The sequence below is a fragment of the Beta vulgaris genome, chromosome 2, assembly GCF_026745355.1.
Source record: "Beta vulgaris subsp. vulgaris cultivar EL10 chromosome 2, EL10.2, whole genome shotgun sequence".
Taxonomy (NCBI): Eukaryota; Viridiplantae; Streptophyta; class Magnoliopsida; order Caryophyllales; family Amaranthaceae; genus Beta; species Beta vulgaris.
Window position 1 is genome coordinate 5,167,412 of NC_079203.1, and position 144,179 is coordinate 5,311,590.

Genomic DNA, 144,179 nt, shown 5'->3' on the forward strand with positions numbered 1-144,179 from the left:
TCTATTTGCATCAGTTTTACAAAATACTATTTCGCATTATGATTTGGCCACCAAAGGAAAGTGGTCAAGATACGTCATTGTATACAAGATGAGGTTTGGGTGCGACTCTTGCCAATGTGGTGTTTGGTAATAGGAATCTTCTTATCCTCCTTCTTACTCTAAAGCACCTAGCCTGCAAATGTGAGAGTTAAGATTTTAGGATACTTCTCCTTATCATTAAAAAAAAAAAGATGTTATTGAAGCTAAATGTATTGTTATGTACATGCGAAAATGAAGGATACTAAAACAAAGCAAACTTTCATCGAAAACATCTTATTAACACAAACCCTTTTTTTATTCATTTTCTTCTTGTTTTATAGTACTTCTGGTGTATTATGGTCAGTGCTGGATCCAAAATTGTTCAAAAAAAACCAAGACAAATTGATGAAAATACTCAATACATTAGTAATTGTACGTGTAGTACTTGTCTAAACATTGAAAAATATTGATGCACAAAAAGACAATTACAATCCTAAATTATTTTTTGGAATAACTTTACATTCAAGTAAGCAGAAAATTGGAAGGCAAAAAATTAAAAAGTAATGAATCACATGTAACAATTTGCGTTTCAACTAAGCTTAGAAAAGAAATTTTTTTGATATTAATAATTCCAACTTTGGGTTATGCAAGTATATATTTTCATGTTTTGGATGCTTCTCAAAACAACCCAAAGCTCTTTTTATTCTTTTGCCTTCACTAATGTATTTTGGGCATAATGTATATAGGATAATGAAGAGTTCAAATTTCGTTAATACCACTTAAACTTGAGAGTTTATCAAAATAATCCAAAATTAAGATTATTTTCAGAAATGAGTGGAAAGAGAATTATTCAAGTAAATGTTTCCAAAAATATAAAAAAAAGGTGCAAATTGCTCTACGTACAAAACTTAAAATTGATCGAAGACAGAACAAACTTTGAAAGTAGAGTTATTTGTGAATGAAAAATAAGGAGAGAGAAAAAAAGTACAATTGTGTAGCAAGAGAACACAATAAAAATCGAAAACTAAATCATCCCGGTCTTCGTTGCGGAGGCCACTGCTCTTCAAAAAGGGATCCTTCTTGCTCTCCAATAGGGGATCTCTACGCTTCATATTGAAGGCGATAATCTTCTGGTTATCAACTCCGTTCTAGGCAATTGCTCCATCCCATGGCAGATTGCTCACCTCATTCACGACATTCGAGCTCCTCTCTGCTCATTCCCCTCTTGGACTATCCAACATATTTATCGTGAGGCAAATCAAGCCGCAGACTGGGTGGCCAATGTTAGCCATCTGCTTGACTCTCCGTTTGTCATAGATTCTTGTACTAATTCAGCTTTGCAAACTATCCTTGTAAATGACATATTAGGACCACCCCTCTTGCGGAGGGTCTCCTAATATTATTTTTTCTTATCTATAAAAAAAAAAAAAGATGATAGGGAAAAAAAAGAAAAAAAGAAAAAAAAAAGAAGGAAAATGTACCAAAATACTTCACCGAGTAATTGAGCCCGTATTTCTGAAGGCCCCAAAGATCTTTACAAAACCCATCAAGCCACTGTGCCAAAGACTTCCAACTGATTCAATGTGGTGCGAAATTGGTTTTAACTATATGTTTTGCTTTTTCGTCAGTTTTTCCCCTCTTTTTTTTTCTCCAGGTCGGTTCAGTTGAACCCACGATGGATCCGCCCCCCAATTATGGTAGAAACTTTACCAAGTACTCACAAAAAGATCACCATAAGTTATATGCGAACTCATCTTCTTTGTTTGTAATTTAAGAAAATGAACTTGATGCGCAAGTAGTCGACATGAAGTAAACTGCAATTCCTTCTTTGATGTTTTTCTTCTTTCTCTCTAACTAGTCATGTGCGCGAAGAGAGATGTAAGACTTGGCTCGTGTATATATCATTTTTGAAAAGAGCATCTGAGAAGGTTAAAGAGGAAAAATTGTGATTAGCTTGTAGAATGTACACAAATTAACTTTTAAATATACAAAAAAAAAAAATATTTGGTAAGGAAAATGACTCCTTTAGACATCTCACTATTTGTTAGTGTTCTATTTGCTAGCCAAGTACATGAGAGTAGAGGGGAAACTCACCGATTGAACTGACCCAAATTCCCATATACAATTTGGATGTATGTGAAAGCAATTTTATATGTACCATTCAACTACACTAAACTTATATTAGTAAAGGAAACAAAGTATATAACTATTTTCTATAATTATTTTCTCTTTGGTTATACGTTGGATGGTGTATATTGATATAATGTAATCTTGGTCCATGATTCTATATGCAGATGTTCAAAAACTCGCATACGTTATCTCTGTGTATAAGTTGTTAGTCATTTCGAATTATATGATCTAAACGAGATTAACATACATATTTATACTTGTTCAATATCTTTTCCATTCACTCTTAAGAGCATCTTTAACAATGAACAATTAAATCGTGTCATAAGAATGAACCCATTTATTTACTTAATCACAAACAAATAAAAAATATAATCCACGAACATATGCTCACATGTTTGAAAATCCCAGCAGTTCAGAGTACCATTATTCATTTTTTTTTTTTTGACAGAAAACACAGCTTTATTAGGACTCAGAGGCCTTGTCCAACAGTACAGCACTAGCAACCTCAACAGGTGCTTCTTCAATCCACACTCTTAGCTCCATGTCTGATTTACACTGTTGGGCTAAGAGGTGGGCAACTTTGTTCCCTTGTCTCTTCACATGAGAGAAGGATATGCATGAACATTGAGAAGCAAACTCTATAATGTCTGATACAATTTTGCCAAAGGGAGATATTTCATGAATTTTTTCACTAAGATATAGGAAGAGCTTCTTGCAGTCCACTTCCAACACCAAGTGCCTCAAGCCTGCTTCGCTCGCAATTTGCAATCCATGCATCGCACTCAACGCCTCTTCAATATCCACATCTGTAATGCCCCTTAGACCACAGCATGTAGTTAACATCACGTCACCGTCCTCATCCCGAACTACCCCTCCCATGCCTATCCCTACATCTTTAATTATAGCCGCATCCGTGTTCAGCTTATAAACACCCTCCCTAGGAGCATTCCATCTCACCTCCATTTCACCCCTACCACATTCCTTTGTATAGAATCAGGTTCCTTTTGGAACTCCCACACCCCCCTAACAGCTCTCTCCACCACCTCCATAAATACATATTTTTTTTGTTCAAACACCCATGCATTGTGCCCCTTCCAGATGCCCCAGCAGAGCATCCAGAACAACTCCCACCACATCGCTTCTTGTTTGTGCGCTAGTAGAGCTTCAACCCAATCCCGAACTGAACCCCCCTTCACCTTGTCTGGTTCCAGCCGCAAAGGCGATGCATACCACACCCTTGTACTCTCTACGCACCGCATGATCATATGATCCAACGTTTCATCTGCTTCACCACACCTCTCGCACACTTTATTCACCTTCATACCTCTGCTTGCTAGATTTGCTCGTACAGGTAACGCATTTCGAAGCATCCGCCACCCAAACATTTTCACTTTCTGGGGAACTTTTGTACTCCATAAATACTTCCATATTTTCGACCGGTGAGGGCTTGACGAAGAAGGCTTAGAGCTTTGGCCACTATGCAGCTCGATAAAATAGGCACTACGGACCGAAAACTTACCATTCGCATTGTGGTACCACATCCACTCATCCTTGGAATCATGCCTTGGTAATGGAATTCGCTGAATCGCCCTACTTTCTTCACCATTAAACACCTCATCTAAAAGTTCCACATTCCAATGGCCATCTAACATTAGCTCATGAACACCTTGGTATTCACTTATCACCCCTTCTCCTACTCCTCGCTGCACCCTACATTCGGGCAGCCCAGGCACCCACGGATCGTGCCACATGTTTGTTGTCCTCCCATCTCCTATCACACGACAAAGCCCTTTTGAGATAAGATTTTTCACCGACAATATCGATCTCCAGGTGAAGCTAATGTTCGAGTGTTCGTTTGCTTCCATAAAAGAAGTCATTGGGAAATACTTAGCTTTTAGGACGCGAGTCATGAATGAGTTTGGCATGCATGGTTATAAGCCTCCACGCTTGTTTAGCCAACAATGCTCTATTAAAGACTTCAAAATTTTGAATCCCCAGACCACCATCTTTCTTTGGTAGGAACATCTTCTCCCATGCTACCCACGCTAGTTTTCGCTCCTCTTCTTTTTGACCCCAAAAGAAATTTCGGCACATTTGAGCAATACCATCCGTTATACTCTTCGGAATCTTAAAACACTGCATTGCGTAAGAGGGTATGGCTTGAGCTACCGCTTTAATTAACACCTCCCTACCCGCTTGTGAAAGACATTGTCCTTTCCACCCTTTTAACTTCTTCCAGACTCGATCCTGAATTGTTTGAAAAATTCTTTTTTTTGAGCTACCTACGAAAGTAGGCAGGCCCAAATATTTTTCATGTCCCTCAGCCTTAAAATCCAACTTCATCTGAAGAATATTAATCTTCTCTGGCTCCAAGTTTCGGCTATAAGACATTTCGGATTTTTCCATATTCAGTTTCTGCCCCGAAGCAGCTTCATAAGTAGAAAGAACATCTAACACATTCTCCACTTCTTCTTCTGTAGCTCTCACAAATAATAAACTGTCATCTGCAAAAAATAAGTGAGAAATAGGTTGGACTCGTCTTCCAATTTTAACACCATGAATGAGCTTTTTCGATTCCGCATCTCGCAATAAAGTGGACAATCCTTCAGCACATAACACAAACAGAAAGGGCGATATCGGATCACCTTGCCGCAGCCCCCGTGATGGACGAAATTTCCTAGAGGGTTGTCCATTAACAAGCACTGAAAATTCAGCAGTTTCAACACACTTCATCACCATCTTTGTGTAACTCTCAGGGAACCCTAGCTTTAACATCATTTTTTCAAGAAAACACCACTCTACACGATCGTAGGCCTTGCTCATGTCTAGCTTGAGCCCCAAATATCCCTTTTTCCCCTTTTTTTTCTTGCGCAGGAAGTGAAAGCATTCATAGGCTACTAAGACATTATCCGTAATTAGCCTCCCCGGAACGAAACCACTCTGGCTCTCATGAATGACCATCGGAAGCACTTGTTTCATTCTGTTTGCCAACACCTTAGACGCCAGTTTATAAATTACATTACACAAACTAATCGGACGGTAATCTACAGGAGACTCACAATGCTTTTTCTTGGGAATTAACACAATATGAGTCTGATTTACCGCGCCAATATCATCCACACCATTCAGAAAGTTTAAGATTTTATCAGTGACATCCTCCCCTATGGTCTCCCAGAAAGTTTGATAAAACAATGCATTCATTCCATCCGGCCCGGGAGCTTTGTTTGGGTGCACTTGGGACAATGCTAAAGACACCTCCTCCCTCCTATACGGTGCTGCCAGCATCTCTTTCATTCGATCATCAACTAGTGGATCAACTAAATCAAGCACAGGATCCATGTCACAATTGTTAGTTGATATAAACAAATGGTTAAAGTAATCGACAAAGCATTCCATAATATCTTCTTCCTCCTCAAATACATCACCAGCTGCATTTTTGATACAACGAACATTGTTGCGCATTTCACGTTGGTTGGCTTTGTGATGAAAAAACTTTGTATTTTTATCCCCACTTTCAATCCAACTTTGACGACTACGTTGGTGCCAATAAATTTCTTCACGTTTTTCCAATTCATCCATTCGTGCATCAACATTCTGCATTTCATTCATATTATCCTCTGAAGGCTCACGCTCCATCAATTCTTTCATTTGGTGTTGGCAAGCTCGTAATTCTTTGGCCACATTTCCGAACTTTTTCCTACTCCAGGTGGTGAGGTTATGAGCTGTTCTCCTTAAATTCACTTCCACATCCATCCCCCGCTGCCACGCACTCGTGACTACCTCCGTACTCTCCTCCTCCCTCAACCACATTGCTTCGAACCTAAATCTTTTGGTTTTATTTCGCATGGCTACCGCAACCTGACCTCCACAAACACTAGCAAGAAGAGGTAAGTGATCAGATTTTCTCTTTGTTAAATGTGATACAAACGAGCCAGCAAACCTCGTCTTCCATAAGTCATTCGCGAAAAATCGATCAATACGTTCTTGTATATTTGCCTCTCCACCCCTATTGTTAGACCAAGTAAACTCATAACCAACAAAACCAAGATCCATGAACTGGCAAACGTCCATTGCTTCTCGAAGTATAGTAGCCTCATGAACTTTAAAATCAGCCCCACCCTTCTTCTCCAACTCCATTAACATGATATTGAAATCACCCCCACAAAGCCACAGCATAACCGGAGCTTGCGCAAGTGCTTGTAGTAAAGCACCTGTGTTTACTTTATTTTCCTCCTCTGGATGTCCATAAACGCCCGTAAATCTCCAATCACCATTCATGCTATCAGAGTACCATTATTCATGAACCAATAATAAATCACCCTTAAAAATTCATGAGCTACTAGGCCACTCTCCCAATTTTAATTTTTTTTTTTTTTTTTGAGAAAGCTTTTGCCTTATTGTTCAAGAAACTAAATTTCCCTTTTCTTTTTGCTACTTCCCTTTATCATTTTTAACTAGTAAATAAACGGAAAACATTACTCCACAGCTCCAATTCCTTTCTTCTTCTACTCGATTTCGCTCAAAACCCCTCTCTCTCTCTCTCTCTCTCTCTCTCTCTCTGCAAATTTCGTCTCAGAGTTTCAGATGTCTGTAAGTTTTCTCTCTCCTCGACGAACGAACGAACCCTAATTTTACGTTTTAATTTGTTTTATATGCCTTTGCAATCTGCTGTTTAGTGTGGTTTTTTTGTCGATTTGAATTTGATTTTGGAACATTTATGTGATGAAATAAACAGATCTTCGAGTACAATGGAAGTGCCTTAGTGGCAATGGTTGGGAAAAATTGCTTCGCAATTGCTAGTGATCGAAGATTAGGGGTTCAACTTCAAACAATTGCCACTGATTTTCAGCGTATTTACCAAATTCACGATCGTCTTTTCATCGGTCTCTCTGGTCTCGGCACCGATGCTCAGACTCTGTAAGTGGTTTTTTTTTGAGATTTGTGAATTTGTGCGATTTTGTTTTGGAATTAATGTAAAAACTGTGGAGCTGATAATGTCATTTTTTTAAAAATATTTGAAGATATCAGAGGCTTGTGTTTCGGCACAAATTGTATCATCTGAGGGAGGAGAGAGATATGAAACCTGAAACATTTGCTAATCTCGTCTCCGCCATTTTATATGAGAAAAGGTTTGCTCTCATTATTTATGTATATAATAACTTTTAGTATATATGGAATATGGATTGTTTATTAGAATGTTGTTTATGATGAAATTAATGCTTCATAGGTTATAATATAAGATATTACTCATGTTCTTTATGCTGGAATTGGACCTTTTGAATTGTTTGGAAGTCGAGATAGTTGTTGTTGGCTTAATTTTAGAAGAGAAGAACTTACTGTTACTAAAAAGTAATTGGAAACTCAAGAGCCTTTGTAGGCTTGCTGCTCCTGTCTAGGGAGGGTTTTATGTTTCGATGTAGCGTTATGTTGCAAAATTATGGGTTTTTCTGGGGTACACCTGGAGTTTGGTGTATTGAGGCTATATTATTACTCATTGCTTGTTTCGATTGCTACAAATGAGCGGATAATTGCGCTGAATGAGCAAATGAGTGGCCAAGATAATCTTGGGCACACCTAGCTCTAGGAATACTCATGAACATTGTAGACATATTGGATCTGTATCGAGACTGAATACTGAAGTAACTGAAAGAGAATACTGGCATTGCTGTTTGTTGTCCAAGTATCCAACATTGCTTTTCATCTAAAATAACTTGTGTCGCGTAGACATTGCTTTGGGTGAAGATTTGTGATCTCCTTAGAATACGATTATCGGGTGCGAACGTTACGGAAACCTTGAGAGTGGGCACTTTTCTTTTCATCGTTTCATTTTTTGAATAGTTCTTAGAAACTTATCAATGCTAGCCTAAGTTACACGGACTCTTCAATTCACCTCAAGTAACCGTATCAAATCCTTGACACTCGGACATGGACATGGGCACTTGGATACTTCATTTTTGGGCCAAAATCAGTGAAGATTTTCATAGAATAGCACAATCAGACACTTGGAGGTATACGAGTCCAGGTAACATAGATGGTAGCAGTAAAATTATAATTGATTTTTTTTAATCAATGAACTTATGTACTTGCTCCGGAAACCTCTTAAATATCAGCAGAGAATTAAGTTGGACAAATAGGTCTTGGCATGTAACTGGGTCTTATGCTTGTAGAGAAACATTATCTATTTGTAATCTGTTAATATTTTCACCTATCTCTGCGGCGTATGTAGCTCTAGCCACACCGTGCCTGGGCTGCTTGATTGGCCAAGTCAGCTCTCTTTATGGTACATATGTGGTATGCTTTATGGGAAAGTTGTCCGCGTCAACTCAGTCACCCGAGATGATCAACCTTTTGGCCACCCATATTTTAAAAATTTCCTATCCATTTCTGCAGTGTAGATGGTCCTATATTCCCACAGAATTCTACCCTATAACATGTGAAGCATGTTTTAGCACCATCTATCCCATAGCTTGTTCTATTAACTTAGCGTACGAGACTCAGTAAACTTCGGTATGATTTCATGTTTCTCTTCTTTGTTCTGCTGATCTATCAATGAGTAGTGGTAACTGAAGCTTCATTTTTCGGGATATTGTGTTCATGTGGTTGTCTCTTTTATCGCTAATATTGACATATTGGATTGTTGTTATTGTTTCACTGCCGCTGTTGCTTTCTAGAATATTGATTGTGGGATCTCGTTCATTTTAGGTTTGGCCCATACTTTTGCCAGCCCGTGATTGCTGGATTAGGTGATGATGACAAGCCATTCATTTGCACAATGGATTCAATTGGGGCCAAGTATGTTTGCTTCTCTTATTTTTTACTTTGTAGTCAATGGAATTGATACCCATGTGAGATATCACTGTTTCCAACTTTTTCCTGGTTATATAAACATCAATTTGGAGGCCTTGTAGTTCTGCTGCTGTTGCTACTCCATACAAACATCTTTAGAAAATGGACAAAAAGATCTAATTTGTTTCTAATTCCCACATGTCGGACAAGTCTCTTTTCTCAGTTTATCTGATTCTTTGCCGCAACCTGCTGCATGCCTGCGTAACACAACTCAAGACAGAATCTTATCTTAGCTCGCTCTCTTATTTGTCTGGGAATTCACGATTGTATATTTTACTCTCATCATCAGAAAATATGTTATCCGTTTATCGGGTCATTTCAGTGTGCGTGTCTTATTGTACTGATTGTGTTATCTGTCACATCTCTGTCTTCGAAGTTCTGAAATTAGGTTTCACACGCTGTTACAGTAGCTTATTTAATAATACTTGCACTTTGTTTGTCATAATCTTGTCAAAAATGCTTTCTCAGTGTTAAGTTCAATGTATAAAATAGTTCAATGCACAATGAGCCAATAAGGATCGTGCCAAGGTGTGCCTCTTTGAAGTGAGCCGCAATTAAGGAAAACTAAAACAAATTGACGTAAAAAACTGAGCGCCTCGAGTGGGCCTATTGTAAATCGCCCTGTCTAGCACAGAAAAGTGCTTGACCTCAATTGCCTTGTGCCTTACTGCCTTAGTGGAGGCACGTTTTTCTGTACATTGGATGAGTTGTTTTAATTAACCAAATAACCAGACAATTGTTATGTATGTGTTGTAACTTGTAGCCACACCACCAGACATTGTTGAGCCTAGATACTTGCTGCTGGATCTAACGCCAATGCCATAATGTTCAGTGCTGTGTGCTGTATGGGACTCTTCTTAGTCCTGTCTCCTTTTTGGACTGGATACTACTAAATTGTATTAGGTTTTGAAGCTTCAAGTTTTGCAAGAGTTGACAGCAGAGTTAGCAGTTAGGTATTACCTTGTGATACAAGTTATGGGGAATGTACACTTCTTTGGAAGCAAGACTTTCGTAGTCGTTTGATTGTGTATTGACCTTAAAATGGGCAAATTGAGAAGAAGTGTTTCTCGATGAAGTATAATTCTTGATAATTTGGGATATGACATGTCTAAGCTGTTTCAAGGAATTTTGAACTCGGATAATGCAACTTTATGGGAATCAGATGAGTCTTTAGGTGATCTCCTGGCAAAAGAGGGTGGAGTTAATGGGAACATATTTGCCTGTCCTTTAAGAGTGATTGAGATACTGTTGTCTATCTTAGGAAATGGTCTTGGTATATATATTAGCAAGCGAGGGTTTGAATGGTGTGTCTACTATTTAGTCGTTGCTGTTCGTCAACAAGTTAAACTTGTGCATTTCCTTATGGCCATGCCCAATGGTGTCTAGAAGTTCGATCTAGTGAGATGCAGAGAGACTATTCAACATATTATGATTCATGTTGAAGATTGAAAAATCAGAAAGCATACCTAAATATAGACTTGTGTCCATTCCATGCTTGGGTTTTTAGACAGTAAATAGCATGTTTGTCCGCTTTTGAACTTGAAATCAGTATCAAATCTCATTTTTTTCCCCTGTGTCTAGAAGGCTAGCACTAAAATTAGGTCCTGATCTTCAGTTTTTCCTTCTTCTGCTTCTATAGTTTTAGCTTTTACTAATTTGCGTATCTTTTGGTGGATGTTTTGCCACAATGTATGCCATCAGTTTGCCGAGTTCTTGCATGGCAGCACTTTAACTAGTCCTGCAATGGAAATCCATATCAATCTAAAATTTGCAATCAATTGTAAAGGAAGTTAAATAATTTTTCTGTCACTAGCAGCTAAATTGCTACACCTTTAACTTGCTGGGGTGGTCAATTTCTTTTGATAGTTCAAGGCCTACGGTATGACTTATGTTTTTCTAGAATATCAAGCCCATTACATAAAACTTAATCTTCAAGAAAAGCTAAAAGATAGGTCACTATAGATTTGTATTCAAGGCAATATCTTCTCTTCCATTTCATAATTGCTGTCTTATCTCACATAATTTGCAGGGAGCTTGCTAAAGATTTTGTTGTTGCTGGGACTGCATCCGAATCTCTTTATGGTGCTTGTGAGTCCATGTACAAGCCTGACATGGTATTTTTTTTTTCCATTATTCTGCATTTGTTTGTTGTTTGAGAATTTAATACTTCCTTTTTTTTTTCTAAACATTGCATCATTGTTCTTTCACGGTCTCCGATGCACAACTTTGACTATTAATATCTTTACCTAGTATTAATAGAAAATTATCTTAACTTAATATTTTTCAAAACATCATGTGGTAAATGCTGCAAGATCCCACATGATCCCCCCCCCCCCCCCCCCAAAAAAATCCACATGATAATATTAATATCTTGTGGTATTTACCCTAAAAAACAGAGAAATTATATGATAATCTGAAATTATATTTGACATCTGAAATTATATTTAGTTGATACTGTTGTTCAATATTATAGCTCATTTCTTTTTACATTTGAAAAACAAGTTTCAGGAATTTTTTTTCAGAGTAGGTTACCCAAGTATAATAAGCTCTGATAATTTGCAAGTAGTTCAGATTGAAAAGAACAGAGCTTAAGTTGAGCTATTGCATGTGGTTCTTAGTCTGAATTTTCACATGACAGTGTATCATCATTATGTGAACTGGAGTTTACAGATTAACCTTCATAGTTCTGTGAGAAGAGAGATCGTGAACCTGGACCGACTTTTTTTAGAATGTAGATATCTAAACCTGCTTGCAGTTTTCCACGTTACTGCTGATATGGCTGTATAGAGGACATGATGGTCATATATATATTTGTTCCCTTATTGAGTTGCTTTCTTTTGTATTCTTGTTGATATGTCCCTCTGCAGGTAAAATAAGGTCCAAATATGTGCCTTTATCTGAATTTGTGTGTAGCTGAACTCTGCTCCTTTTCTAGATCTTGATATTACAACTTTTCTTTTATCCTTCTCATAAGAGTTGTTGTTTCTTTCTGTTAGTGGTACTGTTATCTCTTGTCTTCTGTATGTACTGCCCATAATAGTATCAAGACCAATAAAAGAAGGGTGTTTAAGACTCCCTCTTTTGGCCTTCGGTGGAAACAAGTATGCAGTCTATGTTGGGTAAATAAACATATACTACCTCTTTTTTTTTAGTTGCAACGATTAGACATAAAGTTTGAGTAGAAAATGTCTAATCGTTGCAACTAAAAAAAACAGAGGTAGTATGTAATATTGAATGAAACACCTTCGCCAGTTTCATAGCAGTAATTTTACTCTTGTGCTTGTGATTCAGGAACCTGAAGATTTGTTCGAGACAGTCTCCCAGGCATTGCAGGCATCAATTGATCGGGACTGTTTGAGTGGTTGGGGAGGGCATGTGTATCTTGTGTAAGTAAAATCTCACATATTATGCTTTCGCTTTCGGACAATTTCTCGAAACTAATTTCAGCCCCTTTAGTGGGAAGGTGGGGGGTGGGGATTCATATTGCGTTACATCGATTTTATGTGCTCCTTGGATCGGCTGCCTCTCACTTCAAACTCTTTGTAGGCTTCATGTTGTATTTGTTGGGTTGCGGGATTTGGGCCAAGGAATCTTGGCATAGGTCGGCGACTCCATCCCACCTTGGTCTTGCCTTTTAGTTGTCTAGAATCTTGAAGAGGTTGGTGGGAATTTAATAGCATCACTGGCTTTAGGACTTAGGTGTGACTTCTTCCCAGAAGCTTTTTGATTGTAATCTTTTACCCTCAGCCCATGTTGGCATTTCTAGCCTTGCTCTATCCATTCTGTCTCTGAAACAAAGTAAGCAACAATGATTCTCTATTTGCTGATCTGGAGATTTTCAAACATTACCTGTAATCAGTTGCTGTAAAACCAAGGAATTAGTAAATTGAGAAAAGTGATTAGAACAGTACATACTTTCTAAAGCAGTAAACGAAAAAGATTTGGGTGGGGGGCGGGAGCGAGTAAAGCCTGATAGAAAATGTACGAGGGCTACGATTGAGGTGCACATAGTAGACGATTGGGCTTCGGAATGGGGAACACATTCTTTCTCAGCGAACTCCTAAAACTTGTATTCACCTCTTATATTTAATTTCCCCAGTACAAGCCTAAGTGGCTCCAATCTCCCCCCCCCCCCCCCCCGGAGCTTTAAAAGTGCAAGCTTTATTAGTTGCTCTTAGACCTGAAAGATTAATCAAGGTGACCACACCCTTCCACGTGGTTCCGTGACTAGGCTCTAGAGTCAACACTAGCTTAACCTGATGGTCGTATGTAGTAGCAATATTTATCATGTTCGGTGATTCAAATTACAAGTAAACTATGCTATATCAGTCATCAACACTTGTGAAAGGGTGGGGATCCATGTTATGCCTCGTGATTATGCAATTGTAATTCATGAAATACCCATTATCCATCCTTTGGCTATTAACAATACCTTTTACCTCTTTTTTGGCTTTGCTGTTCCAGCACACCAACGGAGATTAAGGAGAGGATCTTGAAGGGCAGGATGGACTGATGACTCTCTTGAGGGCTTATCTTTCCCGAAATTCGCTTGTATCTTGTTTCTGGAACGCTTTAGTTAGACTTGTATCCGTGGATGTTGAATCTGATAGGATATCTTTGGACATTAGCTTGTGCCAATGCTGGCTTCTAGTGCATTTACTGAACAATATGTTACAATTAGACATTTCCAGACTTTTGTTCTAGTTGTCGGCAGAGTTCTGTTAATTAAGATGAATTTGGTCAATCCTGATGAATGTTTTAACTCTTGAGAGCCTCCGACTCTTTATCATATCCGGAATTGAAGAATGTCTGTTCATGTTTGTTGCAAGCGTGAATACTGTGCTGTGAATTTGATAACAATGCTAGTAGATCCGGATGTCAAACCTGTTCGATACACCAGCAAAACTAGCTTTCGTCTGCAGGATGACTGTCGCCAGATATATATATGAACTCATGATATGATTAACTTAGACCCGACTTCACTATATTGATTACTCTGTTCACGACTCTTATTATCCATTTACCAAGTTGTAAGCTTTTTTTTACGGTAAGAAAATGCGTAAGCCTCTACGAAGAAACCAAGCATTCTTCTTCTTCTGTAGATTTTCCAAGTTTCAAGTTCTTGTGGAAGGGGCGGGATTGCGGGTTGGTTAGGTGCGAATTTGGGAAGTTGACAAGAAGAAACCATATTCTTCAACTTAGCAAGAGTCTAGTTGAGTCACTTTCTGACCCAAAAGTACAAGCACTCGAAGAAATAAAGAAGAGAGGAGCCAATACATCAATCATGTATAAGGAGCTTTATTTTTATTTTATTCTTTTTTTTTCTCTTTTTTGAACAAGGAAAGAAAAAAAAAAGGCCAACCTCTACTTATAAAGAAATAAAGAAGAGAGTAGCTAATACATCAATTATGTATAAGGAGCTTTATTTTTATTTTTATTTTATTCTTTTTTTTTTTCTCTTTTTTGAATAAGGAAAGAAAAAAAAGGCCAGTCTCTACTTATAAGCCTAACTCATCGTTTCAATCCATGACAGAAATGCACCGTTAAAAAACAATGCCTTGCATGGAAGTGTCTGGCTGTGCAGCCATGATTCCTTAGACAAAGATTAGTAACTCCATATTCATTTCTTATAAACTAGCCGTTGTAGATCAAAGTAATGGTGCAATTACTTTTGTCTCTCCTTCAGACAATTTTTTCTTTTGAGAGATCCTTCCTACACAATTAACCAACCGTCATTAGTGTGTATTTCACCCTCTTTCAATGAAAGAGGATAAATGATAATAGAGAGGAGTATTCTAGGTAACTTGTCTTCCCCAACAAAAATATTTTACAACAATACAGTATATATAAAATAGATTAATTAAGAGTACTATACCTATCTTATAGAAATATATCTTATATAAGAGTTCTTCTCAAATATTTTCTTATGTAGGAGTTGCCAAGACAGTCTGCATATTTTTCTTGGTTACTCGTTATTTTATATCATCCTACATAGAATTGTGATCTTATATCTTCTATCCTCAAAGAAGTAACAAATAACAACATGAAAAGCTTATTATTCAATAAACAGTTTCTACAATCTCAGTTTGCAACTTTTCGTAAAACTGATAATTGTTGTTCATACAACAACCCAAGACATTACGAAACCCAAAAATCAGTTAACCCTATGATTATAGACCAACACAAATTAAAATATAATCTTGTTTTTTTTTTTCACATTAGAATCTTTGTAAAAATTTGAATTTAATTAAATGAAATATAATTTATATGCTATTATTAAGTACGAGAAATATAATTTAGTAAATCATCTAATATATCAAATTATCTCTTTTATTCATTATGAACATTACCTTTTTCTTTATTTGTTGAAAAGTGAGGCTAAATAAAAAAGCATTGCCTAAATGTTCTCCATCCCAAAAAAATAAAGCATTGCCTTGAGAGTAAATGATACCTTGAGTTCTTTATAAAAGAACAAAGAAATAATGAGGCTACAAAATTTGAAAAAATTCAAAAAAAAGTAGAAACGTCTCACATTTATTACAATTTCGCGCCAATACAGATACTTTCCTTTTACATCTTCAATCTTTACACTTCCAAAAATATTCACTCTCAGATCCCAAAATTCAAACAAGAATAATCCATTTTTATTACACAAAAAATCATATTCAAACTTCTCAGAAAATAAACACTCTTTGTAACGTTTCATTTTCTCTCTCTTCTTTGTCTGTAAAACAAAAATTCAAATTCTAGGGTTTCGTGCTTAATTTTTTTTTTGGTTTTACCAGTGAATTTCTGGTTCACTCAAAATAAATCGATATGAGAGAGGCTTCAACTCCGTCTCTCTCTCCTACTACTTGTGGTTCGCTACTTCAAGAATTACAGGTGTTCTTGATTTACTCATTTTTGTTTATTTTCTTTGTTTTTTTATAGTAATTTTGTTCATTTATTATTACTTCAAATTAATTTTGGTTCTTGAGTTGTTTGATCTTTGATTTTGTTTATATTATGTCTGTGTTTGTTTTCTGGAACTGTTGGATTTTGTCTAAATTTTGTAAATTTTGTGGAATTCATGTTTGCAAATGCAGGTTTATATTCTTCATGCTATGTTATAATCCTCAAATTTTGAGCTGTCTGAAATTAGTGAAAATGCCATTTTTAATTTTTCTTTTTCTGTTGATTAATGCAAATTGTTGGTGTTTTGGCCACGGCTGTTGTTCTTGTGACAAGTTATTGTTGGGTTGAGGCACTGAGCCTATGTCGCGGTTGGCGCCAGCGCCACTGCAAGAATGGCTTTATAATAGGGGTCCTTTTTATTGCAAAACATCTTAAGATCAACCAAATATCAAGTAAGACTTAAGCCTGAGTAAAATGGTGCAATTATTATTTTCAGGTGTCAAACCTTAGCTTAAAATTAGTTAACTAAACTGGTACAATTATGATAAAATTACTTCTTTTAGGACTGAAGCTGTTTAACTTTTTTGTGTCACACTGTCATTGCCTTGTGTTGTGTCAAATCGTCGACTTTTTCTCCCTGTGCCTAAGATGGAGCCGGAGATTTTATTTTTTCCAAGTATGTTCTTTGAGCTTGGAACAACCGAAATAGTTGTCTTAGAGGTTTTCTTATTCTTTTTATTACTAATTTTAGTCAAGTAATCAACTTCTATTTTTTCTTATCATCTTAATGGGTTCATTACTTTGTGATAGGGTTGTCACATGCTTAAAGGTGAAAACTAGGTTTAAGTCCTTGATTGAGAATTTGAGATCTTTGTGCCCATATCTATGATCCCACCTCCTTGAAGGTTTTTGTGTCATAGCAGAAAAGAAAATGATTTGAGTAATCTTAATTGGTTCTGATTGCTATGGAATAGTGCAGTCTGGTGTCTGTTTCAGCATTTGTTCCGTTCCTATACTTGAGTGATTACACGTTTTTATAATCGAAGTTGATTACAATTTTTCTTATATGTTTGGTCATTTAGAAAATATGGGATGAAATTGGGGAGAGTGACAGTGAAAGAGATACGATGCTTTTAGACCTAGAGCAAGAATGCCTTGACATTTATCGAAGGAAGGTGGAGAATACAAGGAAGTACAAAGCTGATCTTTATCAAGCACTTGCTGAGGGTGAAGCTGAAATTGCTCAGCTTAATTCAACACTTGGAGAGAGAACCTCTTTTGCACGGGTTTGCTTCTTGTTCAATGACATTACAGTCTAAATTAGCAGTAGTAATTGTACAAGTAATTTAAGTGAATTATATATTAACTTTATTTTCTCTCCATCTTCTTCTGAAGGCAAAGGGTACTCTAAGGGAGCAACTATCTTCTATAAAACCTGTCTTGGACAATCTGAGATCAAAGAAACAGCAAAGAGTTAAGGAGTTCTCTGAAATTGAGTCCAAGATAATTCGAATCTGTGCTGAGGTAGCAGGCAATGATCAGTTTATAAATAATGCTGAGCCTCAAGTTGATGAAAAAGACTTAACCGTGCAAAGGCTGGCCGAACGTAAATCACATCTTGAAGAGCTTCAAAATGAAAAGGTTTGTCATTTAGTATCTTCAAAAAGTATCTGCTTTGAATGCCTTGGCATTAACTCTTTGATTCTTTCCATTCCAGGCTCTCCGTTTGCAGAAAGTTAATGCTCATATTAGTAATATTCATGAGCTTTCAGTGGTCATGTCTGTTGACTTTACAACAACAGTAGCTGAGGTCCACCCTTCTTTGCTTGATCATGAAAATGGCCAATTGAAGAGCATTAGTAATGATACTCTCGCTAAACTAACGAGTGTGGTGAAATCGTTAAAACAAGAAAAGCAGCAGCGGTTGCAAAAGGTGATGAATTTATAGGCATCTGTCCTATATTCGTACTTTTTCACATCTCCATAACATGTTTGTACAAATATATTGTTATTTTCTGAAATAGAAACAGAGATATAAAGACCTAGAAATGCTTTTGACATTTTTAATTTTTTTTGTAATAATAAGTTAGAGTCATTTGTGACCTAAACATCCATCCTATCAGATCTGTCTTTTGTATTGACAGTAAAAAAATCTGATGTGCTAAAGTCCAGTAGTTTTTAGTTTCAAGGATATTTTTTATCAGCTATCACTGATAGATTCACTGAATTTTTCCTGTGAAATCATATGTGCCTTTTCTGTCAAGTGTCCTGTCACTAAGTCAAACCGTTTAGCTTAAGAATCTTCTAAATGCAAATTGATCCTGTAGAAAATTCAAGAATTACTGTTGTGATCATTCAAAAGTGTTTTGGGTTCAATTGATGATGCATTATATGGAGAATGAGTGTACATGATTGTCAGAGTTTCAGCTTTTGAGTCTGTTAAGTAGTATTGTTTTGCTATACTGGTTGAACTTCTTGCTCTTGCTAGTTTGTACTTTATATGCTGACCACAACAGCAGTACTGACATATTTTCATTTGATTATTTATATTCTGCGTCCATTTGATTTTTTATGAACATAATCCGATTGACACGACTCCCTGTTATGCTAGACACATATGTAATCCAGTTCAAACTTGTCTGGACAGATTCAAGATTTGGGCAGTGCTCTTATGGAGCTGTGGAGTCTCTTGGACATCCCAACTTCTGAGCAGAAAAAGTTCGAGCATATTACATGCTTAATCTCTTCTTGTATTGATGAGGTCTCAAGATTGGGTTCCCTTTCTATGGATGCCATTGAGCAGGTATTTGTCTTCCTCAATATGTGTCCCATTTGTGTTTGTCAGTGTGAAAGTCATGAATACTTCCCTCTTAGTTGCATCCAATATATGTTTCCAGGGAGCTTGACATAATTTTTTTTTTCCCGTTAGGCTGAACTTGAAGTTGAGCAGTTAAATATTCATAAAGCCAGCAGGATGAGGGAGCTAGTATTGAAGAGGCAAACTGAACTAGAGGAAATTTATAGAGAGGTTCACATGGAAGTAGACACTGATGCTGCAAGGAAAATGCTGATTAACCTCATAGATTCTGGTTCGTTAATGCTTTCGGTTGTTGTCAATAAATCACTTATTTTCATGCTGAACTACTCATCACTGCTCTACTTTTTTTTTTTTAATACCTAAAAGCTGAAGTTCTTTCACGTTTTTTTTTTTTTTTTTTTTTTTTTTTTTTTTTTTTTGTTGCGTCTGCAAACACACTATTGCATCGAAAGAAAAATGATATTAAATCAGAGAAGTGCTGCTGAATGTGCAGAGTTTTTGCTTTGTAAATTTATTTCTTCATTGTAAGGTCAATTTGCATGAAAAGTTGGTTGGTTATTAGTTGCTTCTAGTTGCAGTCCTATACTATGTTAAACAATCATGGAAGGAAGAGGAGGGAAGACTGAGCTTACATCTTACCTCCAAATCTTTCCAACATTCAAAGGATTTGCATGAAAATGAATTCTTCTAATTCTTCTAATTCTCTTCCATTCCCTTTTCTCATGTTGTATCCAAAGAAAGAAAATTGAATTCCTCCTTTTCCCTGTCATCCACACAACTCTTATGGTTTTTCCCATGTGTGCCTCTTGGAAAATATTCTGGAGTCTTAGGCCTGCATTCTGTGTTTCTTCATCGAAGAGCTTTGTGGGAATTATTGTGCAAGAAGTTGCGCTATGATTCTTGTAAGTGTTAATTTTTTTATCCTCAAACTTTTGACAGGCAAAGTAGATTTGTCTGAGATGCTCTTTCGTATGGATGATCAAATAAGACAAGCTAAAGAAGAAGCACAGAGCAGGAAGGATATACTTGATAGAGTTGAGAAGTGGAAACATGCAGCAGAGGAAGAAAATTGGCTAGATGAATATGAAAAGGTAGTGAAGTATGCAACTCGTCTTGTGTTTTAGATACATTGCTCATATTTATTTCTAGGTGCTGATTGATACTTCCTCCGGTCTTTTACTATTGCAACAATTGAGTTTTCATGCTTGCCAATGCACCACTTTAACTATTAATATCTTTTATTACTTTCTAGTAAAAGTTATAATAAATTGATAGTTTGAAAATATATATCGAGATGAATATAACAAGACCTGACATGACTATATTTTTCCTTACGCAAAAATCACAATAGATAGTGAAAGGGTGGTGGGGGAGTAGCAATAGAAAAAGAACGGAGGTAGTATTTAATTTTCACAATTTGTTGTACAAATTAATCAAACAAATAATCAAGTCATCAAGTTCTCTATTTGATTTCGAACTCTTTTTTTTTCTTCTTCTTTTATGAATATAACAACTATAACTATATCTGTGTTGTGACATTTGAATGATAGTGTTGTCAAGATCTTAATATAGTAATTATTTTTATACAGTGAGCCTCTGATTGAGTTGTGCTTCTCTTTAGTTGTATACATACATCGTCAACAGATTTTGCTTGTCTGATGTTCCTATCTGGATTGCCTGGTCTTTTTCTTATTTTTTTTTATTTGTTTGCTTCCTCAGGATGACAATAGATACTGTGCTGGAAGGGGAGTACATAAAAGTTTGAAGAGGGCAGAGAAGGCAAGGACTCTAGTCAGCAAATTACCTTGTGAGCTTCTTCATGTTTTTTTCTTTTGTTAAACATCTCCTTTACTAATGGCTGCGAAGGCTCTGTTATAAGATTTACTCCTTTACACTCTTGATTGTATGTGAGCTTAAGGAGTTGTGGTCTTTAAACCCTTTGGGGTCCAGATTTCATAAAATAGATGGATTTTGCTGCGGTTTAAATATTCTTTAGTCACGTTTGAAAATTTTCGCTGTAGTGTTAAACTTGATATGCTGAACCATATTTCTTGAGGCTCCAAGACTAGTGTGAAAAGTTTATGAGAGTTTCAAACATGGCCTGGAATTCGCACTTAGCAAACATTGCCTGAAATTTGCACTTAGCAAACATTGCCTGAAATTTGCACTTATCAAACATGGCTAGATCTATCTTATCTGGCAGACATAGGTCAGCTGATAGACTGGCTTATATCAGATGTTATTCTGGACTTCGGTTTAATATTGGAAACTTTTTCTCGAGTGCGTGTTCCAAACCTTTGTTGTCCCATTCTTTTCTAGGCTTCTTGCTTATTACCTCCTCTGCTTATTTACTTGCAACATTATCCATTCTAAGGTCGCCTACTATTTGCAGCATTTACATTATGGTAATATATTCTCACTTTGTCTCTCCTAACACATGGGTTCCTTCTTTTTTTAATTTAATCTATCTCTTCTCCTAAATATTCGCGTTATGCTCTATTGTTGCAAGTACATAAATAAAAGGAAGTATCTGATCAATGATTTTTTTGTTTGGGCAATGGTAATTTGATTCAATAACCTATGCTCCCCGAATAGTGGGAATCGTTTCTCATACGTCTAATTTTTTTTATGTAGCTCTTGTTGAGAGTTTGATAGCAAAAGTTAAAGCTTGGGAGATAGAGAAAGGAATGACGTTCCTTTATGGCAAGGTGATTGACCAAAAGCCTAAACTTTTGCCTATCAATTTCTTAGTTTCAATTCCTCAAGGATTCATATTATCTATATGTGTGTATATATAACATCTTTTGCTGTATTCAATTTTCAGGAACCTCTGTTGCATGAATTACAAGAATACACTTCACAGCGTCAGCATAGGGAAGAAGAGAAACGTAGAACTCGGGTATGTCTGTGATCTCTTGTAGTATCTTATACTATTATAGTGACCTCCACACTTCCTGTAGGCTGTAGCTGCTTAGTGTTTTCTATATTAATTTTAAAGTGGAAATAAATCAAATAGCCTCAGTAGAAGATTAGACATTGCATTGGAGTTGGGATACTATGTTACTCGGACTTTTTTTAACCCTTTTTCCCATGTTGGATCTTGGACTCGCAAACATGGTTATCACTTCGACTCTTCATCTTGCGACAAAAGTATGTAAATCTTACATAATATAGCAAAGCCGGATACTTGAGTCTGAGTAATATATTACATATCTCAGTTTTGTTTCTATATTGTAGTGTAATAAGCAGAGGATTAATAATGATTCTTGGTTCGAATTTCGCAGGAGCAGAAGAAGTTGCAGGAACAGCTTGCGACAGAAAAAGAAGCGATCTATGGTTCAAAGCCTAAAAAGCCTTTGGGTCAAAGCACCAATAACAACACAATGGTTGGAACTCCCGCTCGTAGAATAGGAACTCCCTCAGGGCGTATGGGGATATCTGGTAGTAAAGATCGCAGAGATAGCACGAGAGTTATACCAGTGAACTTTGTAGCTCTTGCCAAAGATGATCCCGTATATCGTGGTAGCTAACTCTCATTCATTTTGTTTTGATGGTCTTCATATGGTGGAAAGCAAGGATGTTCAAGGTGAAAGGATATTGAGAGATGGTAATTTTGGGTAGTCAGCACCAAAAGATTAGGAAATTTTTCTTTTGTTCATGTCTGAATCTCATGTCATAAAAGATGTGTTATCGAGGTGCATATTTTCTATAGTTAGTTATTGGTATGATGGTATGTGTTAATATGGGGTTTAATGGTGGATTGCATATTTTCTGGAATTGTTTACTGAGCTCTCTTAGATTGTCGAACTTCTTAGGAAGGGAATTACTGATAGCTGAATTTCTAAGCATATTTCATTGACTATACTTTCGTTAACGTCTCTCTGGGAAAATTTATGTACTAGTATCTTTAGTGTTTTTTTTTTTCAAGTAATACCTTAAAATACTTAAATTTAACAGGATATGAATTGCCTTGGAATCTAATTTATATATTTGAATTACCTTTGAAAAGAGAGAATTTGAGTGGTATTGTTACTTTGTTAGTACTCTCATTTGGATGTGCAAATCATGCGCGAGATTTGGAAGAAAATAAAGGAACAATGCTGGATAATTGACCATTTTGGTTGTAAATAATGTTACAAGGTACTGAAATTAATACTTCCTCCGTTTCATAATAGATGCCACATTGTTGTTAAAATGGACTCCTAGGCAGAATTTTCTAAGTATGTTTAATTAGTATAAAGTGAAGTAGATTAATTGTAGTGGTCCCATGTGAAAAGGAGGGGGAAAAAACTGTTGGGGACCACATATAAAGTGAAGTAGATTAGTGTACTTAAAACAAGTTAGTAAGGGTAAAATGGTAAAAGTATAAGGCAAAAGTCACTAAATAAGGAAAAAAAATATTGTTGAATCTATTTTGAAACACCAAAAAATGTACAATGTGGCATCTATTATGAAACGGAAAAAGTAGTATATTTACCTACTTTTAAAAACTAGTAGTTGAAGAATAAAAACATAAAAGTATCAGCCTAAAATGAAGTTAAAATTAGCATGTGAACTTGTGAATAATGGTAAATATCGTCAAAGATAATAATCCAAAATTTTGGTAGCAATTATTAGCAAAACAGATGTGATAGACTGATAGTACAAGCCGTGTAGTAATAGTAGCAGAAAAAAGACAAGACATTTATAAGTATGGACGTACAGTGGTACCCATCAAGCCATCCTTGGGCAATTTTTTCCAAAGCACAGTGGAAAAAAGCTTTTAGTACTGCCACATTCAAATTCTTCATCTACTTTACTGAAGAAGAAGTGAATAGAGTGGTGTTACTTGCTTCTATCACAAAAAAAAAATAATCTGAGTTTCATTTTCCATTTTGCATTTGATAGTAACTCAAAGATGAAGATATATGAGACTATCTTCTCTGCGTTTCTTCAAGCACTGTTTCAGCAGTTGATGTCTCCTGGAGTAATAAGTGGGTTCTTGAAACTTTTTGGTGGTGAAAATTTACCAAAAACTATGAAAAAGTGCAAAGATCAGCTGATTGTGATGGAAACGCTGCTAAGATCTGCCGAGCAGAAGCAGATTGATGACGAGGTTGTCCGGCCATTGAAGGAGGATCTTCAAGACATAGCTCTTGACTTGGAAGATATCTTGGATGAATTAGCTACTCAAGCTCATGTTTATGAATTGGAGAAAATGGAAGAGAGATAATAATGGTCATCAACTCAATACTACTACTAATCATGTCTCTCAACTCCTCGGCTCATCAACAAATTATATGGTTTGTTGCTGTCTGCTTTATTCTAATTCGTTTTTTAGTAATACTCCATATTCTCATGGTATCTACTAGAGAAAATGTCAATTCATAAACTATGTACATCGAGTGATATTATTTCATAAATAAAATGATACTAATGTTAAGTTGTGATCTTTTTTATTTTAAAAAAAACACCATGGGACTAAATATCAGTGACATTTATATAAGAAAATGCTACTTAAGGTACAAAGTAAATATACGAAGGAGATGAACCTCTAGTTCTTTATTGATTGTAACACAAACTATTTTACATATTAGCTTTGTATTATTTGCTAGTCAAAATAGATTGTATTGCCCTTCTCAAATCTAACTAAAACTCTCCTTGGTCATTAGACATTAATTAGTTACTCACCCATATGGGCATTTTTGTTGTACCACAACTTTTTTTTCATTTCCTGGAAAAAGTGAGCCAAACCCATTAATAAATAATGGAAGGAGTAAAATTCAAAAAGTCAAGCTCTAAATGAATAAATAAATAAATAACGCTTCTATTATACTAATCTTTAGATAATTGGAAAATTAATATAAATAGCAGAAATGTTGAATCTGATGGGTTCTGCTGGCCAGTATAAGACAATAGATACTGACACTTTTTAGCCTGATAATTCATTAATAGCCTGCAGTTCCTAATGACATTGCAAAACTAAAATCTGAATTCAGGTGAAAAACATTATTGGCAAAGCTGCAGAAAGTGTCTCCACGCTGTTCAACCCCATTGCCAGCATTCCATCAAGGCTGGATGGCATTACAGAACGGTTGCACGATCTTCAGGTGCTGCTACAACTTTCTGGTATCTCAGCAATACATGCCATGCCACAGCAGATGCACCAAGCTGAATCTTCTCAACGCAGTCGAGAAACAAGTTCTTTATTATGTGAGCGAGTGGTTTATGGCAGAGATAACACGAAGGATGAGATAATTCAACAGTTACTAAAAGAAGATCAACAGATTTCGGAGAATTATGCTGTGATTCCTATTGTTGGAATGGGAGGCATTGGGAAGACGACTCTTGCACAGTACGTATACAACGATGAGAAGCAAGTCAAGGGTCACTTTAATCTAAAGGCTTGGGTGTGTGTGTCAGATGTGTTTGATGTAACACGCATAACCATAGCAATCATCAACTCTGTCTCTTATGAAACTGTTGATGCCTCTATTAGCCTAAATCAAGCTCAAGAAAAGTTGAAGCAAGTGCTAATAGACAAAAAGTTCTTGATCGTTCTTGATGACGTTTGGAGTGAGAATTATGCTGACTGGCACCAGCTACAGGCACCTTTCCGAGACGGGGCAAAAGGGAGTAGAGTTATAATGACTACACGAAATGAGACGATAGCAAGGATGATGATTAAAGATCCGATTCATGGCAATGTCGTTAATTTAGAAGCATTGTCCACTGAGGATTGTTGGCATCTATTTCAGCAGCATGCAGATCACGATCCTGCCCTTGTTGAGATGCAGGATGATATTATAGAGAAGTGCAAAGGATTGCCTTTGGCTGTGAAAACTCTAGCAGGTCTCTTGAAAAGTACAGTGGATAAGAGGCAGCGTCAAGAGATACTAGATAGCAGTCTTTGGAGTCAGAAGAGTGATCTTTTACCAGCACTGATGCTGAGTTACCGTCATCTGCCACCGCATCTAAAGCATATCTTTGCTTATATGTCCATATTTCCCAAAGATATGAAATTTTCTGAGGAGTTTAGCGTCTTAGAGTGGATGGCTCAGGGATTTCTAACAGAAAATAAAACGTGTAGAATGGAAGATATAGGTCACAACTACTTCCTTGATCTAGTCTCTAGGTCATTAATTGAGAAAGATTGTGAAGAAGAAGATCTGTTCATTATGCATGATCTAATACATGATTTGGCTCAATGGGCTGCAGGGGACCTATGTTGTATAATTGGCCCTGGGAATATGCCAAGAGATCTTAAAAGAACTCGCCATTTGTGTATCACAAAGTATTCTTCAGATGGAACATTGGGAAATCAACTCTCTGCTTCTCAATTGCGAACTTTTACGATGTTTGATGACAATCCAAATATCGAAATGCTGGATTTCTTCCAAAAATTTCAATATGTACGCACTCTATACCTTGATTCGAGAATAATTGAAGAGTTGTGGGAGTGTATAGGTGGTCTAAAACAGTTGCGATTTCTCTTGATCAGATTAAGAAAAATAAAAGTGTTGCCAAAATCAATTGGCAAACTCTTTAACCTCCAGACACTGAACTTGGACGAGTGTTATAATCTTGAGGAGGTCCCACATGTTGGGTTTCTGGTAAAACTTCGCCATTTGTTTATTGAAAATACCTCTTTGAAAGAGATGCCACTGGGAATGGGGAGACTGACAAGCTTGCAGACTTTAGATAAGTTTGTGTTGGGAGCTAAGGGTGTGTCCAGGTTAAGTGAGCTGAGGAACTTGAATCATCTCCATGGCAAACTAGCAATCTTGGGACTAAAAAATGTGACAAGGGTTAAGGACGCAGAGGAAGCCCAATTGCATAAGAAATATGGTCTAGACGAGTTGAATCTGCAGTGGGATGAGGTTGACGATGGCATGCAGGATGAGATTGATGAGAACACTATAAGCAGTGTGTTAGAGCAGTTGAAGCCTCACACTTCCATCAAAATTTGTAATTTAAAGGGGTACACGGGATTGACATTGCCAGCTTGGTTGGGAGATGTCTCTTTCAAGAACATGGTTGACATAAAGGTTGTGAATTGTACGAGATGTGAAAGGTTGCCTCCACTAGGGAACCTACCCTTATTGACATATCTTGAGATTGAAGGCATGGAAGGTATTAAGCAGGTAGGTGAGGAATTTTATGGCGCTCCCGATTGTTCGTCAGTTCCTTTTAAGGCTTTGAGAGGTCTAATCTTTATGAAAATGAAAAATTGGGAGAAGTGGGCGCACTCACCAGTTGACAACAACAAGGCATTCCCCTGCCTTGAAGATCTTTTAGTTGAGGATTGTGAATCACTGCAAGGTGATCTACCTCTGCATATGCCTTCTCTCAAAATACTGAAAATTGAAAGTTGTAAGGATCTGAGTATCTCACTTCCAAGCCTTCCTTTGCTGGAAGAGTTGAAGGTAGACAGATGCAGAGTATTGTCTACCAGTGCAGATGTCATTTTCTGTTCAAAAATGATGGATCTCTGTGATATTTCAGAAATCGTACGCTTTCCTGGGTATTGCCCTCACCTTCGTGGAGAACTCCACGTATTTAGTTGCCATTTTCTTAGTACTATTGCCCAGATACCTACAACATTTCGACAGGTGAAAATTGGAAGGTGCGATGAACTAAAGTCGGTGGAATTCGAGAAATCCACTTCCTCCAGTTGTCTTGAAGAATTGGAGGTTGTGGTTTGTAAGTCTCTCATTGCCATTGCTAAGATCCCCTTGACGCTTCGAGAATTGAAAATTGTGAGGTGCGAGAGGCTAGAGCTTGTTGAATTTCAAAAATTACAAGATTCACTGTCACCACTTACACCATCCCCACAGGCTCCATCTCAACTTGCCTATCTCATCAAATTAAGTATCTCAACTTGCCATAGTCTCGTATCATTACCACCAAGTCTGCTCCTCCCAGCTTTAAAAGAACTTGAGTTCTGGGATTGCGAAAATATGGAAGGTCTCCCCGGTGACGGTGATATGCACAATTTTACCTCCCTCGAAGAATTAAAAATTCAAGAGTGTCCCAAAATCCAATGCTTTCCAGGAGGAGGTTTACCCAAAAACCTGAAGATGATTAGAATTTACCATGTAAAGATAAAGCAGCAGCCGGTACAAGAGTGGGGATTGCACCTCCTCCCTTCACTTCAATATCTTCAACTGCTTTATGTAGGCAGCTGTGCAGACTCAGCTGAATTTCTATCTCTCCCGTCTTCCTTATCTGAATTGCACATCAGCGGTTTCCAAAATTTGAAATCTTTTGTTGGCGACTTTACCTTTCTTAAAACTCTCTTCTTTGAAAATTGCCCGAAATTCTGCTACTTTTCAGAAACAGGGTGTTTACCCAGGAACCTACATAAGCTTACCATTTATAACAGAGCCAATATAGAGAAGCCGATACGAGATTTGGGATTGCACCTTCTAACTTCTCTTCAACTCCTTCAACTTGGAAATTTTTACGAGTGTGGGGATCGCAACTCCATTGTAGATGACACAGTAGAGTGCATCCCAGGTCCAGATCTCTATCTTCCCTCTTCCTTGACTACATTACAAATCAGGGGTTTCTCAAATTTGAAAACCATATTTTGTTCCACCCTTCCCAACCTGACTAGAATTCACATCAATTTTTGCCCCAAGTTTGAATCCTTTGGTGACAATGGCCTTCCTCCACAGCTTAAATTTGTGTACATTGATGAAGTGTCTGATTTAGTAGAGCAGCATTTGGAAATAGACCCCGATGGCCGTATATTTTTTAAAGATGGCAAGTACTCGCTATGTTAAAACGGTGCCTCTGTCAAGTATGTACCATTCTTCATTGTTTCACTTGTGTGTCTTTTTATGCAAACTTGTAAATGCTATTCAAGTAATAAAATGAAGTCAGCTGTAATTAGAGGCACAATATATTATACTCCCTGCCTTAACTCTTACTACTATCTATGCATGGTTACAATAGATTTACATAACTATTACTTGTCAGAATATTTCTTCTTATAACTTTGAATTTTGAAATGAAAGCAAGTTGAGCTAAAGAAATTCAACTATGAACACATGGAACTCTCATCTTTAATCCAGAACTACATAGAGAAAAACTTCTTTCATTGAAATTAGAAAAATGTGGAACTAAACTGAAGATTTTCAGTCGTCATGTTTGAACAGTTTGCTTTATTACAAAAATTGAACTTCCTTCTTATGTTATTATTATTTATTATGTGAAATTAGTAATTAGTAGATGGTATGTAATTGTTACATGTCTATAATCTCAAAACATTTTTTGCTTTTCCAACAAGGTTTTCATGTTTTTTTTTTTATCAATGATGATAAAAATGTAATTAAGCAGTTTATTTTGTTGATGACTTGACAGAATGAAACTGTACTCTATAAATCAATTCTGTTTAGTACATGGCTATATGCAACAGACAGGTTTTTTTGCTATCAGTTATGTGCCTATGGTGCCTTTCTGTGCTTTTCTAATGTGCTCCATAATCTTGTATGTGATTTCTGGCTAGTTGGGTGCTTCTGAAGCTGAATTGTTGATGCTTTCTCGTGTTGCCTGCAGACTACTTCAATGTCTCAATGGAGTTAGACAGTCTCAGAGTATTGTGCTCGCTATGATGATCACTTCTGGTATAGTAGTTCTTATCCATATTGGCATATTCCATTTTGTTGGGTTCATATTTTGAGACTCAGACTTGGGATCTAAGATATTCTAAAGCAAATATTATATCATTTGATCCATTTATTTTTTGCTACCAGTATATGCAAAGTTTTCCCCTGCTTGATCAAAGAGTAAAAATGGGTTCTCAAAGGAAGAACTTACCTGTACTTCTCATAAGCTTGTTTTTTCTTCAGCGGTCATTTTTAGGCTTAGGCCTTTATATTTTGAAATCTCTCAACCTTTCCTATTTGCTTTCTTAATATACTATTATGAATTTCTTATCATTATTGGTTCTTATATATGTTTATGTTTCTTAAACATTTTTGCTTTTTCCAATGTTTTTGATATATCTATTAAAGATGAGATAGGAGCTCATGCTAGTTAAGTTATAGTGGAAGTGCTTATATGTGATAACACACAATTTGCTTACTTCGCCTGGTATTTTCAGTCTACATTCACTGATTCAGAGCCGATATCTCATCTGAGTATTGCCAAAGTTTGTGTAGAGTTTTTTATGTACACTAAGCTTGCTCTATAGCTTCTAAACAAATTTATGCTCTTCACTGAAACAGGTCGGGTAGTTTCTCCTAAATTTCGCTCTTCAATTTATTTTCTCAGCCTTTAGATATGTTGTTTTTTAACATTCTAAAACTTATAAGTAATTCTTTCCTCCATCACATATTACTTGTCAAAATTTTCGTTATAAATGTTTGGTTATATGGTAATGATTAATGAGTTTTTCATAGTATTGTAGAAGAGCTTTCAAAATATTACAGCTTAGACCACTAACTAGCATTACTTATTTGTCATGAATAATAGATTGCAGCAAAACTGAACCACATACATGCAGCATTGTTAAAAACAAAGCTACTAAGGGCTGTTTCTGAGTAGGTGTTTATGGGGCATCTGGAAATTGCAGTGGTTTCACATTTTCTTTTAGCAGTATAACACTTTAGATAATTAATGTAACTAATGTCATCTGTTGCAGTTGCATATGCTCTTCAAAGTAAGCAGTATACTTGATGTATAGATAATTAATGTAACTCATGTCATCTCTTGCAGTTGCAGATGCTCTTCGAGTGCAACTTTTCTCAAGTTATGGGGTGTCAAGGTGCTGATAGGCATAGAATATTAGTGGTAACATCTGCTGATTTCAGGTATTGAAAAAAATGATGTTGGTTATCCAAATAAATTATGTTAACCCATTTGAACTTCAGCTCATAAGCTATGTTAGTTACTTAGAGTTTTTTGTTCTTGTCTCCTTGGCATGTCTTGCAAGATGTTCAATATTTTCTCTCTATCTTCTTTTGAAGGCAAAGGATACTTAAGAGAGCAAACTATCTTCTATAAAACCTGTCTTGGACAATTTGAGATCAAAGAAACAACAAAGAGTTAAGGAATTCCCTGAAACTGAGTCCAAGATAATTTGAATCTGCGCTGAGGTAGCAGGGAATGATATATCAGTTTATTTGTAATGCTGAGCCTCAAGTCGAGGAAAGGTGTTAAATTTCAGATTATATGAAAATGGGTCTAGGTAACCCAATAAGGAGGGGGAGAGTTTAGCCCACTTATAAGCTAGGAGGTTCCATCCTAAAACCAATTACTCAATTAGTGATGGGAGGAGTAACTCCTAATTTTATAAAGTGGTTTATTCTCTCCTCTTTCTCCAATGTGGGAGTGGATATTCTTTGGGTTTCAACACACCCCCTCACTTGTGAGTGTCCTTAGAAATTCAGAGTTGACTGGAAAGGTCGGAGCAATCATCCTCTTAGGGGCTGGACATCCTATCGAGGTAAATCCTTATCCAGTTGCGCGATCAAATACCTAGTTTAGACGAGACCCGCAACTCGGGCTCTGATACCATGTTAAATTTCAGATTATATGAAAATTGGTCTGGGTAACCCAATAAGGAGGAGGAGAGTTTAGCCCACTTACAAGCTAGGAGGTTCCATCCTAAAACCAATTGGTGATAGGAGGAGTAACTCCTAGTCTTATAAAGTGGTTTATTCTCTCCTCTTTCTCCAATGTGGGAGTGGGCATTCTTTGGGTTTCAACAAAAGGACTTAACCGTGCAAAGGCTGGCTGAACGTAAATCACATCTTGAAGAGCTTCAGAATGAAACGGTCTGTCATTTGATATCTTCGAAAAGTATGTGCAGTGAATGCTTTGGCATCAACTCTTTGATTCTCTCCGTTCTAGTCTTGCCGTTTGTCCTAGGTTTGCATTCTTTGTGTTTCTTCATCAATGAGTTTCGTGGGGATTGTTACGCAAGAATTTGTGCTATGATTATAGTAATTGTTAATTTGTTGTCCTTTCGAGGGATTGTTAATTGGTAATTGTTACGCAAGAATGAAACGGTATTGTTGTTCTTAATCTTTGATTCGAATTTTTTTATGTAGCTCTTGTTGAGAGTTTGATAGCAAAAGTTAAAGCTTGGGAGATAGAGAAAGGAATGACGTTCCTTTGTGGCAAGGTGATTGACCAAGAGCTGAAAACTTTTGCCTATCAATTTCTTAGTTTTCAATTCCTTAAAAGATTCATATTATCTATGTGTGTGTGTACATATGACATCTTTCGCTGTATTCAATTTTCAGGAACTTCTGTTGCATGAATTACAAGAATACACTTCACAGCGTCAGCATAGGGAAGAAGAGAAACGTAGAACTCGGGTATGTCTGATCTCTTGTAGTATCTTATACTATTATAGCGACCTCCACACTTCCTGTAGGCTGTAGGTTGTAGCTGCTTACTGTTTCCTATATCAATTTAAAAGTGGAAATAAATCAAATGGCCTCAGTAGAAGAATACACATTGCATTAGAGTTGAGATACTATGTTACTTGGACTCTTCTTAGACTCTTCATCTTGCGACAAAAGTATGTAAATCTTACATAATATCGCAGAGCCGGATACTTGAGTCTGAGTAACATTACATATCTCAGTTTTGTTTCTACAGTGTAGTGTAATAAGCAGAGGATTAACAATGATTCTTAATTCGAATTTCACAGGAGCACAAAAAGTTGCAGGAACAGCTTGCGACAGAAAAAGAAGCGATCTATGGTTCAAAGCCTAAAAAGCCATTGGGTCAGAGCACCAATAACAACACAATGGTTGGAACTCCCGCTCGTAGGATAGGAACTCCCTCAAGGCGTATGGGGATATCTGGTAGTAAAGATCGCAGAGATAGCACGAGAGTTATACCAGTGAACTTTGTAGCTCTTGCCAAAGATGATCCCGTATATCGTGGTAGCTAACTCTCGTTCATTTTGTTTTGATGGCCTTCATATGGTGGAAAGCAAGGATCTTCAAGGTGAAAGGATATTGAGAGATGGTAATTTTGGGTAGTCAACACCAAAAGATTGGGAAAATTTTCTTTTGTTCATGTCTGAATCTCATGTCATAAAAGATGTGTTATCGAGGTGCATATTTTCTATAGTTAGTTACTGGTAATGATGGTATGTGTTAATATGGGGTTTAATTGTGGATTGCATATTTTTTGGAATTGTTTATTGAGCTCTATTAGAGTGTCGAACTTCTTTGGAAGGGAATTACTGATAGCCAAACTTCTAAGCAAATTTCATTGACTATACTTTCGTTAACATCTCTCTGAGAAAAATTATGAACTAGTATCTTTAGTGTTTTTTTTTCTAACTAATACCTTAAAATACGTAAGTGTTTTAATTTTCACATATCATTACAGACAAAAATAGGTTATTATTTGGCATTACCCTCTTTCCCTCCAAATCTTGCTTGTTTGTCTTTAAGTAGTGCTTGTGTTCACTAGTCTTTTAATTCCTTTGATTCCCGCTTTCATTTCTCCATCTTCGTTACTTTTTTCACCAACCTTTGTTTACGACAGTAAGTTCTTTCGCTCCCTCTCTCTCATCTTGTGCATTGAAAATCTATGTTTTGCCGATTTATCATGACAATTTTGAACCACAAATAGCCAATTTAATAGGATATGAATTACCTTCGAAAAGAGAGAATTTGAGTGGTGTTGTTACTTTGTTAGTACTCTCATTTGGATTTGCAACTCATGCGCAAGATTTGGAAGAAAATAAAAGGACAATGCTGGATAATTAACCATTTTGATCGTAAATAATGTTGTAAGATACTGAAATTAACATATTTACCTACTTTAAAAAACTAGTAGTTGAAGAATAAAAACATAAAAGTACCAGCCTAAAATGAAGTTAAAAATTAGCATGTGAAATTGTGAATAATGGTAAATAGCGTCAATGATAATAATCCAAAATTTTGGTAGCAATTATACAACCCTTGTGTTAGTTGTGTATCTTTATTAGCAATACAGATGTGATAGTACAAGCCGCGTAGTAATAGTGGCAGACAAAAGACATCCTTGGGCAATTTTTTCCAAAGCACGGTGGAAAAGAGCTTTTAGTACTGCCATTTTTCATTCAATCATTCTTTATCTACTTTTCTGAACAAGTTGTAGAGTGTTCTTCTATCACAACAAAAATCTGAGTTTGATTTTCCATTTTGCATTTGAGAGTAATTCAAAGATGTTTTTAGGTGAGACGATTTTCTCAGCGTTTCTTCAAGCGCTGTTTCAGCAGCTTATGACTCCTGGAGTAGTAAGCGCGTACTTGAAACTTTTTGATGGTGAAAATTTACCAAACACTATCAAAAAGTGCAAAGGTCAGCTGACTTTCATGGAAACGATGCTAAGGTCTGCCGAGCAGAAGCAGATCGATGACGAGGTTGTCCGGCCATTGAAGGAGGATCTTCAAGACATAGCTCTTGACTTGGAAGATATCTTGGACGAGTTAGCTACTCAAGCTCATGTTTATGAATTGGAGAAAATGGATCAGGAAGATGATAATAATGATCATCAACTCAATACTACTGATCATGTCTCTCATATCCTCGGCGCATCAACAGATTATATGGTTTGTCTCTGTCTGCTTCATGCTAATGAGTAATGAATTCTATTTTTAGTACCAGTCTATTCTAACGGTATTTAGTTTTTAGTACTTTCTCCGTTTTAATTTAGTTGTGTCACTTTCAAAATCCGGACTCCTAGAAAATTTTTGGAGAGAAGAAAGATAAAGAACGAAAATAAGAGGGTTTCATGTGATATAAGGGAATATAGAGAAAAGTTATTACCTAAAATGGAAGTGTCACAACTAAAATGAAACTTCTTAAAATAGAAAGTGTCACAACTAAATTGAAACTTCTTAAAATAGGAAGTGTCACAATTAAATTGAAACTTCTTAAAATAGAAAGTGTCAGAACTAAATTGAAACTAAGGCTATGTTCAGTTCACCTTATTTTTGCTCATTTCAGATTTAATCAGATCAGATCAGAAAAAATAAGTTCAGATCAGATTAGATAAGTTCAGATCAGATCAGATCAGGCTTATATTTAAAAACTCATTATTACTATTAATTACTCTCCCTTCGTCCCAAAATATAATTCCCATTTCTATTTTGGGAGTCAGATTTTAAAAACTTTGACCAAATATTCTTACTAATGTATACAAAAAACATATTTATGAGGGGGTCTTGTTAGATTAGTCTCGATGTGTAAATTTGTAATATCAACTTTTTATATTTTTTACTAATAAGAAATAGAAGATATTATAGGTCAAAGGTACGTCTTGGAGACTGTGCAAAATGAAATGAGAACTATAGTTTGGGACGGAGGGAGTAGTACATTTGTTCAAAAGAATTATTATTGTTGCTGTTGTACGTATTAATTATTAATATTGGTAATTATTATTAATTTCGTTGTTATCATTACAAATGTCATTGTTATCATTATTTTAAGTTATTTTGTTGTTATTAAATAATAGAAAATTAAAAGCCACGTGTTAAGAACATAAGATTGGCGCAAACATAAGAAATATATAAAATATGATAGCTCAAATTCATGACAATGAAACTACTAAGTTCAGATTACATTTCAAAATAAGCTAAGTGCGATATATACAATTTATAAATTTAGATTCGGTATACATCTTCCCACCGAATTCCAAATCTCTCTAGCTATTTGAAGTTACACGCTATCTACTTCTTTCTTGCGCAAGTCATAGTTGTTTGTATACTCCCTCCGTTTCCTAAAGATCTTCCTTGTTACTATTACTATAGATACCTATGAGAATCAAGTTGTGTGGGGGTGTGGGGTGTGGGGTGGGTAAAGCAGAAATGGATTAAGATAAATAAACAAATAAAAAGGGGTTAAAGTAGGAGAGAGAAAGGGAGTAAATTGAATTAATAATGTAACGGTTATTTCACCAAATACCCCCGACAAATCGCGAAATTCACAATATACCCTCAATGTTTCAACAATTCACCATATACCCCCTGACTTTTCATTTTTGTGCACCATATACCCTTTTTCTAACGGACGTTAGGCTGCCGTTTCTTTATTTACGATTTTGCCATCATTATTCACTAACCCTCATTTAAATCCTAATCCCTAACATCTAAACCTAACCCTAAAATCTAAACCCTAACCCACCCCCTCCCCTACCCCATCCCCCCACCCCACCCAGCCCCCACCCAGCCCCTTCCCCCACCACCGCCTCTACCCATCCCCCCACTCCCTCCCCATCAATTTCTCTCTCCCCTTTCCCGTCAATACAACAGCAACACAGACCCCAACCTTTCCCCTCCCCTCCACCGTCGCAGGCCTCGCAACCCTTCCCCTATTCCCTCGCTGTCAATTTCCTCCTCCCCTTCCCCATCGACACAACGACACAATAGGAAGAGAGAGACATAGCCGCGACAAAGCAGCAACACATGAGAGAGAGTGAGAGTTTCGATGGAGGAGAGAGACACAAAAATGCGAGGAAGTAAAGCTCCGGCGAGCTAAGCGCAGGCAAAATAATGAGTAACCGAGGGGGTGGGGGTGGGAAAATCGATGGGGTGGGGGTTTGGCGTTCGAGGGGGAGGGGTGGGGGTTTTTCGAAGGGTTGTAAAATCGGGGTTGGGAAATCGACGGGGCTGGGAAGTCGGCGGCTGGAAATCGGCGGTGAGGGGTAGGGGCTGGGAAATCGCCGGGGAAATTAGCGGGGAATGGGTGAGGGGAGGCCGAAGGTGACGGACGCGCAGGGAGTGGGGAAGGCCGGTGGTGGGGGAGGCCGGTGGTGGGGGAGGGGGAAGGGTATGGGCTGGGGTGGGGCTGCCAAAGAGTTAGGGTTAGGGTTAGGGTAAGGGTTTAGGGGAAGGATTAGGGTTGGATTAGGATTAGGGTTAGGTTAGATTAGGGTTTAATGATGGCAAAATTGTAAATAAAGCTAACGGTGGGTTAACGGAAGTTAGGAAAAGGGCATCTGGTGCACGTTTTCGAAAACTCAAGGGCATACGGTGAATTTCTGAAACATTGAGGGTATATGGTGAATTTCTTAATTTGTCGGGGTATTTGGTGAAAAAACCGATAATGTAATGGTGGACCATATGATAGAGACATGAGAGAGTAAAAAGGGAAAAAAATTCTAAATAAGGAATAAAGTAAAAGAAGGAAAATCTTTTGAAAACATACATGGAAAGAGCGAAGATCTTTAGGAAACAGATGGAGTATTTTATTTTATTTTATATGAAAAAAAGAGTTAAGTCTGCCCACTTTTAAAGTGAAACCTTTTTTTAAGGAAAAGTGTGAAACATTTTATAAGTGCTCTTATAAATTAATGATTTGGGTTATATAATTATTTTTAGTAATAATAATTATTATTATGATTATAATTATTGTTGTTGTTATTATTATAATAATGATAATAATAATAATTATTATTATTAATAAAAGTTGTGTAAAAGTTGTGATAGAAATAAAATGATAATAATAGTAATACTATAAATAAGATATTATAATGTATCGCATAATAATGAATTACAAAGTATTAATATATTTTATAAAAGATAAGATCTTGTAAATCACATCAGATCAGAAAAAATAAGTTCAGATCAAAAAATTTCAGGTACACTAAACATAGCCTAAAGAAGTATTTGTAATCATACTATCTATCTTTCACAAATAAGGAACGATAAAAAAGTTAGAAAAGTATTTGAGCTTGTGATTTCAAGATGATATTGTCATTCCAAAGTAAAATATTAGTAATTTAAAAATATAATTACTGTGATCTAATAATTAGTTTTAGTGAAAGTATTGGGTCAGACCGTCTGACCCAATATTCTCGTCAGACGACATGGCCCTCAACTCAAATTAAGGCTTTGGTGCCACCTCTTCAGCTTCACCTTCTTTTTCTCTCTCCTCCGCTGCTACTTCTTCTTCTTCAACTCCGAATTTATTCGGATCTTCTTCTACTGCTCCTTCCTTATTTTTGATCAACCAAACAACTTTGTTTATTTACCAGAAAATGACATTACAAATACATATAAAAGATATATTCATGGTTGTGTGGGCTCTCACAAATCAGAACAAAGAGAATTCAAACCATCGTATATAGAATACTATAATCCAACTAAAAGTTTGCTCTTTGATTACACATTTGCCTTCTACATTGATTGTAAAATTCAACAAGATGTACTATATCAGCAGCCAAGATAAAGATCAGTTGGCTTTATCTGGTACAAATTTACAGGGAGGGAAGCAGAAAATTGCCACTAGTGTAGGATTACTGCCCTATCCGAGGCTAGGACAAACGTAGATCTATCGGAGATAGCAAGTCTTGCTTAAAGCTTGATGCAGATTGAAAGTTTCACCTTGACCTCCACTAAAAGACCGCATTTCTAAGACGCAAGCAGTTAACTCAAATTAAGGCTTCTTTCAGTTGAGAAATCTCCTTCAACTACTTGAGAAATGCTTGGGTATGAATGACATGGCCCTGAACTCGAGGTTAGTGTTTTGTTTTCTTTTCAGTTGGACTTTGTTTTATTTCAGTTGGACTTTGTTTTCTTTCAGTTGGACTTTGTTATCTTTCAGTTGGACTTTGTGTTTCTTTCAGTTGGACTTTGTGTTTCTTTCAGTTGGACTTTGTTTTGTTTCAGTTGGACTTTGTTTTTTTTCAGTTGGACTACCTGAAAAAAAATGAAGACTACCTGAAAAAAATAAAGACCAACTGAAATCCAAAGTAAGTCTAACTGAAGTACAAAAACCAACTGAAAAAAAAAGAAGACTAACTGAAAACAAAATGAAGACTACCTAAAAAAATGAAGACTACCTGAAAAAAAATGAAGACTACCTGAAAAAGAATAAAGACCAACTGAAACCCAAAGTAAGTCTAACTGAAGTACAAAAACTAACTGAAAAAAAAAGAAGACTAACTGAAAACAAAATGAAGACTACCTGAAAAAAAATGAAGACTACCCGAAAAAAAATTAAGACTACCTGAAAAAAAATTAAGACTAACTGAAAAAAATTGGAACCACCTGAAAGTCGTCCGACCAAATATTATGGTCGGACGAGTCCGACACAATACGTTCTCTTAGTTTTATATTATATTTCGTTCTTTATTAATTACTACCTACTTTTCAAATTAATTTACATACTTCACTTGGGGAGAAAAAAGGACAAATGCAAAGGTATAAGAGAGAAACTGGAAAAGGAGACAGAAACTCGAAAATGGGTTGAAATATTAAAAAAATGGATGACATGGGTGGAGGAAGATGAGAAAGTAGATGTGATATGTTACCAAAAATAGAAAAATCAATAATGTATAAATTAAAAATAAACCGACAAAAAAAAGTGTGTAGATTAATTTGAAACAGAATTAATATAACATACCCTTCGTATTAAGGCTCCGTTTGGTAGAGCGTAAAACATTTTCAGTGTAAAATGATTTTCATGGAAAACAATTTACAATGGAAAACACAATTCCAAAAGTAGTTTTCCGTTGTTTGGTTCGATGTAACAAAAATGATGAAATGAAAGGAAAATGAAAGGGAAAGTAAGGAGGTAGTGAGAGGAGTGTACAAGAGAGATAAGGAAAATAGTTTTCCCTTCATTTTGAAAGGAAAATGGTTTTCCATTATTGGGAGAGCAATTTTACCGCAAGGGAAAATGGTTTTACACTCTTTTGCCAACCAAACAATGTAAAACTGAAAATAGAGAAAAACCGTTTTCCTGAAAAACGTTTTACGCCCTACCAAACGGAGCCTAAATACAACGATTCTCCCTTCAAAAAAAAAATAAAAAAATACAACGATTCTCCTTTTCAGTGTAGATAAATAAAAGCTAGACAAAATATATTGAATTATTCCCGTTTCAAATCTTACTAAAACTCTCATTAGTTATTAAATATTAACTATTCACACACACGGGTCCTTTTGTCCTACCACATAATTTTTTTTCATTTTCATAAAAAGTGGACGAAACCCGATTAATAAATAATAGAGGGAGTAAAAATGAAAAAGTCAAGCTCTTAATGAATAAATAAATAACACTTCCATTATACTTTCTTTATTTTTTTTTTATCTTTCTCACTTTCCTGTGCACATCTCCCAATGCATATTTTTGAACTTAAATATCTTTCATTATATAATAGTAAAAATTATAATGATTGAATATTAATAATGTACTAATTGAGACGAATCAAACAAGACCTCATATGACTATATTTTTTCTTATAAATTGAAAAAAATGAGAAAATTCTATCGAAGTATGAATAGTGTCAAGATTCCAAGTGAGAACGATAAAAAAAAACAAGAGGGAGTATTATTCTTTAAATGATTGAGAAATTAATATAAATAGTAGAAAAGTTGAATCTAATGGGTTTTATTTTTTAGCCCAAGATATCCATTAGTACATAAGAGTATTTGAGATCTTTCTCATCTACGTCTTATATTTGAAGTTGAATGAGCACAAGATAAAATACCTTGCAGTTTCTAATTACATTGCAATATTAATATCTGAATTCAGGTGAAAAACATTATTGGTAGAGCTGCAGAAAGTGTCTCCACGTTGTTCAACCCCATTGCCAGCATTTCATCAAGGCTGGATGGCATTACAGAACGTTTGTACGATCTTCAGAAGCAAATAAAATTTTCTGGTTTATCAGCAATACATGCCATGCCACAGCAGACGCACCAAGCTGAATCTTCTCAACCCAGTCGAGAAACAAGTTCTGTATTAGGTAAGGAAGAGGTTTATGGCAGAGAAAACAGGAAGAATGAGATAATTCAACAGTTACTAGAAGAAGATCAACAGAGTTCGGAGAATTATGTTGTGATTCCTATTGTTGGAATGGGAGGCATTGGGAAGACGACTCTTGCACAGTATGTATACAACAATAAGGAGCAAGTCAAGGGTCACTTTGATCTCAAGGCTTGGGTGTGTGTCTCAGATGTATTTGATGTAAAACGCATAACTATAGAAATCATCACCTCGGCCACTAGTCAAACTTTTGACTCTATTAGCCTAAATCAAGCACAAGAAAAGTTGAAGCAAGTGCTAACAGGCAAAAAGTTCTTGATCGTTCTTGATGACGTTTGGTGTGAGATATATGCTGAGTGGCACCAGCTACAGGCACCTTTCCAAGACGGGGCAAAAGGGAGTAGAGTTATAATGACTACACGAAATGAGATGATAGCAATGATGATGATTAAAGATCCGATTCATGGCAATGTCGTCAATTTAGAAACATTGTCCAATGAGGATTCTTGGCATCTATTTCAGCAGCATGCAGGTCACAATCCTGACCTTGTTAATATGCAGGATGATATCATAGAGAAGTGCAAAGGTTTGCCTTTGGCTGTGAAAACTCTAGCAGGTCTCTTGAAATGTACACGGGATAAGATGCAACGCCAAGAAATACTAGATAGCAGTCTTTGGAGCCAGAAGAGTGATCTTTTACCAGCACTGATGTTGAGTTACCGTCATCTGCCACCTCATCTAAAGCATATCTTTGCTTATATGTCCATAACTCCCAAAGATTATAAATTTTCTGAGGAGTTTAGCGTCTCAGAGTGGATGGCTCAGGGCTTTCTAACAGAAAATAAAACGTCTAGAATGGAAGATATAGGTCACAATTACTTCCTTGATCTAGTCTCTAGGTCATTAATTGAGAAAGATCGTGGAAATCTGTTCACTATGCATGATCTAATCCATGATTTGGCTCAATGGGCTGCAGGGGACCTATGTTGTATTATTGGCCCTGGGAATATGCCAAGAGATCTTAAAAGAACTCGCCATTTGTCTATCACAAAGTATTCTTCATATGGAACATTGACAAATCAACTCTCTGCTTCTCAATTGCGAACTTTTAGGATGTTTGGTCACAATCCAAATATCGAAATTCTGGATTTCCTCCAAAAATTTCAATATGTACGCTGTCTACGGCTCGATTTGGATTTAATTGAAGAGTTGCCGGAGTGTATAGGTGGTCTGAAACAGTTGCGATTGATCTCGATCAGAGCAGGAAAACTAAAAGTGTTGCCAAAATCAATTAGCAGACTCTTCAACCTCCAAACACTGAACTTGGGTTTGTGTTGTAATCTTGAGGAGGTCCCACATGTTGGGTTTCTGGTAAAGCTTCGCCAGTTCTATATTAGAATAACCTCTTTGAAAGAGATGCCACTGGGAATAGGGAGTTTGATTAGCCTGCAGGATTTAGATAGGTTTGTGTTAGGAGCTCAGGGTGGTGCCAGGATACGTGAGCTGAGGAAGTTGAATCATCTCCATGGCAAACTGGCAATCATCGGACTAGAAAATGTCATAAGAGTTGGGGATGCAGAGGAAGCCCAATTGCATAAGAAACACGATCTCGATGAATTGGATTTGATATGGAATAATGTAAATGATTGTAGTGGTAGAGATGTGTCACAGCAGGATGAGGTCGATGAGAACACTATAAGCGGTGTGTTAGAGCAGTTGCAACCTCCCAGTTCTATCAAAAAGTGTATGTTAGATGGGTATAGGGGATTGAAATTGACATCTTGGTTGGGAGATGTCTCTTTGAAGAACATGGTTGACATAAAGCTGGTGAATTGTACGAGATGTGAAAGGTTGCCTCCACTAGGGAACCTACCCTTGTTGACATATCTTAAGGTTGAAGGCATGGAAGGTATCAAGCAGGTAGGTGAGGAATTTTATGGCGCTCCCAGTTCATCAGTTCCTTTTAAGGCTTTGAGAGGTCTATCCTTTATGAAAATCAAAAATTGGGAGAAGTGGACGCACTCACCAGTTGACAACAATAGGGCATTCCCCTGCCTTGAACATCTTTTAGTTAAAGATTGTGAATCACTGCAAGGTGATCTACCTCCGCATATGCCTTCTCTCAAAATGCTGAAAATCGAAACGTGCAAGGATCTGAGTATCTCACTTCCAAGCCTTCCTTTGCTGGAGGAGTTGAAGGTAGACAGATGCAGAGTATTGTCTACCAGTGCAGATGTCATTTTCTGTTCAAAAATGATGAATCTTAGTTATATTTCGGAAATCGTAGGCTTTCCTGGGTATTGCCCTCACCTTCGTGGAGAACTCGACGTATTACGTTGCCATTTTCTCAGTACTATTGCCCAGATACCCACAATGTTTCGACAAGTGAAAATTAGAAGGTGCGATGAACTAAAGTCGGTGGAATTCGAGATATCCACTTCCTCCAGTTGTCCTAAAAAATTGGAGGTTGTGGATTGTAAGTCTCTCGTTGCCATTACTAAGATTCCCTTGACGCTTCGAATTTTGAAAATTGTTATTTGCAAGAAGCTAGAGGTTGTTGAATTTCACAAATTAGACTACTCATCATCATCATCTTCCAGTGTGGGATCCAGAGGAGAAGCAGCATCAGATGAAGTTGCTTCCATTTCCATGCAAGATTCAGCGATACCACTTACACAACCTCCATCTCAACTTGCCTATCTCATCAAATTAAGTATTTATAAATGCACTAGTCTCGTATCATTACCACCAAGTCTGCTCCTCCCAGCTTTAAAAGAACTTGAGTTATGGGATTGCGAAAATATGGAAGATCTCCCAGGTGACGGTGATATGCACAATTTTAGCTCCCTCGAAGAATTAATAATTCGAAAGTGTCCCAAAATCCAATGCTTTCCAGGAGGAGGTTTACCCAAAAACCTGAAGATAATTAGTATTCAGGAAGTAAACATAAAGCAGCAGCCGGTACAAGAGTGGGAATTGCACCTCCTCCATTCACTTCAATATCTTCAACTGGTTGATGTAGGCAGCTGTGCAGACTCAGCTGAATTTCTATCTCTCCCGTCTTCCTTATCTGAATTGCACATCAGCGGTTTCCAAAATTTGAAATCTTTTCTTGGCGACTTTACGTCGCTTGAAAATCTTAGCCTTGTAAATTGCCCGAAATTCTGTTACTTTTCAGAAACAGGATTTTTTCCCAGGAACCTAAGTGAGCTTTCAATCAGTAACTATATAGAGAAACCGATACGAGAGTCGGGATTGCACCTTCTAACTTCTCTTCAAGATCTTGAACTTATAAATGTAGAAGGCAGCTCCATTATAGATGACACAGTAGAGTGCATCCCAGGTCCAGATCTCTATCTTCCCTCTTCCTTGTCTGAATTATGGATCAAGGGTTTCTCAAATTTGAAAACAATATGTTGTTCCACCCTCCCCAACATGACTGAAATCACTATATGGAGTTGCCCCAAGTTTGAATCCTTTGGTAACAATGGCCTTCCTCCACACCTTAAATCTGTGTACATTAATCAAGCGTCTGATTTAATAGAGCAGCATTTGGAAAGAGATTCCAATGGGCCTATACGTTTTAAAGGTCACAATTACTCGCTACGTTAAAACGGTGCCTTTGTCAAGTATGTAACATTCTTCATTCTTTCACTTCTGTTTCTTTTTATGCAAACTGTAACTGCTATTCAAGTAATAAAATGAAGTCAGCTGCAATTAGAGGCACAATATATTATATTCCCTGCCTTAACTCTTACTATCTATCTATGCATGGATACAATAGATTTACATAACCATTACTTGCCAGAATATTTCTTCTTACAACTTTGAATATTGAAATGAAAGCAAGTTGAGCTAAAAAAATTCAACTATCAACACATGGAACTCTCATCTTAAATCCAGAATTACATGGAGTAAAACTTCTTTCATTGAAATTAGAAAGATGTGGAACTAAACTGAAGATTTTTAGTCGTCATGTTTGAACAATTTGCTTTATTACAAAAATTGAACTTCCTTCTTATGTTATTATTATTTATTATGTGAAATTAGTAATTAGTAATCAGTAGATGGTTTGTAATTGTTACATGTCTACAATCTCAAAACATTATTTTGCTTTTCCAACAAGGTTTTCATGTTTTTTTTTATCAATGATGATAAAAATGTAATTAAGCAGTTTATTTTGTTGATGACTTGACAGAATGAAACTGTACTCTATAAATCAATTCTGTTTAGTACATGGCTACATGCAACAGACAGGTTTTTTTTGCTATCAGTTATGTGCCTATGGCGCCTTTCTGTGCTTTTATACTGTGCTCCATAATCTTGTATGTGATTTCTGGCTAGTTGGGTCTTCTGAAGCTGAATTGTTGATGTTTTCTCGTTTTGCCTGCAGACTACTTCAATGTCTCAATGGAGTTAGACAGTCTCAGAGTATTGTGCTCGCTATGATGATCACTTCTGGTATAGTAGTTCTTATCCATATTGGCATATTCCATTTTGTTGGGTTCATATTTGAGACTCAGACTTGGGATCTAAGATATTCTAAAGCAAATATTATATCATTTGATCCATTTATTTTTTGCTACCAGTATATGCAAAGTTTTCCCCTGCTTGATCAAAGAGTAAAAATGGGTTCTCAAAGGAAGAACTTACCTGTACTTCTCATAAGCTTGTTTTTTCTTCAGCGGTCATTTTTAGGCTTAGGCCTTTATATTTTGAAATCTCTCAACCTTTCCTATTTGCTTTCTTAATATACTATTATGAATTTCTTATCATTATTGGTTCTTATATATGTTTATGTTTCTTAAACATTTTTGCTTTTTCCAATGTTTTTGATATATCTATTAAAGATGAGATAGGAGCTCATGCTAGTTAAGTTATAGTGGAAGTGCTTATATGGGATAACACACAATTTGCTTACTTCGCCTGGTATTTTCAGTCTACATTCACTGATTCAGAGCCGATATCTCATCTGAGTATTGCCAAAGTTTGTGTAGAGTTATTTATGTACACTAAGCTTGCTCTATAGCTTCTAAACAAATTTATGCTCTTCACTGAAACAGGTCTGGTAGTTTCTCCTAAATTTCGCTCTTCAATTTATTTTCTCAGCCTTTAGATATGTTGTTTTTTAACATTCTAAAACTTATAAGTAATTCTTTCCTCCATCAAATATTACTTTTCGTTATAAATGTTTGATTATATGGTAATGATTAATGAGTTTTTCATAGTATTGTAGAAGAGCTTTCAAAATATTACAGCTTAGACCACTAACTAGCATTACTTATTTGTCATGAATAATAGGTGTTTATGGGGCATCTGGAAATTGCAGTGGTTTCACATTTTCTTTTAGCAGTATAACACTTTAGATAATTAATGTAACTAATGTCATCTGTTGCAGTTGCATATGCTCTTCAAGTAAGCAGTATACTTGATGTATAGATAATTAATGTAACTCATGTCATCTCTTGCAGTTGCAGATGCTCTTCGAGTGCAACTTTTCTCAAGTTATGGGGTGTCAAGGTGCTGATAGGCATAGAATAGTAGTGGTAACATCTGCTGATTTCAGGTATTGAAAAAATGATGTTGGTTATCCAAATAAATTATGTTAACCCATTTGAACTTCAGCTCATAAGCTATGTTAGTTAATTAGAGTTTTTTGTTCTTGTCTCCTTGGCATGTCTTGCAAGATGTTTTATATTTTCTCTCTATCTTCTTTTGAAGGCAAAGGATACTTAAGAGAGCAAACTATCTTCCATAAAACCTGTCTTGGACAATCTGAGATCAAAGTCGAAGAAAGGTGTTAAATTTCAGATTATATTAAAATGGGTCTGGGTAACCCAATAAGGAGGAGGAGAGTTTAGCCCACTTACAAGCTAGGAGGTTCTATCCTAAAACCAATTGGTGATAGGAGGAGTAACTCCTAATCTTATAAAGTGGTTTATTCTCTCCTCTTTCTCCAATGTGGGAGTAGGCATTCTTTGGGTTTCAACAAAAGGATTTAACCGTGCAAAGGCTGGCTGAACGTAAATCACATCTTGAAGAGCTTCAGAATGAAACGGTCTGTCATTTGATATCTTCGAAAAGTATCTGCAGTGAATGCTTTGGCATCAACTCTTTGATTCTCTCCGTTCTAGTCTTGCCGTTTGTCGTAGGTTTGCATTCTTTGTGTTTCTTCATCAATGAGTTTCGTGGGGATTGTTACGCAAGAATTTGTGCTATGATTATAGTAATTGTTAATTTGTTGTCCTTTCGAGGGATTGTTAATTGGTAATTGTTACGCAAGAATGAAACGGTATTGTTGTTCTTAATCTTTGATTCGAATTTTTTTATGTAGCTCTTGTTGAGAGTTTGATAGCAAAAGTTAAAGCTTGGGAGATAGATAAAGGAATGACGTTCCTTTGTGGCAAGGTGATTGACCAAGAGCTGAAAACTTTTGCCTATCAATTTCTTAGTTTTCAATTCCTTAAAAGATTCATATTATCTATATGTGTGTGTACATATGACATCTTTCGCTGTATTCAATTTTCAGGAACTTCTGTTGCATGAATTACAAGAATACACTTCACAGCGTCAGCATAGGGAAGAAGAGAAACGTAGAACTCGGGTATGTCTAATCTCTTGTAGTATCTTATACTATTATAGCGACCTCCACACTTCCTGTAGGCTGTAGGTTGTAGCTGCTTACTGTTTCCTATATCAATTTAAAAGTGGAAATAAATCAAATGGCCTCAGTAGAAGAATACACATTGCATTAGAGTTGAAATACTATGTTACTTGGACTCTTCTTAGACTCTTCATCTTGCGACAAAAGTATGTAAATCTTACATAATATAGCAGAGCCGGATACTTGAGTCTAAGTAACATTACATATCTCAGTTTTGTTTCTATAGTGTAGTGTAATAAGCAGAGGATTAACAATGATTCTTAATTCGAATTTCACAGGAGCACAAAAAGTTGCAGGAACAGCTTGCGACAGAAAAAGAAGCGATCTATGGTTCAAAGCCTAAAAAGCCATTGGGTCAGAGCACCAATAACAACACAATGGTTGGAACTCCCGCTCGTAGGATAGGAACTCCCTCAGGGCGTATGGGGATATCTGGTAGTAAAGATCGCAGAGATAGCACGAGAGTTATACCAGTGAACTTTGTAGCTCTTGCCAAAGATGATCCCGTATATCGTGGTAGCTAACTCTCGTTCATTTTGTTTTGATGGCCTTCATATGGTGGAAAGCAAGGATCTTCAAGGTGAAAGGATATTGAGAGATGGTAATTTTGGGTAGTCAACACCAAAAGATTAGGAAAATTTTCTTTTGTTCATGTCTGAATCTCATGTCATAAAAGATGTGTTATCGAGGTGCATATTTTCTATAGTTAGTTACTGGTATGATGCCATGATGGTATGTGTTAATATGGGTTTTAATGGTGGATTGCATATTTTCTGGAATTGTTTACCGAGCTCTCTTAGATTGTTGAACTTCTTGGAAGGGAATTATTGATAGCCGAACTTCTAAGCATATTTCATTACTATACTTTCGTTAACATCTCTCTGGGAAAAATTATGTACTAGTATCTTTAGTGTTTTTTTTTTCCAAGTAATACCTTAAAATACGTAAATGTTTTAATTTCAGGATCTTGCATATCATTACAAACAAAAATAGGTAATTATTTGGCATTAACCCTCTATTTCCCTCCAAATCTTGCTTGTTTGTCTTTAAGTAGTGCTTGTGTTCACTAGTCTTTTAATTCCTTTGATTTTCGCTTTCATTTCTCCATCTTCGTTACTCTTATCACCAACCTTTGTTGACAACAGTAAATTCTTTCGCTCCCTCTCTCTCATCTTGTGCATTGAAAATCTATGTTATGCCGAGTCATCATGACACTTTTGGATCACAAATAGCGAATTTAACAGGATATGAATTGCCTTGAAATCTAATTTATATATTTGAATTACCTTTGAAAAGAGAGAATTTGAGTGGTATTGTTACTTTGTTAGTACTCTCATTTGGATTTGCAACTCATGCGCGAGATTTGGAAGAAAATAAAGGAACAATGCTGGATAATTGACCATTTTGGTTGTAAATAATGTTACAAGGTACTGAAATTAATAATATATTTACCTACTTTTAAAAACTAGTACTCCCTCCGTCCCAATTTATTTGCTACATTTTGCCATTTAGGGGTGTCTTAATTTATTTGCTACATTTGCAAATATATCCATATAATAAAAACAAAAAAGTACCAGCCTAAAATGAAGTTAAAATTAGCATGTGAAATTGGGAATAATGGTAAATAGCGTCAAAGATAATAATCCAAAATTTTGGTAGCAATTATTCAACCCTTGTGTAGTTGTGTATCTTTATTAGCAAAACAGAGGTGATAGTACAAGCCGCGTAGAAATAGTGGCAGAAAAAAGACAAGACATTTATTAGTATGGACGTATAGTGGTACCCATCAAGCCATCCTTGGGCAATTTTTTCCAAAGCACAGTGGAAAAAAGCTGTTAGTACTGCCATTTTTTCATTCAATCATTCTTCATCTACTTTTCTGAACAAGTGAGTAGAGTGGTGTTACTTGCTTCTATCACAACAAAAAAAAAAATCTGAGTTTGATTTTCCATTTTGCATTTGAGAGTAATTCAAAGATGACTATAGGTGAGACCATCTTCTCTGCGTTTCTTCAAGCACTGTTTCAGCAGCTGATGTCTCCTGGAGTAATAAGTGGGTTCTTGAAACTTTTTGGTGGTGAAAATTTACCAAAAACTATCAAAAAGTGCAAAGATCAGCTGACTGTCATGGAAACGCTGCTAAGGTCTGCCGAGCAGAAGGAGATCGATGACGAGGTTGTTCGGCCATTGAAGGAGGATCTTCAAGACATAGCTCTTGACTTGGAAGATATCTTGGACGAGTTAGCTACTCAAGCTCATGTTTATGAATTGGAGAAAATGGATCAGGAAGATGATAATAATGATCATCAACTCAATCCTACTAATCATGTCTCTGAATTCCTTGGCTCATCAGCAAATCATATGGTTTGTTGCTGTCTGCTTTATGCTTATGAGTAATGAATTCTATTTTTAGTATTAGTCCATTCTAACATATAATTATGTTTTTAGTATCTATAATGATTACTTATCTATCTATCTTGGCAAACAAGGAATGGTAAAAAAATCAAAAAAGTATTTGAGCTTGTGTTTGAAGTGTAATGAGCGCAAGATAAAATACCTTGCAGTTTCTAATTGCATTGCAATATTAATATCTGAATTCAGGTGAAAAACATTATTGGTAGAGCTGCAGAAAGTGTCTCCACGCTGTTCAACCCCATTGCCAGCATTCCATCAAGGCTGGATGGCATTACAGAACGGTTGCACGATCTTCAGCTGCTGCTACAGTTTTCTGGTCTCTCAGCAATACATGCCATGCCACAGCAGACACACCAAGCTGAATCTTCTCATCGCAGTCGAGAAACAAGTTCTTTATTAGGTGAGCGAGTGGTTTATGGCAGAGATAACAAGAAGAATGAGATAATTCAACAGTTACTAGAAGAAAATCAACAAAGTTCTGAGAACTATGTTGTGATTCCTATTGTTGGAATGGGAGGCATTGGGAAGACGACTCTTGCACAGTACGTATACAACGATGAGAAGCAACTCAAGGGTCACTTTGATCTCAAGGCTTGGGTGTGTGTGTCAGATGTGTTTGATGTAACACGCATAACCATAGCAATCATCAACTCTGTCTCTTATGAAACTCTTGCTGCCTCTATTAGCCTAAATCAAGCACAAGAAAAGTTGAAGCAAGTGCTAGCAGGCAAAAAGTTCTTGATCGTTCTTGATGACGTTTGGAGTGACAAATATGCTGACTGGCACCAGCTACAGGCACCTTTCCAAGACGGGGCAAAAGGGAGTAGAGTTATAATGACTACACGAAATGAGATGATAGCAAGGATGATGATTAAAGATCGGATTCATGGCAATGTCGTCAATTTAGAAGCATTGTCCAATGAGGATTGTTGGCATCTATTTCAGCAACATGCAGATCACGATCCTGACCTTGTTGAGATGCAGGATGATATTATAGAGAAGTGCAAAGGATTGCCTTTGGCTGTGAAAACTCTAGCAGGTCTTTTGAAAAGTACAGGGGATAAGAGGCAGCGCCAAGAAATACTAGATAGCAATCTTTGGAGTCAGAAGGGTGATCTTTTACCAGCACTGATGCTGAGTTACCGTCATCTGCCACCGCATCTAAAGCATATCTTTGCTTATATGTCCATAACTCCCAAAGATATGAAATTTTCTGAGGAGTTTAGCGTCTTAGAGTGGATGGCTCAGGGATTTCTAACCGAAAATAAAACGTCTAGAATGGAAGATATAGGTCACAACTACTTCCTTGATCTAGTCTCTAGGTCATTAATTGAGAAAGATTGTGGAGAAAAAGATTGGTTCATTATGCATGATCTAATCCATGATTTGGCTCAATGGGCTGCAGGGGACCTATGTTGTATAATTGGCCCTGGGAATATGCCAAGAGATCTTAAAAGAACTCGCCATTTGTGTATCACAAAGTATCCTTCAGATGGAACATTGGGAAGTCAACTCTCTGCTTCTCAATTGCGAACTTTTATGATGTTTGATGACAATCCAAATATCGAAATTCTGGATTTACTCCAAAAATTTCAATATGTACGCACTCTATACCTCAAGTCAAGAATACTTGAAGAGTTGCCGGAGTGTATAGGTGGTCTGAAACAGTTGCGATGTGTCTGTATCAGATTAAGAAAAATAAAAGTATTGCCAAAATCAATTAGCAGACTCATCAACCTCCAAGCACTGAACTTGGATGAGTGTGATAATCTTGAGGAGATCCCACATGTTGGGTTTCTGGTAAAACTTCGTCTTTTGCGCTTTACAATGACCTCTTTGAAAGAGATGCCACTGGGAATAGGGAGACTGACAAGCCTGCAGACTTTAGATAGGTTTGTGTTGGGAGCTGAGGGTGGGTCCAGGATAAGTGAGCTGAGGAACTTGAATAATCTCCACGACGAACTAGCCATATTTGGACTAGAAAATGTGACGAGGGTTGAGGATGCAGAGGAAGCACAATTGCATAAGAAACACGGTCTGGATGAATTGCATTTAATATGGAATAATGTTAATCCTTGTAGTGGTAAAGATGTGTCACAGCAGGATGAGGTCAATGAGAACACTATAAGAGGCGTGGTAGAGCAGTTGAAGCCTCACACTTCCATTAAAAAGTGTAAGTTAAAGGGGTACAGGGGATTGACATTGCCAGCTTGGTTGGGAGATGTCTCTTTGAAGAACATGGTTGACATAAAGCTGGTGGGATTGTACGAGATGTGAAAGGTTGCCTCCACTAGGGCAGCTACCCTTATTGACATATCTTAAGGTTGAAGGCATGGAAGGTATTAAGCAGGTAGGTGAGGAATTTTATGGTGCTCCCGATTGTTCATCAGTTCCTTTTAAGGCTTTGAGAGGTCTATTCTTTATGAAACTGAAAAATTGGGAGAAGTGGGTGCACTCACCAGTTGACAAAAATAGGGCATTCCCCTGCCTTGAAGATCTTTTAGTTGAGGATTGTGAATCACTGCAAGGTGATCTACCTCCGCATATGCCTTCTCTCAAAATACTGAAAATCCAAAGGTGCGAGGATCTGAGTATCTCACTTCCAAGCCTTCCTTTGCTGGAGGAGTTGAAGGTAGACACATGCAGAGTATTGTCTACCACTGCAGATATCATTTTCTGTTCAAAAACGATGGATCTTTGTTATATTTCGGAAATTGTAGGCTTTCCTGGGTATTGCCCTATCTCTCGTGGAGAACTCCGCGTAATTGGTTGCCCTTTTCTCAGTACTATGAACCAGATGCCCACAACATTTCGACAGGTGAACATTGAAAGGTCCGATGAACTAAAGTCGGTGGAATTCGAGAAATCGACTTCCTCCAGTTGTCTTGAAAAATTCGAGGTTGAGGATTGTGAGTCTCTCGTTGCCATTACGAAGATCCCCTTGACGCTTCGAGATTTGAAAATTGAGAGTTGTGAGAGGCTAGAGGTTGTTGAATTTCAAAAATTAGGCTACTCATCATCATCATCATCGTCATCATCATCATCATCAGATGAAGTTGCTTCCATTTTCATACAAGATTCACTGTCACCACTTACACCATCCCCACAAGCTCCATCTCAACTCACCTATCTCATCAAATTAACTATTTGTAATTGCCAAAGTCTCGTATCATTACCACCAAGTCTGCTCCTCCCAGCTTTAAAAGAACTTGAGTTATGGGATTGCAAAAATATGGAAGGTCTCCCCAGTGAGATGCACAATTCTACGTCTCTCCAACATTTAGTCATTCGAGGGTGTCCCAAAATCCAATGCTTTGCAGAAGGGGGTTTACCTAGATACCTCAGGTATCTTTATATTGAAGGAGTAAACATAAAGCAACAACCAATACAAGAGTCGGGATTGCACCTTCTAACTTCTCTTCAAGATCTAATCCTGGTTGATTGCCCGAAATTCTGCTACTTTTCAAAAACAGGATTTTTTCCTAGGAACCTAAGTAAGCTTTCAATCAGTAACTATATAGAGAAATCGATACGAGAGTCAGGATTGCACCTTCTAACTTCTCTTCAAGATCTTATACTTAATAATGTAGATGACACAGTAGAGTGCATCCCAGGTCCAGATCTCTATCTTCCCTCTTCCTTGTCTCATTTATGCATCACGGGTTTATCAAATTTGAAAACCATATGTTGTTCCACCCTTCCCAACCTGACTATAATTCACATCAAGTTTTGCCCCAAGTTTGAATCCTTTGGTCACAATGGCCTTCCTCCACAGATTAAAGCTGTGACCATTGATGAAGGGTCTGACTTAATAGAGCAGCATTTGGAAATAGATCCCAAAGGCCGTATACTTTTTAAAGATGGCAGGTACTCGCTACGTTAAAACGGTGCCTCTCAGCCTCTGTCAAGTATGTACCATTCTTCGTTCTTTCACCTGTGTTTCTTTTTTATGCAACCTTGTAAATGCTATTCAAGTAATAAAATGAAGTCAGCTGTAATTAGAGGCACAATATATTATACTGCCTGCCTTAATTGTTACTATTTATGCATGGATACAATAGATTTACATTACTATTACTTGTCAGAATATTTCTTCTTACAACTTTGAATATTGAAATGAAAGCAAGTTGACATCAAGAAATTCAACCATGAACATATGGAACTCTCATCTTGAACCCAGAATTACATGGAGAAAAACTTTTTTCATTGGATTGAAAAAGATATGGAACTTCCTTTCAAAAAAGAAAAAGATATGGAACTAAATTGAAGATTTTCAAGTGTCATGTTTGAACAATTTGCTTTATTACTACAATGGAAATTCCTTCTTATGTTATTATTATTTATTATATGAAATCAAATTAGTAATTAGTAATTAGTAGATGGTATGTAATTGTTACATGTCTATAATCTCAAAACATTTTTTGCTTTTCCAACAAGTTTTTCATGTTTTTTTATATCAATGATAATACAAATGTAATTAAGCAGTTTATTTTGTTGATGACTTAACAAAACGAAACTGTACTCTATAAATCAACTCTGTTTAGAATATGCAGCACACAGGTATTTTGCTATATGTTATGTGTCCTATGGTGCCTTTCTGTGCTTTTATACTTTGCTCCATAATCTTGTATGTGATTTCTGGCTAGTTGGGTGCTTCTGAAGCTGAACTGTTTATGTTTTCTCTTTTTTCCTGCAGACTATTTCAATGTCTCAATGGAGTTAGACAGTCTCAGAGTATTGTGCTCGCTATGATGATCATTTCTAGTATAGTAGTTCTTATCCATATTGGCATATTCCATTTTGTTGGGTTCATATATTGAGACTCAGACTTGGGATCTAAGATATTCTTAAGCAAATATTATATCATTGGATCCATTTTTTTTTTGCTCCCAGTATATGCGAAGTTTTCCCCTGCTTGATCAAAGAGTAAAAATGGGTTCTCAAAGGAAGATCTTACCTGTACTTCTCATAAGCTTGTTTTTTTCTTCAGCGGTCATTGTTAAGCCTTTAGATTTTGAAATCTCTCAACCTTTCCTATTTGCTTCCTTGATATACTATTATGAATACTAGGTTTTAGGCCCGTGCATAATGCACGAGAACTATTTAGTATAATAACAATGTATATGTATCAGCTATAATGAAAACTTGTAAACGATTCTTACGTTAACTTGATAAAAAAACTTTGTGTTTAAGAGATATACACATTTATATTAATTATAAAGTTGTTTAACATATAAATAATACTCATATGTTTTGGAAGACTTCTTTTTAGTGCAAAACAAAATTTATTAAGAAGATACTCCCTCCATTCTATTTTTATAATATTGCAAAATGAGATTTTTACACTATCCATTCACCATCATAACCTTTCACTACGCATTATGATTTTTATGTAAGGAAAAATATTGTCATCTGGGGTCTTGTTAGATTCGTTTCGATATATACTTTCAGAATATCAATTTTGTATAATTTTACTAAAAAGTAATTAAAGATATTAATAGTTAAAATAGTGCATTGGCAAACGTGAAAATTACTTAATTGTTGCAGTAGAAAAAGAACGGAGGTTGTATAACATAGTCATAAGCAAAGCCAACAACACCTTAAGAGGAACTTTGAAATTCCATATTTTCTCCACACTTTCGATACAATTGAACCGCTAATAACTTATGTATGGGAATTCTTTGAAAAATTAATAAAGTGATGACATAATTGAATATAATATACCAATTTTGGCGTAGCCCCACAAAGCCATCATCTAAGGGTTGAGATGACAAAGGTAAATTAATGATCTCAACTGCTTCAAAAAGGGAGAAAAGTTGCACGAACTTGGTCTTATCCCATAACCACTTAGGGGCAATTGTCTTAGAAACCCTCTCCACACTACAGTCTTCATTTTTTACTCGAAATGGCCTTAAAGTGTTAGACTTCCCATGTTTCTCATAAATTAGTACTATTAGGCAATTTTTACTCGTGACTGATAAATGGCTACATAAAATTAGCCATGACTAAGAACTGGTCTCGGGAGATATAAATCTATCATGTGATACGGATTGTCCTTGACTTTTAACACATGGCTGAAAAAACTATCTTTTTTGAAACATCATAAGAAATTTTGTTCCAACTGACAGAATAAATAACATATGGGGTATAAATACCTTATTCCCCGTTGCTACCTGAAATTACCACAATTTCGATGATATATTGTATCATATCTTATTCCCCGTTCCATCTGACATACTGAGTATCATACGGGGTTTCCCACTTTACTTTTTTGCCTAAATACCTTATTCTCCGTTGCTACTCGAAATAATCCTTACTCATTAGTTTCTTCCTAAAAACAATTTTAAAATATATTAAGCCACCACAAATTTAATATTAAGAATGGTTTAGAAAATGATAATTTTGTATAGTAAACAAATATAAATATACAGTACTTGTATAATGTATGTGTGTTTTATAAGTTCTCCATATGATTTACATTTCAATATTATCTTTTACATCAAAAAAAAAAGAAGTTGTCAAAATAAAGTGCATAGGCAAATTAACAACTTTTCTAATTCGATAACTTATGATCTTTCAACGACAATTTTACTCTCTTATAGACCAACTAAAATTGAATACTTATAAATCCCTCTTTTGATATATAATTAACTCATTTTGTTGATTCACCTTCTCAATTAGTGTCTCGAAGCTCATTAAAGAAAGCTATATTTTATAATTTAAGCACATGTGCCATGTTTCACTTTCTATGCTAATCCTTTATTTTAGATATTTATATAGAATGGGCCAAATTCAAAGTGTACATTTTTTTTAAAAATGATATTAATATCAAGCGTAAGTTCATAAGTGGATGTATTTATAATTTTTGTTTCATTTGAATGTAAGAGCGTAAAATTTTGAGTGATCCTAAGGTTAAACCCTCTTAGACACAATAAAATAATAATATTAATATATATACAATAAATTGGAGAGAGAACAATCATAAAATTAATGTCTGAATGTACTATTGGCCAAGGAAATTTCAATAATTAGAGGGCTGACAACCCGTTGGATCACATAATCATCTAAATTTTTTCGAACTTATATCGTCATAGTTTTGTCAAAATAAGTTGAAGTGAACCGACCCTCTATGTTGGTTTTCACTTTTTTTTACCTTATTTAATTTCTTGTTTCATATATTGTCTCTTGTCTTACTTCTCTCACTTACTGTTCTCCTCAACTTATTTTCAGTTCAATTCAATTCCTAAATTATTATCATTATTATTAGTTATAATTTAATTCAGTTTAGTTCAATTCAGTTCAGTTGTTTATGCTAAAGAGAACAGCCCCTAACTCTGTTTTTTTTTTTTAAAAAAAAAAATTAGTATGTATTGGTCATGGATATTATTTGTTAAGATGATTCATATTAGCCCACCTTAGACCACTTCCGGACTAAAGATTAAGTTGTTAGTGTTTTTATTATATGTAACCTCTGATCATAGTCATGGTGTGACATATATATTTTTTAACAAAACATCTTTTTATTTCTTATTTGGCAATAAAATCGGACCTACTTTTTACATCTTAAGTATAAGGTATCCTCCGGATAATTCAAATCAAAGCAATTGGATGTCCAAACCGGGCCCATATGACCGATCAATAAAAATACTCCAACACTCCACCTTGGGGGCATATTTTATAAATTAAAGATTTTAGGATGTTTCTCATAAAATCATGGTTGAATAGTAGCTCATGAATTATTATAATAATATCGTGTAATTAAAAATATATTTTAAAACCGACTTATGACCCGTGTGTTCAGTGATTGATGTAACTAATGTCATGATAAAATGCACGGGAAGTTTTTTGTTGATTAGAAAACTAAAAAAAATATCGATTGACTTTTTTATTTATACAAATTCTTTAGTACCACAAATATACCCTTAGGGCCTGTTCTCCCCAGCTTATTTTCAGTTCAGTTCAGTTCAATTCAGTTCAGATCAGATCAGTTTAGTTCAGATCAGTTCAGTTCAGATCAGTTCAGTTCAGTTCAGTTCAGCTCTTGACAATATTTTTTCTATCACATATCACTATTCATTTCAGTTCAGCTCAGTTCAATTCAGTTCAGTTCAATTCAGTTCAGTTCAGATCAGTTCAGTTCAGTTCAGATTAGTTCAGTTCAGTTCAATTCAGTTCAGTTCAGTCCAGCTGTTTTATGCCGAAGAGAACAGGCACTAAGTTATTGTTACTTGAGGGTAACTTTTTGTCACAAATACATCAGTTTTCTCAATCTAGAAGTGATCCATTTAAGATTAAAAGTTACCGCTTTTACCAATAAATTTTATTATTCATCTAGATATAAAAGTTGGAAACAATTAGTTTAACTTGTCGAAAAATTACATTTTGAACATATTGCTTTCGACCCTTGTAGATTGTATGCATAATTTTCATTTTTTTTTTCAATATGTTTGATGTTCAATACTATTTTAGGTATACTTAATTACATCTAATAGTTGTTTTTGTACTTCATGGTATCTTGTGTAAAGTCATATATATTATGTAGATTACGATCTATATTATATTACTAAAAGTTACACAAGAAACACATGTCACTTCGTACTATAATTTTTTCCCAACAAAATAATTTTTCTGTATTTTCTATTTTTTTCGCCTGTCCCTTCTACTTTATGGCAAGAAGTTATACGTTTGAGATATGATTTGGACTTGTGCATAATGCACGGGAATTGTTTTTTTTAAGTAGTTGTTTTTGTTCCAAATTTATTAAATCCATAATAATCAGATTTCATGCATTTAAGGTTGAAATAATATAAAATATAAAATTATATTTCATGATATATACAAATCATTTTTTACAACATTTTAAACAATCTTTTTAATCGTGATATATACATCTATAAATAGGTACGTAAATGAAATAAAAAACACATTAAAATACGGGGGAATATTTTATAAATTTAAGATTTTAGGATGTTTCTCTTAAAATCATGGTTGAATATTAGCTCATGATTTAATTTTTTATTATCATATCGTGTAATTAAAATATATTTTTAAAACTGGCTTATGACCAGTGTGTTAAGGGATATAATTGATTTTATTTCCTTAAAGGTTACACTTATGTGGCAAGTAATTGATTTAATTTTAAAATCCTAACATCTAATTGATTTGCTGCCTATAAATGCTAGAATCATGGATAAAAGGAATTCAATTACGCCTAAAATTATGAGCTCAAAATGAGAGATCTTAAGGCTAATGACACGTGGCAGATTGATGAAATGTAAAGGAGAAATCGAGGAGCAATGTGAGGCTTTGAATAATGGTGACTTGACACGTAGGCAGAATTTTTCTTCCTTTAATATTATATATGATGTTATCATTATTTGTTCTTCTATATGCTTATGTTTCCTAAACATTTTTGCTTTTTTCCAATGTTTTTCGATATTTCTATTAAAGATGATAAAACAGTAAGGTGCAAACATGTTGATGATTGTAACAGAAGGAAAATATACCCTAGATATCAAGTCTGTTCCAGCCTCCCTCTCCTTTTCTCTCTCTAAAACCCTAGCCTCCCTTACTCCTTCTTCATCAATTAGGGGGCTACCATGGATGTTTTCATCCATGGTATTCCCCTTTTTCCCTTTTATTTTCAGTTTTTAGTTCATTTTCTTGTTTTGTTCAATAAATTAGTATCTCTTTATGAGATTTTCTCAAACCCTTTTATAGGGTTTTTAGTTTCTATTTTGGAAATCTCCTTCTCCCCTATGGGAGTTGTGAGTATGGTTCTTTTGTTTTTAGGTATGAGAAATTATTCTCATTGGTTGAAGTTCGAGATTCAACATGAAGAATTAGGGTTTCACAACTTTTGTAAAATTATGGAAGACTATTAGAGTACGTTCATCCCAAAATTTCCGCATCTGCAGATCGTATGCCGAATCAGAGCGAACTCGCAGATTGTATTGCTTCAGATGAAGATTTTTATTAAGGCAAAATTAAGTCAAATCTGCGATGTTTACATTTTTAGGGTGATATGTATTTCTATTAGAATTTTATGTTTTTCAGAAATGACTTGTAAGTGCCGTTTGGCGAAATATTAATGAAATCCCTTTTCTTTCTTTCAAAAAAAAAAAAAAAAAATCAAATCTGTTCAGTGCAAGCAATCCCTAAGTAGACGGGTTTTGCCTGTCATTTCTGTTTCCTATACCACCTCAGCTTGCTATGCCTTTTAGAGTACTCCGTATAAGAGAAATGATAAACCTCTAATTGCTAGATGTTTATAAACATCTAGCAAGGATTAAACAATATTGAAATCCTGAAAAGTAGTGAAGTGGGTCCCCAGGGAATGGAGTAGGAAAGCAGGGCAATGGAATGTAACGGATAGTTAACGGTGATAGTAAAAAGTGTTGGAAAAAGCAAAAAAGCAGGTGAGAAGCAAAAGAACAGTACAATTGTCAACAGTGTAAAATTTTTTTTTTTCTCTTTCATCAACTTCTCTTCTCACTCATCAACTTCTCTTGTGACTCTGTATCTCGAATTTTTCTTAGTTGAAAATTGGAAAATTGAGATTTATGAAGATACGTATATAATAGTAGAAGAATCGAAGAAGAAAGTTAAAATTTTTTGGGCGATGGATGTAGATAATATTGTGCAGCTGAATGAGGATGTTGATATGAATCATCAGGTACTTATAAAATTATACATGTGGGTTTGATATTTATTGTAAATAATAGGGTTTGATATTTATTGTAAAGAATTGGGTTTGATATTTATTGTAAATAAATGCATTGATTTTGTCATAAGTTAACTATAATTTTATTTGTTTGACTGTCGTAATTGCATTTGTTTGGATTGTAATAAATTGTAGGGAAATGGCAAATATTTGTAGTTATTGCAATAAATTGTAGGTAAATGGCAAACATTTGTAGTTATTGCAATAAATTTTAGGGTAAGCAATAAATAAGGTATGTGGCAACGAAATAATTAATTGTAATAATATGCAGGACTACTTGAATTTGTGTAGCATTGATGATGGGAGGGTTGTAGCAGTGGGTGTTCAGGCAGTGGGTGTTGAGGCAGTGGGTGGTGGAGTGGAGACACCTGATCCTTTAAGTTGTAGCAGTGCAGCTGGGTCGAACAATGTGGTTGAACCACCTGCAGTAGGTATGATATTTGGGACATGGGAGTTTGCTGATGAATATTTAAGGAAATATGGGAAGCAGGAAGGGTTTGGTGTTGTTAGGGCAGCTGGTTCTCATAAGAAAGGTGAAGGTAATAAAGTTGAAAAGGGTTGGAGGAATTATACATGGAAATGCGAATGTTATGGTAAACCGGACGTGAAACGAGCATTGAAGGGTAGGGTAGCTGTTGGACGTAAGGGTATTCAAGTGGCAACTAGGAAGTCGAAGAAATGCAATTGCCCTGTTATGATGTATGCTTGTTGCAATGAAGGAGGTGAGTGGCAATTGAAGAAAGTCATTTTGGATCATGTGAACCATAATCCAACGCCAAGCAAGTCAAAGTTCATAAGCATGTTTCGGAAGGAGGAGGTTACATGTGCTGTAAGGAGACGGTTGTTCAATGATCATGCTGTTGGTGTGAGGATTTCACAGATTCATAGTAGTTTAGCGCGGGATAGGAATGGGTTGGACAATATGGCTATAACAGAATGGGATCTTAGGAATATAATTGCGAAGGAGAGGAAATTGAAGCTTGGGCCTGGTGATGCTAATGCAATGATGAATTATTTTAACAAGATGGCGGAGGACAACCAAAAGTTCTTTCACAGTCATCGATTAGACGAAGAAGGGTACTTGAAGGATGTGTTATGGGTTGATGCTAGGTCTCGAGTGGCTTACGAGGAATTCTGTGATGTGGTTGCTTTTGATGCGACATATTTGACTAATGACTATGAACTACCGTTCGCAAACTTTGTCGGAGTGAACCACCATGGACAGACCATATTGCTTGGATGTGCGTTAGTTTCGCACGAGGATGCAGAGACATATGAATGGGTATTTAGCACTTGGGTGTTATGCATGGGTGGTAGAGCACCCATTGGTATATTGACTGACCAAGACGCGGCGATGAGAAAGGCACTCCACAATGCTATGCCTCAATCTGTGCACCGATGGTGTATATGGCATATAATAATGAAATTTGGGAAGAAGCTAGGTTCGTATGCAAATTACAAGGATTTGAAGGAAGCGTTGACACAGTCCATCTATGAAAGTACAAGCCCTGATGTGTTTGACAGAACATGGGTGGTTGCCATAGAGAAGTATGGTGTAGGTGATGATGAATGGCTTGAAGGTATGTGATTATTGATGTTATTAGGTTTTATGCAATTGATGGTTTTATGCATTGGTTATCAATCTGTGCACAGAAAAGATGAACTGTTATAGAGAAGTATGGTGTAGGTGTTGATGAACTGTTAGATGAACTGTTATGCAAAGAGTTACCAAAAAAACATATACAAATTCCTAATGTGTGCAGAAAAGATAATGGAATGAAAACATAAAACATACATAAGGGTTCATAGAAAAGAACTTCCATTTTGCTAGAAATTCTTGGAGAAGAACTGTTATAATGCAAATGAAAAACTTTTGGATATTCTTAGAAATTGTAATGATGCAAAACCATGTTGAAAATGATCACATTATTTACTTACAAATAGTAACTTAGAATAGTATGAATATTTACAGGGTTGTTTCGTGAAAGGCACATGTGGGTCCCCGCTTACATGAAACATCTATTTTGGGCGGGTATGAAAACAACTCAAAGGTCCGAGAGTATTAACAGTTTTTTTGATGGTTATGTTCACAAAACGACAAAGTTGTGTGAGTTTGCAGAGCAGTACTGTAACGCTATGGAAGCTAGAGCAAATGCGGAGAAGGAAGCAGATGCAAATAGCGCGAGGTACCTCCGTCTTACTGTTACTACCTTCAAGACTGAACATGTATTTCAAAAGGTGTACACTGATGCTAAATTTAAAGAGATACAAAATGAATGTTTGAAGGTGCTTTACCTTCAGTGGAGTGGGAAAAAAGATATTGGAGATGATGTTGTAGAACACTTGTTCGAGGATAAGGTGTGGGTGATGTGCAAGGAGACGAGGAAAGAGGTGCCTTTGGAGAGGACATGTGAGTATGTTGTTCGTATAGACATGGAGAGTACGGAGGCTACTTGTGATTGCAAGATGTTTGAGTCTGCGGGAATAATGTGTAGGCACATTATATCGTTGTATCTTAAGTTGAAAATTAAGGAGATTCCTGAGGAGTACATATTGAGGCGTTGGCGGAAAGATGTATTTCGAAAGCACACAATGGTAAAGGTAGCATATCATGACCCCTCAAAGACAAAAGAAGTGCAGAACTATGATAGGATGATGGTAGTATTTGACCCAATCTGCTTGAAGGCTGCCAACTATGGTGATACTCACACAGTTTTGGAGACCCTCCAACTACTAAACTACGTCTTGATGAGCGGCATGCTATGAAACTTTGTGGTATTAGTACGAAGAATTGCACCCCGAAATCGGTTGGTAATAGGCAGTTGGTGCCAAATTCGGTAGGGGTTGTTAGTTCAAACAGGTTGGACGACAAAACCCCAAGTGAAGTGGTAGGATGTGAAATGGAAGGGGAAGGGAGTCGTGTAGACGTACGGCATGTTAGTTGTGTTGATGTTGATGTTGATTTAGATGTAGTATCTGTGAAAGACCCCCCAAGGAAAAAAACTAAGAGGGCAGCTAGACTGCTTTCGTGTATCGAGAAGAATGCGAAGAAGGATGAAGCAACGAAGAAGAAAGAAGCAACGAAGAAGAAGGAAGCATCGAAGAATCCACGAGGGAAAGGAGTTAAAAGAAAGGAGGTTGGAGAGGAGGTATTGTCCATTTCGAATAATACATTATTAGTTGAACTAAGATGTTAATGTGATTAATGTGATGATTTCATTGATGTAGGAGGCACATCTACAGTTGGAGCTGTGGCCATCTAATCCTCGTAATGAAGGTAAGGTAAGGCACATCTACAACAATATTTTTTATTATTCATCTTTTATAGTAATATTTCATGTTACTAATGGAAATCAAATATTTATGTAATTTTTGTTACACAGGTATCTGAATGAACTTAGAAATCATCACTACGGATTGAAGAGAAGATGCAATGTAATACAATGAAAATGTAATAAACTGTAAACGACAACTTTTACATTAACGACTTAGAATGGTAGATAGATGCAATGCAATACAATGATAATGTAATAAACTAAATGACATCTTCTACCCCAGTTGGTGAAATTTGAAATGCAACATTGTTATCTGGTAGGTAAGATGAAAGTACGATTCGCATGGATCGTGTTTTATGACCATTCAAAATGGAAATTTGTAAGAAGAAACGGTTGTTGATGCAGTTGGACCAAGAGAGTCCAAGAGCAGGTTCAACTTGAGTGTCAGATGAAATAAGAGTTAAGTTGTTGGTGTTGTGCTGGGAGTTGTTTCCTATAGATTGTCGGACCTCGTTAGTGCAGACGATAACGATATTGAAACTGTATGCAATTTCGCGTAGGCTAGCAGATACTTTGAATAGGATTTTGGATCTTGTCGTCATATCTAGTTTATTGTTTTCGAATGCACATTGGAATATTGAAGCAATTGAGTCGATGACAATAAGGCGAACATTCCGGGAAGAATGTATTGCTTGTTGACATAAAATTGTAATTTCTTTAAGTGTTTTTAGTAGTTTATAGGGGTCGTCCACTCGCTTGATTGTTATTTGACTAAGGTCAACATATTCCGCATTTATTCCGTACTTACCTTTCACGTATCCACAAAGTTGTGTAAGACGCGTTATAGGGAACTTTGAGTTCGAGTGTATGTAAATGGATGCTCCGAAGAGGCCACCACATTGTGGTGGGAGTTAGGCTGTCAATGCTAATTGTAAGCAAAGTTGTGTCTTACCAGAACTGCTTTCCCCACATAGCTCGGTGATGATTTGGGTAGGAAAGCCGCCTTGTAACATGGTGTCGATTCCTTTGCATCCTAGTCCTATCTTTTGTTGTAACCTTCTATGGGTGGCTAAATTAGTTGGTTCCATTAGATGGGTTGATGGTGCGTTTGTGGATGAAGATGTTGGAGTATTGGTGTTTGGTATGGATTTGCTATTACATAGTTGGGCCGTTGGATCCATTGTGGGTTTATAAATACATGGAAAGTGGCAATGCAATTTATAGGAAAATAGATTTTGTACTGGACTAGCTAGGCACGCCAGCTGTTGCTATTAACCCACTGCAACGCGCTAAGTCTGCAACACGCAAAGCACTTGCAGGCTGCAGGCGGCCATCTGTCGGTTGGTGCTGGTGGAGTAATTGCATTTGCTTTACCAATAATAAAAAAGTTATAATATCTTACTTTACCATTTCATCCCTAATAATACGAAACTAATAAACTAGTAAACAAAACTGATAATAATAATAATATTTACCTTATAACTAGAACAAAAATAATAAACTAACTAAACAAAACTAATAATAATAATAATAATAATAATAATAATAATAATAATAATAATAATAATAATAATAATAATAATAATAATAATATAATAATAATAATAATAATAATATAATAATAAAACTAACAGTAAAAATAAGCATGTTAAGTTACTTATGTGTTCATATTTAGTAAAAATAACAAAAGTAATGAACAGCATAAACATAACAAAAGTTATAAACTACTAAAATAATTAACTACTAAAGTTATAAACATAACAAAAGTTATAAACTACTACAGTTATAAACATAACAACAGTAATAAAGTACTAAACATAATAATAATAAAGGGTCATAATTATTATTACAAAATTAGCTGATGATTTGTCATAATTAATATTACAAAATATTCAGTTACTTATGTGTTCATCTTCTTGATTCCTAAACCTATCCTGTTCATCTTGTTCCTGCAAAAAGCCTCTTCCTTCCATATGTGTTCCGTTTAGACTACAATTGAGGAGATGACATAAAATTAAGTTTAACATAAAAATAAGTTTTACTATTCATAATAACAGTCACTTACATTTAACAATATAGAAATTCAATAACTTACCATGACTTCAACCACGAATTTAGCATGGGGCCCACTTTCAGCCCTTATGACATCCACATCGACGTCGTTTTCACACCACAGAACAACCATTCCCCCAGAAATGCCAACTCCGTTGACGCACTCAAACTTCATGGTCGTGCCGATTCATGCATGAACCTCTGCAAACTCTTGCTCTGTAACCCTCGTTTCTAGTAGAACGATAACCACCGGTTGATGGACAACCGAAGATCGTCCAGAAATGGGATACGAAAGATGGCCTAGCACAACCCCTAACACTCCATATTAAAATTGGGGTGTGTGGGGGTAAAGGGTTTAGCTCACTGATGCCCCCCCTTAGTCGGACCATACTGTAGTGCCACTCCTCTTCTCTCCTAACACGCATACTAGAAACATGGTCATCCTTATGTGTGACATTGGTGCCATGATGTGCATCACATGAAGGTCATGTACGTAACTTGCCATTAAAACTTGAACTACATCAGTTCTCATCAAGTATATGAAACCTGAATCAGGAATGGTGAATTTTGGGTCCAAAATGTACTTTGCAAACTCAGGCACAATGTTTTTACTGCCTTCCTCATCTAGCTTGCATAAACTCCATTCCAGGAAAACCTTGAAAGCATCTGATACCTTTATTAGATCAGTTATGTTAGGTATGTGGCGAATTCTTGCCGGAGCCGATGGATCTTCTTTCATCTTCAAGGGACTGTATAAGGTGCAATCAATATTATCCCGGCGAGGATTCCTAATAATCTTCCTCAGTTTCCACGGTGTTGCATCAACTTTCCCAAAATAGGAGTGGTCCCTCCAATAAACACATTTGTTGAAATCTAATTTTGGCTTTCTAATGGGTGGAGGGATGCCATATATGGTGGAGTTTGAAGATGATTCAGTGAAGGACCACCCTGTTGGTGGTTCCATCATCGGGGAAAGGTTTGCATGTTCTGCCATGGTAGGTGGGAGAAGTTGATAGGATTGAGTTTTAGGATGTTGTTTATAGTTATAGCAATAGTAATAACTAATAAGGGTGTGTGGTCTTTCATAAAATTCACCCAGCGAACAAGTAATAATGTGTTTGCCTGTTTATTACTAGTGTTTCTACGCATCTTACTATTGTTATTTAATTAACAAATATTGTTTAACTTATACAACTACCGTTCAGTTTTCATTTATTAATACAAATTATTTTATTCCATACACAAACATATGTAAAATGACGAACAAAGGTCGTAATTCAAAGAATACATTTTTATTACTTACAAACATAATTTCTATAAGGATGAACACAAGTTGTAATTCAAAGAATAAAATTTTAATACTTACAAACATAATTTCTATACTGACGAACACAAGTTCTAATACAAAGAATACAATTTTATTACTTACAAATACTATTTATATAATGACGAACAGAAGTTGAAAATGGGAATACAAATTATTTAATTCGAAACATCACCCTTAAAATGGCCAACACGAGTTCTATAGACATGGATACAAATAATTTAATTCGAAACACGATTTTTATAATGCCGAACACAAGTTCTATATCCATGAACAGTAATCATTAAATTCGAAAAAGTATTTTTATAATGAGGACCAGAAGTTCACAATCCATGATTAGAAATTATATAATTCGAAACATATTTTGTATAATGAGGAACACAAGTTGTAAATCGAACAATACAATTGAAATACGTCCAGACACAATTTATATAATGAGGAACACAAGTTCTAAATCTATGAATACAATTTAATTAACTTCGAAACATAATTTCTATAATGAGGAACGTTCTAAATCCATTAATACAAAGACACAATTTATACAAAGACACATTTTATAAACGTTCTAAATCCATTGATACAAATTAAGAACTTGTTAATTAACGAACGCAACATATTGATGTACGAATACAATATTGTATATTACAAACACAATTTTATAACTTATAAACACATTTCCTAACTTACGAACAGAATATTTCAATACATACACACAACTTATATTCAAATTACTAACTAACTAAACAAACTTTTGAAACTTAACAAACTTGTCACACATAACAAACTTATGAATCTTAACGAACTTGAAAATATAAACCTATTATATTCATTGAATAATCTATATTATTTTACACGCACTTCTTCTTGTTCTTCTTGTTCCTTCCCTCGTCGTCCGAATCGGTTTTCTTCCTCTTCTTGTTGTTGCACGTTCCCTCATCGGAATGGGTACATTTCTTCTTGTTACTGGTTCCCTCTTCAAAATCGTTACACTTCCTTTTGCTGGTTCCCTCGTTAGATTTAGGAAACATTTCTTTCCCAAAGAGGAGAGGAAACCCGTCAAGGAAGTCTGCCCTGTCAGTTGAAAGTGTGTTGTATAGAGAAATGGCATTAAAAAAAACAATGTCCCTTGCAATCTCCGCTCTCCTCCTCATACAATTCTTCATCCAGTTAGATTCATCAAGCCACTCATCATTGAATAACCTCCATAGCCTGCATGTGCCACGAAGTGCGGCTCTGTCATCATCCGAACACCTTTCAAAAATTGCATGTCTCATGAGGTGTTCAATTGACATCAAAGGATGGCGAGGGTTAGGGACATCGACATTCTCATTAGGGACATCGACATTTTCATTATTGTCCACAACATTAATTTGTTGTTCGTTCACTCCATCCATATTTGTTGTTGTTTTTTCGCCATCCATGTTTATATCTTGTTCGTTTTTTCGCTCCAACTTTCTATCTTGTTTGTTCTCTTATATTTGTTCTTCTATATGTCAATTATGAATAAGTAATGGTAAGTTTGCCTTATTTATAGACAACATAAACGTGTCTCTTCAATTGTGCCCTTTAGTTAAGAAGTTTATTTCTGAAGTGGTGCAAATGTTCACTAATTAAAATTTATAGTGTGCCTCTTCATAATTAAGTTGTGCCTATTTAGTTTTAAAGTGGTGCAACTGTTCACTTAATTAAATTTAGAATGTGCCTCTTCATAATTAAGTTGTGCTTATTTAAATTTGAAGTGGTGCGACACTTCACATATTAACTTTTAACTACTACTGTTTCTTCTGAAATTAATCGTGTTTCTTAATATATAAATGTTGTTTATTTTTGTTGTTGATGTGTTCGTTCATGATAATTTATTATTTGTATTCTAAATATTCACCCAGCCACGTAAGAAATTGTTTACCTTTGTGTACTAGTAGTGTTTCTACAATTATATAGTCTTGTTTTTTTGAAAATAAATATTGTTTACCTATATATATCTAGTGTTCTGTATCATTCACTTAAAAATATTTTATTGTGTAGTATTACTGTTTGTGTCAACTTACTGTTGTTCTTTAGTATAAAAATATTTTATATATTACAGTACTTATGTTTGGTAATTTGTTTATTATTTGTTTATCAATTGTTTACAGCCAGGTATGATTTATTATTTGTTTTCTAATAAATTGTTTAACTTTTGACTACTACTGTTTCTACTCAACTTACTGTTGTTCTTTTACAAAGAATTTTTGTTTAGGTTTGTATGACTAGTGTTCAGGTACTTTATAGAAGTAGTAAACATAGGGTTCACCTTTAAATTGTGTCCAGAGATATGTATCGCATAAATTACAAATAACTATGGAGAGCAAGGGGTCGTCGTCCACTTAAAGGGCTCAAAGGGAGGCGTGAAGTGTTACCACGATTTGGACGCCGTTGTACGGGTCACCACAAAAACCGGTCGGAATGCGGGGAGAAAATTTTATGGATGCTCACTTTGGCCGGTATAATTTCCTTTTATTTTTGGTTTGCTCTCATAAATGTTAAATAACTTAGTTTATAATTTTGTTTTAGGATGAACGTGCCTGCGGATTCTTCCAATGGGAGGATGATATGCGCGAAATAATGAGTGAACTCGAAACAACCATCATCACCATGGAAGAAGAAAAGCGAACGTTACAAAAGCGGGTTTTGAAGTTGGAGAAGAAGAATTCTGATGTTTTGGAGTCCAATGTTTTGTTGCAAAGCGAAATTGCGGAGCTTAGAATTCAATTACTAAGAACAAGTAGATCTGAAAAGGCTTCGAATTTTGCTTTCTTCCTTTCTTGGATTGTATTCACCATTGTCCTGTACCTGAAATAATATGCATTTAATGTTATATGAGATTGTACTTTTCTGTACTTGTGTGTTGCAATTATATTTCAGTCACTTTATTTGGCGTTATTAGTTCTCACCAACCTCGTAATGTTGGCATTTATTGAACTTTTCATTGGCTATAAAACCGGGTTTAAATAAACTCAAATATCATTCATATAAAACACAAAAACCATTAATAGCTCCTCCTCATCCATGTCAGTTTCATCCGTTTCATCAGATGGACTGTGCATTCTATCCACAATCGGCAGTTCAGTGCACCACGGGGTTCCCATTGCATGAAATGCATGTTCATGGTCAAGGGGGCCGATCTAGACGATGAAGGAACTGAGTATAATGTTTCCGTGCACAAACCATTTAAGGATGTTTACGAAGATTATGCACAAAGGGCAGGGATACCATCACGTGAATTGTGGTTGGTGTATTATGAACGACTATTACAAGCCGATGCAACGCCCTTCACATATAAATTGAACTCCGGAGATATCGTCCTCGCATATAAGAAGGTACAAATTGTGTGTCTATAATATATAAAAAGGTTTATGATATTAATTTATGATATATATTTTGATATTGAAAATGTAATATATGTATAATAACATTTGAACAGGATACTAATATCGGGATCTCAATTGTCCCAACTGAAGACAACAAAATGATGTGGACTACTTTCACAATTCAAGATCTCCGTACATGTCCAATTGTCGAAAGGTTTCGCATGCCTAAAGACAACCTTGTCCAAGACGTTTACGACGAATGGGCAGCATCACAAGGGGTGCCTGAGGAAAGAGTGACGTTGTGGCTAGATACAGACGTGCTACAAAGAAACGCGAGGATTGGTGAATCAAACATTTATGACGGGGCAGTCATTTATGGCCAAGTCGCAAAGTGAATACAAACTATCTCCGTTAACTACTTAACATTTAAAGAGCGATCTAAATTTAAATATCTATATGAACATTTATAGGGCGATCATATAATATCTTAATATCTTAAATGTTATAATCTTAAGAAGTAGGAGCTAAACATTTTGGTTTTCAAGTTTGAATTAACAATATGTAGTAGTGTATGTGGGGTTTTAAAGTATGAATTATATACCACAATATATGGTATAACAATATGTAATATGTATGGGGTATTCAATCTTGTAGAAGGGGGTTTGCAGAAGGGGGAATATTTTATAAATTTATATTTCATGATATATACAAATCATTTTTTACAACATTTTAAACAATCTTTTTAATCGTGATATATACATCTATAAATAGGTACGTAAATGAAATAAAAAACACATTAAAATACGGGGGAATATTTTATAAATTTAAGATTTTAGGATGTTTCTCTTAAAATCATGGTTGAATATTAGCTCATGATTTAATTTTTTATTATCATATCGTGTAATTAAAATATATTTTTAAAACTGGCTTATGACCAGTGTGTTAAGGGATATAATTGATTTTATTTCCTTAAAGGTTACACTTATGTGGCAAGTAATTGATTTAATTTTAAAATCCTAACATCTAATTGATTTGCTGCCTAAAATGCTAGAATCATGGATAAAAGGAATTCAATTACGCCTAAAATTATGAGCTCAAAATGAGAGATCTTAAGGCTAATGACACGTGGCAGATTGATGAAATGTAAAGGAGAAATCGAGGAGCAATGTGAGGCTTTGAATAATGGTGACTTGACACGTAGGCAGAATTTTTCTTCCTTTAATATTATATATGATGTTATCATTATTTGTTCTTCTATATGCTTATGTTTCCTAAACATTTTTTTTTTTCCAATGTTTTTCGATATTTCTATTAAAGATGATAAAACAGTAAGGTGCAAACATGTTGATGATTGTAACAGAAGGAAAATATACCCTAGATATCAAGTCTGTTCCAGCCTCCCTCTCCTTTTCTTCTCTAAAACCCTAGCCTCCCTTACTCCTTCTTCATCAATTAGGGGGCTACCATGGATGTTTTCATCCATGGTATTCCCCTTTTTCCCTTTTATTTTCAGTTTTTAGTTCATTTTCTTGTTTTGTTCAATAAATTAGTATCTCTTTATGAGATTTTCTCAAACCCTTTTATAGGGTTTTTAGTTTCTATTTTGGAAATCTCCTTCTCCCCTATGGGAGTTGTGAGTATGGTTCTTTTGTTTTTAGGTATGAGAAATTATTCTCATTGGTTGAAGTTCGAGATTCAACATGAAGAATTAGGGTTTCACAACTTTTGTAAAATTATGGAAGACTATTAGAGTACGTTCATCCCAAAATTTCCGCATCTGCAGATCGTATGCCGAATCAGAGCGAACTCGCAGATTGTATTGCTTCAGATGAAGATTTTTATTAAGGCAAAATTAAGTCAAATCTGCGATGTTTACATTTTTAGGGTGATATGTATTTCTATTAGAATTTTATGTTTTTCAGAAATGACTTGTAAGTGCCGTTTGGCGAAATATTAATGAAATCCCTTTTCTTTCTTTCAAAAAAAAAAAAAAAAAATCAAATCTGTTCAGTGCAAGCAATCCCTAAGTAGACGGGTTTTGCCTGTCATTTCTGTTTCCTATACCACCTCAGCTTGCTATGCCTTTTAGAGTACTCCGTATAAGAGAAATGATAAACCTCTAATTGCTAGATGTTTATAAACATCTAGCAAGGATTAAACAATATTGAAATCCTGAAAAGTAGTGAAGTGGGTCCCCAGGGAATGGAGTAGGAAAGCAGGGCAATGGAATGTAACGGATAGTTAACGGTGATAGTAAAAAGTGTTGGAAAAAAAGCAAAAAAGCAGGTGAGAAGCAAAAGAACAGTACAATTGTCAACAGTGTAAAATTTTTTTTTTTCTCTTTCATCAACTTCTCTTCTCACTCATCAACTTCTCTTGTGACTCTGTATCTCGAATTTTTCTTAGTTGAAAATTGGAAAATTGAGATTTATGAAGATACGTATATAATAGTAGAAGAATCGAAGAAGAAAGTTAAAATTTTTTGGGCGATGGATGTAGATAATATTGTGCAGCTGAATGAGGATGTTGATATGAATCATCAGGTACTTATAAAATTATACATGTGGGTTTGATATTTATTGTAAATAATAGGGTTTGATATTTATTGTAAAGAATTGGGTTTGATATTTATTGTAAATAAATGCATTGATTTTGTCATAAGTTAACTATAATTTTATTTGTTTGACTGTCGTAATTGCATTTGTTTGGATTGTAATAAATTGTAGGGAAATGGCAAATATTTGTAGTTATTGCAATAAATTGTAGGTAAATGGCAAACATTTGTAGTTATTGCAATAAATTTTAGGGTAAGCAATAAATAAGGTATGTGGCAACGAAATAATTAATTGTAATAATATGCAGGACTACTTGAATTTGTGTAGCATTGATGATGGGAGGGTTGTAGCAGTGGGTGTTCAGGCAGTGGGTGTTGAGGCAGTGGGTGGTGGAGTGGAGACACCTGATCCTTTAAGTTGTAGCAGTGCAGCTGGGTCGAACAATGTGGTTGAACCACCTGCAGTAGGTATGATATTTGGGACATGGGAGTTTGCTGATGAATATTTAAGGAAATATGGGAAGCAGGAAGGGTTTGGTGTTGTTAGGGCAGCTGGTTCTCATAAGAAAGGTGAAGGTAATAAAGTTGAAAAGGGTTGGAGGAATTATACATGGAAATGCGAATGTTATGGTAAACCGGACGTGAAACGAGCATTGAAGGGTAGGGTAGCTGTTGGACGTAAGGGTATTCAAGTGGCAACTAGGAAGTCGAAGAAATGCAATTGCCCTGTTATGATGTATGCTTGTTGCAATGAAGGAGGTGAGTGGCAATTGAAGAAAGTCATTTTGGATCATGTGAACCATAATCCAACGCCAAGCAAGTCAAAGTTCATAAGCATGTTTCGGAAGGAGGAGGTTACATGTGCTGTAAGGAGACGGTTGTTCAATGATCATGCTGTTGGTGTGAGGATTTCACAGATTCATAGTAGTTTAGCGCGGGATAGGAATGGGTTGGACAATATGGCTATAACAGAATGGGATCTTAGGAATATAATTGCGAAGGAGAGGAAATTGAAGCTTGGGCCTGGTGATGCTAATGCAATGATGAATTATTTTAACAAGATGGCGGAGGACAACCAAAAGTTCTTTCACAGTCATCGATTAGACGAAGAAGGGTACTTGAAGGATGTGTTATGGGTTGATGCTAGGTCTCGAGTGGCTTACGAGGAATTCTGTGATGTGGTTGCTTTTGATGCGACATATTTGACTAATGACTATGAACTACCGTTCGCAAACTTTGTCGGAGTGAACCACCATGGACAGACCATATTGCTTGGATGTGCGTTAGTTTCGCACGAGGATGCAGAGACATATGAATGGGTATTTAGCACTTGGGTGTTATGCATGGGTGGTAGAGCACCCATTGGTATATTGACTGACCAAGACGCGGCGATGAGAAAGGCACTCCACAATGCTATGCCTCAATCTGTGCACCGATGGTGTATATGGCATATAATAATGAAATTTGGGAAGAAGCTAGGTTCGTATGCAAATTACAAGGATTTGAAGGAAGCGTTGACACAGTCCATCTATGAAAGTACAAGCCCTGATGTGTTTGACAGAACATGGGTGGTTGCCATAGAGAAGTATGGTGTAGGTGATGATGAATGGCTTGAAGGTATGTGATTATTGATGTTATTAGGTTTTATGCAATTGATGGTTTTATGCATTGGTTATCAATCTGTGCACAGAAAAGATGAACTGTTATAGAGAAGTATGGTGTAGGTGTTGATGAACTGTTAGATGAACTGTTATGCAAAGAGTTACCAAAAAAACATATACAAATTCCTAATGTGTGCAGAAAAGATAATGGAATGAAAACATAAAACATACATAAGGGTTCATAGAAAAGAACTTCCATTTTGCTAGAAATTCTTGGAGAAGAACTGTTATAATGCAAATGAAAAACTTTTGGATATTCTTAGAAATTGTAATGATGCAAAACCATGTTGAAAATGATCACATTATTTACTTACAAATAGTAACTTAGAATAGTATGAATATTTACAGGGTTGTTTCGTGAAAGGCACATGTGGGTCCCCGCTTACATGAAACATCTATTTTGGGCGGGTATGAAAACAACTCAAAGGTCCGAGAGTATTAACAGTTTTTTTGATGGTTATGTTCACAAAACGACAAAGTTGTGTGAGTTTGCAGAGCAGTACTGTAACGCTATGGAAGCTAGAGCAAATGCGGAGAAGGAAGCAGATGCAAATAGCGCGAGGTACCTCCGTCTTACTGTTACTACCTTCAAGACTGAACATGTATTTCAAAAGGTGTACACTGATGCTAAATTTAAAGAGATACAAAATGAATGTTTGAAGGTGCTTTACCTTCAGTGGAGTGGGAAAAAAGATATTGGAGATGATGTTGTAGAACACTTGTTCGAGGATAAGGTGTGGGTGATGTGCAAGGAGACGAGGAAAGAGGTGCCTTTGGAGAGGACATGTGAGTATGTTGTTCGTATAGACATGGAGAGTACGGAGGCTACTTGTGATTGCAAGATGTTTGAGTCTGCGGGAATAATGTGTAGGCACATTATATCGTTGTATCTTAAGTTGAAAATTAAGGAGATTCCTGAGGAGTACATATTGAGGCGTTGGCGGAAAGATGTATTTCGAAAGCACACAATGGTAAAGGTAGCATATCATGACCCCTCAAAGACAAAAGAAGTGCAGAACTATGATAGGATGATGGTAGTATTTGACCCAATCTGCTTGAAGGCTGCCAACTATGGTGATACTCACACAGTTTTGGAGACCCTCCAACTACTAAACATACGTCTTGATGAGCGGCATGCTATGAAACTTTGTGGTATTAGTACGAAGAATTGCACCCCGAAATCGGTTGGTAATAGGCAGTTGGTGCCAAATTCGGTGGGGTTGTTAGTTCAAACAGGTTGGACGACAAAACCCCAAGTGAAGTGGTAGGATGTGAAATGGAAGGGGAAGGGAGTCGTGTAGACGTACGGCATGTTAGTTGTGTTGATGTTGATGTTGATTTAGATGTAGTATCTGTGAAAGACCCCCCAAGGAAAAAAACTAAGAGGGCAGCTAGACTGCTTTCGTGTATCGAGAAGAATGCGAAGAAGGATGAAGCAACGAAGAAGAAAGAAGCAACGAAGAAGAAGGAAGCATCGAAGAATCCACGAGGGAAAGGAGTTAAAAGAAAGGAGGTTGGAGAGGAGGTATTGTCCATTTCGAATAATACATTATTAGTTGAACTAAGATGTTAATGTGATTAATGTGATGATTTCATTGATGTAGGAGGCACATCTACAGTTGGAGCTGTGGCCATCTAATCCTCGTAATGAAGGTAAGGTAAGGCACATCTACAACAATATTTTTTATTATTCATCTTTTATAGTAATATTTCATGTTACTAATGGAAATCAAATATTTATGTAATTTTTGTTACACAGGTATCTGAATGAACTTAGAAATCATCACTACGGATTGAAGAGAAGATGCAATGTAATACAATGAAAATGTAATAAACTGTAAACGACAACTTTTACATTAACGACTTAGAATGGTAGATAGATGCAATGCAATACAATGATAATGTAATAAACTAAATGACATCTTCTACCCCAGTTGGTGAAATTTGAAATGCAACATTGTTATCTGGTAGGTAAGATGAAAGTACGATTCGCATGGATCGTGTTTTATGACCATTCAAAATGGAAATTTGTAAGAAGAAACGGTTGTTGATGCAGTTGGACCAAGAGAGTCCAAGAGCAGGTTCAACTTGAGTGTCAGATGAAATAAGAGTTAAGTTGTTGGTGTTGTGCTGGGAGTTGTTTCCTATAGATTGTCGGACCTCGTTAGTGCAGACGATAACGATATTGAAACTGTATGCAATTTCGCGTAGGCTAGCAGATACTTTGAATAGGATTTTGGATCTTGTCGTCATATCTAGTTTATTGTTTTCGAATGCACATTGGAATATTGAAGCAATTGAGTCGATGACAATAAGGCGAACATTCCGGGAAGAATGTATTGCTTGTTGACATAAAATTGTAATTTCTTTAAGTGTTTTTAGTAGTTTATAGGGTCGTCCACTCGCTTGATTGTTATTTGACTAAGGTCAACATATTCCGCATTTATTCCGTACTTACCTTTCACGTATCCACAAAGTTGTGTAAGACGCGTTATAGGGAACTTTGAGTTCGAGTGTATGTAAATGGATGCTCCGAAGAGGCCACCACATTGTGGTGGGAGTTAGGCTGTCAATGCTAATTGTAAGCAAAGTTGTGTCTTACCAGAACTGCTTTCCCCACATAGCTCGGTGATGATTTGGGTAGGAAAGCCGCCTTGTAACATGGTGTCGATTCCTTTGCATCCTAGTCCTATCTTTTGTTGTAACCTTCTATGGGTGGCTAAATTAGTTGGTTCCATTAGATGGGTTGATGGTGCGTTTGTGGATGAAGATGTTGGAGTATTGGTGTTTGGTATGGATTTGCTATTACATAGTTGGGCCGTTGGATCCATTGTGGGTTTATAAATACATGGAAAGTGGCAATGCAATTTATAGGAAAATAGATTTTGTACTGGACTAGCTAGGCACGCCAGCTGTTGCTATTAACCCACTGCAACGCGCTAAGTCTGCAACACGCAAAGCACTTGCAGGCTGCAGGCGGCCATCTGTCGGTTGGTGCTGGTGGAGTAATTGCATTTGCTTTACCAATAATAAAAAAGTTATAATATCTTACTTTACCATTTCATCCCTAATAATACGAAACTAATAAACTAGTAAACAAAACTGATAATAATAATAATATTTACCTTATAACTAGAACAAAAATAATAAACTAACTAAACAAAACTAATAATAATAATAATAATAATAATAATAATAATAATAATAATAATAATAATAATAATAATAATAATAATAATAATAATAATAATATAATAATAATAATAAATATAATAATAAAACTAACAGTAAAAATAAGCATGTTAAGTTACTTATGTGTTCATATTTAGTAAAAATAACAAAAGTAATGAACAGCATAAACATAACAAAAGTTATAAACTACTAAAATAATTAACTACTAAAGTTATAAACATAACAAAAGTTATAAACTACTACAGTTATAAACATAACAACAGTAATAAAGTACTAAACATAATAATAATAAAGGGTCATAATTATTATTACAAAATTAGCTGATGATTTGTCATAATTAATATTACAAAATATTCAGTTACTTATGTGTTCATCTTCTTGATTCCTAAACCTATCCTGTTCATCTTGTTCCTGCAAAAAGCCTCTTCCTTCCATATGTGTTCCGTTTAGACTACAATTGAGGAGATGACATAAAATTAAGTTTAACATAAAAATAAGTTTTACTATTCATAATAACAGTCACTTACATTTAACAATATAGAAATTCAATAACTTACCATGACTTCAACCACGAATTTAGCATGGGGCCCACTTTCAGCCCTTATGACATCCACATCGACGTCGTTTTCACACCACAGAACAACCATTCCCCCAGAAATGCCAACTCCGTTGACGCACTCAAACTTCATGGTCGTGCCGATTCATGCATGAACCTCTGCAAACTCTTGCTCTGTAACCCTCGTTTCTAGTAGAACGATAACCACCGGTTGATGGACACCGAAGATCGTCCAGAAATGGGATACGAAAGATGGCCTAGCACAACCCCTAACACTCCATATTAAAATTGGGGTGTGTGGGGGTAAAGGGTTTAGCTCACTGATGCCCCCCCTTAGTCGGACCATACTGTAGTGCCACTCCTCTTCTCTCCTAACACGCATACTAGAAACATGGTCATCCTTATGTGTGACATTGGTGCCATGATGTGCATCACATGAAGGTCATGTACGTAACTTGCCATTAAAACTTGAACTACATCAGTTCTCATCAAGTATATGAAACCTGAATCAGGAATGGTGAATTTTGGGTCCAAAATGTACTTTGCAAACTCAGGCACAATGTTTTTACTGCCTTCCTCATCTAGCTTGCATAAACTCCATTCCAGGAAAACCTTGAAAGCATCTGATACCTTTATTAGATCAGTTATGTTAGGTATGTGGCGAATTCTTGCCGGAGCCGATGGATCTTCTTTCATCTTCAAGGGACTGTATAAGGTGCAATCAATATTATCCCGGCGAGGATTCCTAATAATCTTCCTCAGTTTCCACGGTGTTGCATCAACTTTCCCAAAATAGGAGTGGTCCCTCCAATAAACACATTTGTTGAAATCTAATTTTGGCTTTCTAATGGGTGGAGGGATGCCATATATGGTGGAGTTTGAAGATGATTCAGTGAAGGACCACCCTGTTGGTGGTTCCATCATCGGGGAAAGGTTTGCATGTTCTGCCATGGTAGGTGGGAGAAGTTGATAGGATTGAGTTTTAGGATGTTTTTATAGTTATAGCAATAGTAATAACTAATAAGGGTGTGTGGTCTTTCATAAAATTCACCCAGCGAACAAGTAATAATGTGTTTGCCTGTTTATTACTAGTGTTTCTACGCATCTTACTATTGTTATTTAATTAACAAATATTGTTTAACTTATACAACTACCGTTCAGTTTTCATTTATTAATACAAATTATTTATTCCATACACAAACATATGTAAAATGACGAACAAAGGTCGTAATTCAAAGAATACATTTTTATTACTTACAAACATAATTTCTATAAGGATGAACACAAGTTGTAATTCAAAGAATAAAATTTTAATACTTACAAACATAATTTCTATACTGACGAACACAAGTTCTAATACAAAGAATACAATTTTATTACTTACAAATACTATTTATATAATGACGAACAGAAGTTGAAAATGGGAATACAAATTATTTAATTCGAAACATCACCCTTAAAATGGCCAACACGAGTTCTATAGACATGGATACAAATAATTTAATTCGAAACACGATTTTTATAATGCCGAACACAAGTTCTATATCCATGAACAGTAATCATTAAATTCGAAAAAGTATTTTTATAATGAGGACCAGAAGTTCACAATCCATGATTAGAAATTATATAATTCGAAACATATTTTGTATAATGAGGAACACAAGTTGTAAATCGAACAATACAATTGAAATACGTCCAGACACAATTTATATAATGAGGAACACAAGTTCTAAATCTATGAATACAATTTAATTAACTTCGAAACATAATTTCTATAATGAGGAACGTTCTAAATCCATTAATACAAAGACACAATTTATACAAAGACACATTTTATAAACGTTCTAAATCCATTGATACAAATTAAGAACTTGTTAATTAACGAACGCAACATATTGATGTACGAATACAATATTGTATATTACAAACACAATTTTATAACTTATAAACACATTTCCTAACTTACGAACAGAATATTTCAATACATACACACAACTTATATTCAAATTACTAACTAACTAAACAAACTTTTGAAACTTAACAAACTTGTCACACATAACAAACTTATGAATCTTAACGAACTTGAAAATATAAACCTATTATATTCATTGAATAATCTATATTATTTTACACGCACTTCTTCTTGTTCTTCTTGTTCCTTCCCTCGTCGTCCGAATCGGTTTTCTTCCTCTTCTTGTTGTTGCACGTTCCCTCATCGGAATGGGTACATTTCTTCTTGTTACTGGTTCCCTCTTCAAAATCGTTACACTTCCTTTTGCTGGTTCCCTCGTTAGATTTAGGAAACATTTCTTTCCCAAAGAGGAGAGGAAACCCGTCAAGGAAGTCTGCCCTGTCAGTTGAAAGTGTGTTGTATAGAGAAATGGCATTAAAAAAAACAATGTCCCTTGCAATCTCCGCTCTCCTCCTCATACAATTCTTCATCCAGTTAGATTCATCAAGCCACTCATCATTGAATAACCTCCATAGCCTGCATGTGCCACGAAGTGCGGCTCTGTCATCATCCGAACACCTTTCAAAAATTGCATGTCTCATGAGGTGTTCAATTGACATCAAAGGATGGCGAGGGTTAGGGACATCGACATTCTCATTAGGGACATCGACATTTTCATTATTGTCCACAACATTAATTTGTTGTTCGTTCACTCCATCCATATTTGTTTGTTGTTTGTTTTCGCCATCCATGTTTATATCTTGTTCGTTTTTTCGCTCCAACTTTCTATCTTGTTTGTTCTCTTATATTTGTTCTTCTATATGTCAATTATGAATAAGTAATGGTAAGTTTGCCTTATTTATAGACAACATAAACGTGTCTCTTCAATTGTGCCCTTTAGTTAAGAAGTTTATTTCTGAAGTGGTGCAAATGTTCACTAATTAAAATTTATAGTGTGCCTCTTCATAATTAAGTTGTGCCTATTTAGTTTTAAAGTGGTGCAACTGTTCACTTAATTAAATTTAGAATGTGCCTCTTCATAATTAAGTTGTGCTTATTTAAATTTGAAGTGGTGCGACACTTCACATATTAACTTTTAACTACTACTGTTTCTTCTGAAATTAATCGTGTTTCTTAATATATAAATGTTGTTTATTTTTGTTGTTGATGTGTTCGTTCATGATAATTTATTATTTGTATTCTAAATATTCACCCAGCCACGTAAGAAATTGTTTACCTTTGTGTACTAGTAGTGTTTCTACAATTATATAGTTGTTTTTTTTTGAAAATAAATATTGTTTACCTATATATATCTAGTGTTCTGTATCATTCACTTAAAAATATTTTATTGTGTAGTATTACTGTTTGTGTCAACTTACTGTTGTTCTTTAGTATAAAAATATTGTTATATATTACAGTACTTATGTTTGGTAATTTGTTTATTATTTGTTTATCAATTGTTTACAGCCAGGTATGATTTATTATTTGTTTTCTAATAAATTGTTTAACTTTTGACTACTACTGTTTCTACTCAACTTACTGTTGTTCTTTTACAAAGAATTTTTGTTTAGGTTTGTATGACTAGTGTTCAGGTACTTTATAGAAGTAGTAAACATAGGGTTCACCTTTAAATTGTGTCCAGAGATATGTATCGCATAAATTACAAATAACTATGGAGAGCAAGGGGTCGTCGTCCAACTTAAAGGGCTCAAAGGGAGGCGTGAAGTGTTACCACGATTTGGACGCCGTTGTACGGGTCACCACAAAAACCGGTCGGAATGCGGGGAGAAAATTTTATGGATGCTCACTTTGGCCGGTATAATTTCCTTTTATTTTTGGTTTGCTCTCATAAATGTTAAATAACTTAGTTTATAATTTTGTTTTAGGATGAACGTGCCTGCGGATTCTTCCAATGGGAGGATGATATGCGCGAAATAATGAGTGAACTCAAACAACCATCATCACCATGGAAGAAGAAAAGCGAACGTTACAAAAGCGGGTTTTGAAGTTGGAGAAGAAGAATTCTGATTTTTGGAGTCCAATGTTTTGTTGCAAAGCGAAATTGCGGAGCTTAGAATTCAATTACTAAGAACAAGTAGATCTGAAAAGGCTTCGAATTTTGCTTTCTTCCTTTCTTGGATTGTATTCACCATTGTCCTGTACCTGAAATAATATGCATTTAATGTTATATGAGATTGTACTTTTCTGTACTTGTGTGTTGCAATTATATTTCAGTCACTTTATTTGGCGTTATTAGTTCTCACCAACCTCGTAATGTTGGCATTTATTGAACTTTTCATTGGCTATAAAACCGGGTTTAAATAAACTCAAATATCATTCATATAAAACACAAAAACCATTAATAGCTCCTCCTCATCCATGTCAGTTTCATCCGTTTCATCAGATGGACTGTGCATTCTATCCACAATCGGCAGTTCAGTGCACCACGGGGTTCCCATTAGCATGAAATGCATGTTCATGGTCAAGGGGGCCGATCTAGACGATGAAGGAACTGAGTATAATGTTTCCGTGCACAAACCATTTAAGGATGTTTACGAAGATTATGCACAAAGGGCAGGGATACCATCACGTGAATTGTGGTTGGTGTATTATGAACGACTATTACAAGCCGATGCAACGCCCTTCACATATAAATTGAACTCCGGAGATATCGTCCTCGCATATAAGAAGGTACAAATTGTGTGTCTATAATATATAAAAAGGTTTATGATATTAATTTATGATATATATTTTGATATTGAAAATGTAATATATGTATAATAACATTTGAACAGGATACTAATATCGGGATCTCAATTGTCCCAACTGAAGACAACAAAATGATGTGGACTACTTTCACAATTCAAGATCTCCGTACATGTCCAATTGTCGAAAGGTTTCGCATGCCTAAAGACAACCTTGTCCAAGACGTTTACGACGAATGGGCAGCATCACAAGGGGTGCCTGAGGAAAGAGTGACGTTGTGGCTAGATACAGACGTGCTACAAAGAAACGCGAGGATTGGTGAATCAAACATTTATGACGGGGCAGTCATTTATGGCCAAGTCGCAAAGTGAATACAAACTATCTCCGTTAACTACTTAACATTTAAAGAGCGATCTAAATTTAAATATCTATATGAACATTTATAGGGCGATCATATAATATCTTAATATCTTAAATGTTATAATCTTAAGAAGTAGGAGCTAAACATTTTGGTTTTCAAGTTTGAATTAACAATATGTAGTAGTGTATGTGGGGTTTTAAAGTATGAATTATATACCACAATATATGGTATAACAATATGTAATATGTATGGGGTATTCAATTATGAAATATATACCACATTATATGGTATGCAAAATTTGTTACCCATTATAACAATATGCATTGTATGGGCTTTCGCAGTAAATAACAATTACATACCACATGTTCCATACACAAAAAAGAGGAACCACAAGTTCCATATGAGAAATGATAAACCCCTAAGTCAAAAGCTTGTATACCCATATACCCATACCCATTATACACATGTTCATATCAAACAAAAAAATATCAGTCAAAAGCTTGTATTAGCTACCTAAATTGAAGTCTTAACTATCTTTCAACATGACTTCAACATATCTTTCACACTATCCCTTGCCTCGTTGAAATCATACATAACGTCCTCGCTCAGCAACCATTTTCGCTCCTCCACGATGTTTCCCTGCTCTAACTTTGTCAGTCCACATAACGCTGTATACTTAAACCATTTTAACTTAAATATAATATTATAATATTACCATTTGCTGCATCGTTTCAACAAATCGATCAGCGTTCATCTTTATTGAAATCAACATTAACACACCACAGCTTCGCCTAAACATAACCATCACTCAATGTAACCAAAGTCAATGTAACCAAACATCCCCCAAATTTCCTTTATTTGACGACAGGTTTGACATAAACTACGTGTCTGGCTGTTGATTCATGTGCATTGAACTCCTGGGCCACGTCAGTATTTGCCCCGCCTGCCACCGACTGTCCACACTACCGAAGAACCGGTCCATGGCATAACACTAATTTTAAACAGATCATAACTTGCGTTAAACATATTATAAGTTTATAACCCCGCGAAATGGAAGGGGATCCTTACTTACCAACTTGATGAGGGTTAAGTGGTGAACATCAACAGCTGCATTAGTCTCCATAGAGTCTATGACAAGAACCTCCTCTCTATTAATGGAGAATGCCGCACACCACCAATGATCGACCTCTAAAACTGGTACGAACACCTGACATTAATGGCAAAACATCTATCAATTACAATCCGGCAACACCCACAACAACAATAAACCATACATAACAACACTTTCAACATACCACATTAATCCTCTCATACGATGAAACTCCCCAATACTTTATATATGATGATATGATCCGATCAACACTTTCCCAACTTTCTCCTACAACCTGCATCACCCTTATCTACAAATATAGCAAACTATATTAGATTAACATCACCAAGGCACACACTTCCAATTTACAGTTATCTTACTAACCGCAAAGGTAGGATCCATCATCAATCTACAACTTCTGTTCCCAAATCGTTTCCTCCACACTTTCGAATATAGACAAGCTACTACACGAACATACTGTCAAATGAACAACAAGTAACATTATAGTAAACGCCACAATATAAAGACATTAAAGTTAGTTTAATGTCACTCACTTACATTATCGTCCACTCGACCACGCGCTTGTGCAACACTTTTGCAACTACTCAATCTTGCAGTGTGTCCATCACATTTTATTATTACTGGATTTTCCCTGACATTTTACATCACATTGTACGTTACTTTTACAAATAAATATCAATTAAACTAATATATGAATTTAAGTGAAACTTTCAAAACACTTACTTGCATTTCAGCATTAACTCAAAGAGTTTGTCCTTGTTTAAGGACCTACGGCGCCACGTCTGGTCGTAATCCTCACTAAGAACAACATACAACTTTGTCTTTCTTTGTCTGCGGCTTCGCGGTTGTTCCTCTTCCTGTTCCTCTACTTGTTCCTCTTGTTGTCCATCTACTGGTGGAGATAGCAATGGTATTTCTTCCCCTGATTGTTCCTCTTCCTGTCCATCTACTGGTGGAGACAGCAATGGTATTTCTTCCACATTCAGACCACTTTCCATGCTTTTTACTACAACTATCTCCACAACTCTACCAAACTCCCCTTCATCACTTTCCATGTTCATGTCAAGCCAATTGTACTTTGACCCCTCTCCCGTACGACACCCACTAATCTCCTTATCGTTTAGATCTAATAAGAAATCTACATCATATTTTTTCAGAATTTATTTTACCAAAATTACTCTAACTAATGAAAACTAAATCATTTCTCACCTGAATTCAACAAGTGCTCATATCCATTAACGTTCCCCTCCACGTTATCATTTTCCATCGAATCACATTTTGCCGTTGCATCTGCTGTTGCTTCAGCATCTCTATTGTTGCCTTCTGCTGTTGTTGTCTCTCTTTCTTCTTCTGCCTCCCTTTCATGATCCCTCTCATTTTCTGCCTCCCTCTCATTTTCTGCCTCCCTTTCATCTTCTGCCTCCCTTTCATCTTCTCCCTCTCTTCCAAACTCCCCTTCAGCCCTTTCTTCTTCTGCCTCCCTCTCATTTTCATGTTCTCCCTCTCCTCCAAACTCCCCTTCAGCCCTTTCTTCTGCCTCCCTCTCATTTTCTGCCTCCCTTTCATGTTCTCCCTCTCTTCCAAGCTCTTCAGCCCTTTCATCTTCTGCCTCCCTTTCCCTTTCATCTTCAAACTCCCTTTCTTCCCCATCTTCTGCCTCCCTTTCCCTTTCATCTTCTGCCTCCATTTCCTGTTCTCCCAAACTATCTAATGCATCTTGAACTTCCTTCCTCAGCTTATACTCATATGGAGTATATTTACAATTTCCTTTTTGTCTCCCATTTAACATCCCTTTCCTCTTCCTCTTTTTATTACCACCATTGTAGTTCACCTGTTCAATTCAATTAGCTACTTCAAATTGCTATGATTACCATATATACAACTCATTTTACATGTTTCAAATATATACAACTTCCTCACCTCGACTACAGATGATTCACTAGGCATTTTATCTCGTGCTTCGAATGTATGAGGTTCGCCATATGCAACATCTAAACACTTCAACACATTGAAATATGTCATTCAGTTATCTTATATTCCACTTATATACTATATCTGAACAACACTTTAACACTTACACTATATCTGAACAACACTTTAACACTTACACTATATCTGAACAACACTTTAACACTTACCCCAAGCCGACCGTAATCACGAGAAACTTTCATGTCCTCTCTCTTCTGCAAGGTTTATGTCTTCCTTGCTCCAAGCCTGCATTCTTGGAAAAACTCCCCATAACACAGGATTCCTCTTCAACCGGTCCAAGTAAAAAGCCTGTACCATAAGACAAAACATTCAACCACCACACAAAATGAACCATATACAAAATGAACCATAACTAAATTAACTAACCGCCAAGAATATTGTGCATCCTCCGCAACACTTTGAGAAACCATCAGTATAGAACCTCTTCGCAAAGTTACCCACACATTGCATTAGGTGATCCAAAACAAAGCTACACCAATCATAATCTTTCGCCCTTTCCGCTATGGCTACAACGGGAAGCATATGCACAGACATTCTATGACAGCTAGTCAGAGCCAACAAATCATTAACTGCCAACATCATAAAGGCTTTCTTGAAATCACCCTCATCACCTACTGATCCCTCCACAACTTCCATTATTGTCTTACGTGCAACTCCTCTAGGACCGGAGGGGCACCATGTTACAAACGCGTCACACAACCTTGCCACTTCACTTTCCATTTCCTCATTTTCACACACTACTGGTACACCTCTAGGACCAATTGGCAGACCTAGAACCCAATGCACTTGGATCTTCGATAGCGGGAATTCTAAGCCATCATTCAAACACCATTCTCCTCCTCTTAACATCCACCATCGTGCACAACCAATAGCATAAATTCCTTGGCAACCCTTTATCTACAAAGTGAAGCAATCCACCAAACCCCATGTCACAAACAAGTCGCTTTTTTCTTTCATCAAACTGCTTCACAATTTGTCCAAAGGTCTCCACTCGACAGTTTATATTTACTTCCTGTCATTTATTCATTATTTTAAAACTCACACAACAAACATGTAACAATTCAAATTTAGCATGTAAGATTTTATTTTTAGCATGGTACCCGTTTATACAGCTCCGAACGTCTCGCAATAACTTCGCCGCTATCCTTCAACCTTCCACCAACACTTAAATCATTTACCTACAGTTTAAATTGCAAGTCCATCACTCAACCATCCTTACTTCACTAAATAATTACAACCATCACAAATACCCACCTTATATACTTCATCCTCAACAGGTTTCCTTGTGCCTCCAGTTTTCGCAGTACTACGTTCATCTTCCTATATTTAACCATTCATTCACAAAATTACTGTATAATCTTCGAATTATGGGAAACAAGCACATCTCAATCTTCACAAGTGGTGCAATTTTATTAAAGCATACCTCCTCATACTCTGCCACACCACATTGGTTTCTACGATACTTACCCTTTCCTCCTACATTGTCATCACACCATTTTTACATGGAAAACAAACACAATTACGCAGATGAAAAAAAATTATCACATGCTATATATTCAACATGCAATTCAAATAAATACCACAAAAATCAAGCATCTTCGGTTTCCTTTATTATAATTTAACAAAAAATAACATTATTTCATCAATTATTCTTATATTTACATATATGCTAATCACTTACCTCGGACCATAGCTGACCTTCTCTTTCTTTCGCCTGTATTGTCTTCAACCTTTCAAATTCTATTTCTTCAACGCAAATTGTTAACTCCTCATAAAATCCTCCCTTTCTTATAGTTATATTTTGTTTATAATTCTTCACCCTTTCAAATTTCGGAAATATATTCAGATTGTCTCGATTTTCTGGATTTTTCTCTTTCTTTCCTCTCTCATTATTGTCTTGTATTGTCTTGTCATAAGTACTTACAACTGTACTTACCAAGATGTAATAATATTTTATTACAAGGGAATCACTAGGGATCATCCGGGAATGGGAAAACCAAACGTCCCTAACCCCTTGTAGGAAAAGACTTCCAAGCCCTTACCTTTATTTGTGAAAAGACGACCGTGTCCCTGCTAACATCTAGCAGTTAGAGGTCTATCAGTTAGAGGTCTATCATTTCTCCTCCGTATAATCCTTTATGTAATATGTAATTGAGTTGCTGATGTTTTCTCATCTTGAGCAGAGAGCCCATTCATCAGAAAAGAACTAATGTAGCAATGTTAATACTTCGAGATGAAAATCATGAGTAATGTAATCTTGGGAAAATTAAAATCCAACTTATGTGCTTGTACACATACATAACATGTGATCTTGAGGTATAGTAGAGCACATCACGTGTTGGGAACAGTCTGTGATGTATGGCAAGGTTTCAAGAAAGGACCTCACAAGTCACGCTAATTAAGTTATAGTGGAAGTACTTATATGTGATAACACACAATTGCTTACTTCGCCTGGTATTTTCGGCCTACAATCATTGATTCAGAGCTCATATATCATCAGAGTATTGCCAAAGTTTGTATAGAGTTATTTATGTATACTAAGCTTGCTCTATAGCTTCTAAACAAATTAATGCTGAGAAATTTATTTACTAATGTTGCAAAACAGAAGGAGGCAGAGTTTCTCCTAAATCTTGCTCTTCAATTTCTCTTCTCAGGCTTAGATATGTTTCTTTTAACATTTTATAACTTATAAGTAATTATTCTCTCCATCACATATTACTTGTCAAAAAAATTCCTAATTAATGTTTGATTATAGGAAAAATTGTTTTAAATAAGTCAATCTTTGCGTGATCTTCCAATTTCAAGTCTAACTTTTGATTATTCCTAGTCAAGTTAAGCTTGTAGGGATCTTTATTTCTAATGAGTCAAAATACTTACAACCTGAACAATAGGTTTTTTGTTATATTTTACGTTTTAATTTGATATTTTAACTTCTTATTTTCTTTTTTAATTCTCACAATCTCACCCACCATCTCTTTGGGAAAACTGTGATTATATTCATCACTGACCCAGTGACCCCATCTCTGTCCTCCCTCCTCCATCATCATCTCTACCTTCCCCTCCTCCACCATCATCATCATACCACTGCCAACCCACCCGAAACCCCACACCACACCAAAACCCACTCGAAACCACCAGCAAAACCCACCCGAAACAACCACCCCACCACCAAAATCCATTCAAAATCACCACCCCATCTCCAAAATCCATTCAAAATCACCACCCTCGCCACCAAAACCCACCTGAAACCCAATGTGATTGGGTGAAACGTGCTTTAACGGCTTTGATTCGTCCTTCGTCGTCTCATCAACAGTGAAGACGAATTGATTTTCAGTTTTGTCCGAGTCGTCTCTCTATCATGTCTAAAGTCAGCGATGATAATCCATGATTTTGATCGAAAAAAAGGTTGGTTGAAAATTGAATTTGAGTTTTTCCGCCATTTTCGGCGAGTTTCCTGCTCAAATTCGCAAAGATGAAAGATCTGTTGTTGTATTTGGAGAAGAGAGGAGCAATTTTGAGGATGCTGGACAAAATCTGAAGGTATATTATCTGTTTGAAGATTAATTTATTTGATGGTGAACAGTTGGACATCGTAGTTTGGGTTTCAGTGGTTTGTGGATGTATTTTGGTTGGGGTTTGTGGGTTTCAAAGGTGGTGAGGTATTTTCAGGTGGGTTTTGGTGGTGGGGGTGGTGGATTAGAATGGATTTCGGTGGTGGAGTGGTTATTTCGGGTGGGTTTAAGTGGTGGTTTTGCGTTGGTTTTGGTGGAGGTGTGGGGTTTCGTGTGGGTTTTGGGTGTGGTTTGGTGGTGGTGAGGTCAAACCGGGTGTGGTTTGGTGGTGATGAGGTGGTTTCGGGTGAGGTTTGGTTGTTTTGTAGAATTTTGGAGGGGAAGAGAGAGAAGACAGGTGATGGTTGCTAAAGTTGTGCTCGCAGGTGTTTGGGGGTGGTGATGGCGCACAAGAAATGCCGGTGGTGCAACAACTTCATGAGAGATGGCCTAGAGGGGAGGAGAGAGAGATGAGGGAAGGAGAGTTTTTTTTCTTAATGATTATGCAAAAAATCAAAACTAAAATTAAGGACATGAAAAAAAAACATAAAAAAAATTTATAAAGTGAACCAATCACGTTGTCACACGTATCACATGTAACCTATTTAACCGGTCACAAACAGGTTAAACTCAATAGAAGAAAACAACCATACAAGCTTAACTCGATCAGGAATAATTCAAAGTTTGGCTTGTTTTGAGAAGATCGCGCAAAGGTTGGCTTATTCAAAACAATTTTTCCTTGATTATATGGTACTCCTTTTGTATTTTTTTTTATCTTTCTCACCTAAAATCTTGACACTATTTACAATTAGATAGAAATCTTTAGATTTTTCTCAATATATAAGAAAATATATAGTATGTGGGGTCTTGTTTGATTCGTCTCAATGAGTACTTTATTAATGTTCAATTATTATAATTTTTACTAATGTGTAATGAAATTTTTTTAATGTAGAATAAGTGCATTGACAAACGTTTAAAGTCAAAGTAATTATAGGAATTAATTATCGCCTAATACTCCCCCTCAAGTTGGAGCATGTAAATCACGTATGCCCAACTTGCGAAGTAAAAAACTGAACTGCCGTCTTCCAAGCGCCTTGGTAAGAATACCAGCCAACTGATGCCCTGTAGGAACATAAGCAGTAGAAAGATTGCCAGCCAACAACTCATCTCGAACAGAATGACAATCTGTTTCAATGTGTTTCGTACGATCATGAAAAACAGGATTCTTTGCTATGTGAAGAGCAGACTGACTGTCACAGAACAGACACATAGCAGAAGAATGTCGAACACCAAGAGAAGCCAGTAAGGATTTTAACCACTTCAACTCACAAGTAGTAACAGCCATGGAACGATACTCGGCTTCGGCAGAAGAGCGAGAAACAGTAGGTTGTTTCTTAGTTTTCCAAGAGACAAGAGAACAACCCAAAAACACCAAATACCCAGACAAAGATCGCCGAGTAGTAGGGCAGGCAGCCCAATCACTATCACAAAAAGCAGTCAAATCCAAAGTGTTATGAGAACGGAGCAAAATACCTTGACCAGGACTGCCCTTAATATAACGTAAAACCCGAATAGCAGCTTCCCAATGAGGAATCTGCGGATCACTAAGAAACTGTGCCAGAGTGTGAACAGCATAACTCAACTCGGGACGAGTGACAGAAAGATAAACCAAACGCCCCACAAGGCGACGATAGGAGTCGGGATTGTCAAAAGGGACTCCATTCACAAGAGCCAGACGGTGATTTTGCTCCATAGGGGTGTCTATAGGCTTACAGCCCAACATACCAGCTTCAGTCAGAACATCTAAAGCATATTTACGCTGCGACAGGAAAAGACCATCAGGGCTACGAGCAACTTCAATACCCAAAAAATACTTCAAAAGGCCCAAATCTTTCATATGAAAACACGAATTGAGATAACGTTTGAAGCGAGATATAACAGCAGTGGAAGAACCAGCAATAATCAAATCATCCACATATACCAAAACATGAAGAGAAACATCTCCCTGTATATAACTGAACAACGAATAATCAGCATAAGACTGAGTAAACCCATAACGCTTCAAAGCAGCAGATAACTTGGCAAACCATTGCCGGGGAGCCTGTTTCAAACCGTATAAGGACTTGCGGAGACGACAAACTTTACCAGGCGAAGAACAAGTATAACCAGGGGGAAGTTTCATATAAACCTCCTCAGACAACTCACCATGAAGAAAAGCATTGTGAACGTCCATTTGATGAAGTTCCCAATTGCGAACAGCAGCGACTGCGAGAAGGGTACGAACGGTACCCATTTTCGCCACGGGCGCGAAAGTCTCATTGTAATCAATACCAGCAACCTGCCGATTACCATGCACCACAAGACGTCCCTTAAGACGTTCAACCTCACCAGTAGATGTATATTTAATTTATACACCCAACCACTACTAATAGCACGCTTACCAGGAGGTAAATCTTCCAATGTCCATGTACCATTACGCTCTAAAGCGTCAATTTCATCTTTCATTGCCTTACGCCAACCAGGATGTGTCACAGCCTCGCGATAAGACTGTGGTTCAGTACCTTTAGTAACAGCTGCCAGAAAACATCGATGGTTGACAGAAAATTTATTATAATCAACACAACAAGCTAGATCAAAAGGCTTACCTGAAGAACCAGAGGGAGGAGGAGAAGCAGTAGAGGGAACAGGGTCTATGTTTTGAAGGATAATAGTATTAGTCACAAAATCATGAAGCTTGACGGAAGGCATCTTCACACGCCGCCCCCGGCCCAAAATTTCAGCATCACCAGAACCACTAGCCACAGTATCCGAAGAACTCCCCCTTAAAGGAGGAGGAGAAGTATCACATAAAATGTCACCCACGCGGACGACGCTGGCAGGCGAGTGCCCGACCACTAGTGGGGAGGGCGGATCATGCGGCCTAGAAGGAGAAACTGTAACACTATCATCATCACCACGACCAACAAACCCTTCGACAACAGCACCATCAAAATCCCCATACAAATCATCATCCCATATACCAGGATGAGCCAAATAAGCATCCCATTGTTGACTAGCGGCATCAGAAAGAGCATCACAATAGGGAAATGAGGATTCGAAAAACTGAACATCACGACTCACAAAAAATTCACGAGTCTCCAAATCAAACAACCTCCACCCTTTTTTACCAAAAGGATAACCGACAAAAATACAACGCCTAGACTTAGAGTCGAACTTGTCCTTAACTCGAGGACGATTAGCCGCATAACAAAGACAACCAAAAACACGAACACCATCATAACTCGGAGCCGCACCAAAGAGAAACTCATAGGGAGTTTTGCCATGTAAAACAGGAGTAGGGGTAAGATTTATAAGATGAGCAGCAGCCATAACACATTCACCCAAAACAATTTAGGCAATCGAGCTTGGAAACACAAAGCACGCGCCACATTAAGAAGATGACGATGCTTTCGTTCCACACGCCCGTTTTGTTGAGCCGTATCAACACAACTAGTTTGATGCAAAATACCCTTCTGATCAAAGAAACATTTCAAACTCAAGAATTCTAGACCATTATCACTACGAACTATTTTCAATTTCTTGCGAAATTGTGTTTTTACCATAGAATAGAAATTTTGCACAAGTTTACCAACCTCAGATTTATTAACCATCAAGAAAACCCAAGTAGCTCTAGAAAAATCATCGACAATAGTGAGAAAATAGCGTGCATCACAAGTGGAAGGAATTTTATTTGGACCCCAAATATCACAATGAATAATATCAAAAATCTCACTGGTTTTATTTAAACTTATCGGAAAAGAGTTACGAGGCTGCTTGCCCATAAAACAAATCGAACAATCCAAATCACAATTAGAGCTACTACATCTGGCTAATCCAGGCAATAAAGAAACAACTTTAAGAGATGGATGACCTAGACGACGATGCCACAACAAACTTGCACTATCAACTTTGGTCACTTTATTTGCTTGAAAACAACTAGCACGAGCACGCACCGGCCGAAAAACATAGACCCCATTACACTGCACTCCCACTCCAATCAGGTTCTTCAAAGTGAGGTCCTGTATAATACATAGCTTATTAGTGAAGAAAACAACAAATTTTTGGTTTGCTAGAAGTTGAGAAACAGATAACAGGCTATAGTATAGGATAGAGCGGGAACATAGAGAACATGTTCTAAGATCAAACCATCACTCAAAAAAATAGTACCCTCTTTAGTAGCAACAGTACTTTTGCCGTTAGGCAAACCAACAGTAGAAGAAATATTTCGCAAATTAGTAAACAAATTTAGATTACCAGACATATGATTAGAAGCACCGAAATCAATAAGCCACTCATCGGAACCATACATACCACTTAATTTTTCAGTGGAAGAGGACGGGGGAGTCGAGCTATTCGACCCTTTTATATGGGCCATCAATTGTTGCCACTGCTCATCACTAAGCATAGGGGCAGACCGCCTATCTGCATCAGACACCTCGACGGAACCCGAACCATGACGAGCACCCCAGTAGCATTAGCCGCGAAGGCAGCAGCCCCTCGCGAACCACGACCACCACGCGGACCCCGTCCCCGACCACCACGACGGTCCGGAAACCCATGTAACTGAAAGCACCTGTCCTTCACATGGCCTGTACGGCCACAATGGCTACACAAGCGCTGCTCATCTCCAGCAGAAAGAGGAGCGCGAGAAACCGCAACAAAACCAACAGCATCTGGGCGTGTGTCATTGCCCTCGGAAACCAGTTGTTTCCGCTCATCTAAGATAATTTTAGCGTAAGCCACATTGAGAGATGGGAGAGGATCCTGCATCAATAAACCCGACACCAAAGTTCCGAACTTTTTCGCATCTAAACCGAGACAGAACTGATGAAGATGCTCGGTCTCCTGCAGACGTAAGTATTCGGCAGCAGCAGTACACGAACAAATGGGCAACTTACAATAACTCATAAGTTCATCTTGCAATTGACGTAGCTCACCAAAAAAAAACAGCAACTGAACGCCCATTCTGCTTACAGTCACGAATCTTATTTTTTAACTCCAAAATACGTGGACCATTACCAAGAGAGTATCTATCCCGTAAATCATCCCATAAAGCTTTAACAGTGTCAGGAAAGCGCATAGTAGAGCGGACAGAAACATCCAAAGTATTGAAAATCCAAGCAACAAGCATAGAATTAACAATACCCCATTGTGGAAGATCGGGAGATTTGGAATCCGGGATAGAAATAGTACCATCAATGAAGCCTAACTTATTTTTGGTACGCAGATTATTACGAAGCGAGCGAGACCACGACTCGTAATTATCACCAGTGAGCATAATCGGACTAATAACAGCCCCCGTTCCCTCACTGGGATGTAAATAGTACTCGGAGAATGGCTCATAGCGAGGCGTGGACTCCGTCATGAGGAAGAGAGGGATGGAAAGAACAGCAAAACCACAAGAAGCACAGCGGAAGATAAACACGAAGAAGAGACACTCGGATGAACGTCGAGTGATCGGAAATTTTTTTTTTCTACGTGTGTTTAGAGGCCTGATACCATGTTAAGAATTCATAGGTTTGAGGAGAAAACGGCTTAAGCTTTTCATTGATCACAAACAGTATATATATATACAACCCTAATAATACCTAACTCCTCAATATTAGCCAAATATAATGCTAATAACAGAATATACAGAATATTCCTTAAACTAGGAATTAATTATCGCCTAATATCTTTTATGAATATAATAACCATAACTATATTTATGTTGTGACTTTCGAATGATACAGTATTATCAAGATTATAATATAGTGATTATTTTTATATAGTGAGCCTCTGATTGAGTTGTGCTTCTCTATACTTGTCAATGGATTTTCCCTTTCTGATGTTCCTATCTGGATTGCCTGGTCTTTTTCTTGATTTCCTATTTCTTAATTTCCTTTTCTATTGTTTGCTTCCTCAGGATGACAATAGATAGATACTGTGCTGGAAGGGGAGTACATAAGAGTTTGAAGAGGGCAGAGAAGGCAAGGACGACTCTGGTCACCAAACTACCATGTAAGCTTCTTCATTTTTTCTTTTGTTAAACGTCTCCTTTACTTCGTTACACTCTTGATTGTATATGAGCTTAACGAGTTGTTGTAAGTCCTATTGAATATCAATCTAGCAAGTAATATTAAACAATAATAGAACAACGAAACAACAAAAGCGATAAAAGACACAAGAGTACTTTTACGTCGAAACCCAAGAACTGGGAGAAAAACTACGAATATGCACTAGGATTCGATAAATGTTTAAGAAAAGATTACAAAAGCTCTCCAAGATCTCTATCTAACTTTTTCTCTCTTGAATATGAGAATAATAATGAATAATACAATCATAAACGCATCTGGTTAAATCTATTTATAACCCACTCGGAAAAAACGCGTTCCTGCGTCATATTAACCACCGCCCAATTAGGTCGGGCGACAATTCGCCAAACCAATTCCAGACGCGGACCTGATCGAACAGGGAATGTCGGGTCGTAGTTCGCTCTTGCGCTCGATCGGGCGAACACGCCGATACCATCGGGAGCTCTACAAAACAGTCTACTGCACATTCCGTCTCGAACCTGATCGGGCGACACTGTCCAACCCATTCGGGCGAAGCCTCCGAACAACATTTCTATGCACTTTCTTCCACGCAACCTCATATCCACACCATACACACACCTTGAGCCCCATATTGACTATACGCCCAACAATCTCTCACTTAGAAATAGGTGTAAGTGAAGAACGCATTATACTAGAAGTGATAATGGGTCGGGCCGGGCCTAAAAAAATGGCCCATTGGTCGGGCCAGGCTAAATTTCGGGCCAAAATTTTGTGCCTAAAGTCTGCTATTTTCGGCCAAAATGAGCGCGCTTTTCGAACTAAAATCAGGTCCGGCCAAAAAATAGACTAAAAAATCATTCTTGCCTTGTCCAATGCTCGTCTGAAAGCAAAAAAAGTTCGGGTCGGTCCCGATCGCGGGCCAAAAAAATCTACCCAAAACCCGCAAAAAATCGGGGAGGGATGATTTGATCAGGTCTACCTTATACCATTATCATCCTTTCATTCATCTCAATTCCTAAAGCACCACCTTCATCAACAATTACCGAAGGCCAACTAAGGTCTTGCACAACATTAGTTTGTCACAACTCACACTCTTAATGAGCATATTAGTTGGGTTCTTAATACCCAACACTTTCCCCAGATACAATACATTCTCCTCCACTAAATTCTTGATGTAGTGAAAGCGCTGTCGAATGTGCTTAGTCCTACAATGATACATGGGGATTCTTAGCCAAATGCCTGATCGGGCGGGGAACTCCCAGTCGTAGTTCGCTCCTACGTCCGACGCCATCGGGCGCTCTACAAAACAGTTTGCTGCACACTCTGTCTCGAGCCTGATCGGGCAGCACTGCTTGACCCGATCGGACGAAGCCTTCGAACAACATTTTTACGCACTTTCTTCCACACAACCTCATCTCCACACCATACACACACCTTGAGCACCATGTTAACTATATGCCCAAACAGTTGTGGTGTATAAATCTTTTGGGACCAGATTTCAAAATAGGTGGATTTTAATGCGATTCAAATATTAATCTGTCACGGTTGAAAATTTTCACTGTAGTGCTAAACTTGATATGCTGAACCATATTTCTCGAGGGTTGAGGCTCCACGATTAGTATGAAAAGTAGATGTGCACTTATCAAACATGGCCCGAAATTTGTACTTATCAACGCATGGCCTGAAATTTATTACACTTATCAAACATAGCCTGAACATTGCACTTATCAAACATGGCTAGATCTACCAAATCTGGCAGACATATGTCAGCTGATTGACTGATGTATTCAGGACTTTGGCTTCATATTGGAAGCTGTTTCTTGAGAGCGTGTTCCAAACCTTTGTTGCCCCATTTTCTTAGGCTTCTTGGTGTTGGAAAGATTAGGTATATCAAGGCTACAATAAATTTTGTGATGGAGAAATCACCTAAAACAATTAAAGATGGAATTGGAATGTGATGCCATGGTCTACAACCATTGCCTTAAAAACGAGATTCGGCCCGTCCAAGGTACAAAACGTTATGGCCGATTCGTTCCCCAAGGTTAACATCACTCCCACATACTCATGTACTTGAGTGTGAGGGATTGGAGTCACACAAGCTCTTGCTCAAGAGAGAATATAAAATAGATGAATGGAATTGTTCTCTCTTACATACTAGAGACCAAACACCTATTTATAAGGATACCTTATAACCAACAAGAGAAGGTAACAAGTACCATAAATCACAATAATAATTTATTACATAATATTGTAACCTCCATATTAATGTGAATTATTGCCATGTTTAAGGCTCATAAGTGGGGGTTACTAGTTGTTAGCAATTCAACTAGCCATAACACTTACAATGGAATCCTAAGAGATTGCCATTTAAGTTTTGTTAAATAAGGCTTTTAAAGCCATTATTTCAACAATCCCCCACAAATGGCTTTGAAAGCAATGAATACAGATTTGAGCAAGAGAAGAGATTAAACACTTAACATTTGATATTACTTAAGTAATTTGAATCAAATAATTAGTGAAATGAGGCAATAACTTACAAATCCTAGGAGCGAACATAAGTCTTGAACTCCCAAAACTCTTGATCAAAGAGTGAATGATCTTGAACTCTAAGAGTTAAGTTGAGACCCCCACAAGACATGTTATTACTCTTAATATTGTATGAACTTCGCGATAAATCACATTGCGCTTTAAAATGGCCATGCGCTCTACCTTGGGTCTCATGAGTGCTCTAGAAAAACCGCCCAAGTTTCTCATAGGAGGTGGCCAAACCTTCACACTCACGTAGTTGAATCTATTAGTGCATCTCAACAGCACTAAAATCGAACAAAGTATCATGGGGTTAAGAAAGTTTCACATAACTTGTCAAATGCTTCTCATTATTAGCACCCCACAATGATCATAGATTCATTAAGAGCAATTTGCTCAACCTCATAAAAAGCGGTGACTCCATCAAGTCCATCTCATATAGGACCACCCATGTTTTGGGCTATGGATTCATTAAGAGTTTAAGAACTTAAACTCAACCATCATACAACGGTGGATCCCTTAAGTGCATATCAAATAGCACCTACCACAAGGGGTATTAGATCCATTAAGAGTTCAATGACTCAAACCTCATATAAGCATTACAATGTATGTATGCCATAGGGATAGGTAATGTAATGCTTATTACCATACCAAGTGGGCTCAAGCCTATCCCCCTCGACATCTCAATAATTTTTAAGGATCAAGATTTGTCCCAACTTTTTTCCATAGTACAAAGCTTTCCTTGCCATAAATTTCCATTAAGGAAAATACAACCACAATCAAGCATGGATTCTCAAACCAATGTGTTCACCTACAATGACACAAATGGTCAAAAAGTACTTTGGAAACCTGCTATTATTTCCACCAAATTTAGAACACAAAATACAATAATGGGACAATTTATACAATCAACTCAGTATATAATCTTCATTTTATAAACCATTTTATATATGATCCTTAAAATTACATAGCAACTTTAGTGAACTCTATCAAAACATTTGCATCACAAAAAACTCTAACACAAATACACAATAGATATATTGTAGGATGCAAATATATAACAATTGTACTTTCCTCTAACGTACATATAAAATATGAAGTAATCATAATTGTTCACTAATAACTGTGAGAATAATTCAAACTCAAGTTATTCACACAAATAGCTATATCATATTAATATGTAATACAATACATAAATATTTCACAACTCAAATCATTCTCACATAAATGCTATGTAAAGCATTACAAAACTCATATCACATTCAAAGTCATTTTAGCATACTCACTCAAATCAACATCCTCTTGAGTTCTTTAATTTATTAAAAGAGAGATTCATGCTAAAATATATTTCACATACTCCGTAAATAAATTGACTTTGAATCTTCAATACCTTCTCAAAATAAGAAAAATGGCATTGTTATAAAAAACCCATTATTGTTTTTCTAAACCATGTCAAACACGCACTATTAATTTTGAGAAGAACATTTGGTCTATTTTCATCTCACTATCAATCATTTGGTCTTTTAGTCAAATAAAACTTTTAAGTCCAACCACTTTAACTTCAAGAATTTGAACCACAATAATAACTCATTACAATTAAATTTGTAACGTTAGAAATTAATGTGGAATATTCACTATGTATTAAACGTCACCATGTATAAAGAACATATTGTTTAATACTCAACCAAAGACATTAAGAGAGAATACCATAGTCCAAGAGACTCAAAATAGCTCATTGCTAGTATTAACTCATCCCCACGTTGCTCACACTAGCAATTATAAGTATTACTCGTCAAATACTAAACCATGGGGCAAATTATACATTTTATATATAAATTTCGAGTTTGACAATAAATTATTAGAGCGAGAACTTTCCTAAATTCGTGGGAGTTGGTTTAGTAAACCATATGTACTTGATCACTTCCCTTTACATCTATTTTGCTGAATTGATTATTAAGTATAGAGACTAATGCCATCAAAGGACATATATAATTTACTCTCAAATATCATGATCTATCAAAATATGAGCAATAGTTTAGAGGAAAACTTAGCTTTTCGGAGGGACACTTAACGTTGCCAAGTATGAATTATCATTTAGTACGCACGAATCCACAAATACATGCCGCTACCCTTCCAACATCTTTGATGGGTCACCAACTGAGGATCAATGAAACCAAATATCTTGAACCATCTAGGCCAATTATTCTCCGTCCCCGTAATTTGTTACACAACTTTTCTAAAGGATTTATTCTAATCTCCACCATATCATTGATAGCCTTGATACAGAATCTCGTTTTTAAACTGTTGGAAAGATTAGGTATATCAAGGCTACAATAAATTTTGTGATGGAGAAATCACCTAAAACAATTAAAGATGGAATTGGAATGTGATGCCATCGCCTACAACCATTGCCTTAAAAACGAGATTCGGTCCGTCCAAGGTACAAAACGTTATGGCCGATTCGTTCCCCAAGGTTAACATCACTCCCACATACTCATGTACTTGAGTGTGAGGGATTGGAGTCACACAAGCTCTTGCTCAAGAGAGAATATAAGATAGATGAATGAAATTATTCTCTCTTACGTACTAGAGACCAAACACCTATTTATAAGGATACCTTATAACCAACAAGAGAAGGTTACAAGTACCATAAATCACAATAATAATTTATTACATAATATTGTAACCTCCATATTAATGTGAATTATTGCCATGTTTAAGGCTCATAAGTGGGGGTTACTAGTTGTTAGCATTTTAGCAATTCAACTAGCCATAGCACTTACAATGGAATCCTAAGAGATTGCCATTTAAGTTTTGTTAAATAAGGCTTTTAAAGCCATTATTCCAACACTTGGTTCCACTGTTTTTTACTTGCAATATTTTCCGTTCTAAAACTTGCATTTTTGACAATATATTCTCACTTTGTCTCTACCTTGGAATCTAATTTACTATATCTGAATTACTTTTGAAAAGAGAGAATTTGAGTGGTATTGTTATTTTGTTAGTACTCTCATTTGGATTTGCAACTCATGCGCAAGATTTGGAAGAAAATAAAAGGTCAATGCTGGATAAGACTGATAATGAAGTTAATGATCACATGGGTGCAATTTTGGCTACTGGTGTATGAAGGTGGGTGGTAAATGGTCTGTAGAAATGGCGGAGGTGAAGGCCTACTTGCTATGGTGTTCAGCTAGCAAAAAGGCTTGGCTTCCTTAATATCATATTGGAAGGGGATGCGCTGATGGTGTGTACAGAAGAGAAGTATAGGTGCTGCACCTATATTTTTGATTTATGATGAAATTTTTTCCTTGATTCCTTCTTTTGATATTTTTAATTGTAAGCATGTCAAAAGATCGGACAAGTGTGTAGCTTACTTAGTGGCACGATGAGAAACTATTATGGTTTTGGAGTTTGTTTGTACTCGCTCTTTTCTTGAAAGTTTGTTAACTTTGGTGGACAAGGATTGACTCTAAAATATTCTTGACACTTATCAAGGCATGTAGTTTTAGATATAAGTTGTTGTTTGGTTATCGATTGTTATTTTATTAAAAGTAGATGTGATAGGAGTTAGTAGTTAGTAAAAGTAGTATTATTTTATTTTAAGAATAGAGAATGTAGGCCATGGTTAGAGTTGGTAAGTAATAAGAGTGATATTATTTTATTTGGAGGAGAGAGAGTATGGGCTAGAGGTGATTATGGGCCGGGCCAAAATTTTGTGCCAAAAGCCTGCTATTTCGGACTTAAATGAGCAGGTTTTTTAGGCTAAAATCGGGCCAGATAAAAAAATAGACTAAAAAGTCATTTTTGACTTGCCCAAAGCAAAAAAATTGGGTCGAGCCCGATCGCAGGCCAAAAAACTCCGCCCAAAATCAGTCCAAAATCGGGCTGGTCAGGCCGAGCTGAGTTGATCAGTTCTAATATGGGCCAATAGTTAAAAGGTAGAATGATTAAAATAATAGTGGATCATATCCCAAAATAAAAATGTAAAAAGTGTATTGAAATAGATAAAAAAGAAAAGTGTAAAAAATATTAGGAAAATGATATACATAGCCTTTAGGACTATATGTATAAGAAGTTTAAAATAGATATAAAAATTTGAATCAAGTATCTATACTAATATATTAAAAGGCGTGCATAAGAACGTCTATGTGCCATGTGGCACTCTCCTCTAACACTCTAAGGCATATGCTCTATTTTCATGTCAAACGACCTCTCAAATAAAAAAATAATGTTGTGTGGTTTGACGTTTGAAAGGAAATTTGAGAGCTTAACCATTGATCTAACATAACATCTTTGATTAATATTTCAAAATAAAATATAATAAGGTTTTGCAATTATATCTAATTAAAAGACTATACAAGTAGTTGGATATTAAACACATTAATGCTAATGATAATAAACTATTATGGTCAATTTTTTCCTCACAAGACAAAAATCTAAGAAAAGAAACAACCCGAAACATCGCCCGAGACACTCACTAGTTTATTACCTCAAATTATGTGAAATTTGGTCATGAATTCATAAACTATTTTCATTTTAAGACATGTATAAGAGCTACATATAACATCACCCAAAATATTATAGGACGGGGGAGCTGGAGAAAAAAAAAATCACAAAAGTACTAACCTAGAATGAAGCGAAAATTAGCATGTGAAATCGTGAATAACTAGTTATTAGGCCCGGGCTATGCCCCGGGTAAGAAAAAATTTCATTTAATAATATAATACTTTATGATAATAACAATAAATACAACTTAGCCTAGTGGTTAAGACTTTAGTAAATGTACTTGAGGTCTCGGGATCAAACCCTATACTACGCAATTTCTAAATTTTTTAATTGTACATAGATCATACATGAACTAAAACTCCCTAGGGGTAGTGTTGTACTAGTGGTCAACACTGCTCTTCAAATGGTATCATGCATACATAATTAATTTTAATGACCATGCAAATTTCTTTATTTTTAAGGATGCAACATTAACTAATTACAACACATATTTTTAATTTTGTGGAAACATGGATCAATATAAGGTCAGGGGTTCGAGCCCAGGCTTCAGCATATTTATTTTTTAAATAATGACCACTTGACTTTATTGGATAACGGACACGTGGCAAAATTCTGGTGGCAGGAGCCATGTGGCGCATCGACGTTGTTACGCACGCCTTCTAATATAGATGTATAGATGGTAAATAGCGTCAAAGATAATAATCCAAAATTTTGGTAGCAATTAATAAATTATTCAGCCGTTGTGTATCTTTATTAGCAAAACCGATGTGTATCATGTGATAGTAGAAGCCGTGTAGTAATACTGTAATAGTGGCAGACAAAAGACAAGACATATATTAGTAATTTAGTATGGACGAGACATTTTTCATTCAAATTCTTCATCTACTTGGGTAATTTTTGCCAAAGCACAGTGGAAAAAAAGCTTTTAGCACTGCCATTTTTCTATCAAATTCTTCATCTACTTTACTGAAGAAGAAGTGAGTAGAGTGGTGTTACTTGCTTCTATCACAAAAAAAATAAAAATCTGAGTTTGATTTTCCATTTTGCATTTGAGAGTAATTCAAAGATGACTATAGGTGAGACCATCTTCTCTGCGTTTCTTCAAGCACTGTTTCAGCAGCTGATGTCTCCTGGAGTAATAAGTGGGTTCTTGAAACTTTTTGGTGGTGAAAATTTACCAAAAACTATCAAAAAGTGCAAAGATCAGCTGACTGTCATGGAAACTCTGCTAAGGTCTGCCGAGCAGAAGCAGATCGATGATGAGGTTGTCCGGCCATTGAAGGCGGATCTTCAAGACATAGCTCTTGACTTGGAAGATATCTTGGACGAGTTAGCTACTCAAGCTCATGTTTATGAATTGGAGAAAATGGATCAGGAAGATGATAATAATGATCATCAACTCAATACTACTAATCATGTCTCTCATCTCCTCGGCTCATCAACAAATTATATGGTTTGTCTCCCTCTGCTAATGAATTCTACTTTTAATAGTCCAATCTAATGGTATCTATAATCATAACATTTTATAATATATTTCACCGGCAATGTTACATAGATCCGGTAGGTAGTTAATCTACTAGAAATAAAGCATTAAAAAACTATTAGAATTTAGAACTGATAAGTTTTTTTTTTTTTTTGAGGGGGAGAACTGATAAGTTGGATTCTACTCCTTCCGTCCCATAATATAGTGCTTGCATTCTTCTTTGGGTGTCCCAAAATGTTGTGCCTGTTTCTTTTTTATCAATTTGTTTGGACTAAACTATCCTTCATTTCTACATAAAACTTTCCAAAATACCCCTACTTTCTTTTAAAATATGTGCCCCTATTTATTGTTTTACACCATCCCAATAGGGATGGCAGGTGGGTATAATTTGGCGGGTTTCGCACCGCATCCGCCCCAGTTGGGACGGGTATGGATATAACTTTGGTGGGTAGTGGGTGGGTATGGATACGAAAAGTCAAATCCGCCATGGGTGGTGGCTAGGTGGTGGATATGAGGTCACATCCGCCCCAAATCCGCCCGCCCCGCCCCATATCCGCCCGCCCCGTATAATATTTACTAATTTACCCTTTATAAAATAAAGAATTATGTTCATAAATCTATAAAATTGTAAAAAATAATTAAGAAATATGAATACTAAGAATGTGTACTTTTTTTCTTTGAAATGGGTGTTTCTAATAATTAATTTATGTAATAGGTTATATATAGAAAATAAATCAGGTGGGCGGGTGGAAAATCCACCTAGGTGATGGGGGGTATAAGTGGGTAATGGATATCCACTTGGGTGGTGGAGCGGATGTGGGTATAACCTTATATCCGCGTGGGCGGAGGTGGATATGGAAACTTGTACCCGCCATGGTTGGCGGGTAGGTGGTGGGTATGAAAAATTTAGGTGGAGGTGGGTGTGGATTTAGGGGTATCCGCATCCGCCCCGCCCATTTGCCATCCCTACATCCCAAGGTATATTTATTGCTCTTTCATTTTATTTTAAAGGAAAAAGAAGAAAAAAACTACTCCCTCCGTCCCAAAATATAGTTCCCATTTCCATTTTGGGTGTCCCAAAATATAGTTCCCATTTTCATATTTAGTTCCACATTTTTCCGTAATTTGCCTAGAAAAATCTGTCCGCACTTTGGGAGAGAACCAAGAAAAAAATACAAAGTATGAGAGATAAACTAAAAAGATGGAGAGAGAAACTGAAAAGTGACATAGAAACTAAAAAGTGGATTAAAATATTAAAAAGTGGATGACAGATCAAAAAGAGAAGAAAGTGAAAAAAGAGGACAAAGGAGATGTTATATGTTATCAAAAATAAAATATGTAGATTAAAAATAAACAGACCAAAAAGAAAAGTATGTAGATTAATTTAAAACTATCTTAATTAGTTTTATATTAAATGCAATGATTCTCCTTTTGGTATAAAAGCTAGACAAAATGGATTGAATTTCCATTTTCAGACTAAAACTCTCATTAATTCTTAAATATTAGCTACTCACCCATATGGGTCCTTTTATCTTACCACACCATTTTTTCATTTCTTAAAAAGTGGACGAAACCCGATTAGTAGTAAATAAGAGAGGGAGTAAAAATGAAAAGTCAAGCTCGTAATAAATAAATAAATAACACTTCCAATATAGTACTATTCTTTAGATGATTGAGAAATTAATATAAATAGCAAAAAAGTTGAATCTAACGGGTTTTATTTTTTAGCCCAAGATATCCATTAGTACATAGAGTATTTGAGATCTTTCTCATCTACGTTTTATGTTTGAAGTTGAATGAGCGCAAGATAAAATACCTTGCAGTTTCTTTTTTTTTTTGAGGGGAAAATACCTTGCAGTTTCCAATTACATCTATACAAATATATTAAAAGGCGTGCGAAAACAAGAAAATGTGCCACTTGGCGCTCTCCCTAGGGAGTTTTAGTTCATGTAATCCATGTACAATAAAAAAATTAAGAAATTGCATAGTGTAGAGTTTGATCCCGAGATCTCATGTAATCCATTAGTACTAAGTTGTATTTAACTTTATTATCCTAAAGTATTAATAAATGAAATTTTAATATTACCCGGGGCATAGCCCGGGCCTAATAACTAGTTGCAATATTAATATCTGAATTCAGGTGAAAAACATTATTGGTAGAGCTGCAGAAAGTGTCTCCACACTGTTCAACCCCATTGCCAGCATTCCATCAAGGCTGGATGGCATTACAGAACGGTTGCACGATCTTCAGCTGCTGCTACCGTTTTCTGGTCTCTCAGCAATACATGCCATGCCGCAGCAGACGCAACAAGCTGAATCTTCTCAACGCAGTCGAGAAACAAGTTCTTTATTAGGTGAGCGAGTGGTTTATGGCAGAGATAACAGGAAGGAAGGATGAGATAATTCAACAGTTACTAGCAGAAGATCAACAGAGTTCGGAGAATTATGTTGTGATTCCTATTGTTGGAATGGGAGGCATTGGGAAGACGACTCTTGCACAGTACGTATACAACGATGAGAAGCAAGTCAAGGGTCACTTTATTCTCAAGGCTTGGGTGTGTGTGTCAGATGTGTTTGATGTAACACGCATAACCATAGCAATCATCAACTCTGTCTCTTATGAAACTGTTGATGCCTCTATTAGCCTAAATCAAGCTCAAGAAAAGTTGAAGCAAGTGCTAACAGACAAAAAGTTCTTGATCGTTCTTGATGACGTTTGGAGTGAGAATTATGCTGACTGGCACCAGCTACAGGCACCTTTCCGAGACGGGGCAAAAGGGAGTAGAGTTATAATGACTACACGAAATGTGATGATAGCAAGGATGATGATTAAAGATCGGATCCATGGCAATGTCGTCAATTTAGAAGCATTGTCCAATGAGGATTCTTGGCATCTATTTCAGCAGCATGCAGGTCACAATCCTGACCTTGTTGAGATGCAAGATGATATTATTGAGAAGTGCAAAGGATTGCCTTTGGCTGTGAAAACTCTAGCAGGTCTCTTGAAAAGTACAATGGATAAGAGGCAGCGCCAAGAGATACTAGATAGCAGTCTTTGGAGTCAGAAGAATGGTCTTTTACCAGCACTGATGTTGAGTTACCGTCATCTGCCACCTCATCTAAAGCATATCTTTGCTTATATGTCCATAATTCCCAAAGATACGCAATTTTCTGAGGAGTTTATTGTCTTACAATGGATGGCTCAGGGGTTTCTAACAGAAAATAAAACGTCTAGAATGGAAGATATAGGTCGCAACTACTTCCTTGATCTAGTCGATAGGTCATTAATTGAGAAAGATTGTGGAGAAGAAGATCTGTTCATTATGCATGATCTAATCCATGATATGGCTCAATGGGCTGCAGTGGACCTATGTTGTATAATTGGCCCTGGAAATATGCCAAGTGATCTTAAAAGAACTCGCCATTTGTGTATCACAAAGTATTCTTCAGATGGAACATTGGGAAATCAACTTTCTGCTTCTCAATTGCGAACTTTTAAGATGTTTGATGACAATCCAAATATCAAAATTCTGGATTTCCTCCAAAAATTTGAATATGTACGCTTTCTACACCTCGATTCGGAAATAATTGAAGAGTTGCCGGAGTGTATAGGTGGTCTGAAACAGTTGCGATTTCTCTCGATCAGATCAGGAAAAATAAAAGTGTTGCCAAAATCAATTAGCAGACTCTTCAACCTCCAAACACTGAAGTTGGATTGGTGTTATAATCTTGAGGAGGTCCCACATGTTGGGTTTCTGGTAAAACTTCGCCTTTTGCACATTATAATGACCTCTTTGAAAGAGATGCCACTGGGAATAAGGAGTTTGATTAGCCTGCAGGCTTTAAATAGGTTTGTGTTGGGAGCTGAGGGTGGGTCCAGGATAAATGAGCTGAGGAACTTGAATAATCTCCACGGCGAACTAGCCATATTTGGACTAGAAAATGTGACAAGGGTTGAGGATGCAGAGGAAGCACAATTGCATAAGAAACACTGTCTGGATGAATTGCATTTAATATGGAATAATGTTAATCCTTGTAGTATTAAAGATGTGTCGCAACAAGATGGGGTCGATGAGAACACTATAAGAGGCGTGGTAGAGCAGCTGAAGCCTCACACTTCCATTAAAAAGTGTAAGTTAAAGGGGTATAGGGGATTGACATTGCCAGCTTGGTTGGGAGATGTCTCTTTCAAGAACATGGTTCACATAAAGCTGGTGAATTGTACGAGATGTGAAAGGTTGCCTCCACTAGGGCAGCTACCGTTATTGACAGATCTTAAGGTTGAAGGCATGGAAGGTATTAAGCAGGTAGGTGAGGAATTTTATGGCGCTCCCGATCGTTCATCAGTTCCTTTTAAGGCTTTGAAACGTCTATTGTTTAGGGAAATGAAAAATTGGGAGAAGTGGGTGCACTCAGCAGTTGACAACAATAGGGCATTCCCCTGCCTTGAAGATCTTTTAGTTGAGTATTGTGAATCACTGCAAGGTGATCTACCTCCGCATATGCCTTCTCTCAAAATACTGAAAATCGTAAGTTGTAAGGATCTGAGTATCTCACTTCCAAGCCTTCCTTTGCTAGAGGAGTTGAAGGTACACAGATGCAGAGTATTGTCTACTAGTGCAGATGCCAGTTTCTGTTCAAAAATGATGATTCTTAGTTCTATTTCGGAAATCGTAGGCTTTCCTAGGTATAGCCCTCACCTTCATGGAGAACTCCACGTATTTAGTTGCCATTTTCTCAGTACTATTTCCCAGATACCCTCAACGTTTCGACAGGTGAGAATTCAAATGTGCGATGAATTAAAATCGGTGGAATTCGAGAAATCCACTTCCTCCAGTTGTCTTGAAAAATTGGAGTTTGAGGATTGTGAGTCTCTCGTTGCCATTACTAAGATTCCCTTGACGCTTCAAAATTTGAAAATTGGTAATTGCAAGAAGCTAGAGGTTGTTGAATTTCAAAAATTAGACTACTCGTCATCATCATCTTGGGGTGTGGGATCAAGAGGAGAAGCAGTATCATCAGATGAAGTTGCTTCAATTTCCATACAAGATTCAGTGTCATCACTTACACCATCCCCACAGGCTCCATCTCAACTCGCCTATCTCATCAAATTAACTATTAATTATTGTCCTAGTTTCGTGTCATTACCACCGAATCTGCTCCTCCCAGCTTTAGAATACCTTGAGTTCAACTTCTGCAAAAATATGGAAGGTCTCTCTGGTGACGGTGATATGCACAATTTTACCTCGCTCGAAGAATTAAGAATTCGAGAGTGTCCCAAAATCCAATGTTTTCCAGGAGGAGGTTTACCCAAAAACCTGAAGAAAATTAGAATTGAGGAAGTAAACATAAAGCAGCAGCCAGTACGAGAGTGGGGATTGCACCTCCTCCCTTCACTTCATTATCTTTGGCTGGAAAATGTAGGCAGCTGTGCAGACTCAGCTGAATTTCTATCTCTCCCGTCTTTCTTGTCTACATTATACATCAGCGGTTTCCAAAATTTGAAATATTTTGTTGGCGACTTTACGTCGCTTGAATATCTCAGCCTTGTAAATTGCCCGAAATTCTGCTACTTTTCAAAAACAGGATTTTTTCCCAGGAACCTAAGTAAGCTTTCAATCACTAATTATATAGAGAAACCGATACGAGAGGCGGGATTGCACATTCTAACTTCTCTTCAAGATCTTTTACTTACAAATGTAGAAGGCAGCTCCATTATAGATGACACAGTAGAGTGCATCCCGGGTCCAGATCTCTGTCTTCCCTCTTCCTTGACTAGATTAGAAATCCATGGTTTCTCAAATTTGAAAACACTATGTTGTTCCACCCTCCCCAGCCTGAATAAAATCACTATATGGAGTTGCCCCAAGTTTGAATCCTTCGGTAACAATGGCCTTCCTCCACAGCTTAAAATTGTACACATTTATGGAGTGTCTGATTTAATAGAGCAGCATTTGGAAAGAGATCCCAAAGGCCGTATACTTTATAAAGGTGGCAAGTACACGCTACAAAGTATGTACCATTCTTCATTCTTTCACATTCACTTGTGTGTCTTTTTATGCAACCTTGTAAATGCTATTCAAGAAATGAAATGAAGTCAGCTGGAATTAGAGGCACAATATATTATACTCCCTGCCTTAACTGTTACTATATATGCATGATTACAATAAGTTTACATAACTATCACTTGTGTGTCTTTTTGCTTTTCCAACAAGGTTTTCATGTTTTTTTTATCAATGATGATAAAAATGTAATTAAGCAGTTTATTTTGTTGATGACTTGACAGAATGAAACTGTAGTCTATAAATCAATTCTGTTTATTACATGGCTACATGCAACAGACAGGTTTTTTTTGCTATCAATTATGTGCCTATGGTGCCTTTCTGTGCTTTTATACTGTGCTCCATAATCTTGTATGTGATTTCTGGTTAGTTGGGTGCTTCTGAAGCTGAATTGTTGATGTTTTCTCGTTTTTCCTGCAGACTACTTCAATGTCTTAATGGAGTTAGACAGTCTCAGAGTATTGTGCTCGCTATGATCATCACTTCTGGTATAGTAGTTCTTATCCATATTGGCATATTCCATTTTGTTGGGTTCATATTTTGAGACGTAGACTTGGGATCTATGATATTCTTAAGCAAATATTATATCATTGGATCCATTTATTTTTTGCTAGCAGTATATGCAAAGTTTACCCCTGCTTGATCAAAGAGTAAAAATGGGTTCTCAAAGGAAGAACTTACCTGTACTTTTCATAAGCTTGTTTTTTCTTCAGCGGTCATTGTTAAGCCTTTAGATTTTGAAATCTCTCAACCTTTCCTATTTGCTTCCTTGATATACTATTATGAATATGTTATCATTATTTGTTCTTATATATGCTTATGTTTCCTAAACATTTTTGCTTTTTTCCAATGTTTTTCGATATTTCTATTAAAGATGATAAAACAGTAAGGTGCAAACATGTTGATGATTGTAACAGAAGGAAAAGATACCCTAAATATCAAATCTGTTCAGTGCAAGCAATTCCTAAATAGACGGGTTTTGCCTGTAATATGTAATTGAGTTGCTGATGCTTTCTCATCTTGAGCAGAGAGCCCATTCAGAAAAGAACTAATGTAGCAATGTTAATACTTTTAGATGAAAATCATGAGTAATGTAATCTTGCGAAAAATAAAATCCAACTTATGTGCTTTTACACATATATAACATATTATGATCTTGAGGTATAGTAGAACACATCACTTGTTGGGAACAGTCTGTGATGTATGGCAAGGTTTCTAGAGAGGAACTCACAACTCACGCTAATTAAGTTATAGTGGAAGTACTTGTATGTGATAACACACAATTGCTTACTTCGCCTGGTATTTTCAACCTACATTCACTGATTCAGAGCTGATATATCATCAGAGTATTGCCAAAGTTTGTATAGAGTTATTTATGTATACTAAGCTTGCTCTATGGCTTCTAAACAAATTTATCCCTAGAAATTTATTTACTAATGTTGTATTTCGACAAAACAGAAGGCGGGATAGTTTCTCCTAAATTTTGCTCTTCAATTTCTTTTCTCAGCCTTAGATATGTTGTTTTTCAACATTCTATAACTTATAAGTAATTATTTCCTCCATCACATATTACTTGCCAAAAGAATTCCTAATTAATTGTTTGATTATATGGTAATGACTAATGAATTTTCATAGTAGTGTAGAAGAGCTTTTAGAATATTACAGATATAGACCACTAACTAGCAATAGCATTACTTATTTATCATGACTAATAAATTGCAGCAAAATTGAGCCACATAATGCGTCATTAATCAAAACAAAGCTACTTAGGAAGGTTTCTGGAGGGTGTTTATGTGGCATCTGTAAATTAAGAGTATAAAACTTAGATAATTAATTTAACTAATGTCATCTCTTGCAGTTGCAGATACTCTTCATGTAAGCAGTATACTTGATGCATAACACTTAGATAATTAGTGTAACTGATGTCATCTCTTGCAAATTGCAATTGCAGATGCTCTTCGAGTGTAACTGTTTGCTCAAGTTATGGGGTGTCAAGGTGCTGATAGGCATAGAATAGTAGTGGTAACATCTGCTGATTTCAGGTATTGAAAAAATGCTAGCTGTTGGTTATCCTAATAATTATGTTAATCCGTTTGAACTTCAGCTCATAAGCTGTGTTAGTTAATTAGAGTTTTTTGTTCTTGTCTCCTTGAAATTTCTTGCAAGATGTTCAATATTTTCTTTTGTAAACAAATTTATGAAAAGAGTTTGGCGAAATCTGCTGTAATGAATGCGAATAAATGCAGAAGATTGGAGCAAAGGTAGGTAGCTCAAATGGCGGCTCCTCGTTGTATTTTTGATGTGTTTATGAAAGTATTACAAGCTGACCTATGCAGCCTTTTATACTAGGAAAAGAAATATTACAATACCAATCCCTAGAATGATTCTCACGTGATCCAAGATGCCTAGGTGTCAACTAGTAAATGAACATGTGAGCTGCACATGATAAACTATATATTAGGTGTTTATCATTTACATCTTTCTATCTTCTTTTGAAGGAAAAGCGTATTCTAAGAGAGCAAACTATCTTCTATAAAACCTGTCCTGGAAAATCTGAGATCAAAGAAACAGCAAAGAGTTAAAGAATTCCCTGAAACTGACTCCAAGATAATTCCAATATGCGGTGAGGTAGCAGGGAATGATATATCAGTTTATTAGTAATGCTGAGCGTCTAGTTGAGGAAAGGACTTAATCTTGCAAAGGCTGGCCAAACGTAAATCACATCTTGAAGAGCTTCAGAATGAAACGGTCTGTCATTTGATATCTTCAAAAAGTATCTGCAGTGAATGCTTTGGCGTCAACTCTTTGATTCTCTCCATTCTAGTTTCGCCCTATGTCCTAGGCTTGCATTCTTTGTGTTTCTTCATCAATGAGTTTCGTGGGGATTGTTGCGCAAGAAGTTGTGCTATGATTATAGTAATTGTTAATTTGTTGTCCTCACATGGCTTCGCAGGCAAGGTAGATTTGTCTGAGATGCTCTTTCTTATGGATGATCAATCAAGACAAGCTAAAGAAGCAGCACAGAGCAGGAAAGATATACTCGATAGAGGTGAGAAGTGGAAACTTGCAGTCGAGGAAGAAAATTGGCTAGATGAATATGAAAAGGTAATGAAGTTTGGAACTCCTGTTGTGTTTTAGATACATTGCTCATATTGAATTCTAGGTGCTAATAGATATTTAATTTCTCACAATTTTTTGTACAAATTAATTAACAAGTAATCAAGTCATCTAATTCTCTTTTTGACTCTGAATTCTTTTTTCTTCTCTGTTGAATATAGTAAGTATAACTATATCTGTGTTGTGACATTTTGATGATACAATGTTGTCAAGATTTTAATATGGTTTATTATTTTTGTTAATTTTGTTTTCTATTGTAATGCTTCTTCAGGAGGACAGCAGATACTGTGCTGGAAGGGGAGTACATAAAAGTTTAAAGAGGGCAGAGAAGGCAAGGACTCTAGTTAGTTAATGCCTGTTAAGGCTGTGTATTAAAATTTACTCCCTCTGGTTTTTTTTATCTTTCCCACTTAGAATCTTGACACTATTTATGCATAGAGAGAATCTTCTCAAATGTTCTCAATTTATAAGAAAAAACATAGTCATGTGGGGTCTTGTTTGATTCGTCTCAATTAGTACTTTATTAAAATTCAATCGTTATAATTTTTACTAATATATAATGAAAGATATTTAAGTTTTAAAACGTGCATTGGCAAACGTGCAAAGTCAAAGTAGGAATGATAAAAAAAAACAGAGGGAGTACTTGGTTAGACTTGCACACTTAACAATATGTGAGCTTGAGGAGCTCTAGTCTTTCCATCTTTTGGTGATCAAATTTCAGATTAGGTAGATTTTGCTTTGGTTCAAATATTCTTATGTCATGGTTGAAAATTTTCATTGTAGTGTTAAACTTAATATGCTGTAACATTTTACTTGAGGCCACACAACTAGTGTCTAAAGTTTGAGTTTCCAAACATGGCCTAAATTTGCACTTATTCAAACTTGGTTAAACCTTTCGCATATATCAAACATAGGACAGTTGATTGATTGGGTTCTATCAAATCTTGTTCTACAGTTTGGTATGATATTGGAAATTTTTCTTGAGTGCCTGTTCAGAAACTTTTTTGTCCCGTTTTCTTCTAGGCTTCTTGCTTATTAATATATTTTTTTTCTTTCTATTTTGACCTTAAATATCTTTCATCGTGTATTAGTAAAAATTATAATGATTAAATATTAATATAATATTCATTGAGACGAATTAAACAAGACCTCACATGACTATATATATTTTTTATCATATGTTGAAAATAATTTAAAAGATTCTCTTTAATTATGAATAGCGTCAAGATTCTAAATAGTAAATAGGAAGAACATAGTTACATAGTTTTTACAATATTGATATTTTTGACAATATATTTTCATTTTTTTTCTCTCCTATCGTATGGAGTTCTCTCTTTTATTTATTTATTTATTTTATTTTTAATCTCTCATCTATTTTTTTGAAATTTATGCTCCAATATTACAAGTAAATAAAAACAAATAAAGTATAACACCTTTTTTTTTTGGATTCAAAGTTCCTCATGACTATTTCTTTTGTTTGGGTAATGGTAATTTGATTCAACATCCTATTAAACTTTTAATAAAATTCATTGTTATTTAAAGATATTTATGGTCAAAGTACCTTAGCAAGTAGCCAAGTGTGAAACTTAAAGTATTGTTGCAAGTATATTGAAATAGAGGAAGAATTATTTATATATCTACTACTTCCTCCGGCTCAATGTATTTGCTTCATCTATTTCTAGCAAGACCGTCTTAAAATTTTGGAGGGCCCTGTATTAATTATAAGTTTGGGCCTTAAACATAAAAATATTATGCATAGATTGTAAAATTATAACTAATGTATTTTACAAAGTATAACATTGTTAGACTATTTTTGACAAAATAAAGCATGGGTTTGAAACATATGGCTAAAAAAAAAAATTAAAATTAAGACTTTTTATGTTGGTCGATTCGCACGCCTTATTAGACGACCTTAATTTTTAATAACAATATTTCTATTATTTCCTTAAATATTGAGAGTTTGAGACCCATACTTGTTCACCAAATCTTTCATTCTTATTAAAAGATGTGTCAAACTTTATTTTTAAAGGTACTTAAGGAGAAGATGTCCTGAACCAGAATCTCACATAGGTCAACCCGTCCCAAGTTTGCAGGCAAGGCCCTTTGGGAGTAGAGGAAATGGTAAGAAAAAATCTTCATCCTCAAAGTGCCTCTAGTGGGATTTGATCCCACAACCTCAAAATTATGAAATACAAACCAAACCACTAGATCAAGTAATACTAGGTAAAAGATGTGTCAAACTATCAACTATCTAAGAGCCTATGAAACAAAGTATTTCGAGACTCAATGAATACTTTTCCACACCCGAACCTTTTTAATTTGTGTGATAATACATAACTCACTCGTGAAAAAAGAGTTATTTTGTATTAATGCTATAATCCATCGAAGGAGAGGTGGTAGCTCGGTGGAGTACCATCCTGAATTGAGGGGAATTGTTCAGGATTCAGATCCTCATCCCAATAATATGTTGGGACATTTACTTTTGAGTTGGTATCTTATAAGCTAGTAGCTTAGCAGAGGTTGGTATTCAGACCAATTATCTTTCCTAGTAATAGTAAAAAAAAAAGCTATACTCCATCTATTTATTTTTAACCTACACATTTTTCTTTTTGGTCTGTTTCCTTTTATAATCTACACGGTTGCATTTTCTATTCTTGTTAACATATTTCATCTAGCTACTTTCTCATTTTTATTCACTCATGTCATCCACTTTTTATTAAGAGTTTTTTGTCAGAAACAACCTTTTATAAGTGTCATTTTGTCAGAAACAACCTTATAAATTTTTTTTTGTCAAAAACAACCTTTAAACTCAATTTTTTTTGTAAAATCAGACCTGGTGCTTATTTTCCGGCATTGACCGAGATTTTCCGGCCTTGACTTTATTTTTACCCCCCTTCCCTCTCTTTTATTTTACTTGGTATTAACTTTTCCTCCAATTTCATTCTTATAATCCACCCTTATATAACTATTTCTTCTCTCTCTTCCTCATTAACCCCAAATTTGAAAATTCCCCAACCAAAATCCCTAAATCTGGCGTGCTCTATTTTAGGGTTCTTCAATTGGTAAGTTTATGATTTTTCATCACAATTAATTTCTTCTTGTTCATAACATTTAGGGTTATCTTTTGAATTGAATTAGGGCTTATCTTATCAATTGAATTAGGACATTCCTTTGAACTTAATCTGTTATTTTCATCACACAAAAAAGAAAAACACACAATCACCAAAATTAGCAAAAAGAAGAGAAAAATGTCCAATTAAGAGAGAGAGAGAATTACTGAAGAAAAAGAGAAGTAATTTACTGAAGAGAGAGAAATTACAGCATGGGAAGTTTAATGGCTCTTATTTGCTATTGCACAGAAGCATTCAATCACAGTAGCCAAGGTCTCAATGCCTCTACAGTTCCAAAGAGAGGAGAGAGAAAAATAGGGTGTGTTGGTTTTGAAATAGGGTGGGTTTTAAGAATGAAATTGGAGGGAAAATTAATATCAACGTAAAATAAAAGAGAGGGAGGGGGGTAAAAAAAAGTCAAGGCCGGAAAATCCCAGTCAATGCCGGAAAATAGCCACCAGGTCTGATCTTACAAAAAAAATGAGTTTAAAGGTTGTTTTTCAAAAAAAAAATTATAAGGTTGTTTCTAAAAAAATGACACTTATAAAAGGTTGTTTCTGACAAAAAACTCTTTTATTAATTATTTAACCACTTTTTAGTTTCTTTATCTCACTTTTCAGTTTCTCTCTACCTTTAGTTCCCTCTCATACATATAGACTTCTTCTTTGGTTTTCTCCCAAAATAAAGTGAGTAAACTAAAAATAGATGGAGGAAGTAAGATATTATCTATTAAACACACGTCATTTTGAGGGTTTTTATAGGAATTGGGATTGGCTCAAGTGGTGATATTTTCCATCTTCCCAAGAAAGATCTAGGGTTCAATTCGTACCCGAGCATTTGCTTGGGATCTAAAGGGGGATGGGGGTGTCTGGCTTGTAATGGGTCTCTCGGTGGGGGGTCCTGTGCGAGGGCAGCCTATAGAATTTCTCCTTACCATTTTTTTTAGATTTTTTTTGAGGGTTTATATAAGAAAAATTAGATGGGTAATAAATCAATGATATATTTTAATAATGTCAGAACTAGTGTGTGAATCTATAGTATTGAGCTCTGAACTGCTAAACATCACCCAAAATTACTTAAAATCGCCTCGGACTTACCAAACATTTCCAACTTTACCCCTTCTTTTTTTTCTTTTCTTTCCCCAAATCATCACCTCCTGCCACAATCAGCCCATCACCACCTCTAGCCCCCCACCGCCCCCTCGTCAACCACCCATATTTCAAAAAAAAAATTGGTGCTAAGGGGCAACGTTTGGCCAGGATGTTCAACACATGGCCCGAACATCTGACCCGGACGTTCGAGTCATGGGTCGAACTTCTGGGCCAAACGTTCGACCCTTAGCCCTAATTAGAATCATTTTTTTGTACGGCGTGGGTGGTGGCAAGTGGTGGCGACTGGCAGTTGGTGGTGGCAGAGGGAGGTATGTGGTGGTGGGTGGGGGTAGGTGGTGGTGGGGGCAGCGAGTGGTGGAAAAAAGAGAAAGATAAAATAGTAAATTTAAAGTAAGATTAGGGCGATTTTAAGTAATTTCGGGGCGATGTTTAACAAACTCCAATTGAACTTTGTGTCACAACTGACATAACGAGTTGTAAGTAAAATTATGATTTCCAATTGTACTGTTATTAGGTTATTATTATACTTATTTTTTTTCTAGGAGTTATATATTTCTCATCAAATTAATAGTACGCTACATTTCATGTAAAAATATATTTTTCATCTTTGTAAATGGTCGTGCATAGCATGGGTGCTATACTACGAAGTTATTATCTTCTTTCTCTTTCAAAAAAAAAAAAGTTATTATCTTCTTGAGATACCGAGATGTATGGTTTACTACTTTACTTATCCATTGCATAATTTGAAAAATTATTAGGATTTTCTGTCCCAAACTACCTTTAACTTTCAAGTTTTTGCGAGAAATTACCTTATAAAAAATTTGTTGTCCCAAACTACCTTAATTTCACCATTTTGTTGTTGACATCTACCTTATACTTGTTTCCTGCGCTGACCTTTTTTTTCAGTTTTTTTTAATGTCATGTAATATCACTTGACCTCTTCAAACCTTTTTTTCATTTTTCCCACCATATTTCCCCCATTTCCCTATACGCTCTATCGACGCTTTGTAGCATCAATCCACCATTAAATGACTCTTATACTTAAACTAAAATTGAAATAATCACCATCTCAGTCTCCTCGAATCTCAAGCAATATCCACAAGGGTAACTATGTTTTCTCCCACAATTTTGAACTGGAAATAAAAGAGTCAATTTCGGAAACCAACATAGGGTAGCTTTCAACAACAAAATGGTAAAAGTAAGGTAGTTTAGAATAATAAATTTTTTATAAGGTAATTTCTCGCAAAAACTTGAAAGTTAAAGGTAGTTTGGGAATTGGGACAAAAAAATCGAAATTATTATTACTAATTGAAAGTGTAGTCCCAAATAGAGATGACCAACAGTGCGGGCCAATCCAGCCCAGCTCACCTAGTGGACCGGGCCCGCAAAAGGCCCGATCCAGCATAGCTCGAACTGTGAAATTGGTAGGTGGATCATGGACCAATTTCTTGGGCCCAGCCCACTAAAGCCTGCTACTAAAACCGCCTAACCCGGACCACGAAATCGCTCCAGCCCAGTCCAAGTAAATATTGAACCAAATTGTGTATATTTTAATCAAATTATATATATTTTAATCAAATTGCATATATTATAATTCAATCAAAATTTAAAATAATGAAATTATTCATTAATATTAATAATTGTATATATTTTAATTCATTTTAAAAATTTTATGTAACAATAATGAATAATTTTAATGATTAAATGATTTTGAAGAAAAAAATTCTCACGCCGGCCCGCCAGCCCGATCCAACCCACTAGACCCACAAATCGCCAGAACCGTTTCATGAACCGTGAAAACGGTAACAAACCGGTGTGGGCCAAAATTTTTCAGCCCGCGGACCAGCCTGCCCAACCCATAAATTTCACGGTCCGGTCCTGGATCGTGAAATCTCAGCCCAGCCCGCTACGGCCCACAGTTCGGCCCGCACCAGTGGCCATCTCTAGTCCCAAGCAATATGATTAGACCTAAATCCAGTGACAGATAAAACTTTTGAGAAAATTGTTGTTCCAAGATCACATAGGTGGAGTGAAGTATGCATGTTTTCTGTTTATTGCAACACATTTTTTTTTAACAATAACAAATTACTTGTCAAATTTTCTTTCTGTTTATTATCACATGGATCCGTTTTTTATTTCTCTCTATCTCTCTTATCTCCTTGGTTCCCGTGCCTTCCTCCCATGTTGCAAGTAAAAGTAAAGAAAAGTCAAAAGAAGTACTTTCCATAACTTTGTGAAGGAGGAGGAGGGCCGAGGAAGGAGGAACATTAAGAAAGTAAAGAGAGGATTAACCGAATAAGTCAACATACATCTTTTCTTTTAAATATTTAATATAAATATTTGATTCATTAAAGCCTCGTTTGGTTTACATGAGAAGTAATTTCCCATGGGAATTTACATTTTATGGAAAAAAATTTCCTTTGTTAATTTCCTAGGAATTAGACAAAATTGTTTGGTTGACACCATAGGAAATTGCATTTCCTAGGAAATTACTCACCAAGGGGGGGCTTGGCGAGTGATTTCCCATGTTTCATGGGAAATTCTATTTCCGTTGGAATTTGTATTTCCTATGTTTCTCCTATTTCCCTCCAACCAAACACAACACCCATAATGTATTTCCTAGGAATTTGTATTTCCAAGGAAAATAACTTCCAACCAAACAACACCTAAGATGTAAATAAATTACTATACAATGTATCCATTCAAGTTCTTTTTATAGAGAATGAATAAATTTCCTTTTTTTTTCATTGTCATATCTCTCTTTGTCTTCTTTTATCATTTTCTCTAAATTTCTCTTTTCCGGTCCAAGCAAACTCTAGATCGTTCTAAAGAAACAAACAATGAGGTGAAGATTGCTAATTGGGTCTTGGGGTAACGTTTACATCTATGTGAAGTTATGAGCTATTGAGCTTTGATTCTACTTGGAATCTTCATAAATAAATAAATCAATATCATGTCAATAGAGCTCTCTTTTGTCCATTTATGTGTATTTTCTAGGAAATTCTTTAGCAAATAGGACCCATCAGTACTATCGCAATTCCATCATAGTCCACCTAACAATTTGGAGTCAAGTCGTCTTAGAGTCAGGAAAATAAATCAAACAAAACAAAAGTTTTCGAGTCAAGTCATAATTTTTTGAAGTGAAGTCATTATTTAATTATGATAGTGAGAGACTCAGTTGTTAGATCATCTATTTTGATTTCAAAAAATTTTGAAATTGATTTACAATTTTGATAAATTGAAATTTCTGTTAGACCGTTACTATTGTTAACTTGTTAAGACTAATTTGTCAAGATTTTTCATCACCCCAGAAAAAATCATATTATAATTTATAAGTATATTTCATACGTTATGAAATGAATGAAACACTTACTCAAAAAGTTCAAAAAAAAAAAATTCTCCTTCAAAAAGGCCATGCTGCGTTCCCACGGTTAGGTAAAAATAATGAAAATGTAAACCTACCAGAAATTGCCTATGCCACTCATATACATGTGAAAATCCCTTCAAACTTGTATGAAATTTCACCTTCAATTTCAATGCATTAATAAATTTTGCAACCATATGCTGCTACTACTTGTCTCATCATCAATCTTATTCTATAAATAGTGGACGTAATCACGTAACTCATAGAATAAATCATCATCCACCAAACATAAACTCAATCATCTTAGAAAACTCTTACTCCAACTAAAACTCCTCCATTTTTACTTTTAAGCCATGACGATCCAGGAGAAAAAAGTAGTTGATGAGGTCTCCGGTTGGCTTAGAGTCTTTGATGACGGTTCCGTGGACCGGACTTGGGTCGGGCCACCCGAGGTTAAATTTATGGTCGACCCAGTTCTGGCCCATGAGGACTACATTGAGGGGGTTGCAGTGCGTGATGTGGCTTCAAAAACGGGTTCTCGGGTCCGGGTATACATGCCCGAGACCAGGCCCGAGGATGACCCGAATGAGAAGCTTCCTATAATCCTACACTTCCCTGGTGGTGGGTTTTGTATAAGCCAGGCCGATTATTTCCTCTACTATGCAATTTACTCGAAGCTGGCCCGGTTGGGCCGGGCCATTGTTGTCTCGGTCTACCTCCGCCTAGCCCCCGAGAACCGTCTACCAGCTGCTATTGATGACGGGTTCTCGGCCCTATCGTGGCTTACCTCATTGGCCCGATCCGAGGCCCATGATCAATGGCTCTCGAGTCGGGCTGATTTTGGACGGGTTTTTCTAATTGGGGATAGCTCAGGTGGTAACTTGGTTCATGAAGTGGGGGCTCGGGCTGGGAAGATCGATACGAATCCGTTAAAATTGGCCGGGTTAATCCCGGTTCACCCGGGTGTAGTCCGGGCCACAAGGAGCCGGTCTGAGTTGGAAATGCCCCAAACCCCATTTTTAACCTTAGACATGGCTGATAAATTTTTAAGCCTAGCTTTGCCAATAGGGAGTACCAAAGATCACCCAATTACATGTCCAATGGGCCCAAATGCACCTCCTCTTAGTGGGCTCCATTTGCCACCAATTATGTATTGTGTGGCTGACAAAGATTTGCTAATTGACACCCAAATGGAATTCTATGAGGCTTTGAAGAAGGCTGGCAAAAATTTAGAGCTTTTTGTTAGTAATAATATGACTCATAGCTTTTACCTCAATAATATGGCTGTGGAACATGATCCTGAAACTAAGGCCCAAACTGAAAAACTATTTGATGGTATAATTGATTTCGTGCACAGGCATTGAGAGATATGATACGAGTTGATGGTGAGGAGATTGATATATCTACCTAGTGGGTAGATTACCAATTAGAAATATTATTTGTTAATGTTTATCTTTTATGGGTGGATTACTCATTAAATAGACAAAGTTATTTCCCGGTAATGTTGTGTGACAAAGTTATTTTCTGGTGGAGTATTTGATACTCTAATTATGTAAGTGCAATGTGATGTAATAACACCTTATTAGCCATAAAAGGAATAAAAAGTTATGTGATTTATCATTTCTGTGGAATTGTGGATGTTTCCCAACAACATTCTGAATTTTGCCTTATGTGAAAATTTTGCCTTTTATGAATGATGGCAGGAGGTATCATTCACTTGGCTCCCGCCAATTAATCAAATTTATGGGGGCTGACTTTTTTCTTCTCTCTTTTTTTGCCTTTTTCCTTCCATTTTCTTTCATTGAGCTTCCTGGCAAATATATTGTAGTTGCAATAAACTCCAACTACGCTTTCCCTTAAAAAAAAAAAAAAATTCCAATCACGCTTCCTTTCAAAAAAAAAAAAAAAAAAAAAAAACAAAACTCCAACCACTAGTGCACCAATACATACCACCAAGAGAAACGAAATTGAGATAGAAATTATGCACTCTTGTCACTTGTGTGTTAAGTTTGGTCAAGCTTGTGTTCTCTTTTTCATTCATCTCAAAATCAATATATAAAACCTAACAAAGTTAGAGAGTGCCAATTTCAAACGCCTTAATTTAGATATTAAAAACTCAAACTGCATCTTTTTGAGAGTTTGAAAATATCTGTCAACTGAAACTTGGCAGGGACATAGGAAGAACTAATAAGACCATTAGTCACTGCATCACGAACAAAGTGGTAATCTACCTCAATATTTTATTGCGTTCATGAAATACTGGATTCTTGACTATATACAACACAGATTGACTACCACAATGTAATATAATCCCTTTTGAATGTTGAACCCCCAAGATCACCAAGTAACCACTTTAGCTATTTTAGCTCACAAACTATATCAGCCATAGAATCCTTTACGTAGGAATACGACGTCATAGACTACTTTTTAATCTTCTAGGAAATAGAAGAACATCCAAGCATAACAAACCAACCACTCAAGGAACGACGAGTAATAGGACAACTGACCCAATCAGAATCACACCACCCTTTTAAGCGGAGATTACTATCTGAACGAAATAAAATCCCTTGATGACCTGACAACATGAAGTGCTGCTTCTTAATGCATTACCTTTGGAGCCTGCAAAACTGTGACAAAGTATGAACAAAATATGCCATATCAGGTCTAGTAACAACCAAATAAATCAACCTGCCCATCAATCTATGATATTTTTTTCTTCATCATCGAACAAAGGGCTCTTAGCCATGCCCATCTGATGATCTTGTTCCAGGGGGGAAATCTGCAGGATTCACGCCTGCTGTCTCTGAAATAATATTTAAGGCATATTCTAGTTGGCTCATAAAAATTCCTCGGGGGCCTCTAGCAACCTCCAATCCTAGGAAGTATTTCATAATACCCAAATCTTTCGTCTTAAAAGAATTTCTCAGGCAAGCTTTGAAGTTCAGTAAAGCTTCGTGATTATTCTTTGCAATAATCATATCATCCACATATATAATAAAACACTCAGGTGAACTTTATTCATAGTCAACGCGAACAAGGAATAATTAGAATAGTACTAATTGTATCCATAAGTCCTAAGAGTAGTTCCCGATTTCGCAAACTAACATTGAGGCGCCTACTTCAAACCATACACAGACTTCATCATTAGGCACACTAGATTAGTATTTTTTTTTCTTCAAAGCCACGAGGAATTTTCATGAATACTTCTTCGTCTAGATCACCATGTAAGAACACATTATGAACGTCCATCTGATGTAATTTCCACCTTTTGATTGTCGCAATAGCTAGGAAAGTTTGCCACAGGAGCGAACGTGTTGTAACAGTTAATGCCGTCTACCTAACGATGACCAAATATAACTAATCCGGATTTTATTCTTTGCAACTTTCTTTGCTCATCATATTTATGTGCATACACCCATTAACTACACAACGCCTTTTGCCAGGAGGAAGTGGTTGTAGTACCCAAGTTCCCTGATCCTCTAGTGCTTTTATTTCTGCAGCTAGCCATGACTTTCCGTCATCCTTCATGCTACATAGCCTCCCTAAAAGATTATAAGGATTTCATGCAGTTATAGCTGTCAGATATGCGCGAGCTTGTTAGAAAAGTTTTCACAACTAAGAAAATGTGTAATAGAATATAGAGTACCTGAAGATGAAGACAGAGTGGATATGCATGCAGACGGAATTTTCTTTTTCACTAAAATATGAGTTACATAATCCTTATATCTAGAATTAGGCAACTTATAGTTCTCATGCCTCGACCAGCCTCCACTCCCTCACATGCACCTACAGGAGGCGAAACTTCCTCCATGGCGACGGGAGGCGCAACAACCTCTACACCTCCATCATAATGGCTTGCGCCATTCTTAACTCCATCGTCCATTACTTAGGATTCGGTCTTGGGTTCCCTTTCATTCGCGATGAAAACGACGACAGGAGAAGGGACAAGCTCCTCCTTCCCAATGAAATCAACCACACGCCTATCCCCATCAAGTGCCGACAAGGCGTCAGGACAAAGGAAGATAAGTTAACATCGCTAGAAATAAAGCATTTATTTGGTTTTTAAGTCATACAATTCGACCTTTCTGAGTAAATAGGTAGCCTAGGAATATATATTTCCTACTACGACTAGCAGATTTATCGCCTCAAATACAAACTAAGAAAGGCAACCAAAGACACGAATATCCGTCATAGCAGGAGTATTTTCATGCAAACACTCATAAGAATTTTTTTTAGTCAAGGACTACTGAGGGGATTCTATATGCTGCAAGAACAAAATCCCTCCAAAAGTGTAAAGGTAAGTGGGCTTGAAATATTAGGGAATGTGCTACATTCAAAATATGTTGATGTTTTCGTTCTACCCGCCCATTTCCTTTGTGGAGTTTTAACACAAGAAGTCTCAAAAATCATGCCATGTTTTAGAAAATAGGGACGCAAAAAATTAAATGCGGTGTTATTGTCACTCCGAACATGTTTAATAGTTTATTATTAAATTGGTGATCCACCAAAGCCATAAAGTTAAGAAACATGATTTCGACTTCAACTTTATTATATAATAAATAAATCCACACACTTCTATAATAATCATCTGCTGTAAAAAATTAAGATGCTCCGTAAAAAGAAGAACGGATGCCATAAGGACCCCGTATATCACAATGAGCCAACTCAAAATCCTACTCCTACTACAAGGAAAACTAGTTCTAGGATGATGTGTCTGAAAATAAATGTCACATCTATCTTTAGACTAGATTTACTCATGAAAGGTAACATACGCAGAACTTTCATCAAAGGATGACCCAACCGTTTATGCCATAACTGAATGGAAGCATTAGCAACCATGAACTTCACTTGAGGAACATCTCGGGAAAAGAAAAGTACATCTTTACGTTCACCACCCTAATCAAGGTCCTCGTCCTGCGGTCCTATAGAACACATAATGTTTTCGTGAATTTAATAGTGCAATTCGCATAATCTAATAACTGAAGAACAAAAATTAAGTTACAATCCAATCACAGTGGAAAAAAATCATCGAATCGGGTCAAAATAGGGGTTATAAATCCGATTTTGGGTCGGATCCGTTGGGCTCGGATCAGTTGACTTTTTGTTAATTGATCCGGTTCAAGGGTTACAATCAGATCAGTAGTTGAGAAAATTGATTCGGTTTGAACCCTGAACCGGATCAATTAAAGGGAGGTTATAACAAAAAGAAAAATCTTCTACCAATTTGTAGTAACAAAATCAGAGCTATTAAAAAAATTGCTTTAGCCCCAATTTATGTGAACGAGGTTAGTGTAGGAATTCAAAATATCCAAAAAATTGCAAATTCAATCCAAATTTAACTCTATTACAGCCTAGCTAAATCCTCAATGTATGAAAAAAATTCAACATATCCAAAGAACAACCCAAAATAACTCAAATCAAAACAACATGAGGCGAAATTATGAATGAAAATAGAAGGAAAAAAAAACAAATTCCTGAACAAAAAAAAATGAATTCCAGAACAAAAAAAAAATATAAATTAAATAAAACACAAAAATATATAAAATTATAAACAAAAGAAAATATACAAACTAAACAAATTAAATAAAATAAATTTACAAAAACGAAATTGAAACAAAGTTTTTACAAAATAAAAAAAAAACGAAAAAGAAACTAGATCTGGAATTACAAAAAACTTGTGAGTCTAATACTGATATGCATGTCACATTTATAAATAGTTTTTAGATGCATTTTGATAGTATTTAGAACTCCTTTTAAAGCATTTAGGTGCATAATGGCATGAATTACGTAAGTTGTGCTCTATTACTCCCCGTTTGCGTGTTTCGATGATTTTCAGGTTATTTTGATGCAAATTGAATATGATTATCTAACATCAAGCCTATTAATTATTGAAGATGAATCTATCTTGCACAAGGATCACAATGCATCCGTTTGGGATAATCTCGAGTTAAAATGAAGCAAAGAGTTAGTGAAATAAGTGCCAAAACTGACACCTATTCACTATTTTGATCATAACTTTTGATAGAAAATTGATAACCAAGAAATTCCAGTTGGGTTGGAAACTAGACTTCAAGGGCTTTCCAATTATAGGTGACACGCCCCAATTAGACTTCTTATTTGAGAGATACAGCCTTCGCAAGTTGACGCAAATTCGCAGTTTTCCACCCGATCGACCGGACGGTTTCGCGCGACCGGGCGAAATGAATTTTCCATCAGGATCCAAGGCATGTTAGTCCGGTCAATCGGGCGAGAAAGGAGCCAAAAATCGCTTGCGTGTCCGACCGGGCGGAATTGTTTCTTTGTCGTAGTTTGAGGATCACCGTTTCCCGACCGGGTGGTTTTTCGGGACGGTTAAATTTGCCTTTTTAACCGGTTTTGTAAAAAGTATAAATAGGTTTTTAGTATTTTTCGATTAGACCATCTTAGTTTCTGCGTTTTTAGGTTCAAACACTTAGTTTTCTCCCTCTAGGTTTGTATTAACTCTTGATTTTGAAGATTATAGAGATCATTGATTCCATTTTCCTTGTTCTTCAATCATTCAGTATTCCTCTTTACTTTGTTTAATTTAACGAATTTTTCTACTTACATTATGTTTATTATTATCATCAGTGAGTAGTCTTTTTCTAGGGCTTAGAGAGGGAAACTATGTTTATACCTTTTTTATTGTGGTTTAAAGTTCTTCGATATTTGGATTGAATTAGAATAATTCCTCTTGGTTTGTTATGCTTGTTAATGTAATTAATTGCGCAATATCATGAGTTATGTTTAGGTAATAGGAGTTACAATCGAAAGATCGTATTCATTAGAGGCTTGTTACAACTTACAATAGGTAGGTTTGATTATGTTAAGTGACCGTACTGGCATATGTTAATCTAAGAGTTGTTAATGTCCGTGCGTAGGATTAACGAAATACGTACTCTAATTATTCGAACCTCAATCCAAGTATTGTTGAACTACTTCCTCCGTATCTAAATAAGTGCAACATTTGCATAGTGTTTACTATTCACAGTTTAAACTATAATTAGCTTCGGTGATTACATTCTAGGAAAAACATAGTCATGTACGACCTTGTTAGATTCGTTTGAATGTGAATTTTTTTAATATCAATTTTTTATAATTTTTACTTATTGATAATTGAAGATATTAATGGTTAGAATAATGCATTGGCAAACGTGAAAACAAGAAGTGTTGCACTTATTTAGAAAGTGAGGAAGTATATTGTAGTGATTAAATTGGTATAAGCATGGTGGACTGGTCCATTGCCCTAGGTTTTTAATTGTTTGATAAACTTACATTCTAGTTTATTCTAGTCAAATAATTGAGCATAAATCTATAGAACTCCCCTCCCTATGCATCGACCCATATTTGACAGTTTCTGCTAAACAGACAACATGCACTTGCGGTATATATTTTAAAACCCATCAAATACACAGAATTAACGAAATAAATTTTGCCATAAATCTCTGGAATTACAAAGGAAAATAAAAAAAGAATTCAGATATGGAATTATAAAAGAGATTAAAAAACTAAAAAAATTAGTAATTAAAAACGCAAAACCTCAAACTCGTTTTCGAGGCAAGCGACAAAAACTTTTATTTCATGACTGCAGCGACGAAGATTATGAGAGGAGAGGGGAATTGTTGGTGAGCGACGAGTGAGAGGGGTTGGGCTTTGTTAGTCTTTGCTGATGGAGAGAATCGCTGGTGAAGAACGATGAACTACGAACGTAAAGATGATGAACGATGGTGAGTGATGAACGATGAACGAAGAAATTATGAATGATGGTGAGATGACTGTGGAGATAGGAAAATGTTGGGAGGAAACCCTAGGGTAGAGAGAATGTGAGAGAGGGAGAATGGGTTGAGAAAAGATGCAACATGTAAGAGATGGAGAATAATGGGCACGCCAACACACAAAGGTTTCATTTTTTCTAAGTTGGGCCAAGAATCAGTTTAGAGCGAAAGAGGAGAAAATGGGATTAAAAAATGGGCCAGAGTCAATGTCATCTAATCTGGCCAAAGGAGCCAAATAAATTAGTTGATTTTATTGATTCAATTTTTCTAAAATCGGATCAGTTAGTTTTTGTCATTTAAGTTTTTTTCCACTAGTGAGTTTAGGTACAAACATAACTTAGCAATTTTTAAATTGTCGGGAAGTATAACATATCCCTCATAAGTTGCATCTTTTAAGTTGTCAAAAAAATTTCATGACATGATGCGTGGCACGCGTATGCAATATCCAAACCGACTTATCATTCAAGTGATCTTTAGATCATTTAGGCAAATTCAACAAATCCAGGAGATTTTGACATTGTTTTGCATTAGTGCCTGTAATTATGAACTTTCCAAATTGTGTGACTGTTGGGCCCCAGTGACGTTGCCGATTTCGTGATGTGCAACTCTGGATGACTTCGTCTTGTTCACGCAAGCCATGGTGTAACACCCCATAATTCTCTCTTTTCAGTTATACCCTTTCAATATAAAACATAGAAAATTACACAAGCATTATTGCCCGTGTGATAAGGTATCAGCTTATTCAGAATTTTGCAGAGGAAAATATATAACTAAACTTCATACTTTAATATAATAAATAAATAAGTAAATAAGTACTTAAAACCAATCACTCTATAAATATCTACTCAAATCAAACTTATTATAATAAGTTCCTACTAAGGTAGTATATATAATAATATGTTACACAAGCTCTCCATTCCCAGATTCCCAATGATGCAACATCTGCGAATCTGTAAATATCAATGCTCTAAAAAATTTGCTCACCAAAGTGGGTCATCACATGATCAATAAGGTAAAGCCATGATTAACAATCACAAACAAAGCACGTAATCAGCGAAGCTGAGTACTATATAGTATTACATAAACATTCCTAACATGATACTAATAAATAACATGCAGGGATAAATAATAATATAACAATATAACATTCTGCAGACAACTTCTACGGAACTAAACTTTAAACATCTTCTTATTATTTTAATGGAATAATTATTGGAGCGAGTTGTCTTATCTAAACTTGCCTTCACATAGGAAGACGAAATACGGGCGCGACTCCGTATTCCAAAATGATTTGTGATATCGAGGAACCTTTGAAAAATAGGAATGGTGATCAATTCATTTTTCAGAAAAAGCCATGACACGCTCACCATGTACCCAACTCCTGATTGTCCAACTCTAGACGTGCACCAGTCTAAATTAAAGTTTATTACTAGCCAAGTTACGCTTTACGTGATTTACAATTTATTACTTGTTATGACACAAACAAGTAACACAAAAATATCAAATCAAACATTAACAACTGAACATTTCTTTTATTTTAGGATTTAATAAGTGATCACACAACTTACAATCCAAGATTACTTCCTTTAATTTAAATCTTTCTTATTTGTTGAACCTAGCCAACAATCAATCTTACCTTTCAAACACTAGTAGAATAATTGCTATTTGCTGTGGTAGTATTGCTGCGGTTTTACCCATACGCAGCAATATATCACGTAAAAAGAAAAGAAAAATACAAAATAAACATATTGCTGCGGTTTCGACTAGAAACCGCAGCAATATATGTCAACGTGAAAATTTTCAAACTTAAGTTGACTTTTTGACCAGATGTATTGCTGCGGTTTTCAGTCAGAACCGCAACAATATATTAAAATGTTAGTTTTTTAATAATATTTGAATCTATTGCTGCGGTTCCAACAAAAAACCGCAGCAATAGGCTATTTTAAAACACAATACACGGCCCAATTAGGGTTTTATTCTTTCTTCTCTTAACCCTCTCTCCTCTTGCTTTCAGCCGTTACCCATCTCTCTCCTCTCACTCCCTCTCATTTCCTCATTAGTAAAAAAAAAAATGTTACGCTCTCTTTTGTCCTCTCTCTCTCCTCCTCCTCGACCTAAACCCTAAAACCAAACAATCTGCCATCATCTTCCCATCTAATCGTCAGATCTCAAGTGTGTTTTCAGCCATCATCGTCGTCGAATTTCAGTGAAATTTTCAGCCATCATCTTCGTCGAATTTCAGCGAAAATTGCAGCCATCTTCGTCGTCCTCGAATCGTTTTTGTTCGTCATCTCATCTGCCGGTCGACCGTTCGTTTTTCAGCCATCATCTTCGTCGAATTTCAGCGAAGATTTCAGCCATTTTCCTCTGCTGTCTTTGTCTTCGTTCGTTCGTTTCCTCCGCTGTCTTTGTCTTCGTTCGTTCGTTTTTGTTCGTCTCAAGTGTCTTCCTCGCAACAACAACAACCCTCATCAGTTTTTGTTCGTCTCAAGTGTCTTCTTCGCAACAACAACAACCCTCATCAGTTTTGTGTTTAATTTTTTTCGTTTTTTTTGTTTCTTTTTTAAATCTGAATTCTTTTTCGTTTATCTGTAGTTTTTTTCGATTATTTAGTTTTTATTGTCGATTTTTAGATACTTTGGTGATTTTTTTTTTTTCGATCATTAGTTGTTCTTCGTTTATTTCTTCTTCGTCGTCATTGGTTCGTTCGTCGTTCTTCTTGGCTTGGTTGGTTCGTCGTTCTTCTTGGCTTGGTTGCTAAGATGATATCTGTGTTCCTTATAATGTAGCTGGATGTGATTATTTTATACTAGAAAGTCATAATTTTTTTTGCGTAATTTTTATTTTTGCCATATCTATATTTTTTGTGTAATTTTTTTTTTAAATTTTACCAGATCTAGATTTTTTTAGTTATTTCATATTCTTTTTTTTGTCAACTTTGTTGTTGATTATAAGATTCTATGAATTAGGTGATAGTGGATGAATTAATTGCCTGATTTTAATTCAAATTTGATAGCAAAATGCAAAAAAAAAAAAAAAGAAATTTTTGTTTTTGTTACCAAGACCTATTGCTGCGGTTTTTGGGCCAAAACCGCAGCAATAGTTTGACATATTGCTGCGGTTTTGGCCCAAAACCACAGCAATACTCTCTGTTAAATATATAATACATAAAAATATTGCTGCGGTTTGGCCTAAAAACCGCAGCAATATTTGTAGATATTGCTGCGGTTTAAAACCGCAGCAATATAATTAATACCTATTGCTGCCCCCTTAATTGCTGCGCGCCCAAAACCGCAGCAATAGGGCACTTTTTAACCGCAGCAAATAGCATTTATTTTACTAGTGAAAGGCATATATCAACTTACCAAATAACGCCCACAGTCCTTATAAAGTAGTGAAAATAATACTGTAAGGGAACACATGATTCAACATGATTCAATCTCAATAATATATTAATTCCCCAATATGAATTAATAGTTAAAGTTCCCATCAACATGCTTGCATCAAATATTCATAAAAATATGATAATCTCTAACTCATAATCAATCTCATAATTAACATGTCTACACACAGGCATAAAACATGAAAATCCAATCATACTATAGATCACATAAGAACTTATAAAGTTCCTATACATGATACTATAATTTTCCTTTTAAATCATGATACTATATCACAAAGCACATAGGTATGTACGTACCTTGTGTAAACCAGTTGATAGGCCACCTTTAATTCCTTAAAAGTCACCTATGAATATTCTCCGCCTAAAATAATCAATATAAAATAAAATCAATACTCTAAATAAAATACAGCAACTTTTAAATACTTTAAATCCCCTTTAAAAATATTTAAAAGTTGTTTTTACTATTAAAACTTCATCAATTACTTTTAATATCTAGCATAGTACTACCATACTAATAATTAAAATCCTTAAAACTCCATTATTAAAGCCCTTTCTAAAATTCCAGCAACTTATAAAATTGTAGATTTCTCTTTAAACATACATAAACAGCTTAAATTCATAATTTAAAACAATCTCATAGTTTATAACATGTTACTATGATTTTCCAATAATTAACACCCTAAAAATCCATGCTTTGGTAATTAAAAACGACTCAATCTAAAAATAATAATCAAATCTGAAATTTTATTCTTTCAATACATAATATATATGAATCAAGATTAATTATTAAAACAGTAATTTATAGTTAATAATCATGATTAGTATTAAAATAAAGCATAAAAACATGATCTTTAATGAAAACTTGAGGAAGAAGAAAAGAAATTAACCAACAATTCAAAGAACCAAGAATAAGGAAGAGGCGCTGGAAACAAGGAGGACACGCTACAGCAGTGGCGCACAAAGGGAATTATGATTATGGAGGTGTGGTGACGTTTCTTGTCGAAGAAGAAACGTTACTTGAAGAAGAAGAAAGAAAACTTAAGAGAGAAAGGAAGAATCACGTGGGAAGAGGAGAGAGCAAGGGGCCAACTGGTATGAGGGAGGAGAGAGAAAATAAATCTTTATGCGGTAAAAATAATTGGGTCTAATGTATATATAAAGAGAATTTTCCTTTTGGGCTTAGGAAAAGGAGATTGGGTTTAAATAGAGTTTGATGATGAATAAGATTAATGAATTAGAACTCCTAACATCAATATAAATCCTTTTCCTAATCTACTTAGAATTTTGGGTTCGTTAAGCCCATTTAAACTTCTTTTCCAAATCAAATTAGTATTTCAAACATTTTTCAAAGCACTCCTAAACAAAATATTTTTAACTTCCTTAAATTCTTAAAATAATTTCTTTTGACTTTCAAAATAGTAAACCTTCTTTCAATAATTAAATCATTTAAAACTAAATTATGTTTAAATATAAATATATAAATACTAAAATATATTTATAAAATTCATAAAATTACGGGGGATTACACATGGTGAATCCAGTGTCCCCCCTGGCATGCGCACCACTCTGGCATCCTCTGGCGGTTCGATAACCGCGACCTCCTCATGGACGATCCCCCCCACCACTCGTGGTAGCCCACCAAATGAAAACAACCACGACCTCATGGCCCTTGCGGCTGTAATGAGTATAGATGAGATCCCAAGTAAAAGCGTTGGATTTCCCCTTAGACTCGACTTTGAAGGCCACCATAACATTCGGATCAGGGAGAGACGAGGCTAGGAAACTGCGAAGCAGCTCTTCTCGAGCCACCTGCTGATATGCGCGGGTCATGGAGGGCAGCAGGTTGTGAGAAAAAATCATTGGGTGAACGTGACCATAGTCGCTATCGAGACTAATCAAGAATTGATGAAGTCGGTCATGCGCATGAAGTTGTTCGACAAACTTCACAATCCGAGCTGCCTTTGGAGCACGCCGACACTACCTCGTGCAAAATAAGTTCGTCCCATTAGTGGGAAAGTTTGCCACAATAACCAATTTCATGTTTCACCATGGGTTTGTTTGCACTCGTTAATTTCATATTTCAATTGACAAATTCATGTGCCATTTTGAACACATAATCGTTATTGAAGATGCATCCATAATTCTCGAGCATCATCAAAGAATGTAAGAGTGGAGCAAAAACTCGGCGAGATTGTGTTCAGGGTTCGTGGGTTTTGTTATTGTTCCATCAATAAAGCCAAGTTTGCATTTGGTATTCAAGGACGTATATACCGCGTTCCACCACTCGTGAAAGTTGTTACCTTTTATTGCATTGGGGTTATAAAGTTGTCGGGATTATCATTAGATCCTAATAAGTAGATAAGGTTAGGTTTCAGGTTAGAGTTGGCACCAAATTCAGTCATGGTGAAGCGCGTATGTGGACTAAGAATGAGGGGGGGGAGGGTTGGGGCTATTTGTGGCGAGTGTTGGTGGTCGACCGGTGTTGGTTGGTGTTTTGTGGTATGGTGTGCTCTTATTTGTTTCCTGGTTTTCGGATTAAAAAAATATTAGGTTCAAGGAACTTTGCCTCTTGATATCATGTTAAGTTTGGTAAAGCTTGTATTTCCGGTTCCATTCATCTCAAAATCAGTATATATAATCTAAACGACAAAGTTCTAACATGAATCGATCTAGGAATATATAAGATTAACTTATAATATTCTAGTTAGAGTCCTAACATATTGTTTGCAATTAAAATAAAAATACAAAATGAATAAGGAGGGAACTTAAAGGAAGAGGAGACAAAGAAAAAGTTAATGCCATTAAATTTAGTTAGCTGGCCCGAGTCATGTGTATGCAACATGTATATCACCAAAATTAGTTATTGCTCTGTTTGGTGATTAGAGTTTAGAGTTTAGAGGTTAGAGTTTAGAGTTTGTGGTTAGATGATTACTTTTTTGTTCAGAGGATTTGACTGCTGATTTAACTAATTGGTGTGTAAAGGTGTTTGGTAATACTTAGCTGATTGTTTAGAGTTTTGTACTTTTTAAAGCATGTAAAATGACATTTATAGACATATGTTTTTTTTTAAAACAAATTTTAGTATTAATTATATGGACAAAATAGTCATTTGTTTTTTCTCTCTCCAAAACTCTCATGAAAAAGCTCCTTTACCCAGCTTTTTCAAAAGAGAGTTTTGATTAGAGTTTTCGGTATAAAACTCTCTTTAATCCTCTTTCTCACCAAACACCCAAATTAGAATTTTTATTGGTCAAAACTCTAAACTCTCTCCAAACCTCTAAACTCTCTCTAAAACTCTCTCCCCCAAACACCCCCAATGCCCCAAAATCATTTTTTTTTACTGATATGTGAGATTATATAGTATACCATTATAAAATAATATAGAACCATCACATTTTATGATAGTTATTATAATGTAATATATTAATTTGAACCAATTAGCCATCTTTCATTACTAAGAAAACTAATATCCTAATTTTAAAGGTTAATCACCAAACTAAAACTTTTATTCATTTCTTTTTTGTTGAAGCTAAAAAAAAAGCTTTCAACAACAAGATGTGACTTGGATGTATCGTGTATGTAGCATTACAAACTTTGGCTAGCACCCAAAATTTCACAAACTATTGGACTTAGCGCAGCACATATCATTAATGATACCGAAAGTAAGTTTTTGGTATGCGACGGGTTGATTTTTTTTTTGGGCGATTCCTCCCCTCCTTTTCAAGCCTATTTTTCCATCTCATTAAAGGTTGAGTGCATCCAGCGTCTTGGGTGTAATATGTTACACCATAACTTATCATGTAACATGCACGATGACATATATAATGACATATATATGATCCAACAAAAATGATATCGACTATACAAATAGTGACATGAATCTCATAAATGATACGCATTGCAACAAGTCCAATAGTTCAAGATATTTAAGCTACAAAACAAAATTTTCTAATATTCGGTGCACCTAAGTTATAATTTGAGGTGGTGTTGTTCTATCTATCCATATATATATATATATACTACATATTAGGAGCCGTTTATTTGAACAAAGGGTCACAAAGCTATGTTTTTTTCTGTTAACTTTTTCTTAACAAAAAGTAAGAGGTGTTTAATTAGTTGTTGGGCACTTTGTTCATATACTGGTAAAGTGACGAATATCTGCTTCTTGCATACTGGTCGGTTATACTTTGTCTAAAATGAACAAAAATTTGTGCCTAATTGACTTTGATGTTGTGTGATTTGGTATATCCCCCCGAGCTTCCAGATTTATGCTTAAGCCAAACTGTTGGGAAAATGACCTATTTTTTTTTTTTGATTGAACACCTATTATGTTTATCCCATAATTCAAGCCTCCTTTATGAAAACGAGTTAAAAAAATTGTTCCATTGTTGTGATATGGGCTTATCGTTTTCTAAGGTCAACAATATCTAATAACGGAGACGTGAAGCCAACATTTCTGATGGAAGGCTTCAACTGTTCAACAAGCTACTTAAAACCTCAAATAGAGCCTAGAGGTTATGCAATCGTTACTTAACTACTCATTGTCTTTCACCTCAAAAATACTCTTACCAATACTTATTAGTGAATCAAGTATAACTTCATTATCTTTATTTGAACTTATTGGCTCTTATTAGAATTATCTTTTCGTAAATCTAGGCCGTGTGAATTAATTTTGACTATTTATCATTTCAATTTTATTCTCCTAGATTTTCAAGTAAGATCTAAGTGTAATAAATTTAGCAACTCACAATATGAGAAAACCACATTGGATATGTATTATTTATTCAAGAAAATCAGAAATTGTTGAGATTGTTATATATCATGAACATAGTATATATGGGTCCAAATGTAGGGTTAATTATGTATTTGAACTTAATGCAAATTCATTACAAGTGTTTGTTAATTCTTGATCTGAAAAATTAATTTTGTGGGTTACTTATAATATGATTTTATAATTTAATATTTGAAAATATGTGTTCTCTTCTTTTTTTTCTTTTTTTTTGGGTCAATAGAGCAATATATTAATTAAATATACTCTCTCTGTTTCATTTTAATCTACACACTTACACTTTTCACGCATGTCAATGCGAAACTTTGAGAACATATATCTTTAGTTTTGTATTTGTGAAAATTATAAAAAGTACATATTAATAAAATACATGATAAGACGAATCTAACAAGATCCCACATGACTATGTTTTTATTCACGTATAAATTACAAACGAGAGTCAAAATGCAATTTGTGAATAGTGTAAAATGTCAAAGTGTAACAATTAAAATGAAATGGAGGGAGTATGTATTCTCTTCAATCTCATAATTATTGTGAGATGAGGAACACATATTATTCATGAAGAGTGAGTTAGAGTATTAATGATTTGCTATAATCCTGTAAAATATTTAAAGTAAAAGTTTTATTTTGATAAATTAAGCATTAAGAATCTATAGGTGAGTGATCCTAAGGATTGTCAACTCTCTTATTATTGAATTTTCATTGATTAGGAATACATTAAAACATTATTTTTATATCTCTTATTTCCTCATTTATTACATACATATTAATATTTTATTCTAATGTATAGAGGGTTGACAACTATAAATGTTATTCAAATATTTTTCAAACTATAGCTAAAGTGGCTCGATAGTTTTAAGTTTCCAAATTATGTGCTCGAATCTCATGCTTAACTTTTTATAAGTAGCTAACATACGATTAGTAGATCCTGGACCAAGGTGTAAGATGAGCATCCTACACCAGTTCCAAAACGCAAAGGCAAGAAGAATGAAACGCACCATTTAACATGCAAAAAAGTAATTGATTTGACAGCTAATGTACATTCCCATTACATCCAATATACATGTCGAAAATACAAAAAGTAACTGGTTTGACAGTCATTGTTCACCATTTAATAACTGATTTGATGTCCCCCCATATACTGTTCACCATTTTTCTCTTTTCCACACTCAACCTCCTTGTACATTCTTGGCTTCGTGGTTATTCATTAACAAAATCAAAATGTACAATGACAACCCCCAGCTGAAAGTAACCCAATTCTTGAAGTTGAAGTCAAGTGAGTAATTTGCAATCTTTGTACACTAGGTGTGTTGATGTTTGTTCACTAATGAAATTCAATATGTACAATTATAGTCTCATATCGAAATTCACCACTTCTCTCTTTTCCACACTCAACCTCCTTGTACATTCTTGGCTTCATGGTTGTTCATTAATAAAATCAAAATGTACATTGACAACCCCCCAGCTGAAAGTAACCCAATTCATGAAGTTGATGTCAAGTGAGTAATTTTCAATCTTTGTACACTGGGTGTGTGGATGTTTGTTCACTAATGAAATTCAATATGTACAATTACAATCCCATACGGAAATATGCCAAAAGCCAGCCACATGGACAAGGTGTAGGATGCTCATCCTACACCTCGGTGTAGGATCTAATTTGCGCTAAAATGGGGAATCCCCAATAAATGAGAGATGTCATGTCACTCTTAATGTGATACCATGTGTTGAAGAGGGTAACACATGACATGATAACATGTATTGCCATGCAATTTTATAAATAAAAAGTTAAATGTAGTCCTAAAAGTTGCATATAAAATGAAAAAAAATAAACATTAATTGATCATTTATTATATAAATTAATGTAATTTTTTATCATAAATTAACAACTAATTTTTATTTTAAGTAATGTATTTATGTCATATATGCTGCCCTTAGGATTACATGTAGCATAACCCATTTTATAATTATATGAATTTCGATTATTAATCATTCATAACTTCATGATGAATATTAAATTTTGACTTTTTAGGGTAAATATGTAATGCTTTGCAAATCGTAGGAGAGCTAATTTTGGGGGGGGGGGGTAATAATGTTGCAAAATCCACCAAGACTAACTTTTCAAAAAGTATAATTTATTTATATTGCTATTTCATACAGTAATGTTGTCAAAATAAATGATTACACATTAGAGAATCACAATAATACAATTAGTGTTATAAGAGACAATCTACTTTTAACTTAAAAATTAGACAACGATCCAAGCCATTAATAAAAGAACATACTACCTTTTAAAAATAGTAAATAATTCAATCTATTCAGTAACCAATATAATCTACTTCGTGATCTATTTAATCCATTCAGTAATCACATCTATTAATTCATTTAGTGACTTATTTAATCCATTCGCTAAGACCGCATGATTATTTTTGAAAATTGTTTGTTGTATTACGAGATTCATATGTAAATAAACAAAGATATAAGAAGAAAAGGGACGACTAGGTAATTGGTGCAATCAAGATGTGTAAGAATAGTGTTGGGTTAGAATGAAATGTAATAGGCTTGCTAGGAGAATGCAGGCTTGATTTTGTCTAATTTTATGTTAAAATTTTAGACTGTATATTCTTATAATTTGTGCAAATAATAATGATGTAGAATGTATTATCTCTCAAATTTTGAGTAACACTTCCAAACTTTTAAAAACTAAGGGCTCGTTCGTTATCATTTTCTATTTTCAGTTTTCAGTTTTTTTAAAACTAAAAAAATTATGAAAATCAGAAAAAAAAAAATAGTTAACAATTTTTTGTTATCAGTTTTTATAATTGACATATTTAATATAAATATGAATAATTTTAAATTTATTATACTTTTTATGTCATATGCCCTTTATATACCTTGAACCAAAAAGCAAAAAACTAACAATAATGTCTCAAACAACTACTATATGATTATCAACTGCTTCAAACAACTACTTCATTCACTAATAACTACTCGAGTAAGTAATCACATCATCCACAAACACAATATTCACTATATTCACAATATTACAAACACATTGTTGTATTTTTCGTCAATTGCATTAAGAAAATTACACACAATGTTGTGATTGAAGACGTGATCCATACACCGATGCAAATCAAAGCAATGTAAATTAGGTAGTGGCGTACAAGTCATTCTATTTTTGTACGGTATATATATATATATATAGAGCAAACTCAATACCTTTTGTTTAACATCATTAACCAAAAATGCCAACAATTAAGGAAAAAGAAAATGAATGTAAGCAACTTCAACTCTCTCTCCCTTTAGATTTTTGGATGGGTATTTTCCCCATAAACCTTTACCAAGGCTTTTGGTGCCCACTTCTTGAGCCCACAATTTCATTCCAAACCCATTTTCAAGCTCATGACTCAGATATTATCTTAGCTAGCTTGCCTAAAACTGGTACCACATGGTTAAAATCTCTCCTCTTTGCTATTATACATCGTAAAAAATTTCTCGATATTTCTAAACACCCACTTCAAACGCAAAATGCTCACGAACTTGTACTTCAATTAGAAGCCAAAGTTTACAACAAAATTAGTGATAACCAACCTGATTTTACCAAATTACCCTCGCCTCGTCTCTTTGCCACCCATACACCTTATTTGTCATTACCAAAATCAATGAAAACCTCCAAATGTCGCATTATTTACGTAAGTCGAAATCCTTTTGACACTTTTGTATCATCATGGCATTTTTATCGTCAACTTAAGGTAAATACAGGTTTAAAGCATTTTTACAATGAGTTGAATGTAAATATGGGATTGAAACATTTTTACCGTCAGTTAAAGGTAATTACGGGTTTTAAGCATTTTTATCGCCAGTTTAAGGTAAATATGATAGAAGAGGATTTCGGTAAATTTTGTGAGGGGAAATTCCCATATGGCCCTTATGAGGATCATGTGCTTGGTTATTGGAAAGAGAGCATGCAAAATAAAGAGAAGGTGTTGTTCATGGAATATGAAGGATTAAAGGAAGATCCAAAAACCCATGTGAAAAAGCTTGCGGAATTTGTTGGTTGTCCGTTTTCAGAAGAGGAAGAAAAAGGAAGTACCATTGATGAGATAATTAAACTTTGCAGTCTTGAGAGTTTGAAAGAAATGGAAGTGAATAAAAGTGGTAACTTTTATGGATTTTTTGAGAACAAAACTTTGTTTAGGAAAGGGGAAGTAGGTGACTGGACTAATTATTTAACCCCTTCAATGGTTAAACGATTTGATGAAATATTTCAAGAGAAACTTAAAGGGTCTGGTTTTACTTATAGACAATATCGACCTTCTTCATAAGCTCCAAAGTATGCCGAGTGAGAAATTTCTTTAATTATTTACTTAGGATCCGTTCGGTATTAATGTGGTAGACTGTTTTTTGGTTTTTTTAATTTTAAAAGTCATATAATATATGTATTATAATGAATAAAAAATTAATCAAATGTATTGGGAACATGATGATTTTGAAAACTGACAACTAAAAAGTGAAAACCACTTTTTTTGGTTTTCTGTTTTTGGTTTTTAGTTCTCAAAAAAACTGAAAACTAAAAACAAAAAAGGTAACGAACGGACCCTTAGTTTTTAATGTTGTTTGTGTAATTGCATTTGTGATGATGTAATTCATCGATAGAGTTCCTGCAATTTATAAATAATACTCTCTCAATTCCAAATATATATAGTCATATACTTTCTCAATCCTATATATTTCCTCCATTTAAAAATAGTTGCATCATTTCTATTTTGTGCACTATTCACATCTTACACTTAGATTGTCTTTGGTGATTTATATTTTAGGAAAAACAAGGTCATGTGGGGTCTTGTTAGATTTGTCTTGATGTAAATTTTTATAATTTTTACTTATTGATATTAAAGATATTAATGATTGAAATTATACATCGACATCCGTGAAAGTTAGAAATGGTGCAACTATTTCTAAACGGAGGAAGTATATTGTTTCAGTCCTATACTAGCGAATATTTATTCTTATTAAACAAAAAATACTAGCAACCATTTACAGGATAATACTATTCTTTTTCTACAGTTTTTTGGGGGCCCTTTCGTGAACCTATGGTAAGATTAATTTTTCTCGGGACCCAACAAACACCCCAAACTCCCTCCCCCCCATTGAAATTTTACTTCCACCAAAATTTAAACCCTGGTCTCTCATGTGAGGTATCCATTCGTATATTATTTCACCATTAGGTAGTCATTCTCATAGTCACTTCGTTTTTTTTGTACTCCCTAAATATTCATAATCTTGACAATATTTGGAAGTTTAGAGAATCTTTTAAATTATTTCCAATATTTAAGAGAAAATATAGTCATGTTGGGTCCAATTTAATTCGCCTTAAGGAATACATTCAGAAACCAAAATTTTAAAATTTTATATTAATACCCAAAGATATTAATAACATAAAGTATGCATTGGCAAATGTGAAAAAACGAACTCGCAAAAAAAACGTGGAGAATATACTTTCTCTATTTAGAAATAGTTGCACCATTTGCATAGTGTTCACTATTCACGTCTAACACTTTGATTCTTTGATGATTTCTATTTTAAAAAAATGGACATATATGATCTTGTTAGATTTGTCTCAATGTATATATTTTTATAATCAACTTTTTATAATTTTTACTTACTGATAATCAAAGATATCTATACAAATATATTAAAAGGCGTGCGAAAATAAGAAACTGTGCCACGTGGCGCTCTCCCTATGAAGTTTTAGTTCATGTAATCCATGTACAATAAAAAAATTAAGAAATTGCATAGTATCTCTATTATATAAGCCAAGGGAGGAGGTGTGGTGTCCTCTTTTGAAGTGACTAAAATACCCTTAATGATCTAATTAATGGAATAAAAAAATTACAAAAGCAAATCATTTAAAAATTCTCATTCCAACTTGCCATTTAAAACAAGTTTAAAATGGTATATGCATCAAATACTTCAATCAAAAATTAAATGGACAAAATATTTATACCTTATAAAAAAAAGATGGCATACATAACGTGCACATGAAAAGTCTGAACATTCACTACCTTTGATACTCTTTAATTCAGTTAAACCAACTCATTATTTTTGTTCTTTTTGTTCAATATTCATTCACAAAAATTAATGTTAACAATCACTCACAACCTTTTTATTTTTTTACATTAGCGAATTAATATATCTAAATTCATCTAACTGTTGAATTTTTCACATTTAAGTTTAATCATAAATAAAGTACGAATGGAGTATCTAATAGAATAACAAATTTTGAAATTAACGCACGCATCGCGTGCATATGAAGGCTAGTAGGGTTTGATCCCGAGACCTCAAATACATATACTAAAGTTTTAACCACTAGGTTTAGTTGTATTAGTCTTATTATAATAAAGTATTATATTAATAAATGAAAATTTTTTCTTACCCGAGGCATAGCCCAGACCTAATAACTAGTTAATGTTTGAAACCATGCATCGCCATACATGAAAACATGAAATAATGGTGCAACTATTTTTAAACGGAAAAAGAATGTATTTATTATTTACAAAACTTATCTTGATTTTAGTGGTAGAACTTGTCCTCATGACATTGAAGTCATGAGTTCAAGTCTCATTAGCAGCATAGACTCAATTCTCAGGCTTAACTAGTTAGGTTGGTAGTACCCTAGCACAATATCATTAAACAATCGAGAAAAGAAAGAAATTAGACATCTCATTATATAACTCGAGCTAACTCCTAACCAATTCTCATTTAAAAAATATATAAGTACAATAGCAATATATATACTCCATCTGTTTCAAAATATAAGGCATTCACGTTTTACGAAAATTTGCTTTGACCACAAATATCTCTCAAATACGATAAGTAAAAATTATAAAAATTATACCGTTGGATTCGTCTTGAAAAATACTATAATACTATTATTTTTTAAAAATTTCTATCAACATAAATTGAGAGTAATTAACTGTCAAAGTT

The 144,179-nt window shown here is 35.7% G+C and overlaps 10 protein-coding genes and 2 long non-coding RNA genes across 14 annotated transcripts; 10 read left to right on the forward strand and 2 right to left on the reverse strand.

The window, feature by feature from the left end:
• The first annotated feature begins 6,576 nt into the window (after positions 1-6,576).
• Positions 6,577-13,738, forward strand: LOC104887602 (proteasome subunit beta type-3-A). Its single transcript, XM_010672273.4, has 7 exons — positions 6,577-6,738; positions 6,884-7,065; positions 7,170-7,277; positions 8,851-8,940; positions 11,024-11,108; positions 12,286-12,380; positions 13,459-13,738. The coding sequence occupies exons 1-7, from the start codon at positions 6,733-6,735 to the stop codon at positions 13,505-13,507; spliced, it is 615 nt and encodes a 204-aa protein (XP_010670575.1). The 5' UTR covers positions 6,577-6,732; the 3' UTR covers positions 13,508-13,738.
• Positions 13,739-15,455: 1,717 nt separating this feature from the next.
• On the forward strand, positions 15,456-22,580 carry LOC104887597 (65-kDa microtubule-associated protein 5). Its single transcript, XM_010672261.4, has 11 exons — positions 15,456-15,876; positions 16,971-17,174; positions 17,284-17,529; positions 17,606-17,821; positions 18,536-18,691; positions 18,818-18,977; positions 19,646-19,797; positions 20,426-20,513; positions 21,341-21,414; positions 21,531-21,605; positions 21,991-22,580. Exons 1-11 carry the CDS (start codon positions 15,811-15,813, stop codon positions 22,234-22,236), a joined length of 1,683 nt encoding a protein of 560 aa, XP_010670563.2. The 5' UTR covers positions 15,456-15,810; the 3' UTR covers positions 22,237-22,580.
• A 1,339-nt stretch (positions 22,581-23,919) lies between these two features.
• Positions 23,920-32,797, forward strand: LOC130589369 (putative disease resistance RPP13-like protein 1). Its single transcript, XM_048638224.2, has 7 exons — positions 23,920-23,988; positions 24,685-28,490; positions 29,249-29,316; positions 30,410-30,504; positions 31,747-31,820; positions 31,942-32,016; positions 32,355-32,797. The coding sequence occupies exons 1-2, from the start codon at positions 23,986-23,988 to the stop codon at positions 28,471-28,473; spliced, it is 3,792 nt and encodes a 1,263-aa protein (XP_048494181.2). The 5' UTR covers positions 23,920-23,985; the 3' UTR covers positions 28,474-28,490; positions 29,249-29,316; positions 30,410-30,504; positions 31,747-31,820; positions 31,942-32,016; positions 32,355-32,797.
• A 1,017-nt stretch (positions 32,798-33,814) lies between these two features.
• LOC104887601 (putative disease resistance RPP13-like protein 1) lies at positions 33,815-47,983 on the forward strand. Its single transcript, XM_057392447.1, has 8 exons — positions 33,815-34,256; positions 40,186-44,048; positions 44,813-44,880; positions 45,891-45,985; positions 46,141-46,571; positions 46,754-46,827; positions 46,949-47,023; positions 47,362-47,983. Exons 1-2 carry the CDS (start codon positions 33,870-33,872, stop codon positions 44,029-44,031), a joined length of 4,233 nt encoding a protein of 1,410 aa, XP_057248430.1. The 5' UTR covers positions 33,815-33,869; the 3' UTR covers positions 44,032-44,048; positions 44,813-44,880; positions 45,891-45,985; positions 46,141-46,571; positions 46,754-46,827; positions 46,949-47,023; positions 47,362-47,983.
• Positions 37,686-38,744, reverse strand: LOC130590321 (uncharacterized). The gene is made up of 2 exons (XR_008967908.1): positions 38,489-38,744; positions 37,686-38,366 (listed from the first exon to the last, which is right to left on the reverse strand). It is a non-coding gene; the product is annotated as an uncharacterized LOC130590321 (long non-coding RNA).
• Positions 47,984-48,874: 891 nt separating the features above from the next.
• LOC104887600 (putative disease resistance RPP13-like protein 1) lies at positions 48,875-54,446 on the forward strand. The gene is made up of 3 exons (XM_010672267.4): positions 48,875-49,446; positions 49,684-53,405; positions 54,194-54,446. Exons 1-2 carry the CDS (start codon positions 49,060-49,062, stop codon positions 51,772-51,774), a joined length of 2,478 nt encoding a protein of 825 aa, XP_010670569.3. The 5' UTR covers positions 48,875-49,059; the 3' UTR covers positions 51,775-53,405; positions 54,194-54,446.
• A 5,672-nt stretch (positions 54,447-60,118) lies between these two features.
• LOC130590426 (protein FAR-RED IMPAIRED RESPONSE 1-like) lies at positions 60,119-62,986 on the forward strand. The gene is made up of 3 exons (XM_057392857.1): positions 60,119-60,172; positions 60,492-61,800; positions 62,193-62,986. Exons 1-3 carry the CDS (start codon positions 60,119-60,121, stop codon positions 62,984-62,986), a joined length of 2,157 nt encoding a protein of 718 aa, XP_057248840.1.
• Positions 62,987-72,710: 9,724 nt separating this feature from the next.
• On the forward strand, positions 72,711-76,207 carry LOC130590427 (protein FAR1-RELATED SEQUENCE 5-like). Its single transcript, XM_057392858.1, has 6 exons — positions 72,711-72,764; positions 73,084-74,392; positions 74,785-75,672; positions 75,780-75,961; positions 76,041-76,094; positions 76,196-76,207. Exons 1-6 carry the CDS (start codon positions 72,711-72,713, stop codon positions 76,205-76,207), a joined length of 2,499 nt encoding a protein of 832 aa, XP_057248841.1.
• A 27,588-nt stretch (positions 76,208-103,795) lies between these two features.
• On the forward strand, positions 103,796-114,403 carry LOC130589366 (putative disease resistance RPP13-like protein 1). 3 transcript variants are annotated; one of them, XM_057392448.1, is made up of 7 exons: positions 103,796-104,412; positions 106,583-110,454; positions 110,925-110,992; positions 112,456-112,546; positions 113,003-113,252; positions 113,458-113,609; positions 113,893-114,403. In XM_057392448.1, exons 2-3 carry the CDS (start codon positions 106,812-106,814, stop codon positions 110,978-110,980), a joined length of 3,699 nt encoding a protein of 1,232 aa, XP_057248431.1. In that variant the 5' UTR covers positions 103,796-104,412; positions 106,583-106,811; the 3' UTR covers positions 110,981-110,992; positions 112,456-112,546; positions 113,003-113,252; positions 113,458-113,609; positions 113,893-114,403. The 3 variants fall into 3 exon arrangements, 2 of the variants coding, with proteins under 2 accessions (XP_057248431.1, XP_057248432.1); XM_057392449.1 differs by lacking the exon at positions 113,003-113,252; XR_007270910.2 differs by lacking the exon at positions 106,583-110,454 and having other exon boundaries at positions 103,854-104,412.
• A 6,868-nt stretch (positions 114,404-121,271) lies between these two features.
• Positions 121,272-122,838, forward strand: LOC104887596 (probable carboxylesterase 17). Its single transcript, XM_010672260.4, has one exon. It carries the CDS (start codon positions 121,561-121,563, stop codon positions 122,569-122,571), a length of 1,011 nt encoding a protein of 336 aa, XP_010670562.2. The 5' UTR covers positions 121,272-121,560; the 3' UTR covers positions 122,572-122,838.
• Positions 122,839-125,725: 2,887 nt separating this feature from the next.
• Positions 125,726-129,175, reverse strand: LOC125494629 (uncharacterized). Its single transcript, XR_007270912.1, has 2 exons — positions 128,765-129,175; positions 125,726-126,129 (listed from the first exon to the last, which is right to left on the reverse strand). It is a non-coding gene; the product is annotated as an uncharacterized LOC125494629 (long non-coding RNA).
• An 11,239-nt stretch (positions 129,176-140,414) lies between these two features.
• Positions 140,415-141,892, forward strand: LOC104887618 (cytosolic sulfotransferase 5-like). The gene has a single exon (XM_010672289.4). The coding sequence runs from the start codon at positions 140,438-140,440 to the stop codon at positions 141,515-141,517; it is 1,080 nt and encodes a 359-aa protein (XP_010670591.2). The 5' UTR covers positions 140,415-140,437; the 3' UTR covers positions 141,518-141,892.
• The last annotated feature ends 2,287 nt before the right edge of the window (positions 141,893-144,179 follow it).

Bases quoted from the DNA above. Each gene is read 5' to 3' on its own strand.
- LOC104887602 (XM_010672273.4), top strand. The intron at 7,278-8,850 runs GTTTGCTCTCAT...CGTTCATTTTAG, and splicing joins GCCATTTTATATGAGAAAAG to GTTTGGCCCATACTTTTGCC. The intron at 8,941-11,023 runs GTATGTTTGCTT...CATAATTTGCAG, and splicing joins ATGGATTCAATTGGGGCCAA to GGAGCTTGCTAAAGATTTTG.
- LOC104887597 (XM_010672261.4), top strand. From the start codon at position 15,811: ATGAGAGAGGCTTCAACTCCGTCTCTCTCTCCTACTACTTGTGGTTCG. The intron at 15,877-16,970 runs GTGTTCTTGATT...TTGGTCATTTAG, and splicing joins CGCTACTTCAAGAATTACAG to AAAATATGGGATGAAATTGG. The intron at 17,175-17,283 runs GTTTGCTTCTTG...CTTCTTCTGAAG, and splicing joins AGAGAACCTCTTTTGCACGG to GCAAAGGGTACTCTAAGGGA.
- LOC104887601 (XM_057392447.1), top strand. From the start codon at position 33,870: ATGTTTTTAGGTGAGACGATTTTCTCAGCGTTTCTTCAAGCGCTGTTT. The intron at 34,257-40,185 runs GTTTGTCTCTGT...ATCTGAATTCAG, and splicing joins GCGCATCAACAGATTATATG to GTGAAAAACATTATTGGTAG.
- LOC104887600 (XM_010672267.4), top strand. From the start codon at position 49,060: ATGACTATAGGTGAGACCATCTTCTCTGCGTTTCTTCAAGCACTGTTT. The intron at 49,447-49,683 runs GTTTGTTGCTGT...ATCTGAATTCAG, and splicing joins GCTCATCAGCAAATCATATG to GTGAAAAACATTATTGGTAG.
- LOC130590426 (XM_057392857.1), top strand. From the start codon at position 60,119: ATGGATGTAGATAATATTGTGCAGCTGAATGAGGATGTTGATATGAAT. The intron at 60,173-60,491 runs GTACTTATAAAA...AATAATATGCAG, and splicing joins ATGTTGATATGAATCATCAG to GACTACTTGAATTTGTGTAG. The intron at 61,801-62,192 runs GTATGTGATTAT...GAATATTTACAG, and splicing joins TGATGATGAATGGCTTGAAG to GGTTGTTTCGTGAAAGGCAC.
- LOC130590427 (XM_057392858.1), top strand. From the start codon at position 72,711: ATGGATGTAGATAATATTGTGCAGCTGAATGAGGATGTTGATATGAAT. The intron at 72,765-73,083 runs GTACTTATAAAA...AATAATATGCAG, and splicing joins ATGTTGATATGAATCATCAG to GACTACTTGAATTTGTGTAG. The intron at 75,673-75,779 runs GTTGGACGACAA...ATGTTGATTTAG, and splicing joins GGGGTTGTTAGTTCAAACAG to ATGTAGTATCTGTGAAAGAC.
- LOC130589366 (XM_057392448.1), top strand. From the start codon at position 106,812: ATGGCAGAGATAACAGGAAGGAAGGATGAGATAATTCAACAGTTACTA. The intron at 110,455-110,924 runs GTATGTACCATT...TTTTTCCTGCAG, and splicing joins TGGCAAGTACACGCTACAAA to ACTACTTCAATGTCTTAATG.
- LOC104887596 (XM_010672260.4), top strand. From the start codon at position 121,561: ATGACGATCCAGGAGAAAAAAGTAGTTGATGAGGTCTCCGGTTGGCTT.
- LOC104887618 (XM_010672289.4), top strand. From the start codon at position 140,438: ATGCCAACAATTAAGGAAAAAGAAAATGAATGTAAGCAACTTCAACTC.